Source organism: Miniopterus natalensis, chromosome 1 (assembly GCF_054644295.1).
Source record: "Miniopterus natalensis isolate mMinNat1 chromosome 1, mMinNat1.hap1, whole genome shotgun sequence".
In the NCBI taxonomy this organism is placed as follows: Eukaryota; Metazoa; Chordata; class Mammalia; order Chiroptera; family Miniopteridae; genus Miniopterus; species Miniopterus natalensis.
This window is the reverse complement of record NC_142081.1, coordinates 112,577,776-112,699,671: the sequence shown is the minus strand read 5'-3', so window position 1 is coordinate 112,699,671 and position 121,896 is coordinate 112,577,776. Positions and strand designations below refer to the sequence as shown.

The 121,896-nt window shown below is 41.7% G+C and overlaps 3 protein-coding genes and 2 pseudogenes across 3 annotated transcripts in view; 2 read left to right on the top strand and 3 right to left on the bottom strand.

Moving 5' to 3' along the window:
* Positions 1-6,523: 6,523 nt before the first annotated feature.
* LOC148094323 (ankyrin repeat domain-containing protein 26-like) lies at positions 6,524-56,300 on the top strand. The gene is made up of 7 exons (XM_087821051.1): positions 6,524-6,627; positions 10,855-10,969; positions 11,132-11,304; positions 51,469-51,598; positions 52,475-53,407; positions 54,912-55,064; positions 56,187-56,300. The coding sequence occupies exons 1-7, from the start codon at positions 6,524-6,526 to the stop codon at positions 56,298-56,300; spliced, it is 1,722 nt and encodes a 573-aa protein (XP_087677177.1).
* A 32,679-nt stretch (positions 56,301-88,979) lies between these two features.
* LOC148094322 (endogenous retrovirus group K member 7 Gag polyprotein-like) lies at positions 88,980-90,617 on the top strand (annotated as a pseudogene).
* Positions 90,618-111,556: 20,939 nt separating this feature from the next.
* Positions 111,557-121,896, bottom strand: part of LOC148094317 (cyclin-Y-like protein 1) — a 354,769-nt gene continuing 344,429 nt past the window's right edge. Inside the window, exon 8 of the mRNA XM_087825041.1 lies at positions 111,557-112,200. The gene's annotated coding sequence lies outside the window, so the exon portion shown is untranslated. The remainder of the gene's footprint in view (positions 112,201-121,896) is intronic.
* LOC107535005 (cyclin-Y-like protein 1) overlaps positions 112,688-121,896 on the bottom strand; it is a 24,197-nt gene continuing 14,988 nt past the window's right edge. Inside the window, exons 5-6 of the mRNA XM_087820916.1 lie at positions 114,213-114,375; positions 112,688-113,061 (exon numbers count right to left, since the gene is read on the bottom strand). Coding sequence (XP_087677042.1) covers positions 112,951-113,061; positions 114,213-114,375 — 274 coding nt within the window. The 3' untranslated portion in view covers positions 112,688-112,950. The remainder of the gene's footprint in view (positions 113,062-114,212; positions 114,376-121,896) is intronic.
* LOC148094321 (U6 spliceosomal RNA) lies at positions 121,194-121,255 on the bottom strand (annotated as a pseudogene).

Below are 121,896 nucleotides of genomic sequence, written 5' to 3'. Positions count from 1 at the left end.
ATATGATCCATTTTAAGTTAATTCTGGTGTATAGTATGAAATAAGAATTGTCCCATTACCATTTGCTAAAAATACTATCCTTTTCACATTAAATTGCCTTGGCAGCTTTGTGAAAAATCAGTTGACCAAAAAAGAGTCAATTGCAGGTTCTCAATTCAATTACACTGATACAGATGTCTTTCTATAAGTACCACACTATCTTTATTACGGTAGCTTTGCAGTAAGTTTTGAAATTAAGCAGTGTAAGTCCTTCTTTTTCAAGATTGTTTTGGACAGTCTGGGTCCTTTGCATTTCCATGTGAATTTTAGAGTCAGCTTTTCAGTGGGGGGGTGGGAGGAGGGTAGCCACCTGGGATTTTGACAGAGACTGGGTTGACTATAGGTCAATTGGGGAGTATGGCCATCTCAACGATATTGAATCTTCCAATCCATACACATGGAATGCCTCTCTATTCAGATTTTCTTTAAATTTTTAAGCAGTGTTTTTTCAGTATCTAAGTTTTCTGTATACGAATCTTATACTTCTTTTGTTAAACTTATTCCTAAGTAATTTATTCTTTTTGATGCTACTGTGAATAAAACTATTTTCTTAATTTCACATTTGATTGATCATTATTAGCACATGTTTAATTTAAAATATTAAGTACTGTTTCAGTTTCTCAAGGAAGGTGATGATAAACATATTATTTTCACAAAATATTTGTTGACATAAACTATCCATCATGGGATGATACAGACACAAATGGACTGAAGAAATGTCTGCATATATATTACGGTGGTAAGGATTTTAAGAGGGCTGTAAGCAGCCAAAAAAGGTGAGGTTACACATCACTCTATGAAGCATTACTTTACATTAAGATCAAATGACCATTACCTTACATTACAATCAAATAACCATTACTTTATATTGAGGTCAAATGACCATTTTAAATTAATTTTGTTCATTTTAAATTTTGAATTTTCTTGTGCAAACACAAAATGTGAAATGATAGCTGTCAGTGGGTTCACTCCATTAGCAGAACAAGAACTTTTTCAACAGTTAAATGGTAACAATATTATAGCAGTGTCATTGATGTTTCAAGTAGAAAATCATTTCAATAATGGCTGAATTTTTGTCTCTAGTTCATGGAGTCAAAGTAAAGCTTTTAAAATGCATTCTATCAATGGGAAAATGTATGACATGATAGTGAATGCTCCTGTAGATTTGTATAAAACATTCACCGCTGAATATTTTTGTGGTGATAATACAAATACAAATTTTGGTATAGCTTTGCATTGAGGTTAAAACAATATTCTTATTAAATTAAGAAACCTATGGAGTAGCAATGCGATTGGAATTGATTGTGGTCCACACATAATTTGTTAAGCTATCAAGAAAATGTGCTATTCCTTTGCACATTAAAAGACACTATCAAAAGAGTGAAAAGACAACCCACAAAATGGGAGAAAATACTTGCAAATCACATATCTGATAATAGATTAATATTCAGATTATATAAAGAATTCTTACAACTTAACAACAGAAGACAAACAACCGAAATAAAAAATGGGCAAAAAACTTGTATATACATTTCTCCAAAGAAGATATATAAATGGCAATAAGCACATGAAAAGATGCTCAACATGACTAGTAATTAGGGAAGTGCAAATCAGAGTCATAATGAGATCCATTTCATACCCAATAGGATGGCTGTTATAAAAAAAAAAAAAAGAGGATGTGGGACAATTGGAACCCTTTGCATTGCTATGGGAATGGAAAATGGTATAGCCATTGTAGAAAACAGTATGGTGATATCTCAAAAACATTAAATACAGGGTTACTGTATGACCCAGCAATTCCACTTCTAGGTCTATATCCAAAAGAATTGCAAGCAGGGACTCAAATAAATACTTGTACCCTAATGTTCATAGCAGCATTATTCATAATGGCCAAAAGTTGCAAACAGCCCAAATGTTCATCCCTAGATGAATGGATAAACAAATGTGATCTATACATACGATGGAATGTTATTCAGCCTTAAAAAAGAATGAAATTCTGATACATGCTAGACATGGATTAACCTTGAAAACATTAGTTTAGCATTGAGCTAATAAATAAACCAAACACAAAGAACAAATATTATATGATTCCACTAATATGAGGTACCTAAAATAGGCAAATTCATAGAGACAGAAAGTAGGATGGAGGTTACCAGTCAGAAGGGTGAGGGGAAGTTGGAAACTTACTGTTTAATGGGTGCAGAGTTTCTATTTGGGATGGTGAGAAAGTTCTGGAAATAGTTCGCTCAACATTATGAATGTACATTAAAAAATTGAGCACCAAAATACTGCAGCTTTTGAAACTTTTAGCAATTTGAATCACTGAAAACCAAGCACGTAACTAGAAAGGCATTGAAGTATGTCCATAAGAGTAAGCAGGGGTGGAGGACTGAACAAATTAAATGAGGACAACTCACATGTACCAGATCTAACTTTTATATTGTACTATGAAACATACTGACATTTTTAATGGAGTTCTTAATTTTAATTGGATATATTTATATTCTAACTAGAAAGGAATGAAATTGAGAAGGCCTATAATTTTGCTGTAAATACATGTCACAAAAAAATTGAAAAAAATCTGAATAGTCAACTTACTTTATAGCTTTGCTTATTAAAATATTTCCTGAAGAAAAGTATTCTGAATAGAAACACAAAGACAGTATATGTGGAAAATATTGAGCATAAATGCTTACGCATTTCAAAATGACAAAAACTAGAGTTGAGATGATTTCTCCTTTAGCAGACTTTGCTCTGAGGTTATTAGGTACCTCAGAATCTGTAGAGAGAATATTTGTATTAAAAACACATTCTGTGGAGTAGAGTCTGTTGGAAGCGTCAACCACCAAATTTATTTAGCATAAAATACAACTTTGGTGAAATCTTGCAAGCAGTTTTACAAAACATATTAATAAGACCACATTAAAATATATGTTCTTCAGAAAAAAATACTAGGCCTGGCTAAAACTCTATATATGTGAATATGTACCAAGAATAGTTAATCTGTTTTTGAAAAATATAGTTAGATTAAAAATTTGGGTTTTTTTAGAATTTTACTTTAATGTACATGGATATATGCTATTTTATCATTTTAGAAGGGATTTTAGTTTTGAAAATCAGTTTTGAAAATCTTTGTATAGGTCTATCAATTTACTAAGCCAATTTTGTGGTCAATAAATAAAGTTTTATTATCTTTAATGTAATTCTTCACTCTCAAAAGTGTCCAATTTGATGACTAAAATATACAGGGTGGGGCAAAGGTAGGTTTACAGTTGTCATTACGTGAAACACAGCTTATTCTGGGATTATTATTTATTAATTATTGTATTATTTTCCATACAAACAACTGTAAACCTCCTTTTGCCCCCCCCCCCCCCCCCCCGTGTGGTCGCTCTGCCTGTGACTTAGCGATTCTACTTCAGGGCTGGGACCAGCCAAATGCGCACATTGAGCAACATAAGAGCAAGGATGCTCACAGCAGATTATTTGTCATAACTCCAAACTGGAAACAACGAAACACTAAAAAATAGAATGGATAAACAGATTTTCGGTCTCACCTATTGCTGAACTTCAAGATCACCCGCAAGGCTTTCCGACAATTTTCCTAGGATTCCTGTGTCTGTCTAAGACACGCTAACCCCTTCCTCGTGCTTGTGAGAACCTCGAGGTCCACGCCTTTTCCTGCCTGTTCCTGACTGTGAGGTGGAGCCAGGCCTGACGCTGGGGGAGCTCAGCTCACTGAGCAGCCCCGCTGGGGCCTCCCTTTCTGCCCAGGCCCTGTTCTAATTCTGCTGTTGGAGATGCAGTTTTGCAATGACTGGCCAGGCCAGGCTCCACTTCAGCCTTGGAGAGCTGGGGCTGGGTTTGAGCATTTTGATGTCTCTCTTGAGTGGCTCAGTAAATAGAAGGAATAGGACAGTCTTGCCAGGAAGAATTTAAAATATCCTCACCAGATTAACCAAAGAATTCATACGCATATATGCACAACCCAAGGACTGGGACAATGGTGGGGAGAGGGACTGGGGAGGGGGTGGGAAGGGGTGGAGTGGGTCATTGGGGAGAAAAAGGGACATCTGTAATATTTTAAACCAAAATAAACACACACACACACAAATTTCCTCACCAAGTGGCTCCTATTCTCATTTCTAACTCCGAACATGACCCCGCCCCTCACACTTAAAGGAACCGAGTCCGCAGCAGCAGCAGCCTCCGTTCCCCGCTGGGCAGAGACAAGATGATTTCCAAAGGCGGCTGGGGGGCGGGGCTGCAGGGAGGCTCCCGCCGCCTCCCCACCCGGGCCTTGGCTGCAATGGTGCTGCGGCTGCTCCCCCAGTCCTCCCTTACTGAGCAGTCCTTCTCTTTTTTAATGTTCTATAATTTAAGATGAGAAACATTTTAGGGGTGACGTGGCATCCTTTTAAGAGATGGAAAAATTCAGGTGTGGAGAGGCGATGGGATTTGCATTTTCAGTATCCGCTTAGTGGTAAAGTCAGGGCCCAGTGGCTGCATCCTGAGCACTTGCAGCAGCTTCCAGGAGCCAAGGGGCTCGCTGGCTCCTCAGAGGGCTCCACAAGGAGGCGGCCCCACTGGGAGAATTTACACCACAGAACTAGGCAAACGCTACACACCGGGGCTCCTCCCCTCCCTGAGGGCTGATTGTTAAGCCTGTCCAGCACATGGCCTCCCTAGCCCCCTAAATCCCACCTTATGCCACACCATTCTGAAGTAAAAGGCATCTTAAGACTTCTTGTAAATAATGTAATTTGTAAACAACAAAACCAAACCTCACCTTCTGAAATACTTTTACAGCATTGCTGTTACATGTTCTACTTTGCTACTTTAATTAGTTTTAAAGGATAAAATAAGTACATCATTTATAAAAGTTTTCCTCAGGCAGTGTGCTTTTATATTTTATGCTTAACTTCAGCCTACTTTTGCTATACCTTGGGACATTTCCCAAGTTTCTGTGTAAAGTTATCGAGAGCTCAGTAGATGGCGCTACTGCACTGTCTTTTTGGTCAGTTTTCAAAATTGTTCCTTTCTGGGACATTGATCCAAAACTCCTTGTCTTAGAAAAGGGTTGAGAGGAAACCCCAGATCTCTTAACCTAGTTCTAAGTAGGTACCAACTAAGACTCTAAATCTCCGCTTTTTCAAATTCTTTAAAAATTTTGCGCCTTGAGTAAATATATTGTCTAAACATGCATTCTTTGGGCATTTATCTTTAATTCCTCTCATCTGAGATTCTGAAGGTATTCTGCTAATATTTTCTCTCTAGGTCTTAAAATTTCAATGGGCAGATGAATCCCCTCACAAATTCTTTAGTGTTTTTTTTTCCTATACATAAAACAACAAAGTGGAGAGAAGTTGGTGTTGCTCTGAAAATTGAGTTTTTCCTCCCAGAAAACAGCATTTTGGTTTTAAAAATGTCAGTAACACTATAAAAAATAAGACAAACTCTATCTGATGAGTGAGTGAATGTGTGACAAGCTGGCTGGCTGCAGCACCTTTCCTGCCACCCCCAGGCTTATCGCTGGAGCCAGCTAATAGGCACCTTGTTCAAGTTTTTCCTTTGTCTTATTACTGAATTTTCAGGGCTACAAAAATGTAGAGCTAATCTAACAAACATACATGCACCTACCACTCAGTTAACAAAGAAAAGATCGCTGGCCTATGTATGATTCCCATTTGCACTCATTGTCCTTCCTCCCTAGCATCTAGAGCTCAAATTTTCAGTTTGTGTTTTGTCATCTCTCACTGACTTTGTTCTTTGTTTGTTTGCTTGTCTGTTACTTAACCCTCACCCGAGGATATTTTTCCATTGATTTTTAGAAACAGTGGAAGGGAGGGAGAGGGAGAGGGAGAGAGAGGGAAACATCAATGTGAGAAGAGCAAAGACTGCTTTTTCACTGCGGTGAATAACTTTTGCAAGCGTCAGGAAACAGCTAACTCCCAGGGATGTTTGAACAGAACCCCAAACCCACCCACAGGCAATCTCTGAGATTTGCGATGCTTGAGCGGCCCACGTGGGCTGGAGCGCCCTGGGCTGTAGGTCTCTGTGCGCATGCGCAGTGATGTCAGCGGCGTTGCTTGGTTACCGTGATTCTGGGCCTGGAGATTCTAAGCCCTCAACTGCCCAAGGCTCTGCTTGAACCTTGTGGCGGCGGGCTGTTGGCGAGAGACAGAGACAGAGACAGAGAGAGAGAGAGAGAGAGACAGAGAGAGACAGAGAGAGACAGAGAGAGAGACAGAGACAGAGACAGAGAGAGAGACAGACAGACAGAGACAGAGACAGACAGACACAGAGAGTATTGGGCACGGGAGGTGCGAAAAGCGGAGGGGAAGGTGCGGCTTCTCCGAAGCCCGTAGCCTCTGCAATAATGTTTGGTTTTCGGAGGCGTTGGACCCTGGCCCCCTTGGGTCACCCCCCGCGCCAGAGGGGGGGCATCTTTGGAGGCGGAAGGCGCGGCTCTGGATACAGCGACATGCGACCCATCCACAGAGCTGCCAGGGCCGGCAGCGTGTGGAGAGTGAAGCAAGCTCTGTTTTTCGGGAAAAGCGGCTTGAATGACAGAGACAGGATCGGCAGGTAACAGGGACTGCGAGGCTGGGGCCGGGGTCCCCGGGAGGAGGCGGGTGGGCCCGGAGGAGCCCCCCTGCCCGGCTCAGGGGGAGCGCAGGCCGCCTGCCCCGCCCGCTGTCCCGCCTCCCGCGGAGCCGCAGCGCCTCCCGGGACCTGCGGGCCCAGCGCTCGGGCCACTTCGTGAGCAGCACAGACACAGACACAAGGACCCGCTCAGAGCCCCCCCTGCACACACTCTACTGACAATTGTTAAGCGATTTAACCACATATCAATAATGGAAACGAAATTGAGTGTATACAGCATTTTATATTGATGTTCACACTTTATTCCCATGATACAGCAACTTCTGGGCTAAAAGTTCTTTAGGTAAAACCCGATAACCGTTTATCTCGGGGCACACCTACGCTCCTTACTGAGGGACCTCAGAAGGACTTTCAGGTGGGAGGATGGCAGTGCCCTCGACTAGGAAGACTCAGTTTCTCAAAATGTGTGCTCTTTTTATGTTTGTCAGTTTTACAAACCAAATAAATATGGTTTTAAAATTTTTGAGTTACGTTGGTTATCTTTCATTATTGTCATGAAATTAAGAAAAAATTTGTGTAGCAAAGGTTTGCCCTTCTAGGTATCAACATGTGCTATAAATTTCCACAAACTGTTTTCTTACTAGTAGCTGAAAAGACACATAAGTGATTGGGACAGAAGGGAAAATATCCAAACACCCAAATATATGTAAGACTTTAGATCTTGCTACTGGTGACATTTCATGTTTGTAGGAAAAGGTCAAGTTCAAAGGGTGGAGAAATACCTGTTAAGTATTTGGAGAAAACTAACTAGATTTTTATCTCCTCCAAGTAAATTCAAGATTGAATTTTTTAAATACACAAAATGAGAAAAGTACCAGAAGAAAACACAAATGCCCACTTATACACTTTTGTTGTTGGTGGCAAAGACTCCAAAGCAAGATTTCTGGAGGTTGCTTGAGCAATATAAAAAATTCAAACCCTCTGTCTATCAGACAATATTAGCAAAATAGAAGAAAACATACTTGCAAAATATTTACAATGTCTGTGTATCAGAGAAAAAGTGAATGTTAATTTTACAGAGAAGTCTTTGAAATCAACAAGAAAAAACAAATCTGAAAGTGGACAAAGAACTTTTTGCTTATGTACAAGTGACCAATGGACAAAAGAAAAAATATTTAGTGCCCCTGCTAAAAAAAGGAATTTATGTTAAAAGAGGAGTAAAATAATGTTTTCCATCCACAGAGTTTGTGAAGATGACCAGGGATTGTCCTTGTACTGCTGCTTAAAGTTTAAGTTGCTTCTGACTTTTGAAATAGGCAATTTGGTGCTGAGTGCCACATTTAAAATATGTGTGTGTGTGTGTGTATCCTATACCCATCAATTCTATTTATACTAAAATATCTTGATGAAATAATTAGATAAATTACATATAATTTGTTTTTCTCAGCACTGCTTAAAATAGCAAGGTATTATGAAAAAAAATCAGTTTGATTATACATACACACAAACAGACTATCATCTTAGGTTAGCTGAAAATATGTGCAAAATGTAATAAAATTTATTTCTGATCATTCTCAATGAGTATTTTTTAAAACATCTGATTTCTGCAATGATCAGGTACAGAAATTCTAGGAAATATTATTATGAATGAAATCATTCTGGGGAAGAGCAATAATATGAATCTTGCAGAGATAAAATTATTTCTCACTTTCTACTTTTTTTTCTGAAGACTTTTTGAGGATTGGTATCTCTTGACAACTTTTAGCCTCTTCAGAAGTAAAGGAAATATATATATTTAAATTGTTGACACTATAACAGATGTCATCCATTTCTCCCCATTTAATGCCCCTCCACCCAGCCCCCTTCGGCCTTCACCACATTGTAGTCTGTGGCCATGAGCTATCCATATATGCACATATATGTTCTTTGGCTAATCTCCTTCAGTTCCTGCCAACCCCCTCCTTCTGTTTGTTCCATGTATCCATGCCTCTGGTCCTATTTTGTCTGTCAGTTTATTTTGTTCATTAGATCCCACATATAAGTGAGAGCATATGGTATTTGTGTTTCTCTGGCCCGTTTTGCTTAGCATAATACTCTCCAGATCCACCCATGCTGTCACAAAGGGTAAGAGTTCCTCCATTTTTACAGTTCTATAGTATTCCATTGTGTAAATGTACCACAGCTTTTTATCCACTCATCTACTGATGGACACTTGGGCTCTTTCTTATCTGCCTTTAGAGTGTATACATATAACTACACATATATATTTTACTTTATATGGCTTTATTACATACAATATGTAAGTAATTATAGATTAATCATTTTAGTTGTGTCCTTATGAAAATAAAAGATAAAAAAACTATGCCCTGGCCAGTGTGGCTCAGTTGGTTGGGGCTTCATCGCCATAGCCCTCCCATACACTGAAAGGCCACTGGCGCAGTTCCCGGTCAGGGCACATACCCAGGTTTCCATCCCAGGTCAGGATGCCTACAAGGAGCAGCTTATGGATGTTTCTCTCTTTCTCTCTCTCTTTTCCTCTCTCTTGAAAATCAATTAAAAACAAACATAAAAAAATATTTTTTAAAAAGTTAAAATTTTTGTTGTTGACAGTATTACAGATGTCTTCCATTTTCTTTCTTTTTGACCCACCCAGCCCCCACCCCACCCAAGGCCGTCCCCATAATATTGTCTGTGTCCATGGGTCCTGCATGTGTGCATCTATGTCCTTTGGTTAATCTCTTCCTGTCTCACCCCCTCACCCCCGAGATGAGATCTGTTATTCTATTTCATGCATCCATACCTCTCAACCTATTTTGTTAGTCAGTTTATTTTTGTTCATTAGATTCCACATATAAGTGATATCATGTGATATTTGTTTTTCTCAAACTGGCTTTTTTCTTTAAATAAAGCAAATATCAGTGATTATTACTATTGCCGAAGTATCATTTTACTTTATAAAAGTTTCCTTTAAAAATATTGAACTCTCCCACTATGTTTATCCATTTTTTCAATCCATTTGTACATGAAATATAACCTGAATGCCTCTTATGCAGCGGACATATTCTACTCAGGACGTTTTCAATCTCTCAGGCCCCTTTCAAACTTAAAATCTTCATGTTGCCCAATATGAGCAAAATGAGAAATTCAAAATTGAAGTATTATCACAGTTGAAGCTTATTCTCCCTCCTTTCAAGCAAAAGTATTTCTGAAGGTAGTAAATTGTAAAAGATGACCTTTACCTGCCCTTTTGAAAATGCATAATAGTGTTAAACACTAATATTGATCATTGGGAAGATTTGCTTTCCATACAATCTATAAATCTAAATATTGAACAAAATGAGCCACTCTTTTCATTTAAATCCTGAGTGTCCATTGGTTTAAATTTTCTTGAAAAAGTAAGAATTATTTTTAAAAATTCTTGTTTTGTTCTTTTGGTTTTCTTTCCCCCATAAGGCTTTTAAGAATTAAAACTTATTTAAATGCCAACCATTTGAACAGAAATGCAAGAGGTCTGTTGTATCGACCATTATTCACTCAGGGAAAGGCACCCTGGACGGTATGATGCCAGTATATTATGTATCAATAAGAATTTTTTTAAACAATGCTGCCAACTATAGTTGTAAGACATTCTGAATTAAAAATTGGATTCCAATGTTGGAGATGTTAAAATGTGAGAGAATAAGCATCTTAGAATCATTGAAATACTCAGTATTCTTTCTGATCCTTAAAACATGCCTGCAAAGTAGGTATAATACCATTTTACTTAATTGAAATGTTGTCTTTGTAAAGTCGTAGTAATAGTAATAGTGATACTAATATTATCTAACAATTATTGAGCAGTTTTTTGGTGCTAGGAACTGTAGGAAATGCTTTGCATAGATTCTCATTAAAGCAAACTGGTGTCCTGTGAGATAACTACTATTTTTATCCCCATTTTGTTGATGAGGAAATTGAGGCACAGAAAGGTCAAGTGATAGCTAACAAGTGACAGTTAAAACAGGATCAGACTCAAGCTGAGCTGAATGCCCAGGTCATCCTCTGTTCAGACAGGCTGCTGCTTCATTAATGTGCATAACAAGAACTAGTAAATATTGTACTGTCCCCAGAAGAAAACGAAGGTGTAGGGACAAATGTTTATAATTACCTGAATAATTGTGTATATTGAAATAGTGCACTCTAAGTTCCTAAAGAGTCCTCTCACTTTCATAGGACTGCCCTGCATGTGGCCTGTGCCTGTGGCCATCCCAAAGTGGTGACTCTCCTACTAGACAGAAATTGCCTGTTGAACCCCCGTGACTCTAAAAAGAGGACGGCTCTGATTCAAGTAGGTACTAGCCAACTATGTTAACATGCGATGGATTTGATATAATCACTTAGAATAAAAATGAATTTCTCTCATTTAACCAGAAGTCATTGGCAAAACTTGTGGAACGTTTACATTGAATTCCTAGAATTTATAATCTATTTCTTGGCATAATACTGACAGGCTTTAGAATATCAGAATGAAGAGTGTGCAGCTATTCTGCTAGAACGTGGTGCTAATCCAAATATAATGGACATCGATGGCAACACCGCTCTCCACTATGCTGTCCTTGGTTACAGTCAAGCTATAGTGGAAAAGCTGCTTTTCCACAAAGCAGACATTGAAGCAAAAATGAGGTATAGATCAAATAACTTTATTTACAAAATATTTGAAATACACATTTTTACTTTATTTGCAAGCATTTTCTTTCTCACACACATACACCGAACACAGTATTATCAGGCCCTGTCACCATGGCAACAACTCCAAAGCCCAGTCAGGGAGGGCTGGAGGAATGTAGTGCCCACAGAAGGGGCAAAGCTCTGTCTCCCAGCTACCCTTCTACCCCAGGAGGGCAACTTCCTCTTAGGGCCTGGGAGTGGGTGGGAGGCTCAGAGCCCAGAGGACTGAAGGCCTGGGGGAGTGAAGTGATGGTGGGGACTGGCTGCTATGCTGGCAGAGGCTTAGGAAATGGGTGCTGCTGGGCACGAGTGGGAGGGGGAGCCCTAGTGCCCAGCAAGGGGAGCTGGGTGAGTGCAAGTGGGAAGAGGAAGCCGCAGTCCCCAGGCAGTAAAGGAAGGACAGCATATCATGATAGGTACTGTGATAGGAACAAAGAGTCTTGGAATCAGGACTGTAAATATCTGAAGTGGGATCTGGAGAATGATGTTGAGTTAACCTGTTGAAAAGGGAGTGGAGGGCATTTTAACAGTCAGTGACTGCACAAGGGTGAGAGGAAAGCAGCTCCTTTTTCTTTACTTTCTATATTACATGTTTAAGTTCAGAGGATCTTTTATAAGTTTTAATATTCAGTTTGGATATATGTAATTTTGTAAATCATAAATTGTTTTTGCTGCTCTACAGGATGGCCATACACCACTTTCCCTTGCTAAACGTGAAAATAGACATCAGATGGCAGAGTTGTTAGTAAGCAGAGGTGCAAAAATCGACAACATAAAAAGGTACAATAGCTTGTTCTTCCTTTTTAGTTTGTACTTGGAGAGCACACTTATTAAAGCTGGGGACAGTGAAACAAGGAAGGGCTTAGGATAGAAGAAGCAATAGGAGAGAGCCTTGGTGGGGTTGCTTTGGCTCACTGTAAACTCAGAAAAGGGGCCTTGGAGACAGGTTCAGAGGGTTAGCCCAGGATGAGCTTCCACTGCCCACTGCTCCCCTGGTTGCAAGTCTGATGAGGTCTCATAGAGTTTAGGAGATGGAAGCCTGAGAGGATGAGGAGGGGCAAGGGAAAGCCTCAGGAGTGCTCCCAAGAGGGAGAGTGTGCTGCTGTTTTTGTTTTTAAACCTTAGTATTGATCTAGAGTGGTAACAATCATTGAAATGAGAAAGATTAAATTAACAAGAAGATTAACTTATAATTATATAGTAAAAAATATGAACATATTATATTAGGTAGAAAAACAATTACTCTGACTGGGCAACTGGAATAGCAGTATACTGGAGGATTATATTTATTTCTAATGTTGATTGATGTCATTTGCAATGTGACCTTTTTCATCATTTATTTTATATTAGCTAAAGGGGTTTCATATTAGTTTTATTAATTATGTATTTTATGGACTCTAGCTGATAGTTTACTTGATACAATAGTGGACTTAGTCTCTCTTACAGTTTTTTTAACCTTTACTATGTATATAGTTTTCCTTAAAAGGTGCATGTTAAATATAAATAGTTGATTTTGTGTTTTGGATAATCCTTTGCTTTAAATTGCTTTGTTTGATGAACACTGATATAATTAGGTTATCCCTAAGTGACTGTGAAAACTGCTACCAGATATAGTCTGGGCTCATCAGTTATTATTCTCTTTCATTTCTAGTATATTTTGATGTTTTTAGTTTTTATTGGTATGGGTAGAAGGAGAAAGATAACTTTAATTGAATAAACACTTCCTTTAATGGAGGCAAGTTATATGTGAGTGATAAAGAAAAGAGACAAGGGCCTTCAATTCACACAAAATGGGGTTTAATGCCCAGCTTTCCTGCTTGCCAGCTGTGTGACCTTGGGAATGTTTCCTAGCATTTCCAAACATGTTTCTGGATATTGCAAGGAGGATAGTAATATATCCTTCAAGGGGGATTGTGTGTAAGACTATCTAGTGGTTTTATCTTGTAAATATTTACTTTAAAATGCTAGTTAACAAGAAACTGAGGTTTAAAATAATTTCACTGTTAACTTTTTGTGGAGCAGGTAAGATTTAAGGCAGTTTGGGAATGGGAGTGAATTAGTCTATGTCATCAGTCAGACTCCAAGCAAAAGGCTAGACTAGTTTGAAGTAGCAATGGGCCAGATTCTTTATTTCAGGATTTTTAAGATCTTTATTAATAAGGATCTTAACATTATCCATTTCATTCCAAGTGGAACCTCTATGCATGGGGTTACAAATAAAGTCACATCTCTGGTTTTTCTAACTAGTTACTTGGGGTCTTGAAGTGTTCATGTTAGCAGAAAAATGTGTATTTGCTGGGGGCTATCTCCTAGAGTCTCCCCCTTGAATTTTGTAGGAACCTAAAGGATTCCCTAAGTCCAAGGGAGACAGTCTCCTTTCACAAGTCAGATGGAGATGTAAAAAGGACACTCTGATCTCTCTGTTGTTTCCATTGGTTCTATTGCTGCAGAGTTGCTATTGAAACAGGTCCTAAGTCTTAATTGACCTTTGCTCCCAGGCTGCCCTTGCTGATCCAGATTCCTGAGAGTTCATGTTGATTCACCCTTGGACTTGAAAGTTACAGCATTTTATAGTTTACATACATACGCTTATATGCTCGGCCATTATTCTAATTACCAGCACTGTGTTCTGGCAGCTTGGCTTCCTAGCTTTAGCTACCCACAGCCTTCCCCTGACACTGAAACAGCTATGTGCAGCTCACATATTAGCCAGACCTTCGCAGATGAGTTACCCTTTGAGCTTCTTGTTTGTTTTTTCCTGCCAGCAGGTATTAGATGGAATGACCATTCTAAGCTGTCAGAGAGGTTCAAATAATGCTGCAGGAAAAGACCAGAATTTCCTTTCTCCTTTGTTACCAGATCTGTACCCCATGGTCACTTTATATACTATAGAGCATCTTTGTTTAGGTAGTGGAAGGTCCCATATCGCCTTTCCCAGAATAGTAGGTACCAACTTGCCTGAGATTCCATAATTACAGTTGTCCCCTCAAGTGATATCTTTGCCATAATAATGACACTTTCCCAAGTGACTTGAATTTACCTCCGGCTTCAAAATATTTTAAATTATGCCTCACCTGGAAGTCAGTCAATAGAAAGCTCTGAATCAAAAGTAGGTTATTGGGCATGAGACTTGCTAAGGGCCCATACATGCCTCATCAGTATCCATGAGTGACAAGTAGGATTCTAACTCGCAAGCTAAATGGGGGTGGACAAGGAGATTACGCATCAGTCTCATAAAGATCTGCTTCATCACAGTTTGAGTAGGTAGAGAAGGGAGAGTGGGAGTCCAGGCCAGGTTGTGACTTCTCTTAGTTTTCTGCCGTTGGGATGATTAACTACAAAAATAGGGCAGTATTTTCATATCTGACTTCATGAAGAAATGTAATTGTAAATAAATTTCGTTGCAAGTTATATACTAGTTGAGATACCCTGAATTACAAGCCATGAAGAAAGAACAGTTAATAACCAAAATTAATATTTTCTAAAAACTGCAATATTTGAATGTTAGAAACTATGAAAAACCCACATTGGTGTTTATTTGGGATTCCAAAATAGTTTCAACAAATAAAGATCATGAACAGGTTTATTCTTTGCCTTACTCTTTCTCTGAACATGTCTTTTTGCTGTACTATCTCATATAATCATCCTAATAGCCTTCTACAATAAGGCAGTAAGATTCATATTTTGTAGAGGAGGACTCTGACCCAAAGAAAAGTGACTTGTTTGAGAACAAACAGCTGATGGTTATAGAACTATGATGTCTGACATGAAGACACTTGCCATTATGTCAAGCTGACACTAATTAATTCACTGAAAGATATGGCCCTCAAATCATGACTATTTCATGTAACTTTCTTTTAAGTTATGTGCCTAATAAAAAGTTTGTAGAACTTACAAATTTGAAGTGTATGGTATAATTAAAGTTTGAATATTAGCTCTGATATTACCTGAAATATTCTAAGAATTTACTACATTTGGAAAATATTTTGCTTTAATATTAATACAGTAATATTATTTATCACCATTTCTTTATACATAGTTATCAACAACAAAGTACTGAATATGAAGGAGAAAGGCCATCTGTAAAATGTTCTGAAAAAAACGATCATGGTAAGACTTCTGATAGTGAATTACCATAAGTGTCCCCACCATAGATAAAGAGTAAGGAAGTTTTGATAAAGAAAGAACAGTTAAAAAAACCCCACAATGTGTAAGATAGGCGTATAGTATTCCTTAATTTCTTCCTTAATAAACTAGTATCTAGTATTATTTAAACACTTAATTGTAGGTGATTTAAAATCTGGAACAATATTGTTTAAAAGAAGTCATTTATTCATGAATTCTAATATCCTATATGATATCGTTACATAAAAAAGTAAAAAGATTTAAGTTAGGATGTAGTATATTTCCTCAATAATCACAGTATAACAAATTGGACTTGTTAAATATAGATGTTTTGTTTAGTGTTTACAGCAAATAGATTACACTTAGTAAATGAATACTTGTTATTACATAGTGATTTGCCTCACTAAAAAGTCACTAAAACTACAAACTCAACAACACTTTCCTGGCACCAAAAACAAAGAGCAAACGGTAAGAACTACAACACTTAGCCAGAGTGAAACAATCCCAATGATACTGGTTTTTAAACCAGTATCTTCCAATAGTACAGAAGTCAGAGAGGCAATGCCAGTTGAGAAGCAAAGGTTATTTTACATATGATACCAATAAGGTTTCACTATGATCAACTTCATTCCTCAGAAGTCAAAACAGAATGAGGCACGTTGACTTCATTAGAACAAGACGATCCTTCTGCTTGTTGGATAATTGTCATGACAGTGTAATTTCCTTAGAACCAGACGCTCTGTTGCCATTGGTTAAAGATAATCATAATAAATATTCAAATAGCTCAACTTGAGATTCAAGAAATTATAATAAAACTAGAAAAAAGTTTCACATTAACAAAAATGCCAGTGAGCTACCCAGCTGTGGCACTGAGTTCATTGTGCGATGTGAACTGTATGAGGAAGCCTTGGACATAGTAGACCTTCATCAAGAACTTGTGTAGGTTGGTTTTACAACCAATAGGAAACACAAAGATGCAATAGAGTTTTAACCTTGAAGGTGCTGATAGTATCAGACAGCTGCCCCTGGTTTTTATCTCTATTTTTGAACCAGAATTTTCAAATACAATTTCAAAATTCAGTTACTCATTGGTCCACTTCATGGTTTGCTATTTAATTCTCACATATCTTAAAATAGTGTTATTCTGATTTTACCGAATTCATTCCATTTATAATGTAGGTCTTTTTCTAGGTGTATGTCTTTCTCGTTTGTTTTACTTAAAAAAATCTTAATTTATGATGGAACAACGATAGTTGCTGTTATTTCCCCTCTGTGAAAGACATACATTAAGAGCCCATGTTTGACTAGGGCAGTTGACAGTAGCAAAATAAAGCAGAGAAAGAAAAGAAGTCCAGTTCACATGCTTTCATGAGGATTAAGTGCAAAAAGTTAGTAGGGGGAGAGAAATCTAAGACAGTTGATTAAAAGGTCTCCAGCGTGTGCACTGGCCTGTGAATTGGACATGGAGAATAGGACTTTATCAGATGAGCAGGGAAGAGCAACAGTTCAACAGGAAAGACCAGATTTTCCCCACACATGTTGAGTTTGTTGGAATATCCATGGGTAACTCAGCCTACATTTTGGATACAGTTACTTTGATTGTTTACCTTGTCCTGTCAACAACTACCTTTCATAGGAGAGCCATGTTTGTAGTGTCATAAGACATTAAGAAAAAGTTTAGAAACAAAGAAATAGAACTCTGTCATCATTAGAACACTATTGTACTATCTTTGAGAATTATCATGTTACTCTCGCTACCCCAGTTACTTAATAGATTCATAACTATTGTACAAAGAAATGAAACCCTGCTTAGTTGGAGAAAATTGCCAGTGTGATGTTTCATTATCCTATAGGAACTTTCATACTATAGAACGTGTTATCAGTGATTAGGATTCTGTATGTTATATTTTCAATAAATAGAATTGTTGCTTATTTCACATTATTTTCTGACATCATCGTTTCATTTATCTCTTTCGTGCTTTTATTCAAATAGATCAAGAGGAATGTTTGGTAGAAGAAATAAGAATAACCAATTCCATGACTGGTATGTGTGAAATTACCTTCTGCTTCTAATCATGTAGAACGTAACGTCACCCATCATAAATGCCACATAATGCCATCCTGTTAGGGGTCCCTAAATCAAGACTTTGAACAAGAACATGTGTAGGTGGGTTTTGCAAATGATAGGAAACGAAAAGATGAAATAATGGTGACTTTGAAGGTGCTGATAATATCAGAAAGCTGTGCCTGGTTTATTCCTGTGTGTTTTTGAAACAGAATTTTCAAAGAAAATCTCAAAATTCAGTTATTGATTGATCTTGATGGTTTGCTATTTCACTCTCAGGTGCCTTTTAGGTACTAGGTGTTATGCTGATGTTCCAGAATTCAAACATTTAAAAAACTGGGTCCCTCCCTTCGAAGACCTTCTTATTACCATTGTCATTTCTATTATTTCCTATACTTTATTCAGTGCCTACCAGGAGCCTGAGCAGACTAGGATCTTACTCTTGTCATTATTCTTTTGCATTGATGTGTAGTATTTGCCAGACACTTTAAACCTATGGTGAGAATTAGAGTTTTAAAAATGTAGGCGAGGGGTCGGAGGCGGCCTGGAGCCCGCGAGGGCGTCCACGGGGAGGCTCCGGGCACCGGCTCCCGAGCCCGCAGCCCGCCCTCTGGGGCCGGACAGGGCCCCCAGCCCGCGGCCCCTCGCCGCCTCCGCCGCAGCCCCTGCCCTCCCACATTCCTGGGACCCAGAGCCCCGGACGCCACGTTGCCGACCCCGCGCCGCAAGCCTGCACTGGCATGGGTGCCCGGCCTCGGTCCGGCCCCACGCCCGGGTCTGGGTCGCCACACGCTGACCGAAAGCCCTGCCGAGGGCACAGCCAGGCCTGCATTAGCCAGCAAACTGGGGGAGGCCTGGTCTACCTGGCCAGTGGGCGGACTTGGGGTGCTCAAACCCCTAAAGTGCAGGAGAGGGTGCTGTGTGCTGCGTTCTCGACGCCCCCACCCCAGCCAAGGGGCAGAGAGCCTGTGACCAGGCCCCAGCTCTGCCATATGGTGCACCTGGCTCTGCTGGCACCACCGCTGTGTGGCCTGGGAACAGGCATTTCGCCGCTCTGGGCCTCCTTTCCCCTCTGTGAGATACAGACAAGACTAATACCTGGCCAGAGAGACTCTACTGATGATTACATGAGACAATGAGGGGAAAGTCCCAAACACTGGGCCTGACACAGAGTGGGCCTCAATAAACATAAGCTCTCCTGGCAGCTTTCATCACTTCCTCACAGAAGTTCAGGGCCCTAAGAGGTTCAAGATTAGTACAGATGCTACCACTGTGCCCATGCACAGAGGAGGAAACTGAGGATCCCGAAGGCTAAGCCAGTGGCTGAGAAAACAAGGTGCAAAGCACCAGGTGACAAACACTGCCTCCAGGTACCCCTTGTACCTCAAGTTCTTCATCTGGAGGACGGGAAGACACCAGTGCTGAAAGGATCTACACAGCTCCTACCAGACAGGCAGAGAAGACAGGTGGTTTGAAAGGCGCTTGTGTTCATCATGCCCAGAGGGAAGGAAAGCTGCCAGGTCTGCGGGCTGCCCCGGTACTCACAGACCCTACAGACCCTACAAATCCACCCAGGCCTCCGCGGCTTCGTGGCAAACAGCTCCAGGAACTCCAGCGTGCACTTGGGTTTTCTCCTGGATGCCAGCACTGAAGTGTTGGTTGGAACCGGATTTCCCCACCACATGGTGATGAAAGAGAACACACAGCCTTTTCAGTAAAAGGCTGAATAGTAAACTACCTGTTCAGTCATAAACAGATTCCACTGGATTAATGACCCAGATGAGAACAGCACTTAATCCTGAGGGGGTGTGATATAAACTCCCTGAGGGCAGGGATTAGGCTTTTCTCACCCAGGTCTCCCTGCCACACCTCACTCTGTGCCTTGCCCCTTGCAGGAACTGAAAACTTGTGCCGCTGCATGCTTGTATAAATGATGTGAAACTTCATTTTTCTGCAAGGATAAATTAGAGAAGGGTCATTCACTTTGAAAAAAAAAAAAAAAGAGACTTGATTCCAATTTACAGGCCTGTTACTTCCCCTGAAAATTCCTAGATGTGCGCCAACCCAGAGTTGGATGCACACCCCCCCCTTCGTGGTCTCCTAGGTCCCTGTGTGAACCTTATCTAACCACAATGTTGTAATTGCCTGTTTATTTCACCATCTGCCTCACTGGACTCTAATCAAATCCCTTGTATGCCCAGCACATAAGTCATCCAACAATATTAATTTATTTGAATTGAATGCATTCCCTTGAATTGCAAACTATGGTATTAAATATATGCTTGTTCTCTCTCTCTCTCTCTCTCTCACACACACACACACTCACACTCACATATCCCCCCAAATTCCATTTGCAAACAGCTTTTAGAAATAAATCTGCTGTGCAAAGTTCAGGGCTCATTCTCTTTGAGAATACAGTTTAATGATATTTGACCTTTTAATCATGTCCACCTTCAAGCAACAACTACAGCTTTGCTGAATGCAGGGCCAGATGCATAGGGAACAAAAGAGCTGAACCAAGAAGTTGGAATAAAGGGCGCCTGGATGTGCTCCCAAAGTGCCTGATAGGAATTAGCTGGTGGCTTGTTAGAACATAGATTCCCATTGTTTTCTATAGACTGTGGAGGATGAGGCCTGGGAATACGTATTTTTAACCAGCTCCTTGGGTCATTCCTGCTGTCAAGCAGGATTGGAAAACAGTGTCCATCCTATCATCGGCCTGCATTGTATCCCCAACAGAAATAAAGACCAGTGATCAGGTACCTACGAGGTGCCAGGTACTAAAAAATAAATAAATAAATAAATAAATAAATAAATAAATAAATAAATAAAATAAATAAATAAATAAATAAATAAATAAATAAATAAATAAATAAATAAATAAATAAATAAATAAATAAAAATGTAGGCGAGGCCTTGGCCAGGTAGATAAGTTAGTTAAAGCATTGTCTCCAAATGCAAAAGTTGTGGATTTGATCCCTGGTGAGGGCACATACCAGAATCAACCAAGGAATGCACAAGGAAGTGGAACAAGAAATCACTGTTTCTCTCTCTCTCTGTTTCTCCCTTCCTGTCTCTCTTACAAATCAATTGAAAAGAAGATTTATAATTAAAACAAAGTGTGGGTGGAGTATAGAGTAAGCATGCAGAACGTGAAGAAGTTTGCCAGGTAGAGGGGCAGAAGAGGGATGTTTAGCAGGAGGAACTTCTATCGATATGACCGGTTAGGCAGCGGGAACAGCAGTGCAAGGGCTTAGATACTAAACTGCGCATTAATGCCACAAAGTAAGAGAACTTTGTGGCATTAATGCGCAGTTTAGTTTTGACGGTGCACAATGTGTCCTGTGGGAATGGTTGGGAATGAGGTGACTACCTAGCTAAGACAAGCTTTTGAAAGTCTCTCACACCAGAAAGGAAGAGATCTTACCCTGTAGGCCTTGGGCTGCCAGTCACTGCTCTTAATTCAGAGGATAGGTGGCCTAATTAACTGTGGCCAAAACAACAGGAACCAGGATTGTTTTGGTGTTTCTGTGATGTCATCAGGATCCCAGTTGTCCCTTTTCAGGTGCATGGTTGTCAGTGTTAATATGTCCTTTCCGGGCCAGCTGCTTAGCGAGGGCTCGGAGGCATCATAGTCTCACATGACAGTGTATAAAGGCTGGAAGGCTAGCTTTTCCTTATGCCTTTCTCCTTTCCTTTGAAATTTCTTTTTAAATTATAGTTGGCATACAATATATGACTTTTAGCCCGGCCAGGTGTGGCTCAGCGGTTGAGCATTGACCTAGGATCCAGGTGATCGGGGTTCGACTCCCGGTCAGGGCACATGCCCCAGTTCTGGGCTTGATCAATGACTCTTTCATCATTGATGTTTCTATCTCTCTCTCCCCGCCTCCTTTCGTCTCTCTAAAATCAATAAAGATATATTTAAAAAACAAATTTGACTTTCAGTTGTACAACATGGTGGTTTGATATTTACATACTTTAGGATGTTATCACCACGCTAAGTCTAGTCACCCTCTATGTCCATGCAGGTTATTACGACACTGACATATTGCCTGTGCTGTACAGTACATCTGAGTGGCTCACATATGTTATAACTACAAGGTTCACTCCTTATTCACGTTTTTCTATATTATCCGTCTCCTCAACTCACTAGTGTCTGGCATCCATGAGTTTGTTCCCTGTAGCTATTGAGTGTGTTTCTGTTTTGTTTGTTTTGTTGTTTTAGGTTCCACATGTGAGACATGTCTTTCTTTGTCTTATTTCCCTTAGCATAACAGCCTCTTAGTCCATCCATGTTGTTTTAAATGGCAAGATTTCTTTCTTTCCATATCTTAGTGATATTTCATTATATACTATATACTTGCTACATCTTCTTTCTTTCTTTTTTATCAAAAGACACCTACATTGCTTCCATATCTTGGTTATTGTAAGTAATGCTGCAGTGAACATAGGGGTGCAGATATCCTTTCAAATCTGTGTTTGTTGTAAATGCCCAGAAGTGGATAGCAGTTGTATTTCTAATTTTGTGAGGAATCTCCATGCTGTTTTCCATAGTGACTGTACCAATTTATAATCCCATGAGCAGGGCATGAGACTTTCTCTTTTTTCCCCCATCATGGCCAACCCTTGTTATTTATTTATTCATATCTTGAGGACAGCCATTCTGAGAGGAGTGAAGTCATCCTGCATTATGGCTTTCATTTGCATTTCCCAGATTACTGATGTTGAGCTATGTGTTTTTTTAAATAGGAGGAAAACTCAGAAGCTTGCAGTTTATTTTCTCTAACATTTAATAAGCTTGGGGTACATCACATGCTCACTCTTAAATCGCTTAGTGGTAACCTACTACTGTGATTAGCTTAGTATAAACATTTCTATTTTTGAGCTGGGCAGATACCACCTTATTTGTGTATCAGGACAGTAAAAGTCCAAATACAGAAGGGGGGTCTCCAGCAGGAAGGAAGACTTAGGTAGGGAGACAGCAATATTTACTGCAGGAATTCATGGGAGAGTACTGAGCAGAAGTGTCACAAGATTAGATTTGATGGGGGCACTTTGGTTGTGGTATGAAGGAGGGATCAGCAAGCATTTTCGGGAAAGGGCCTGACTTTAGGCCATGTGATCTGCCATATCGCCTCAAGTTGACATTGTAGTGTGAGAGCAGTCACAGACAATATGTCAGTGAAAAGACATAACTGTATTCTAATGAGACTTTATGTACAAAACTGGATGGCACGTTGTTTTAGACCCATGGGCCCTAGTTTGTAGAGGACAGACAGAAGGAAACCACATAAAGGGAGTGGGAGACAAAGGAAGCTTTGCCTTCTTGGACTAGCATCGGGCCATGATGAAGCTGAATTCAAGTCTGGAGGGTCAATGCATTCCATTTAAAATGTTGCTGTTTTCTTAGGAGTATGTCTTTCCTGTTTGTTCTGCTTAAAAAATCTTTCTAATTTATGAAGGAACAATAATAGTTGCTGATAGTTTTGACCCTGTGAAAGCCAAGCATTTGACAAGGGCAGTTGACAGCAGCAAAACAGTGCAGAGAAAGAAAAGAGGTCTAGTTCATATGATGTCATGACGATTAAGTGTAAAAAGGTAGTAGAGGGATAGAAACCTAAGATGGTTCATTAATAGGTCTCCAGCTTGTGCACTGGCGTGTGAATTGGACATAGAGAATAGGACTTTATCAGATGAGCAGGGAAGAGCAACAGTTCAACAGGAAAGACCAGTTTTTTCGCACACATGTTGAGTTTGTTGGAATATCCCTGGGTAACTCACCCTACATTTTGGATACAGTTTCTTTGATTCTGTACCTTGTCCTGTCAACAACTGCCTTTCATAGGAGAGCCATGTTTGTAGTGTCATAAGACATTAAGAAAAAGTTTAGAAACCAAGAAATAGAACTGTGTAATCACTGGAACACTACTGTACTATCTTTGAGAAATATCGTTTTTCCCTCGCTACCCCAGTTACTTGATTCATAATTATTGTACAAAGGAAGTAAACCTTGCTTAGTTGGAGAAAATGGTCACAGTGATGTTTCATTTTCTTTACGTAAACTTTCATACTATACAACGTGTTATAAGTTATTGAGATTCTGTATTTTATATTTTCAATAAATATAATTGTTGCCTTTTTCATATTATTTTCTGACAACATCATTTCATTTACCTTCCCATGCCTTTATTCAAATAGATCTAGAGGAATCTTCAGACAAAGCATCAAGAAGAAGGAATTCCAGGAGAGGTATGATTGAAATCACCTTCTGCCTCTAATCATGTAGAACATACCATCCTGCATATGAAAAATGACACATAATTCCATTCTGTTAGGAGTTCCTGAACCCACACTTTGGTGGCCTTATTCGCCAGAGAAAATCATAGGACTCAACATATAGTTTTACTCCTATCTGTGATTTACTAGGGTGGAAGGATCATAGGACAATCAGGAAGGAGAAAATATGTGTGTGACAAAGTGTGGAGGACACCAGGCACAAGCTTGGAAGAGTTCTTTCCCTGTGGAGTTCCCAGGATGTACTCAAGTATTCCATTGTCAAATTCTGACAAAACATGTGAAATGCCATTTACCAGTCCCAGAGCCCCTTTAGACTCAGTGCCAAGGGCTTTATGGAACCCTAATCACATAGGCATTTTCCCCATAGTGTGTTCCAAAATTTTCAGTCCCCAGAAGGAAAGCAAGTGTTCAGCATGAATCCCATTCCTTCTACAAATTCCTGGCTCAGGCTGGCCGGGCTCCTAGAGTTTTTCTTAATTTCTTCCTTAATAGACTATTACTCAGTATTATTTAAACAGTTCATAGTAGGTGATTTAAAATCTGAAGCAATATTGTTGGAGAAGCTCATTTATTTAGACACGACTTCTAATATCCCATATGATATCTTAATGTAGAAAAGTAAAAGGATTTTAAATTAAGAGATAGTATGTTTCCTCAATAACCACATTATGACACACTGAAATTGTTAAGAAAAGATCTTTTGTTTAGTTTTTACAGCAAATGGATTGGACTAAGTAAATAAATACTTGTTATTACATACTGATTTGTCTCACTAAAAAGTCAGTAAACTAGGAACTGAACTGTACTTCCCTGGAACCAGAAACCAATGGTTAATGATAAAAATGACAACACTTAGCCAGAGGGCAAGAATCCCAATGAGATTGGTTTTTAAAAATATCTACCAGAAGTACAGAAGTCAGAGAGTCAATGCCAGTTCAGAAGCAGAGGTTATTTTACATATTATACCAACAAGGTCTCACTAGGATCAACTTCATTGCTCAGAAGTCAACACAGAATGAGGCATGTTGACTTCATTAGAACAAGATGATCCTTCTGCTTGTTGGATAATTGTCATGACACTGTAATTTCCCTAGAACCAGATGCTCTGTTGCCATTGGTGAAAAGATAATCATAATAAATATTCAAATAGCTCAACTGAGAGTTAACAAGTTGTAATAAAAGTAGACAAATGTTTCACTATAACAAAAATGCCAGTGTGCTACCCAGCTGTGGCACTGAGTTCATTGTGCCTGCCGCGTGAACTGTATGAGGACACCTCGGATTTAGTAGACCTTCAACAAGAACTTGTGTAGGCTGGTTTTGCAAATTATAAGAAACACAAAGATGAAATAATGGTTTGACCTTGAAGGTGCTGGTAATATCAGAGAGCTGTGTCTGGTTTATTTCTGTACATTTTTTGAAACAGAATTTTCAAAGAAAATCACAAAATTCAGTTATTCATTGGTTCCGTCTTAATGGTTTCCTATTTAACTCTCAGGTGTCCTTTAGGTACTTGATATTCTTCTATGTTGCAGGATCCAAACATTTAAAAAGCTGGTCTCGCCCGGCATGGCGTGGCTCAGCGGTTGAGCGTCAACCTAGGATCCAGGTGATCGGGGTTCAGTTCCCGGTCAGGGCACATGCCCAGGTTGTGGGCTCGATCATTGACTCTCTCATCATTGATGTTTCTATCTCTCTCTCTCCCTCTCCTTTCCTCTCTGAAATCAATATAAATATATATTTTTTAAAAATAAATAAAAAAAAAAAAAAAAAAAAAAAGCTGGTCTCTGCCCTCCAAGACCTTCTTTTTATCTTTGTGATTTTTATTATTTTTAATACTTTACTCAGTGCTTACTAGGTGCCATTGCGCACTAGGCGCTTACCTTTGTCATTATTTATTATTTTGCATTGGTGTGTAGTACGTGCCAGACACTTTGAATCCATGATAAAAATTAGTGTTTTAAGAATGTGTGTGAGGCCTTAGCCAGGTAGGTGAGTTGGTGAAAGTATTGTCCCCAAATTCCAAAGTTGTGGGTTTGATTCCTTGTAGGGTACATAACAGAATCAACCAAGGAATGCATAAATAAGTAAGACATCAAAACATGATTCTTTCTCTCTCTGTTTCTCCCTTCCTGTCTCTCTAACAAATCAATTTATAAATGAAAAGAAGATTTATAATTAAAACATAAAATGTGTAGGTGGGATGTAAAGTAAGCATGCAGAACGTGTAGAAGTTTGCCAGGTAAAGGGGCAGAAGGGTGATGTTTAGCAGGAGGAACATCTATGGAGAGGACCCGTTTGGCAGCGCGCACAGCAGGGCAAGGGCTCAGATGTACAAGAGAACTTTGCGGCATGAATGCCCAGTTCAGTTCTGCTGGTGCACAGCGTGTCCTGTGGGAATGGCTGGGAATGAGGTGACTACCTAGCGAAGACAAGCTTTTGAAAGTCTCCTACACCAGAAAGGAAGAGATCTTACCCTGTAGGCCTTGGGCTGTCAGTCACATAGAATGCTCTTACTTCAGACAATAGGTGGCCTAATTAACTGTGGCCAAAACAATAGTAAGCAGGATTGTTTTGGTTTTCCATGATGTCATCGGGATCCTAGTTGTCCTCTTTCAGGTGCATGGTTGTCAGTGTTAACGTGTCCTTTCCTAGGCAGCTGCTTAGCAATGGCTCTGTGGCATCATATTCTCAAAAGACAGTATATCTTTATACACTGAAAAGATTGCTTTTCCTTATGCCTTTCTCCTTTCCTTTGAAATATCTTGTTAAAAGCATAGTTGGCACACAATATATGAAATTCAGGTCTACAACATGGTGGTTAGACATTTACATACTTTAGGATGTGATGACCAAGCTAACTCTAGTCACCCTCTATGTCTGTGCAAAGTTATTATGATACTGATATATTTCCTGTGCTGTACAGTACATCCGGGAGGCTCACATATGTGATAAATGGAAGGTTCACGTTTTAATCACGTTCTATATCATGCCTGTCCTCACCTCACTAACGTCTGGCAACCATGAGTTTGCTCCCTGTCGTTTTGGGGTGTGTTTCTGATTTGTTTTGTTGTTTTAGGTTCCATATGTAAGTGAGACATACTATATTTGTCTTTGTCTTATTTCACTTAGCATAACAGCCTCTTGGTCCTTTCATATTGTTGTAAAAGGCAACATTTCACTTTTTTCATGTCTGAGTGATGTTTCATTATATAGCATATACTTGCTACATCTTCTTTGTATACCTATCGAAGGACACCCATTGCTTCCATATCTTAGTTGTTGTAAATAATGTTGCAGTGAGCATAGGGGTAGAGATATCTGTTCAAATCTGTGTTTCTGCTTTTCTTGAAGAAATGCCCAGAAGTGGAATGGCAGGTTTATTTATAATTTCCTGAGACATCTCCATGTTGTTTTTCATAGTGACAGTACCAATTTACAATCCCACGAATAGAGCTTGAGGCTTTCTCTTTTCTCCACATCTTGGCCAACACTTGTGATTTATTTATTTATATCTTGAGGATAGCCATCCTGAAAGGAGTGAGGTCATCCTGCATTATGGCTTTCATTTGCATTTCCCTGATTGGTGATGCTGAGCTATATGTTTGTTTTAAATATGAGGAAAACTGAGAGGCTTGCAGTTGACTTCCGCTAACATTTTATAGGATTGGGCTACATCACAGGCTCACTCCTAAACCAATTAGTGCTAACCTAGGTACTGTGATTAGCTTAGTATAATCATTTCTCTTTTTGGAGCTGGGCAGATACCACCTCATTTGTATATCACAACAGTAAATGTCCACATACAGCTGGGGGTCTCCAGCAAGAAGGAAGATTAAGGTAGGGAGTCAGCAATATTTACTGCAGGGATTCATAGGAGAGTATTGAGCAGAAATGCCATAAGATGACATTTGTTGAGGGCACTCTGGTTTTGATATGAAGGGGGGATCAGGAAGCTTTTTCTGTAAAGGGCCTGATTTCAGGTCATGTGATCTGTCATATCTCCTCAAGCCTGCCATTATAATGTGAGAGCACTCATAGACAATATGTTAGTGAAAAGGCAGGACTGTGTTCCAGTGGGACTTTATGTACAAAACCAGACGACAGGTTGTATTAGACCCCATGGGCCCTAGTTTGCAGAGCACTCATGTAGAGGACAGATTGATGGAAACCACATAGTGGAGTTGCAGACAAAGGAAGCTTTGTCTCCTTGGACTAGCTTCAGGCCATGATGAAGCTCTCACCCATCCATGCTGAAATCAAGTCAGGAGGGTCAATTTATTCCATTTAGGATGATTGTGTTTTTCCAAGCCTATGTCTTTCTCATTTGTTCTGCTTAGAAATTTTTAATTTATGAAGGAATAATAATGGTGTAATTTTTGCCCCTCTGAAAGCCAATCGTTTGACTTGGGCAGTTGACAGCAGCAAAATAAAGTAGAGAACGAAAAGAGGTCTAGTTCACATGATTTCATGATGATTAAGCTTAAAAAGTTAGCAGAGCGAGAGTAATCTAAGCTGGTTCATTCATAGGTCTCCAGCGTGTGCACTGGTGTGTGAATTGGATATTGAGAATAGGTCTTCATCAGATGAGCAGGGAAGAGCAACATGAACAGGAAAGACCAATTTTTCCCCACTCATGTTGACTTTGTTGGAATATCCATGGGTAACTCAGCTTACATTTTGGATACAGTTTCTTTGACTTTTAACCTTGTCCTGCCAACAACTTCCTTTCATAGGGGAGCCATGATTTAGTGTCCAGAGATATTAAGAAATATGTTGGAAACAAACCAACAGAAGTCTGTAATCAATAGAAGACTGTTGTACTATCTTTGATAATTATTGTTTTCCTCTCGCTACCCCAGTTACTTGATGGATTCATATCTATTGTACAGAGGAATGAAACCCTGCTTAGTTGGAGAAATTTGCCAGTGTGATGTTTCATTTCTTTTATAAGCACTTTCATACAGTAGAGCATATTATCTCTCATTAGGATTCTGCATTTTCTTTTTTGAGTGAGTTGCCTTGTTTTTTTGTTTCACATTATTTTCTGACATCATCGTTTCATTTACCTGTTCGTACGTTTATTCAAACAGATCTCCAGGAATCTTCAGAAGAAGCATCAAGAAGAAGCAATTCCAAGAGAGGTATGCTTGAAATCACACTCTGCCTCTAGTCATGTAGAACATACAATTCCGCATCATAAAAATGCCACATAATGGCATTCTGTTAGGGGTTCCGAACCCACACCTACGTGGGCTTATTCACTAGAGAAATTCAGAGGATTCAACATATAATTTACTCCTACCTGTGATTGAAGAGACTGGAAGTATCATAGGACAATCAGCAAGGAGAAAAGGTGCGTGTGACAAAGTGTGGACGACACCAGGCACAAGCTTGCAACAGTTGTCTCCCTGTGGAGTTACCAGAACGTGCTCGAGTGTTCCACTGTCAAATTCTGACAACACATGTGAAATGCCATCTACCAGTCCCAGAGTCCCATTAGACTCAGTGCCAAGGGTGTTATGGCACCCTAGTCACATAGGCATCTTCCCCATAGGGTGTGCCAAAATTCTAGATGTCCAGAAGGAAAGCAAGTGTCCAGAATGAATCCCATCAGTTATTTAAAGTCCTGGATCAAGCTGGTTGGGTTCTTATAGTTTTTCTTAATTTCTTCCTCAATAGACCAGTATTCAGTATTATTTAAACTGTTAATTGTAGGTGATTTAAAATCCGGAGCAATATTGTTGGAGAAGAAGTTGATTTGTTTAGTCACAACTTCTAATATCCCATATGATAGGTTTATATAAGATAGTAAAAGGATTTTTGAGGAGCTAAGACATAGGTCCTTTCTTGTATAATCACAGTGTAACAAACTGAATGTGTTAGCAACGGACATGTTGTTTAGTTTTTATAGCAAACAGATTACACTAAGTAAATGAATACTTGTTATTACATACTGCTTTGTCTCACTAAAAAGTCACTAAACTAGGAACTGAACAATACTTCCCTGGAACTAAAAGCCAATGGTTAACGATAAAAACTACAACACTTAGCCAGAGGGCAAGGATCCCAATGATTGGGTTTTAAACACATCTACCAGAGTACAGAAGTCAGAGAGGCAATGCCAGTGGAGAAGCAGAGACAGTTTTACATATTATACCAACAAGGTCTCACTATGATCAACTTCATTCCTCAGAAGTCAAAACAGAATGAGGCATGTTGACTTCATTAGAACAAGGCAATCCTTCTCCTTGTTGAATAATTATCATGACACTGTAATTTTCTGAGAACCAGAGGCTCTAATGGCATTGTTCAAAAGAAAATCGTAATATTCAAATAGCTCAACTCCAACTTAACAAATTCTAATGAAAGCAGAGAAATGTTTCACAAATAGAACAATGCCAGTGTGCTACCCAGCTGTGGCACTGAGTTCATTGTGCCTGCCACGTGAAATGCACGAGGACACCTTGGACTTAGTAGATCTTCAACAAGAACTTGTGTAGGTTGCTTTTACAGATTATAGAAAACATAAACAGGAAATAGAAGTTTGACCTTGAAGGTGCTAATACTATCAGGGACCTGTGCCTGGTTTATTCCTGTGTGTTTTTTTGAAACAGAATTTTTGAAAGAAAATCTCAAAAGTGAGTTATTCATTGGTCCTCTTAATGGTATGCTATTTAACTGTGAGGTGTCTTTTAGGTACTAGGTGTTATGCTGATATTGGAGAATTCAAACATTTAAAAAACTTGGTCCCTGCCCTCCAAGAGCTTGTTATTATCATTGTCATTTTTATTATTTCCTATACTTTATTCAGTGCTTACCAGGTGCCAGAGCACACTAGGAGCTTACCCTTGTCATTATTTATTCTTTTCATTGGTGTGTAGTATGTGCTGGACACTTTCAATCCAAGACTAGAAGTAGAGTTTGAAAAATGTGGGTGAGGCCTTGGCTGGTACGTCAGCTGTCTAAAGAGCTTTCCCCAAATGCCAAAGTGGTGGGTTTTGTCCCTGGTCAGGGCACATACCAGAATCAACCAAGGAATGCATAACGAAGTGGAACAAGAAATCACTGTTTCTCTCTCTCTCTGTTTCTCCCTTCCTGTCTCTGTCAAATCAATTCAAAAGAAGATTTATTATTAAAACATAAAAAGTGTAATTGGGATGTAAAGTAAACATGCAGAACATGAAGAAGTTTGCCAGGTAAAGGGGCAGAAGGGTGATGTTTAGCAGGAGGAACATCTATGGAGATGACCCGTTTGGCAGCGCGCACAGCAGGGCAAGGGCTCAGATGTACAAGAGAATTTTGGGGCATGAATGCGCAGTTCCGTTTTGGTGGTGCACAGTGTGTCCTGTGGGAATGGTTGGAATGAGGGGACTACGTAGCAAAGGCAAGCTTTTGAAAGTCTCCTACACCAGAAAGGAAGAGCTCTTACCCTGTAGGCCTTGGGCTGTCGGTCACATAGAATGCTCTTACTTCAGACAATAGGTGGCCTAATTGACTGTGGCCAAAGGAACGGTATACCAGGATTGTTTTGTTTTTCCATGATGTCATCAGGATCCCAGTTGTCCCTTTTCAGCTGTGTGATTGTCAGTGCTAATGTGTCCTTTCCTGTCCAGCTGCTTATCGAGGGCTCCGAGGCATCATAGTCTACACTACATGACAGTGTAGAAAGGCTGGAAGGCCTGCTTTTCCCTATGCTTTTCTCCTTTCCTTTGAAATTTCTTGTGAAAAGTATAGTTGGCACACAATATATGACTTTAAGGTGTACAGCATGGTTCTCTGATATTTACATAACTCAGGATGTGATCGCCATGCTAAGTCTAGCCACCCTCTATGTCCCTGCAGAGTTTCTCCGGTACTGTCACATCCCCTGTGCTGCACAGGACATCCAGGGGCTCCCCTATGCTATAGCTGCAAGGCTCACTTCCTATTCAAGTTCTTCTATGTCATGCGTCTCCTCAACTCACTAGCGTCTGGCAACCATGAGTTTTTCCCCTGTAGCTATGGGATGTGTTTCTGTTTTGTTTGCTTTAGATTCCACATGTAAGAGAGACATACTATATTTGTTTTTGTCTGTCTTATTTCAATTAGCTTAACAGCCTCTTGGTCCATCCACGTTCTCGTAAATGGCAAGACTTCCTTCTTTTCATGTCTGAGTGATATTTCATTATATACCATAGAATTTTCTTTCTTTATCTATCAAAGGACACCTACATGGCTTCCATATCTTGGCTATTGTAAGTAATGCTGCAGTGAACATAGGGGTGCAGATATCTTTTCAAATCTGTGTTCCTGCTTTTGTTGAAGAAATGCCCAGAAGTGGAATGGCAGTTTTATTTCTCATTTTCTGAGACATCTCCATGCTGTTTTCCATAGTGACTATACCAATTTACAATCCCAAGAGCAGGGCACGAGGCTTTCTCTTTTCTCCATATCATGGCCAACACTGTTTTTACTTTTTCATTTATTTATTTATGTATGTATGTATGTATGTATGTATGTATGTATGTATTTATTTATTTATTGATTCACACCTTGAGGAAAGTCATTCTGAGAGGAGTGAGGTCGTCCTGCATTATGGCTTTCATTTGCATTTCCCAGATTACTGATGCTGAGCTATATGTTTCTTTTAAATAAAGGAAGATAAGTGAGAGGCTTGCAGTTGACTTCCACTAACAATTTTTAGGGTTGGGCTACATCACATGCTAACACCTAAAGCACTTAGTGGCAAGCAAGGTACTGTGATTAGCTTAGTATAATCATTTCTCTTTTTGGAGCTGGGCAGATAGCACCTTATTTGTGTATCAGAACAGTAAATATCCACATACAGCTGGGGTGTCCAGCTGGAAGGAAGACTAAGGTAGGGAGTCAGCAGTATTTACTGCAGGGTTTCATTGGAGAGAACTGTGCAAATATGTCATAAGAATACATTTGTTGGGGACACTCTTGTTTTGATATGAAGGGAGGATCAGGAAACTTTTTCTCTAAAGGAGCTGATTTTAGGTCATGTGGTCTATCATATCTCCTAATGTCTGCCATTGCAGTGTGAGAGCAGTCACAGACAATATATCCTGGAGAAGGCAGGACTGTGTTCCAGTGAGAGTTTATGTACCAAACCAGATAACAGGTTGTATTAGACCCCTTGGGCCCTAGTTTGTAGAGCACTCCTGTAGAGGACAGATTGAAGGAAACCACATAAAGGGAGTCAAAGACAAAGGAATCTTTGCTTCCTTGGAATAACATCAGGCCATGGTGAAGATTTCACCTATCAATGGTAAAATCAATTCAGGAAGGTCAATTTATTCCATTTAAGTTGATTGTGTTTTTCTAACCTAATGTCTTTCTTGTTTGTTCTGCTTAAAAATTTTTATTTATGAAGGAATAACAATGGTGTAATTTTTGTTCCTGTGAAAGCCAAGTATTTGACTTTAACAGTTGACAGGAGCAAAATGAAGCAAAGAATAAAAAGAGGTCCAGTTCACAGGTTTTCATGACTATTAAGTGTAAAAAGTTAGTAGAGGGAGAGAAATCCAAGATGGTTCATTCATAAGTCTACGATGTGTACTGAAGGTGGAGAATAGGACTTTATTAGATGAACAGGGAAGAGCAACGGCTCAACAGGAAAGACCAGTTTTTCCACATACATGTTGAGTTTGTTGGGATATCCATGAGTAACTCAGCCTACTTTTTGGATACAGTTTCTTTGACTTTTTACCTTGTCCTTTCAACAACTGCCTTTCACAGGAGATCCATGCTTTTAGTGTCATAAGATATTAAGAAAAAGTTTAGAAACAAAGAAATAGAACTCTGTAATCACTAGTACTCTATTGTACTATCTTTAGAGAATTATTGTTTTTCCTTTGCTACCATACTTGCTTGTTTCATTCCAAACTATTGTAAAAAGTGTGCTTAGAGAAAATGGCCAGTGTGATGTTTTCATTTCATTTATAGGCACTTGCACACAGTAGAGCAGGCTTTCTATCCTTAGGATTCTGCATTTTCTATTTTGAGTAAATTGCCTTGTTTTATTGTTTCAGATTGTTTTCTGACATCATCATTTCATTTATCTTGTTTTCCTCTATTGAAATAGATCTACTCCAACCTACAGAAGAAGCAGTAAGAAGACCCAGCTCCAAGAGAGGTATGCTCGAAATCACCCTCTGCCTCTAATCATGTGGAACATACCATCCGGCAGTATAAAAAATGCCACATAATGCCATTCTGTAAGGGGTTCCTGAACACACACCTAGGTAGGCTAACTCACTAGGAAAATTCAGAGGACTCAACATGTAGTTTTACTCAAACCTATGATTCATTAGGGTGGAAGGATCATAGGACAATCAGGAAGTAGAAAATGTGTGTGTGACAAAGTGTGGAGGTCTCCAGGCACAACCTTGGAAGAGCTCTCTTCCTGTGGAGTTTCCAAGCTGTGCTCATGTATTCCCCTGTCAAATTCTGACAAGACATGTGAAATGCCATCTACCAGTCCCAGAGCCTCTTTAGACTCAACGCCAAGGGCTTTATGGCACCCTAGTCGCATTGGCATCTTCCCCATAGTGCATGCCACAATTCTAGATGGCGAGATGGAAAGCAAGTGTTCAGAATGAATCCCATTGTTTGTACAAACTTCAGGATCACGCTGGACTGGCTCCTATAGTTTTTCCTAATTTCTTCCTTAATAGACTAGTATCCATTATTATTTAAACAGTTAACTGTAGGTGATTTAATATCTGGAACAATGTTGTTGGAGAAGAATTTCACTTATTTAGTCACTACTTGTAGTCTCCCCTCTGATATGTTTATGTAAAATATTAAAAGGATTTTAAGAGGTTGTGTGTTTCCTCTATAATCACTTTATGACAAACAACTTGTTAAGAAAGGATGTTTTGTTTAGTTTTTATCGGAAATGGTTTACACTAAGCACACGAATAGCTGTTATTGCATATTGATTTGTTGCAGTACAAAGTCACCAAAACTAGGAACTGAACAATACTTTCCTGGAATCAGAAACCAATGGTTAAGGATGAAAAAGACACCACTTAACCAGTGGGCAAGGATCCCAATGAGATTGGTTTTGTTCTTCTTAAAGAATCTTAATTTACAAAGGAAACTAATATTTCCTGTTATTTTCCCCACTGTGAAAGCCATCATTAAGAGCCCTTGCTAGACTAGGCCGTTCGTTGACTGTAGCAAAGTAAGGAAGAGAAAGGAAAGAGGTCTGGTTCATATGATTTCATGATAATTAAATGTAAATGTTATCATCGAGAAAGAAATCTAAGATGGTTCATTCAGAGGTCTCAAGTGTGCACAATGGCGTGTGAACTGGAGGTGGAGAATAGGACGTTATTAGATGAACAGGGAAGAGCAACAGTTCAACAGGAAATACCAGTGTTTCCACATACATATTGAGGTTATTGGGATCTCCATGACTAACTCAGCCTACATTTTGGATACAGTTTCTTTGACTTTTTACCTTGTTCTTTCAACAACTGCCTTTCATAGGAGAGCCATGTTTTTAGTGTCATAAGATATTAAGAAAAAGTTTAGAAACAAAGAAATAGAACTCTATAATCACTAGTACACTATTGTACTATCTTTAGAGAATTATTGTTATTCTTTCGCTACCATACTTGCTTATTTCATTCCGAACTATTGTAAAAAGGAATTAAAGTGTGCTTAGAGAAAATGGCCAGTGTGATGTTTCATTTCATTTATAGGCACTTGCACACAGTAGAGCCGGCTCTGTATCCTTAGGATTCTGCATTTTCTATTTTGAGTAAATTGCCTTGTTTTATTGTTTCACATTGTTTTCTGACATCATCATTTCATTTATCTTGTTTTCCTCTATTGAAATAGATCTACTGCAATCTACAGAAGAAGCAGTAAGAAGACCCAGTTCCAAGAGAGGTATGCTCGAAATCACCCTCTGCCTCTAATCATGTGGAGCACACCATCCGGCAGCATAAAAATGCCACATAATGCCATTCTGTTAGGGGTTGCTGAACACACACCTAGGTGGGCTTACTCGCTAGGAAAATTCAGAGGACTCAACATGTAGTTTTACTCCAACCTGTGATTCATTAGGGTGGAAGGATCATAGGACAATCAGGAAGTAGAAAATGTGTGTGTGACAAAGTGTGGAGGTCTCCAGGCACAACCTTGGAAGAGCTCTCTCCCTGTGGAGTTCCCAAGATGTGCTCAAGTATTCCACTGTCATATTCTGACAAGACGTGTGAAATGCCATGTACCAGTCTTAGAGCCCCTTTAGACTCAGTGCCAAGGGCATTATGGCACCCAAGTCACATCAGCATCTTCCGCATAGTTCATGCCAAAATTCTAGATGACCAGATGGAAAGTAGGTATTCAGAATGAACCCCGTTGATTGTACAAACTCCAGGATCACGCTGGACCAGCTCCTATCCTGTTTCATAATTTCTTCCTTAGTAGACTAGTATCCATTATTATTTAAACAGTTAACTGTAGGTGATTTAAAATCTGGAACAATGTTGTTGGAGAAAAAGTTCACTAAATTAGTCTCGACTTGTAATGTTCCCTATGATATGTTTATGTAAAAAATGAAGAGGATTTTTAGTTAAGAGGTTGTATGTTTCCTCTATAATCACATTATGACAAACTTAACTTGTTAAGAAAGGATCTTTTGTTTAGTTTGTATAGCAAATAGTTTACAATAAGTACATGAATACCGAATACCTGTTATTCCATATTGATTTGTGGCACTAAAAAGTCACCAAAACTAGGAACTGAACAATACTTTCCTGGAATCAGAAACCAATGGTTAAGGATGAAAAAGACACCACTTAACCAGTGGGCAAGGATCCCAATGAGATTGGTTTTGTTCTTCTTAAAGAATCTTAATTTACAAAGGAAACTAATATTTCCTGTTATTTTCCCCACTGTGAAAGCCATCATTAAGAACCCTTGCTAGACCAAGGCCATTGACTGTAGGAAAATAAAGAAGAGAAAGGAAAGAGGTCTGGTTCATATGATTTCATGATAATTAAATGTAAATGTTATCATGGAGAGAGAAATCTAAGATGGTTCATTCAGAGGTCTCCAGTGTGCACAATGGCTTGTGAACTGGAGGTGGAGAATAGGACTTTATTAGATGAACAGGAAAGAGCAACAGCTCAACAGGAAAGACCACTTTTTCCAGGTATGTGTTGAGGTTGTTGGGATATCCATGGGTAATTCAGCCTACATTTTGGATACAGTTTCTTTGACTTTTTACCTTGTCCTTTCAACAACTGCCTTTCATAGGAGAGCCATGTTTTTAGTGTCATAAGATATTAAGAAAAAGTTTAGAAACAAAGAAATAGAACTTTGTAATCACTAGAACACTATTGTACTATCTTTAGGGAATTATTGTTTTCCTTTCGCTACCCTAATTGCTTGATTCATTCAGAACTATTGTAAAATGGAATTAAAGTGTCCTTAGAGAAAAAGGCCAGTGTGATGTTTTGTTTCATTTATAGGCTCTTGCACACAGTAGAGCAGGCTCTCTATCATTAGGATTCTGCATTTTCTATTTTGAGTAAATTGCCGGTTTTTGTTTCTCATTGTTTTCTCACATCATCATTTCATTTATCTTTTTTTCCTTTATTCAAATAGATCTACTGCAATCAACAGCAAAGGCAGTAAGAAGACCCAGTTCCAAGAGAGGTATGCTTGAAATCACCCTCTCCCTCTAATATTGTGGAACATATCATCCGGCAGCATGAAAACGCCTCGTAATGCCATTCTGTTAGGGGTTCCTGAACCCACAGTTAGGTGGGCTTACTCACGAGAAAAATTCATAGTACTCAACATGTAGTTTTACTTTTATCTACGAATTAGTAGTGTGGAAAGATCATAGGACAGTCAGGAAGGAGAAAATGTGTGTGTGACAAAGTGTGGAGGACACCAGGCACAATGTTGGAAGAGCTCTCTCTCTGTGGAGTTCCCAGGATGTGCTCAGTGTTAAATTCTGACAACACTTGTGAAATGTCAGTTAGCAATTTCAGAATCTTGTTAAACTCAGTGCCAAATGTTTTATGTCACCCCAGTCACATAAGCATCTTCCCCATAATGTATGCCAAAATTCTAGATTGCCAGTTGGAAAGCAAGTGTTCAGAATGAATCCCATTGGTTGTACAAAGTGTTTAGTCACAGTGAACCCCTCCTAACCTGTTAAGAAATTGTGTAAACCCTCCCCAGATTCATCTTATCTGGCACCAACCCAGTGTTAGCCATTTGTGTACTACTTTCTACAGAGAGCTGTTTTAGGCTTGCTGTGTAATATTTTTCCACACAGCAGTTACAGCCATGACTGAATTTTTGGGATTGACTTAAAATTTAATTTTAAAAGCAGGTAATATGATTGTATAACATTGTAGTGGTTTCAGTTGCATCATGCATAATTAATAGCAATGCCAGTCGCTCTTGTTACTCTTGGTGAGTATTCAACAGGTATTTGTATATAAATGACTTGGGCAATATTAGGCATTTATAATCTTTTTATTCGCATAATGTTTCAAGATCATTTTTAGATAAAATCAGCATGATGATTTCTGATTTAAAATTTGAATAAAAATTGTCTCTTTATTATAAGGATGATTTAGTTTTGATTTATATTGCACTTATTCCCTCTTCATAATTATAAAGAAGATAGTCAATCATATTTATCAGTGTTTTTCTTACCTTACCTAGTATACAATTCAAGTCATTTGCTTGTTCATATTTTTGCATCTGCTTCATTTAATTGAGGGGATAATATCCATATTCTGATACTTGGATCTTTCTCTTATCTATTTATTTATTTTAATTTATCTTTATTGTTGAAAGTATTACAGGTGTCCCATTTCTCCCCCCCCCCCCCCCAATTGATCCTGGCCACATCGCTCCCACCTCCTCCCCAGGACTTTACCCCATTATTGACTGTGTCCATGGGTTATGCATATATACATATAACTTCTTTGGTTAATCTCTTCCCACACTCCATCCCCCTTCCCTCTTTCCTCTGAAATATGATCATCTGTTGCATGCGTCAGTGCCTCTGGATCTATTTAGTTTGTCAGATTCTTTTGTTCATTAGCTTTTTCTTAAAGAAGACCCTTCAACATTTCCTGTAGTTCTGGTCTGGTGGTGATGAACTTCTTTAGTTTTTTCTTATCTGTGAAGCTCTTTATCTGACCTTTAATTCTAAATGATAGCTTTGCTAGAGAGATCAATCTTGGTTGTAGTTCCTTGTTTTTCATCACTTTGAATTTTCTTGCCACTCCCTTCTGGCCTGCAAAGTTTCTGTTGAGAAATCAACTGACAGTCGTATGGTCGCGCCTTTGTAGGTAACTAACTCTCTTGCTGCTTTTCTCTTGCTATTTTTCTCTTGCTGCTTTTAAGGTTCTCTCTTTGTCTTTAAGCTTTGGCAGTTTAATTATGATGTGTCTTGCTGTGGGCCTCTTTGGCTTCCTCTTGTTTGAGACCCTCTGTTCTTACTGGACTTGTAAGTCTATCTCTTTCCCCAGGTACTGGAAGTTTTCTGTAATTATATTTTTAAATAGGTTTTCAATTTCTTGGTCTCTTTCTTCCCCTTCTGACACCTAAATAATACAAATGTTGGGCCTCTTGAAGTTGTCCCAGAGGCTCCTTACACTATCTTCATATTTCTGGATTCTTTTTTCTTTTTTTTCATCTGGTTGGGTGCTTTTTGTTTCCTCATGTTCTAAATTGCTGATTTGATTCTCAGTGTCCTCTACTCTACTGTTGATTCCCTGTAAATTATTCTTCATTTCAGTTCATGTAACCTTCATTTCAAATTGTTATGTCATTGATGGTCTCACTTGTTTTTGTAATACTCTTACTAATATGCATGAGCATTCTTAAAAACAAGATTCTGAACTCTATCTGTTAACTTGCTTGGTTCTATTTCATTTAGTTCCTTTTCTGGAGATTTCTTTTGTTCTTTCCTTTGTGACATGTTTCTTTGCCTCCACATTTTGGCTGTTTCCAAGTGTTTGTTACTATGTATTAGGTAGAGCTGCTGTGTCTCCTGGATTTTGTAGAGTGGCTTTGTGTAGTAGGTGTCTTTTAGGGTCCAGTGGCTCAGCCTTTCCAGTCACCTGAGCTGGGCCTTCTAGGTGCTCCCCTGTGTGGGCTGTGAGCTCTGATTTGTTGTAGTTGAGCCTTGGTTGCTGTTGGCATCACTGGGAGGAATTGACCCCCAGGCCAATTGGCTAGGAGGACCAGCTGCAACTACAGCCAAAGAGCTAGTGTGCTGGAGACACCCCTATGGAGCAGGATTTACTTAAGTGGAGCTTTGGTGTGCACCAATTGTGCCCCTTGAGTGTGTCACTTGTGGATGTAGTAGGGTTGTAATCCAGCGTGGTCAAGTCTGACCACCAGGTGCACTGTCTCTGGGGCCTCCTGGGAGGTGCAAAGTCAGCCTCTGCCAGTGCCATGCCCAGGATCACCCAGCATGAGCTACACAGCAAACCGTAGTTGGCCGCTACTTGTGCTGGGCTTGGAGGTGTCCAGGAGAGGCCAAGCTATGCAGGCTGCCACTAGTGCCAGGCCTGTGGCCACTTACAAGACATATGGGGCATGCTGCTGCTTGTTTGAGAGATTTTAGGAAAGTCCTAAACAAATGATTCGAGAGGCCACTTGCATAGAAAAGCCACTGGAAATGGCTCAGATGAGCTGGCAAGTTGGGAGGGTCTCCTGGAATCACCAGGGTGGGGCCAAAGGTCGGAGTCAGTTGGTGGGGTTTCAAATATGGTGCCTTCCTGCCGGCTCTGTGGAGGGAGGGCTTAACAAAGGAGCAATGGCCTCTGCTAGCTCTTCTGCCTGGGAGAAAGCTGCCCCTCTACTTCTCGCCCTGATTTCAGACAAGTTAGTTCCTCCCCAAATGTCCCAGATCCTTTCAAGTTGCTGCCCAGAGCTGGGGCTCAGAGGGACCGAGTCTGAGTGAGGCCCTTTAAGAAGAGGTGCCTGGGACTCCCGCAGCCTCAGCATCCCTCGGCCACAGTCCCTGCTGGTTTCACAGCCCGAAGTTGCGGGGACTTCTCTTCCCATTCCTGGAGCCCTGGGCTGGGGGCCTGATATGAGGCTGGGACCCGTCGCTGCTCTGGGAAACCTGCACCGCCAAGATGTCCCTCCCAGGTTTACCGAGCCCCACCAGGTAATCACCTCTCGGTGATTCAGCCCCAATCTGCCCACCTCTCCGCCCTTCCTGCCGGTCTCGGTTCTCCTTCAGTTCCCTCCTTGTAGGGCTCCTGTTCAGCCAGATTTCAGGAGGTTCTGAGTGATGGTGGTTCTGTATTTTAGTTGTAATTTTGATGTGGCTGCGGGAGGCGGCAGATACAGCTGTTACCTATGATTCCATCTTGTTTCCTCACTGGATCTTTATCTTAATTTTGAAGCTGCCTGTGTCTTGAAAATAGCTTTAATATGTTGCTCTATGTTAATAGCAGGTTTAGCAGATATTTTTAAAGAAATAATTAGTAAGCATTATTTTTTAAAACACTTTTAGATTCACAGCAAAATTGAGTGGGAAGTACAAGAGTTCCCATAAACCCCACCTCCCCATACACACAGCCTCCGTCAGTTTTGACACCCTGCACCAGAGAGGTACATTTATTACAACGGATGTACCTGCACTGACTCATCATTATCAACCAAAGTCCATAGTTTACATTAAGGTTCACTCTTGGTGTTGTACATTCAGTGGGTTTTAACAAATGTATGATGATATGTGTGGACCATTAGGCATCATAGAGAACCGTTCCACTGCCTTAAAAGTCCTCTGTGCTCTGCTTCTTCATTCCTCGCTGCTCCATAAGCTCTGGAACCCACTGCTCTCTTTACTGTCTCCATAGTTTTGCCTTTTCCTGACTGTTGAATAGTTGGAGCCATATAGTGGGTATCTTTTTGAATGTTTAAAAAATTAAAATCCTAAGGTACTTGAATGTAGTTACCCAAGATGTTCTTTGTCCTTTGTGGTTTGTTCTTGTTCATCAGCATAGGACCTGATGACATATGCCACACAAGCCAAAAAAGCATGATTTCTGTAGGCATTTGCCACTAATGGGGAGGGTTGAGAAAAATGACCTCATGCACTGCTGCAGAGCACTAACTGTTTGAACCACGCTGCTCTGTGTGGTGGGTCCAGATAGACTCTAGCAATGGAAGGAGACAGTCTCAAGGGGTTATACTTTATACTACTGGAATCGAAGTCTTTCTTACTTATCTCGCAGTTGGGTATAGGAAGAGAAAGGGTCTGTTCCCTTTGTTTTGCTGTGCTGCCAAGTGCAGTGCCTAGGGACCAAATTTCCTTGTGATAGAGCGTTTCATCCGAAACCAGCTCATCTTCACTGAAGAGCTGGAGAAGTGGGAATTGTGTTACAGCAAAATAAGTACACCCTCTTCTAACTGCTCTTCTCGGCAGGAGTCCAGAAAACTCATGCTATTTAAGTTTGATATTGTTCGTTTATGATACTGCTTCTCCTAACGATACCGTTTTCTGTCAGCCTGATGGGGTTTGGGTAGGGTTATGTTCATTGTAAATAGCAGTTCATATGTAGGTATCCCATTTTGATGGAGCCCACTCTTTTCTTTTCTCTTGCATTTGATATATTTAAAAAGGGAAAGTAAAAGTTCTTAATGTATTAATGGCCTAGCCATTATATCATTAATATTCACTCTAGTATAGTCTTCAGGTGTAGTCCCAAGGGAATCCTTCCTAACAAAGCATTAGTCTGGTACTTTTAAAGTCCTGTATTTTTCTATTGTTGCTTTAAAGTGTATTTTACTATTTCTTTAACAGGGGATGAGAGCTCTGAAGAAGACTCTTTAAGGAGGTAGGATTTTTAAAAATTATGTTAACTAAGAAATGCATTTCTAGAGTGTTCTACTGTGAGGTAGGCCCAATATTATGTAATTAACATGTGCTACATCACAATAGCTTTGCAAAGTATCTATGCTATTATAGCTTACTTTTTATTAATTAGGCAACTGTGATTCAGGGAGGTTGATTAATTGACCCATGACTCCAACTACTGACCCATGACTTGACTGTCAACCTGCTTGGCTCCCAAATCTATTCTGTGGTCCTTCAACATACACTGATAAAGTCCCTGTATAGCACTGGCATCAAGATAGGGATACAAATCATATCAACTCAGAAAGTCAAATCTAATTGTGTGTTAACTCTGATTTAGAGTTTTTCTTAGAGGCCCAGTTAGTCCAAGCATTTGTCTTACTATACTTGACAATTGCAGTGGTAACTAGTACCTCGTTTTCCCATTAAAGGCTTTAGGGCACTTCACAGTTAGCTATGGCCACAGAACCAAAGGTTTTCTCCAAGCAAGGCCTAATCAGGCAAGTGTGTCTAGGTATAATGATATCTCTTCTTCTTGAAATGAATTCCTTATCTGTAAGTAACAAATATCTATGTGTAGACCATGTTATGTTAATTAAATTCAACATCTATTTAGAGGATATTTCTAATTGACTGCTCTATTTACTGACTTCCCAGTCTGGTTTTCCCCTCAGGCTAGCACCTTTGACTAGTTGTATTTTCTTTTTTTCCTAGAGTCCTTTTTTCCTCTTCCATGACTTTTCTTGATTTTTTTACTTTCTTCTCTATTTTTGCTGTTTCTTTCATTGTGCTGTTTTTTCCCACTTCTGCCAGTGGTGGTGTTCTCCATTTTTCTATAGACAGAATCAAAGGCACATAGAATTTCAGGAGTTTAAGGAATTTTAGCAATTAATTCATGAGAACACCTTCTAGCACTTCAACCTGTGTTTCATAACCTGGTCAAGTGGTTGTTCACATGGAGAATTTAAAATTCAAAGAGATTAAAGTGACTATTTGGAACATAGTAAGTGGTGGAAATGAAATGTAAATTCAAGTTTCTAAGTGTTATAATCTTCCTTCTTTATGATCCTGTAGGTTAGTGTTTTAATAATAGAAATATGGGGAATGGGTCTAGTGAACACAGTGGATAGAGGTTAAGAGTGGAATTAGCGGGGGAATCCAGTTTCAAGATGAACAACACTGGGTTGGGATAGGAATTAGAGTTTTAGAAAAGAGATGAGAATATGGGGGTTTATGACAAGTTAATGATTAATTATAAGAAGGAAGCCCCAGGATGTTGGGAGTTGTCTAGAAAGGCACATTAAAAGAAGGGGCTCAGGAGAATCCTGATGAGGTTGCTGCTGTTTTGTTTGTTTAATTGGAGGAACTAGGACAATTACAGAAAGATACTAAAATACTTTGAGCCACTGGAAAGATTCTTTTGATCACAAGCAAGACTATGGTATTATCTACCAGAACTCTGACTTACAGAGTGGGGCTTAGGTCCCATTGAGTCTTAGGGGACTGGAGATTGCTGAACAACATAGATCTATGGCCCAAGGCAGGTGTCTCCTCACTTCTACCTCTTTCCCAATGAGCTGATGTGCTTCCCATGTACATGGAGGGTTGGGCAGGGGCAGGACTAGCTGTCAAATCAGTAATGAGGTTGGATAGTTGATAACATGCCTATGTTATGAGTGAATCACTGAGACTCCATTTAGTTTGTTTTCCAGGAGCAGGGAAATAGAGAGCTCCTATTCTTGGTAATTGGAGCCCAGCCTTGTATCAGGAGTCTGTGCCTTCATAGGTTGAAGATTTAAAGGTTGAAGACTGTCATTGAGCCTGCAGAAGGGTGATCTGGGAGTGGGAAGGCTAAGAACACATAAATTTGTTCATTGACATTTGGACATTTAACTTTTAACCATTTCAGGGAACTTCCTGTACAGTTTTAGGGTAAAAAGAAGGAATGGGTTCTCCTTAATAAGTGGTTTCCATGCTCAAGAATCAAGAGTGCCATTTTTTACTGATGTAGATTAGTCTTTGAACCAGGGACAGATGATGGGGAAGGGACAGTGTATCTTTCTACCTTGGTTTAAGTCATCAGATTTGTTCCAGTTCAGGTAACAAATTTATGTTAGCCATTAAGTGGTAAAAACAAATTAATCTCAAGGAGAGTGTGTCTTCATTAAATAGTTCATAGGTTGGGAGAGGTGGCAGCAGAAATAGATAACTAAAAGCTTTTTTAAAACCAGGGCCCGATGTTAATTATATCAAGAATCTTCATTTGATACATAGATAGCTGATTTTTCGCTTAAAATTTTTGTTGCTTTTTTTTAAAGAAATGAACTCACTCTTTTTGTTTGTTTGTATATTTTACTGTAAAGACTTTCCAGCAAACCTGGCATTAATGATTCATGGCCTATATCCCACCATGAAGATTTCAAGGTAATGTACTCTCTTGTGAAATGAATTTTCCTGCCCTCAATTTAATTTTGCGTGGCACTTACTCTTAAAATTTTATAGTGGACTACCTTTAGGTTTGTAACAGAAAATTAGGCCTTTTATTTTTAAATCCTCAACCAAGGGTATATATATATTTTTAATTGATTTTAGAGCGAGAGGAAGGGTTAGAAAGAAAAATCAAGAGACTCTCACCCTACTGTAGCTCAACTGGGATTGAACTTGCAACCTGGGTATGTGCCCTGACTGCGAATTGAACCCATGACCCTTCGATACATGGGATGATGGTCCAATTAACCGAGCCACACCAGCCAAAGCAGAAAATTTTTCTGTTTTATTGCGTGATTCCTTTTACATGCAATTTCTACAATAAGTGATGCTATGGAGACAGAAATCAGACAAGTGGTTGCCAGAGACAGCAATAGGGGGGATGGGGAGCTATTGTTTCATGGGAATGGGGTTTCCTTGTGGACTGATGAAAAGTTTTGAAACTAGACAGAGGTGATCATTGTACAACATTGTAAATGTACCAAGTGCTACTACATTTTTCACCTTAAAATTGTTAATTTTATATTTGGTGAACTTGACTCACTAAAGATAGAATACTGTCATAACAACAATCAATCAGTCGATCAAATTAAGGCCACGTCACACATTTTAAAACAATCTGATGGGCTCATTTAAAACATGTCTTCCGGTGAAAGTTTACATTGTTAATTTGAGGTTTCTTGTTTCTAGAGGTAAACCTGTATTGCTATGAATTTCTCTTAGGACTGCTTTCAGTGTGTCCCATAGATTTTGGGTGGTCTGTTATCATTTCATTTGTCTCAAGGTATCTTTTGATTTCTTCCTTGATCTCATCGTTAACCCATTCATTGTTTAGTAACATGTTATTTAGCATTTATGTGTTTCGGTGGTGTTTTGTTTTTGTTTTGTTTGCCATTGATTTCTAGTTTCATACCATCATGGTTGTAGAAGATGTGTGAAATGATTTCAATCTTTTTAAATGTATTGAGGCTTGTTTTATGCTCTAACATGTGGTCTATTCTGGAAAATGTTTTATGTGCACTTGAAAAAAATGTATACCCTGCAGTTTTGATTGTTATTATTATTATTATTATTATTTGGAAGATCTCAGTGTTGATGTCAATGGGGTATTAAACTCCCCTACTATGATTCTATCAATATTTGCTTTCTATATTTAGGTGCTCCTATGGTGGGTGCATATATGTTTAAAAGGGTTATTTCTTCTTTTTGGATTGATCCCATTATCATTATGTAATGACCTTCTTTGTCTCTTGTTGTAGCCTTAGTTTAAAATGCTATTTTGTCTGATATAAGTATTGCTATCCCAGCTTTTTTTGTTTTCATTTGAAAATTTTTTAAATTAATGTTTTAATTTATTGACTTGAGGGAGAGAAAGAGAGAGGAAGGGAGAGAGAAAGAGAAACATTGATTTGTTGTTCCACTCATTTATGCATTCATTGGTTGCTTCTTGTATGTGCCCTGATGAGAGACTGAACCCACACACTTGGCGTATCAGGACGGCCAACTGAGCTTCTTGGCCAGGGCCCTTTTTGTTTGCATTTTCAGGACATATCTGTTTCCATCCCTTTATTTTCAGTCTGTGTGTATGTTTCGCTGAGGTGGGTGTATTGTAGACAGCAAAGGTAGGGATCTTTTTTCTTTTTAAAAAATATATCTTTATTGATTTCAGAGAGGAAGGGAGAGGGAGAGGGAGAGAGAGAGATAGAAACATCAATGATTAGAGAGTCATTGAATGGCTGCCTCCTGCACACCCCCAACTGGGGATCGAGCCCATAACCTGGGCATGTGCCCTGACCAGGAATTGAACCATGATCTCCTGGATCCTAGGTTGATGCTCAACCACTGACCCAAGCCCAGCGGCGCCAGATCTTGTTTTCTTATCCATTCATCTACTCCATGTCTTTTGATTGGAGCATTGAAGCCATTTACATTTAAAGTGATAATTGATAGGTACACCCTTATTCCTATTTTATTCTTTATAATTATGTCCCCTTCATTTTTCATATTCTTTGTATAAAAGTCCCTTTAATATTTCCTCTAATATTGGTTTGTTGGTGATGAGCTCCTTTAGCTTACCTGGGAAGCTCTTTTTCTCTCCTTCAATTTTAAATGATAGCCTTGCTGGGTAGAGTAGTCTTAGTTGTATGTCCTTGTTTTTCATTACTTTGAATATTTTGTGCCAATACCTACCAACCTGAAATGTTTCTATTGAGAAAGCATCAGACAGTCTTATGTGGGCTCCCTTGTAGGTAGCTATCTGTTTTCCTCTTGCTGCTTTTAAGATTCTCTCTTTGTCTTTAAACTTAGCCATTTTAATTTTGAAGTGTCTTAGTGTGAGCCTTTTTGTGTTCATCTTGCTTGGGACTCTCTTTGCATCCTTCACTTGTGTGTCTTTCTTCCTCACCAGGTCAGAAAAGTTTTCAGTCATTATTTATTCATATAGGGTCTCAATTGTTTGCTCTCTCTTTTCTCCTTCTGACAGCCCTACAATGTGGATATTGCTATGCTTTGTGTTGTCCCAGAAGTCTGTTAAACTAGCCTCATTAAAAAAATTTTTTTAAATTATTTATTTATTTATTTATTTATTTATTTTAATTTATTTTGCTGCTCTAATTGGGTGTTTCCTGCTACCTTGTTTTCTAAATCAATGATTCTATTTCCTTTTTCATCTAATTTGCTGTTGATTCCTTCTAGTGTATTCTTCATTTCTGACTGCTGCTTTTATATGATGTCTTTGTCCTTTTTTATACTTGCTCTCTCTCTCTTTTTTTAAACATGTCTCTATTTCAGAAAGAGGAAGAGAGAGAGAGAGAGAAACATCAATGATGAGAGAATCATTGATCTGCTGCCTCCTGCATGACCCCCACTGAGGATCGAGCTCGCAAGCTGGGAACGTGCCTGACTGGGAACTTAACCACAATCTCCTGAACCATAGGTCGATGCTCAACCTCTGAACCACACTGGCCAGGCTATACTTGCTATTTCTTTATTGAAGTTCTCACTATGTTCCTTGAGTATCTTTGTAACCATGTTCTTGAACTCTGTATCTGGTGCATATCTTGCCTCCATTTCATTTAGTTCTTTTTTGGTGGATTTTTCTTGTTCTTTCATTTGGGGCATGTTTCTTGGTTTCTCCATTTTGGCTGCCTCTCCAAATATGTTTCTGTGTAGTGGGTAAATCTGCTATGGCCCCCAGTCTTGGTATAATAACCTTATGTATTAGGTGTCTTGTGAGGCTCAGTGGCACAATCTTTCTGATCACCTGAGCTAGGTGCTCCAGGAAAGTCATTTGTGTGTGTTATGTGAGCCCTCCTTTTGTAGAGCCTTGATTGTTAATGGCCAAATCATGGATGGGGTTGATCCTCAGGCTGGTTGACCACGGTATGTACTGTGTTGCAGTGTGAAAGCTGATGCCATGTTGAGGAATTCACGCCAGCATGGTCTGGTGCCTGCAGAAATCTTTGGGTGTCGCTCTCATGGAGCTAATTGGATCATGCTCTGAAGCCCCCCACCACATGTATTGGTACTTGGCCCTCTTGGGAGGGACTCTGGTGCAAGTCAGGTTGTGCCAGTGATTTCCCTTGGGCTACGTGTGTGGAGTTACAAAGCAATCAGCATTTGTGACTGCCTCTGCTGTGCCTGGGTGTGCCTAGGAGGGGCCAAGCTGCACACCAAGGCCTCCTTCCACCAGTAACAAGCCCGTGGGCCAGGTGGGCAAAAAGCCCAACTCACCCTGAGATCCAGCTCTGCCTACCAGCTTTCTGTTGTGGTCAGTCACTGAAAGAGCTCCTGTTGGTATGTGAGTTGCATGAGGTAAGTGAGTCATCAGGTAAGTGAGAGTGGTGTTCACCAGACTGATACAGATTCAAAGTCATCTTCATTACTGGGTGTGAGGCTCTTCAGCAAAAGTTCCAGGATACACCAATGCCAGCTACCACCCACGGGGTATCCATGAACCTTTGTGATTGGGTTGGGTGGGGCCTCAGGGAATCATTAGAGTAAAAGCCAGCAGAATTCATCAGGTCCCAGAAGGCCAAGATTTGGCTGTGTGAATGGAGGGCTCTTCATTGGAATGGTGGCCTTAGTTAGACCTGTAAGGGATTTTAAAAAATGGCCCCCACCCCAAAGCCACACAACTTAGTCTCTGACACCCCTTCAGTCCATCAGACCACCTCAAGAGACCTCCATGAAGTCTACACAGTAGGCGCAGTCAGCTGACTCCTTCGAAGTGTGTTGCTCCATAGGGTAGAGAACAGGGAGTCAGGACAGTGGGGCTAGTAGATTCCCCAGGTTCATGCTGTTATGAAGGGAGTGCTTTACCCAGGAATGATGGCATCTGTGGGCATTGTGGGAGAGAGGCTCAGTCAGCACAGGAAAGGGACCGAGAGGTCATACCTTCAGCTCTCTTCCCAGAGACATTCAAAGCAGTTTCTCCTTGCATGATTCCATTCCACTCTGAGACACCCTTTCTTCATAGTCCCAGAGTGAGTGTTTGGAATAAGACTTGTGTGCTGGCCCTTTAAGAGGGCTCCTGTCTTTCCAGCAGACTCCCATTTTTTCCTGGAGAACAGAATCCTTGCTGCCTTTCAGAGCCAGATATTATGTGGGCTCGTCTTCCCACCTCTGGTGCCCAAGGCTGGGGACCCTGGTGTGCATTGAGACCCCATGCTCCTCAGGGGGGAACTTTGCAGCTGAGATACCCCTCAGCATTCTCAACCACCACAAGTGGGTGCGGGGCCAGCCCTTTTTGAATCTCTGCCCTTCCTACCAGTCTAGCTGAGGGTTCTTCTGTAGTTCTTGGTTACCAGAGTCATGTTCAGCTAGTCTTCAGTTGCTTATTCAGGTTGCTAGTTATGTACCTTAGTAGTAATTCCAGTTCAGTACAGAAAGGAGGTGAGTGTAACTCTCAGCTCCTTTGGCTCCATCTTAGATCAGCCCTAATAAAATTCTGAAATGCGGTGCAGGGGCTCACTATTGAGGATATGGTTAGGTGAAATGTGGTGCAGGGGCTCACTGTTGAGGTTATGGGGGGGTGAAATATTTTAAGTGAGGAAGCCTTTTAGCATTAAAATTCGCTACTAAGTTATGTTTGATAGATTTAACATCTAATGAATTGTGACAAAATTAAGTTTGAGGGTTCATGTTTTTCTTTTAATTTAGACCAAGGCCAGTAATTGTTTTACCTCACAGTTATAATCTAGTGATTTGGGAGTAGCTAACTATAGATTAAGAATTCTAAAAGTTAAATTTTAATTATATTCTAATTTTCCTTTGTCCATACTTGATTACTTAAGGGTGAAGTTATTTCAAAAATGTGTGCTCCTACAGCAAAGACAGCAGAAAACCAAAGCAAGCAAACTCACCTTCCAACTTTGCATCTGGAAAAAATGTCTCAAGACTCAGAAATAAATAGGGCATGTGACAGAGAGTATACATTTGCATATTCAGGACATCCTTCTGTGCAAAAGGATGAGGAAATGTGGGTTAAACATGGGAAATTCAAACAGAGGAAGAATTTACAACTTACCAGTGACGCGTTAAAGCAGAAGCGTCATGAATTTTGTGAAAAAGACACTAGTGAGTGTCCTGAGGAAGGGCCCCTCCATTACTCTAAAAAAGGAGCAAGTGTAAAACAAATGCCTTCTAATCTGACAAATAAAGTACTTGATTGTGGGGGAAAAGATGCATTTGGAATGCCTCTCTCTGAAGTATTCCAGACATTTCCTGGAGGAGAAGAACCCACCCTCAAAAATGCGTTTCCATCTCATTCATGCTCTGGGCCCCCGGAGGACTCTCCCTGGTCATCTTCTTCTGAGCTTTGTTTAAGCAAAAAGGAATTACACTCTGAAAATGATCACAAACCTGACACTGAACATGTTTTAAACAAAAATGAAGAGCGTTTTTGTAGTGATTCAGAAAATATCAAAGTCTCAGTAGTTACATCCAAAGTGAAAGAAGACCAAGAGTTTGATATGCAGAAGACAAAAAATATGAACCCAAATACCAGTAATAGGAAATTAGGCGTGAGACATACACCTCAGTCTAGTGGTCCAAAAAGTCATATTGATCTGCGGAATGCCAGCCACAGTGAAAAAAAACACATGATTCAAATAAAAAAGCACAATACTTACGCTGCTACAAATACTTATAAGGAAACAAAGCCAAATCAAGACTTCTTGCAGAAGCCATTATATGCAGATCATTGCAGTGCTAGTAACTATAAAAGCATGGAATCTGAAATAGAAGAATGGAGTTCCTCTGACCCCTATAGTGTTGAAACACCTAAAGGATGTGTAAATGAAGCATTACAGCAAGTTGTACAAAGGCTTAAGATGGACACATCGAAAGCAGAGCTCCTGGCTTTGAGAAACAGAGGTAGAAGTTCACCTGATAACTTATTGGTAAGTATTTTATTCCTAGTAAAGTAGTTTAGTGTACTTCCCCCCATTTTACATTTATTACTACTTTAAACATCATGAACAAGAAATAAAAGTTATTGTAACAATAAAAAATTTCAGACTTTTCTAAGAAGAGCTCTATAAATTTTATCCTATTCACCATTTGTACTTTGATAGATGAGGCTTCTTTAGTGTTTCTGTATTCACACTACAGAAGAACTGTGGGCAGTGCCAGAGCACAAAGTGTGGAGTCTGCACACCTGGGGAAGAACCTGAACTTGCTTATCTTTTTCACCTCTCCATTCTAGATTGTGATAACTGAATGAGTTCACTGATGGATGCAGAAGTGCTTAGGACAAAGCCTAGGTTATCAGTTATTAGTAGAGGGAGTTTTTATAGCTGACTTTGAAAGTACTAGAAAAGTAGAATATCTATGGGATATTTTTTGGGGAAAAAAGAATTTTAGGAAATTTAGTCTATCTTAATATGTGCAGGATGAACACTCTTACTGTGGAGTAGGCATATGTTCAGACTGTAAACTCAAATTTTAAGTGTAGAGTTATTAATCTTTTATATAATACATTCTCATTCTGTGGTGACTCAGACAAAGCCCTTTCCAATTCTGAGAGTCTTAAAAATTCTCTTGTGATTTCTTTTTCACTTTAAAAAATTCATCATCTTATTAAATTTTTGAACTTTGGAGTATTTATGCTTGTCTCAAGTAAGAGGTTGGATCCAACTCTATTTTTTTTCCAGAGAGATATTCACTTATTGCAGCCTTATTTTATATAAACATATAGGTTATTCTTTAATTTCAGAGGCTATCATGATGTGTCATCTCAATGAGTGTTAGCTACAAGTCTCCTTTGTTTTACTTAGGTTTCTGATAGGTATGAAAGAGAAGAAAGCCTGTTGCCTGAAAGTCACAAGTTGCAGGATGAAATTGCTGCTCTAAGAATGGAAATAGATACAGTAAAAAATCAGAACCGGGAAATGGAAAAGAAATGTTTGAAGGACATTGCAATTGCCAAAGAAAAGAATGACCATCTTCAGAAGACAATAAAACTGAATGAGGAAACATTAACAAAAACAATATTTCAATATAATGGACAGCTTGATGCTCTGACAGCTCAGAATGCAATGCTCAACTCTGAACTGGAGAGTGAAAAACAAAACAGAGAAAGACTGGAAGCAGAAGTTGAATCATACCGACCTAGACTGGCTACTGCTCTACAGGATCGTGAACAATGTCAGACATCAAAGAAAGACCTACAACTTGCTTTCCAGAGAATAAGAGATGAATGGTTTTGTTTCCAGGACAAAATGAATTTTGACATGTCTGACCTTAAGAAAAGCAATGAGATTCTTTCTCAACAACTTTCTAAAGCTGAAAGTAAATTCAGTAGCCTAGAAATTGAGCTTCATCACACAAGAGATGCTCTCAGAGAAAGGACCTTGATTTTAGAAGGCGCAGAAAGAGACCTAAGAAAAATAAAGGGCCAAATGATGGAAATTGAACACATGTATCAAAGTGAACAATGTAAAGTGAATAAATACATTGCAGAGCAGGAATCCTTAAGGGAGAAGTTATGTCAACTACAAAGTGAAAATATGTTGCTTCGACAGCAGCTGGATGATGCTCACAGCAAAATTGACAGTGAAGAAAAGACAGTTGTTAATATCCTAGATCAGCTTCAGGAGATCAGAAAAATATTTCATGCTGAACAGGACCGAAAGAAGGAGTTAACCAATGAATGGCATCATTTAAAAGAAAGAATATTTAAGTTTGAAAGTGATAAAGCAGAAAAAGATGTAAGTATCCAGACAGATAAATAGTTTTCCAATTTCCTAAAAAAAAAAAATCAAAGTAATATTTGATGATGGTTAAATGTGAATCTAGTTGAATATTAAAAATATATAGATTATAAATGTGTTTGCTCCATCAGCTTAAAAGACATTGTATCCAGCAACTGAACATTAGGTCTGAGAGGTGCTTTGTTTTGAGTAAAGACTTTGTGTTGCCTATGAAATTTTAAGAGGTTAAGCCATAGATTGTTAGTAGATATAGATTGATATTAAAGTTTAGTCTTATACTGATACAATAATAATTTTTATCTTTCTGTCACCACATCTTAATTCCTTTAGCAAGCAGATAAATGGAAATGTTCATACCTAAAATGAGTATTTTGAAATTAAGATTCAATTAAGTGGATTATCTTGACACTATTTCAGATATTCCAGATGAACTGAAGTGCAGATTCTGTATCTCATAGTACCTTTCCTTCAGTGGCTTCTTGTACATTTTAGTTGGTATAATGTTATTTTTAATTTGAGTTAAATTTGGAAATATTTCAGTCTCAAGTAACATATTCATGAGACCCCTCAGCTCTTTTCAAGGCATCTACTTTTCATTAAATCGTAATTTGGGACAAATGTGATGAGTTTTAGCAAATTTATACTTTCCACTACTATTTATAATTTTCTTTGAATATTTTTACAAGTGATTGGATCATGTTTCTCATGGCAAGGCCTAATTACTATCGTTTGGAGATGTTTGTCCAATACAGAGAGAATTGTAACTCTCTGTGATTTCTTAATTTGACATTGGATCTCCATTTCAGACTAGTGACAGGTGGCAGGATTTATGTGTAGCAGGGAGAGAGGGCAAGGCCAGGTTACCCTCGAAGGCCATTGGAATGACTTCACTTTCTATTATGATAGGAATCTATTGGAAGAATTTGAGCAAGGGATTGAATGTATGAGGAGCTCTGAAGTTCATTGAAGCCTCTGGTTAAAAAAATAAAATAAAAAGAGAAAAATGTTCCACAATGTTGAACTTACTACCACTTGATCCACCTACATACCCATTTCTCTTTGGGACGTCAGTAGATTGTAAAGCTTTGAGATTCATGGAGAGGGTCAGGGCTTGAGAGAGGGGCTGAATCAGCTGTCTAAGTAACCTAATACTGATTAGGCAGGAGGATTACATTTCTGTGTCTTTAACCTGATTAAGCAAACAGGAATCTGTCCATTATGAGGAAAAGAAGGCGAATTGATGTATGTGGTGATATTTCCCAGTTACATATTATGTTAATAATATGTGACTCTAAGTACATCCAGGGTGGGCAAAAGTAGGTTTACAGTTGTTCGTATGGAGAGTAATGCAGTAATTAGTAAATAACAATACAAAAGTAAACTGTTTTTCACGTATTCACAGCTGTAACCTTTAGCCCTATCCTGTATGTGAAGTTATAATTATTAACATAATTTAATTAAAATGTGATTTCTAAAACCAGTAATGGAAATATCTTACTAGGCAATTGTGAGACAACTTCAACAAGACCTGGCTGATACCAAAAATAAGCTATCTACGTTAGAGGCTTCACAGAAGGTTGAATCACCCTATCATATGAATTTAGAAGACGAGAAAAAGAAGTTAAAGCAAGAATTAGATGAAAGCAGAAGTCAAGTATGTATGAAATTTAACATGTCATCAGTTCATGTATAGCTGGTTAAACAATATAAAGTGTTTTAGGGTACTACTTTTCATGGTTAGCTTTCTTTTCTATTTTTATTGTAATTAATTTATTATAATTTTATTATCTTTATAGTGCACTTATTTCTTAAACCCTGGCTTTTATCCTGCCATTTGTATTTTATGGTTTTTCTTATAACATTTACCCTTAGGAAAGTTGAGAATTATGCAGTGTTCTTCATAGAAGTCAAGAGGCTTTTTTTTTTTTTTTTTTTTACTAAAACATATTTTTAGTGATATCTCCATTATCATGATGAGGCAGCCAGATAAAATCAAAGGATAATGCTTAATGGAATGTTCCAGAAAATTGTTTTAGTTCTTACCTTCATTTTGGTGAATAGATATAGAATATGTATTTATTTTACAGATTTTGAAATAACTTGTACGGGAAGGTCATTATACAAACTGGTTGAAGTAGGCATATCCTTCATTTCCTCTCAGAATATTATGAAATCGTCAGACAATTAAGAAAATTAAATCTAGATCAACCATTGGATTTTTTTTGACAAAAGCTGTATTGATATAATTTACATATCATATAATTTGCCCATTTAAATGGTACAAATCAATACTTTTAAATATATTCAGAGAGTTGTGCATCTATCATCTCAATCAATTATAGAATATTTTTATCACTCCAAAAACAAACTCCACATCTCTTAGCTGTCACTACCAGCTTCTCATCTCGCCCTGCACCAGGCTACCACCAGGCTACTTTTTCTCTGTTGATTTGTCTATTCTGGACATTTCATATATATGCAAGCACACAAGTTGCAGTCCTTTGTGATGGGCTTCTTTCACTTAATGTAATGTTTTAAAGGTTCACCCACATTATAGCACATATCAATATTTTATTTCTTTTTATTGCTGAACAATACTTCATTGTGTGGCTCAACCATTTATCCATTCATCAGTTGATGGCACTTTGTGTTGTTTTCACTTTTTGGCTGTTAATAATTCTACTGTGAAGATTAGTGTACAAGTCATTGTGTGAACATATGTTTTTATTTCCTTGCCATTGGACTTTATGCTCTGAGATAACTGGGCTGATTTCAGCATCTTTCTGCTGTTACTCATGCTGTCCGTTCTGACTTTTCAGTTTCTGTTCCTCTTCCTTATTCCTACATCTACCTGGACCTGGCTCCCAATCTCTCCTTGTCCATGAAGTGATCTCTGACTGTTCAAACTCTCACTGACCTCATCCTTTTAAGCACTTGTCATCTCTTCTGTACAAGAGAATTTAGCCCTTAATTTTACATTGTTTTAATTTTTCTCATAAGAGATAATCTTGTCTTTCTAAGTATAAATTTGTCCGTGACATATATTATATGATATAAGTATATGATATTATATGATATAATCATATAAGTTGGAAATATTTGAGCTTAACTATTGTTAGAATAAAATTAAATACTTTATATCACTGATGGACTTGGGATTGAAACCCAGATATTTGATCAACACAGTGTTGAGGTAAAGAGTCTGAATTGGCAAGAAGATAGCTCTAGCTTTCTCAAGCCTTCAAACAATATAGTTGAGTATGTATGTGAAAGGAATGTCAGAAGGCTTCCCTAGGTCAGGTCTCTATGGAATAGGAAATTATTATTATTTTTTAAAGGCAAATAATTGATAATCTGATGCTCATGAAAAACACTTGCATTATGAGAAAAAGCAAGACAGAGAATGCTGGTTAACGAAAGTGCCCCCAAGATCAGAACAGAACACTAGCACACTCAAAGTAACACCAATAAGAATCAACATAAAACGTACAAGATTAGCTATCTATATAGGTGACCTGTCACATCATGGTTTATGAGTGTGTGGTTCAGGGTATTGTCTATGAGGAGCTAGAAGGGAGGAAGAGAAGTACAGATGAGCTCAGCAAAGGGGTCAGGGCTGGAAATGTTGAGGGAATCTGGTCTGAAGTGTTGAGATTTAAGGAACTCTGAATTTTAGGAAAGGAATAGACTGCTCTCTATCTATAAGTCTGTCTCTGTTTTGCTTAGTAGTTCAGTTCATTAAATTCCAGCTATGAGTGAAATCATATGGTACTTGTCTGCTGATGGTGTTGGTGGTGTCGGAAGGGGGTGTAGGGATGGAGCGGAAAAGAAAAAAGCTAGAGAAAACTCATGGACACGGACAACAGGGTGGCAATTGCAGGGCTGTGAGGGGATTGGGGGAGGTGGAAGGGGGCATAGATGGGATACGTGGTGATGGAAAGAGAAAAAAGAAGTGAGGTAGAAAAAACAAAAAGTAATAAAAAAGAAAAGTGTGAAGCTGGGTGATGAACCTCTGGAGGGTAAATATAATATTCTATCTTCTTTTGTTTGTGTTAGAAATTTTCTATAAAAAAAGGTTAAATAAAAACAGATTGTCTTAGGTGAGCACTGTCTATCCGCTGCTTGACTGCGCTCCCCCAGTTCCTCCTTCAGAGCCCTCCTCTTGGGCATGTGTCTGCGATTCGAGCCTATCAGCTTTGAGCCTGTCAGCTTTCTGTCTCTTAGGAATTCCTCATAATTTCTGTTCTATTGATTATATACTTATTTTCATGTGCTAAGTATACAGTCTCTAGCGCATATCTTTAGTTTAATGTGTTGCTATAAACAAAGACCATTGAATTATAAAACCAGGTATTGAGTTTCTTAAACTTGTTACATCTCCCCTCAACTTCAGTGTAGCTCTAGCTCATGGCATTCAACAGGGTGAAGACAAATAAATGTACTACCACTTTGTTCCAAACAAACAAAAAATAAGTAAAGAGTAAAAATACATTAAAAAGGAATAGAAAGAGTCGAGGACTGTCCATCACGTAGAAATGAATTGGGGTTGGAGGCCCAGAGGGTGGGGTGTGGTCCTTGTTCCCAGTAGCTGTGGGAAGTAAAGCAGCACAGGGCCTAAAGGAGCCTCAGGAAGTGCTTGGGGCAGTTACAGGGCTGGAGTGGATTCTCCTGTAAAAGGAGAGGAGTGGGGAGAGCAGGAGCCTGGGGGTGAGCCCGCGTTAAAGATGCTAGCGTTGAGTGGAAGTGGGGAGCAGGATAATGGGAAAAGCTACAAGGATCAAGTAAAAGCTATGATTTTATTCAATATAGAGAAGACAAACTTTGTTTAAAGAGAAAGTGTTTAACAGAGAAGGAGAGATTGAAACTTATGGCAGAAGCTTACAGAGAACGAGAGCATCTCATCCTAAAATCAGATTTGCATGGGAAGTTTTCAAAGATTATCCTTGTAAGATTCGATTTAATAAAACCTGGAATATGTTGAATTATTAATGGAAATGTTTCTAGGACAGTTTTAGAAACTAAAATGTCAATATAGCCATTCTCTTAAAGTTTTGGGTTTTTTTAAAGACTTAGTATTTTATATGTCAAAACCTCTGTTTTAGCAAATTTTGGCAATTTAAATTCCAGACAAAAAATGGTGAAACTTTAAAGTCAATTTAAGCTGCTGTAAGAGGTTGTTATTTTTCAAATCTGTCCTTATGAGCACCAGGTTTATAAACTAGATTTTATAAACCTGTCTACTACGTTTTATAAACCTGTCTACACATATTATTCATGAACTGATGAGAAATCATATTTTTAAGAAAAAAGAGTGAATGTTTAGATTTTTAAAAATAATTCACTTTAAAAGTGTTTTTCACAGATTCAGCATGAAAAGAAACAGATAAGGGAATGGGCTGAGTTAAAATTCTTCCTGCAGTCTTGCCTGCATGAAGGATTAAAGAAGATGGGTGAACTGGAGAAAGAGTTCACTAGGTAAGGATTTAATATTTCAGACCATTTCCACCTTCAGTTAAGATTTAACTGCCACTTACTTTATTAAAACCAAAATTAAAATTTATTTCCTATGTGTAACTTTCATAATTAAACAAATTATCTTATTTAAAAATTTACTTCAGAAACTCACAGCACAATCTGAAACTGCTTTGAGGGCCAAAATACTACTTTTTTTTTTCTTTAAATACATGTTTATTGATTTCAGAGAGAAGAAGGGAGGGGGAGAGAGAGAGACAGAAACGTCAATGATGAGAGCGTCATTGGTCCGCTGCCTCCTGCACGCCCCTGACTGGGGATCGAGCCGGCAACCTGGGCATGTGCCTTGACTGGGAATCGAACCCCGTTCTCCTGGATTCTAGGTCGATGCTCAACCGCTGAGCCACGCCTGGCCAGGCTCTACTTACTCTTTAGTGGTTCCTAAAACAATAATGACGATGCATTTTGCATATCCTGTCGACTGCACTTTTCATGTCTACCTTGAATTTTTACTTCTGCAAGATGTCTTTGCTCTCTGGTGACCTTTCCTACTTTTAGTCGTGAGTGTGCTTCCCTTCAGCATTCAAATAGTTTAATATCTAAAAGCCTCCCTGTGTCATTGTTTAACAACATCAAAAATTCTCTTGATTTGGCTTATGTTTCTGTCTCCTTTTTTCGTTATAAAATATATCACACATACAAAAATGTCTGTATGACTTAAAGAAGTTGTATAATCATGTTTTTACCACTAGTGAAAAATAATGGGATTTTCCCCAATGTCTGGGAATCCCCACATGGCTTCCTTTCTGTTTATTTGCCGAGCACTTAAGTTTGTTCTCTGATCCTCACCAGTGTTTTCCCCTCATTTCACTGTCTTTCTCTACATTGCTTTGTATCCCTTTCATTTTGTTAACGTTGTGCAAGCAAAGATATCTTCTTAAACTGCCTGGAAGAGACTGCTACACATGCCCTCTCCTACTTCCCTTCTTCTAAAGCCCTGCCCCTTTCTAATTCTGCCTTCAAGTCAGACTTCAAAGATGTTTCTCTCCTGCTTCTCTTTCTATTTCGAATGAGCTCCTTGATGTTTTTGTTGGGACCTTTCTTCTTGTAGACTGTCGTCAGGAGGTACCAAAAGGTATTTTTGTGTCTCTTCAAAACATTCACTTGTAATTATGCTTTTCTTCTTCACTTTGGATACTGATCTCTGGTTTATAGTTGATATTTAATAATAGGTTCACGTTTTATATTGACATACTAACATGAATATTAATAATAACTTAATTATAAGAACTCTGCATAGTTTCAATATTAACTCTGTATCACATATGCCATGAATTTTTTTCACCTTATATTTATAATTTAGATAGTATGCTTTCAAACAATATTACATTGGTACAAATGAGAGGATCATAATTTATAGATTTATTTATTTTTTATGATAGAACATAGTATCTGTTCAAATAATTATCAAATATTTACTGTTAAAGAATTGAACTTACTCATTTTGTACATTTCTGCAGATTTAAGGAATTCTTAAACATTACACAAAGGAAGTTAAATGAACATGAAAATGAGGATCTTAGTTTTCCTGAAGATTTAAAACCAAGTCTAATTGAAATGGAAATTCAGACTAATATGTTAAAAGAGAAGGTAATTGTAAATTAGTTTTGGGACCCCAAAATCACCCACTTCAGGGAAATACATATCATTCAATTCTTTGAGCAGTGAAATACAGATTTTTCTATTAATTGTATAGACTTGGTATCAGTGAACAAGACAGCCTTTTTTCTTTATCACTTTTCTATAAAGAGGGCATACTGTTAATTCTTCTGTGCCTTGAACCCTGGCAAGAAGCATACCATTACTGGACCCCAGGCACCAGCACCAAATTAAAATCTTTTTTGGCAACAACTTTATTGAGATATAATGAACATACCATGCAGTTCACTCATTTAAAGTGTACAATTCAGTGGTTTTTCCTATATTCCAAGAGTTACAGTCATCATCACAATCCATTTTAGAACATTTGCATCACCCTAAAAAGTAACCCTGTGCCCTTTAGCAACCACCCTGTGCCCGTTTCCACTTCCCCACCCTTCCTAGCCCTAGGAACCACTACTGTCCGCTCCGTCTCCCCAGTTTTGTCTATTCTGCACATTTCATATCAGTGGAATCACACAATATGTGGTCCTCTGTGACTGCCCTTTATATTTAGCATGATGTTTTCAAGGAACAGCTATTTTGCGACATGTATCACCAGTACTGCGTTTCTTTTTATTGCTGAATAACATTTCATTGCATGGAGCAACTATATTTTTTTATCTGTTCATCATTTGATGACACTTTTGGTTTTGTTAATAATGCTGCTATGAGCATTCATATCCAAGTTTTCATTCTTTTGGGAATATATTTATAAATAGGACTGCTGGATCATATATTTAACTTTTGAGAAACTGCCAGACTTTTTTCCAAAGTGCTTACACCATTTTGCATTTTCATTCACAATGTATGAGGGTTCCTGTTTCTCTGCATTCTTGCCAACATTTGCCATTGCCTGTCTTTTGACTGTAGCCATCCTGGTGGGTGTGAAGTGGCATCTTATTGTGGTTTTGATTTGCGATTTTCTAATGACTAGTGATGTCCACCGTCTTTTCACATGCTGAGTATCCATCTGTGTATCTTCTTGGAAAACCTGTGTCTTCAATCCCTTCACCCATTTTTAATTGGATTGTGTTTTTATTATTGAATTGTAAGAGTTCTGTATATATCCTAGATACAAATCCCTTATTAGATAAAGGATTTTCAAATATTTCTTCCATTCAGTAGCTCCCCTTTTCACTTTCTTGATGGTGCCTTTTAAAGCACAGAAGTTTTTGATTTTGACCAAGTCCAGTTGGTCTAATTTTGTCTTTTGGTTTCACATCTAAAAAAAATACCCAAATCCTGTCATGAAGACATACACCTATGTTTTCTTCTAAGAGTTTTATAGTTTTAGCTTTTACATTTTGAGTTAATTTTTATGTATGGTAGGAGGTACAGATCTAATTTTACTCTTTTGCATGTGGATATCCAGTTGTCCCAGCACAATTTGTTAAAAAAGACTATTCATGTCTGATTTAACTGTTTGGCTCCCTCGTCAAAAAGCACTTGGCCATAATGTGAGGGTTAATTTTTGGATTCTCCCTTCTAATTCATTGATTGATAAGTCTGTCCTTCTGCTAGGCCCAAATCAAATTTTATGAGTGCTCTTTCCCAGTCATCTTGCATATTACCAGGTGTTTTATGTAATAATAAAAAGTCAGTGTAGTGGGATGCTTTTAACGCTCCTTTCGTGGAGATATTTTGCTTCCTGATAAAGCCCGTGGCCAGCTTGTGTTTGCTGACTCTGACAGGAGGGGAAAGTAGGCCCACAAAGGTAACGCCCATTCCTTTTACTCTCCACTCCAACCTTTAGTCTCTAACCCAGCGCCTCCCGCTTCGCTTCATTTCCATTAAACCCTGTAACAGACCTGCTGCCTTGGCATCTACTTCATGTGATTAACTCATAATTCAGAGACTCGCTGGCAGGTTTCACTGCCCAGGGAGAAGGGTCACACCTGGCTTGTCCCCTCTCCTCTTTGGAAATGTCTCAATTTGAAATCTCAAAAATGTAAAGCCTATTTGTTTTCATGGAGAAACATTGTGGTGTGACATGAAGATGAGTCGGTCTTACCTTCCCTTACGAACAAGCTTGAGGGAAGGTAGAAGGACATTGTATGTAAATGGTGCTGAAGGACACTGCATTGGTTTTACTACTGAGATTTAAAGCGATTTCATAATGTTCTCTATTTCCTCACTGAGGAGAGGAAGACTTGTCCTAACCATGGACTGCTTCTCCAGGGCCCTTGGCTCTTCTCCCTGAGCCCTTTTCATAAGAGGTGACCTGTGCTTACAGCTCTTTTCTCAGCCCGCCTCCTCCCTGTAGAAGGTCTAAGGCCCACAGGCCTCTTTTTATTGTGCACTGTCTTGTTCTCCTTTAGTCCAAGTGAGCAAGCAGGGGTTTTGCTACTACAGTTCTCTTAGAAGCTTTGAGTTTCCTGTGAATTTTATTGGTGTTCATACCATTAGAAAAGCCACCCTCACACATTGTTTTAAGGTAAGCTCTTCACCTTGGGCTTCCTGGAGGTGTTGTAGGACAGTGCCTTGAAAACTCTCACATTCTGGAAATCCTTAAAGGCATCTGAGGCACCACATAAGTCTTTCTGAGGTCTTAAGGGTTTTATAAGTCTTGGCTTCATCCTTAGACCATGCTTTCCTGGAACACCCTGGATTTGATGTTACCCAGAAGCCATGTGTGTATTTTAGCATTATTTGACCATTGGACATGTGGGAGAAGCTCTAAATGGGAAATGGATATTGGAACCTGGTAAGTTCTGGTTCTCTGCCATTTAATAGTCTTCCTTTAGCTCATCTTTCTAGTGCATTTCACTTTCAGGGCTTCCTAGGGAGAATCCGGTCATCCTTGTTTCAGTGTCATTTTGCTCACTTGCCCAGAAGCGCTTGCTGTCAGCCGCCTCAGGGCTATGAGGCCTCCACTCACTGTTTCTTGGAGGCCCTTTTGGTTTTCATTGTCACACCTCTATGCATTATCTCTGGATCCACCTACCTCCTGTTCAAAGGCACTCCCCCACATGTGTGTCAGCACTCCATTTTTAATATCAGTATCTGTGCCAGTTATTTATTGATGCTTAATAAGCCACCCCTAAAGCCTGTGTCTTAAAACAGCATTTACTTTGCTCGCAAATCTGCAGTGAGGCCAGCTCATTTCTTTTCCACTTGCCATCAGCTGGGGTGACTTGAAGCTGGGAACTAGACTCATGTAAAGGCTATTCATTCACCTGTTTGTCAGTGGCAGCAGGCTTTTGGCTGGGACATTAGCTGGGGCAGACTCAGCTGCCACCAAGACAAGGACTGACTATGTGGCCTGGGCTGCTTCATCCTTCACAACAGGGTGGCCAGGTCTCAGGGTGAACTTCACGAGAGAGTGAGATGGGAGCTGTGTCACCAGACACAGAAGTCACACAGCAGGTCCACCACATTCTATTCACTAGAAACCAGTGACTAAGGCCAGCACTGCTTCATGGAGAAGTGCAAAGGAGTTGTACACATGTTTCAGTAACTGCCTCACTCGCCTTGTCTTAGCAAAGAATCATCATCTCTAAGGAAGCTGTTCCTCCCACTATCACTGACATTCCAGCAGGTTTGTTGTTGACGGTGCTGTTCTTTTTGTTTAGTATGGTCCCTTGTTTTGTGGGAAGTAAGAAAGAAGTTCAATATTTCACTATTGATTTAAGCCCCACTCTTTTAGGGCTCATCTCGCTTAAACTTTTACAGTGAGAGATGTGATTTCTCCGCAACCCATGGGATCATTTTTTCTTGGAATGCAATTCAAATGAGCATCAACCGTTTGTAGTTCAATACAAGACTTATGGCGTTAGAATCCATATTTAGAAGATTCATTAATTAGAGTCTCATTTTGGAAGTCTTATTTTGGGATGCATTTGTTGACTCAGTCCTAAATACCTCAAAATGATATCCCTGCACTTCTTCAAAAATTATGAAGAGTTAAGATGGGGGAAGAGGTAAGAGGCTTTCTCCTAAGAGGTGCCATAGAGTCATTTTGTGGAGGAAAGACATGAAACAGTCACAGAAAAAAAGAGTATAAAATCAACTGCAGACTCTGTGTGGCAAATATGATGACAGCAAATATATGTTTGTGACTCCTGGTTGTTTTAACTTTGGTCTTGATTCTGAGTAATCCAAGGTTCCACATTCTAAGACTGTACTACAGTACGGATAACATTTTACTGCAACTGAATTCATTTCAAAATGTCACAATTAACTGGTGTTGAATTAAGACTATTCTCAGTCCACAGCTTCATAACCAAACTATATTATTTCATTCACGCAGACTGATGATTTCATAGCAATAGAGGAACCTGCATCTTCAGCATGTGTACATCTGGATGAAGAAAATACACGTCAACAGACATTATCATCAGTGAAAGCAATTCAAAAGAAATGTGAAAAACTAGAGGATAAAAAACAGAAGTGGAAACAAAAAGCAAAAATGCTCAGAAAACAAATGGAAATGAAGATGTCAGAAACAGAACAGCATGAACAGACGATTGGGGAGAGAACAGTACAGCATTTAAACGAAAAATTAGAACAAGCCTATCTGTTGTTACAGGTTAATTTCTTGATCTTTAATGTGCTTTATTTCATTTCACTGCAAATTTTACTTTGGACATAGACATTGTATGTGTTTTCTCCACTTCCCTTAATAGCAATTTGTTCTGTAGATTTCAGGAAGGAAGGTGGCATGTTTCTCATTTCAGTATTTTAATTTCCATCATTATTATCACTAAATTGACCATTCAGAATGATTCTTACTAGAGGATCATTTTATTTTTAAGACCAATTGATGTAAAACAAGACTATAAGGAAGAAAAGTAAAAATTTTGATTTAAAAATTATACTATTATAAGTTCTATTGTTTGCTTTTTAAAAATGTAAATTGATTCTATTATTTTTTGAGTTATCAGAATACATGAGTACTAATAAAAGAAGGATTTTAGGCTAGGTGAAATGAGGAAGTCAGAGAAAGACAAATGCCATATGACGCTACTAATAAGTGGAATCTAATGAACAAAATAAACTGACGAACAAAATAGAACCAGAGGCGTGGATACATGGACCAGACTGACAGATGTCAGAGGGGAGGGGGTTCGGAGGGCCTGGAGAAAGGAAGGTTAAGGGATTAGCTAAAGAACATCTATGCATAGACCATGGACACGGACAACACTGTGGTGATGGCCAAGGTGGGAGGGGGGATGGGGGCTGGGCTCGTTAGAGGCGGCAAAGGGGCAGAAAACGGGGGACATCTACAATAGTGTTAACAATATAAAACTTAAATAAAAAAGGAAGATTTAACTTTCTTTTTATAATTTAGATTTAATTTAGTTAACCTAATATTTCAAACCACCTTACTTTCATGTTAAAAGCTGTTCTGTGAATTATTGACTCAAAATTAAAGGAAACAAATATAATTATTCAAATTATGCTTTTTAAAAAATGTATCTTTCTTATTTGCTTCAGATGCAATCATTACCTCAAGAAAATCTACAGCAGTTAAGAGAGAATACTAAAGCTTCATTAATAAGGGAGTTAGAACTCATAATGAAAGATCTGGAATCTGAACTTTCCAAATTTGAAAAATATGACCAACTTCACCAGAGAGAAAACCAATGTACAAAGTCACTGTCACGTCAACTACTCGAGTAAGTCAAAACACAAAATCAGAGAAAATAAATTTACCTCATAATTAGTTTCTAAAGCATAATTTTTATCAAGCCAGGTTCATGAGATTAGGAGGGATGGAAGCTAAGTAGTATAAGTTTGGAAAATTATGTTAGTAAATGAACTTGTCTATCAAATGTTTGTCCAGGACAGTTTGCATATCTTCCCCATTTTATTTTTTCCCCCTTAATATTTTCCTAAGTTAACCTACATGATCTACTAGTCTTTAAGCTGTTTTTGAAGCTTTATAATTTAGACAGCGATATTTTTATAAAGTTGCATGTTGTAATTACCCTAAATAGAAATATTAATGAGTTTAACTACTTTTGGAAAATAACTTAAACTGAAAGGGTTAAGTACTGGGCACAGTCTGGCGCTTGGTAAATTTACTTTATTCACTGTGACCTTTGTTATTATCACTAGAGGGCACCTCGAGACAAACCATCCTTTATAGTTTTTCTGCTCAAAGGCCTGCAGGGTAAATGGGGAAAGATGAACAGGGGTGAAGGGCGGTATGATTGACACAGTTGCTAAAAAGAATGTGGTGGAGCCCTGAGGGGGGGCGGGGAGACAGAAAGGGCGGCTCCCAGCTCCGGTGCCTTGGGAACAGTGTTACAAGCTGATGGCCTCTGGAGCTGTTTTTGTTCATTTTGATCCCCAGCGAGGCTGTCTTGTTTCCATAGATGTTGTTGCTCTAAATTATGTGTCCATGGGAAATGTTTAAAATCTCCAAGGTAATGAGTGTATTGTACAGGGGTGGTGAAAGCAAATGCTTGACAGTGTCTTTGAGGGATTATTTAAAAAAACCTCTCAAGTGGTTCACTAGATATGCCCAAGGGCATCCTCCAGAATCTTGTAGGTACAGTCCTTCCAGGAGGCAGCAAGTGTCACCTGAGAAGCGCCCACATCACAGCCATTTCTCTCCCCTCCGTGCTTTGGATTACTTGTTAGTGAGGAACCCCCTCCCCCCTCCCTAGAAACATAGTGCTTCTCTAGAACAATGTAGAACCTATACTTGAATATAGAAGGCCTGCTCCAACACATTTTCATTGTTAAAAAGGGAAATTCTGTTTACCTTTGTGGCTACTTAAAAAAATGCAGGTCACTTAGGGAAAAATAAAATACTAAGCATTTGTTGTTTACAATCTTCACAGGACTAAGGAGAGGATGGCAGAGGTCAAAAATGAACTTCTCAGGCAGAAGCAACAGGAGAGATCTTTACACAGCACTCCTGGCACGATGCCAGTCCAGGAGACACTTTTTGTTCAAAATGCTAATAACAGTTTTGTACCCTCTAGAAATTCTACTACAAGATACAACTTGGGGACTCCTGCCTCAAGAAACCTTTTTATGAATTAAATACGCTTGTAATACTAAAAGGATTAATTTCTGTTTTTAAGTGAACATTTTTTGTCATCTTCTTATGTGAGAGAATGTTCTTAATTGCTACTTTACTTACAGCATTTTTATTTCAATTTTTATAAAATGTCTTGCAGAGCAGTTGTACATTTTCTAAATAGTTAAATTAAGGAGATATATGAATTTTTTAATTAATTTTTAAATGTATCTTTATCATTGAAAGTATTACAGATGTCCTTTCTGCCCCCCCCCCCCCCCCCCCCCGCTGATCCCCTCCACCCAGCATCGGCCCCCTCTGGCCCACCCACCCCAGGCCTTCTCTACACTGTTGAGTGTGTCCATGGATTATGCATATATGCATATAAGTTCTTCGATTAATCTCTCCCCTCTTCCCACTACCCGACCCCCAACCTCCCTCTGATATTCATCAGTCTGTTCTATACTTCTATGTCTCTGGATCTATTTTGTTTATCAGTTTATTTTGTTCATTAAATTCCACATATGAGTGAGATCATGTGATACTTGTCTTCCTAGAAGTGGGATCACTGGGTCAAATGGCAGTTCCATATTTAATTTTTTGAGGAAATTCCGTACTTTTTTCTAGAGTGGCTGCTCCAGTCTACATTCTAGCAACAGTGTACTAAGATTCCCTATTCTCCACATCTTCACCGACACTTGTCATTTGATGATTTGTTGATGATAGCCATTCTGATCAGTGTGAGGCACTTTTAACTTATATATATATTTACTGATTTCAGGGAGAGGAAGAGTAGAAGGAGAGAGAGAGATAGAAACATCAATGATGAGAGAGTCACTGATCAGCTGCCTCGTGCATGCCCCCCACTGGCAATCAAGCCCACAACCTGGGCATGTGCCCTGACTGGGAATCGAACTGCAATCTCCTGGATCATAGGTTGCTGCTCAACCTCTGAGCTCCGCTGGCTCGATGTGAGGCATTTTTATACACCAATAGTGAACTCTCAGAAAGGGAAATTAAAAAAGCAATTCCATTTACCATTGCAACAAAAATTTAAGATACTTCAGAGTAAACAACCTAGGAGGCAAAAGACCTGTACTCAGAAAACTATAGGATGATAAAAAAAAAATAGAGGCCTGGCTGGACATGGCTCAGCACTTGAGCACTGACCTATGATCCAGGAGATCTCAGTTCGATTCCCAGTCAGGGCACACGCCTGGGTTGTGGGCTCAATCCCCAGTAGGGGGTGTGAGGGAGGCAGTTGATCAATGATAACTGTCTCATCATTGATGTTTCTATTTCTCCCTCTTCCTCTCCCTTCCTCTCTCTGAAATCAATAAAGATATATTTAAAATGAGAGAAAGAGATAAAGAAAGATATAAACAACTGGAAGAATATACTGTGTTCATGGGTTGGCAGAATTAACATCATGAAAATGTCCATACTACCCAAAGCAATCCATAAATTCAGTGCAATCCCTATTAAAATACCAGTGGCATATTTCACAGATCTAGAACAAACTCTCCAAAAATTTATATGGAACCCAAAAGGACCCTAAATGGCCATGGCAAGCTTGAGAAAGAGGAACAAAGTTGGAGGGATCACAATACTAGATACCAAGTTATATTACAAAGCCACTGTAATCAAAACAGCCTGGTTCTGGCACAAAAACGGGCGTATAGATCAGTGGACCAGAACAGAGAATCCAGAAATGGACCCAAGCCTTTATGCTCAATTAATATTTGACAAAGGAGGCAAGAGCATACAATGGACAGTCTCTTTAATAAATGGTGCTGGGAAAATTGGACAGGGACAGGCAAAGAAAGAAGCTAGACCACCAACTCACACCATACACAAGAATAAACTCAAAATGGATAAAAGACTTAAGTTGTGAAACCATGAAAACCCTTGAAGAAAACGTAGGCAGCAAAATCTCAGACATCTCTCTCAGCAGTATGTTTGCCGATATATTTGAATTTTTAAAATGAGGGTCACTTATGTCTGTATATCTTGCCAGCACTTGAATGACTGGTGACTAAGATGGCAATGGTAGGGAGTCTTGAAATAGCAACTAGGCTTCATTGTGTATCATGGTTATTAATATATCCATTCTTCATCTCCTTTATGGAGTTCTTTAAGCTCCAGAATTTGTTTGGTTCTTTCCATAGTTCTCTTCTGTTTGGTAAAGTACTCCTTCTGTTCATTAATTTTATTTCTGAGCTCATTGAACTGCCTTTTGAGTTTTCTTTTGTCTTGTTGAGTTTCTTCATGACTGCTATTTTGATTTCTCTCTCATTTGTATCACAACCAGCCGTTATTTTGAGTTTCTTTCTGGAGAACTGTCATTTTCTTTCTTTGTTAGCGTTACCTTGGTGGTCCATGCTGCTTAATGGGTTGTTTCTCTGCTGGTGCATTTGAAGTAGTGAACACTTTTCTTATTTAGGGACATTTGGTTCCCACCATTCAGCAGGTTGATAACTTGGGGTCTTTCTTTAGTTTCCCAGTAGGTGGTGCCGTAGCACAGGATTTGTTTTCTCTTACTGTGCTACTTAAGCTTGGGGAGGGGGGTGCAGTGATTCAAGGTGTGGGAGGCTTAGCCTTGGACATGGGAGTGGTGGCAGCAGGCTGACCAGGGTGGTGGGTGCTGGTGCTGGATCCGGGTTGCCTGGGTCTCAGGGCGCCACCAGCGTGGCAGGCAGGGGGATGTGGCCAGTTGAGGGGAGCTAGTTTGTGAGCCCACTGAGCTGCGGCCTCATTCCCCGTGGCCACTGGCAGCACAGTGCTGCGGCCAGGAGGCTGGAGACTTGTCTCTGCTGCTGCTACTGGTCTGCTGCAACTGGGCAGGGACCTGGATTTTGGGGTGGGGCTAGGGATGCTGCTGGACTGTTGCCCTCTGCTGGTCTGCAGTGTGGGGGCTGCACCCTAACCCATCCGCAACTACTGGGTTTGCTGGGGCTGTGGGCTCAGCCTGCTGCAGCTGTGGGCCTGTCCCTGTTCTCCCCCACCCTGCCTCTCCTGCGCGTTCCAGTAAGCCCACCTGAGGGCCTGGTGTGTGGACCATTTAGTGTGTCGAGCAGGGGAGCCTTTGTTGGGTTCTGGACAATGCACATTAAGTAGAAGTCGGGGAAGAAGAAAACATTCCTGTGAGGGTTGTGGAGTCACCTTTCTTGGAGCTGTGGCGGGAAGGTGACAAGTGACACCCACTTCCCCTCTGAGATGAGAGCAGGGGCTGCGGGCAGACAGCCTCCCTCCCGCTGGGTTCCCAGCGCATCGCCTGAGGCTGCTCAGCGGGAGGTGCCGGGACCCACTGCTGGCCCTTGGGCGACACAACTTCTCCAGGAAGAGCCCTGAGCAGGCAAGTGACCTCAGTTCCTTCTCTCGGACTCGCCCACCAGGCAAACCCCTGCTCTAGGGGCGGGTGGAGAGAGCCCAGGTCCTCCTGTGAGAGGAAGGCAGGGAGGCGGGCCCTGCCCTTTCTGGTGGTTAAATCACCCTGGGAATTAGCGCGTGTCTGTCGTTCACACCGACTGAGGAGGAGAAAGTGGGACAGCAGCCTGCTAGGTGCTACAGAGACCTGCTGCGGGTTTTAAATTCTGCACAGGGGACCCACAACATGGATCACTCACGTCTTGATGGGTTTGGTAAACCAGGTTTTTTGAGGGGAAGGAGTCGTTCTTTTAAGGAAGAATTTCCTCCATTTCAGCTTGTTCGGTTTAACTGAAGACTTTCTCCTTCGTTTCTTGTCCTGCGCTTTATAAACCGAGTGTCCCGGCCGCTCCTAAGAGGAGACGTGATGCTAATTTCCGTCCCTTGATTTTTATTCATGACATTGAAATGTGCAGTTTAGTTAGAAAGCTGCTATTTCGCGTCCCCTGCCGAAAGGTTGTTGAGCTCACGGCAAAGTTCCCGCGCTGGTTTCCTCTGAGTTCTGCTTAAAGCCCGTGTGTCTCTCCTGAGTGTGAGGAAGCAGCTGCCACGGAGCCCGAGGCTCAGGAGGGAGACGCAGACCCGCTTCTGCCTGCAGCCGGTTGGCTTCGTGACCTCGGGCGATCGACCTATAATCTCCCTGAGCCTTTGTTGACTCTGATGTAGAATTGGGGACTTGGACTAAATCAGTGATTTTCACACCTTCAACAATTTTCTTTCAAGGACTAGAACTTTAAAAAAAAAATTTCTTCATGAAACTGTATTATATAAAACAGAGACTCAGAGCTGTCTAGCTAAAGGAGGGATGGAGACTCAGGCTCTGCAGTCCTAACTTGTCCCCGGTGGAAACTCAGATTCCTATGGGATATAGTTTGAGAACTACCAGTAGTGAGAAAAATCCTTCTAGTTATAAATCCTTTGAATTTAAAGTTGCCGATGCATTGTTTTTATGTGCATAAGTTCCTCGCCTTTCTATATTTTTGGTAAATGGAAAAATATAAATAAAGTTGCAGATGTGTTCTCCTTATTAATGTTGGACTTCAAGCTCCTTCCACCATCTGAACAGAATCCTCACTTAGAAATAAGCATAAATGTCACAGAAGTAAATATTTAGGAAAAGTGCTTTTTGGGGAAAAGATAGTTACGTTAGTGGTTTCTTAATTCAACTTGTGTAAAAATGTGCTTTACATTGCACATATTGTTTATTAATGGTAACATAAAATTGATTCAGCAAAGGCCTCTCTCTGTGAGGTGCTGAGTTAGCACCACAAGGCCTGTCGAGCAAGGTCGCTGCCACCCTCTCGGTGTAATAAGGCCTGTCGCTCATGCTCTTGTAAAGTGTGACGGAGAACAGCCTCCGAAAATACTGGGGAACATGTCAGGCAACAAATTTGTCTTCACACCTAAAATTTGGAAAGGCATTGGGTATCACATTATCATGATCGCCACAGTGTTTATGTTTAGCAGAGTATTTTAAACCGTGTTTCAGGCATTTAGGGAGAAGATACCTTTTACAGGAAAGGCTTAAGTTAAGAATACTCTAGATTGGGATATGTAATACCATTTGCAATATCCCCACACATTTTATAGTGAAGAAGACTACAATTATAATTAGTTGAATGTTTCCAAATTTATCCCTAATTTCTAGAAAGAAATGTTTCAGTCATAGAACAGACAGCAAGGTAGCTTTATTTATTTATTTATTTTTGCTGGTAGAATTTTCACACGACCTATGACAGTACCGCTTTTGTCATTTTAGGTTGAAAAATTAATGGCAAAGAACATAGTTTGAGATTTTAATTTTCTAAAAGTATAAGAATAGAAAAGTCACTTTAAGGAAAACTTCATTAAAATGGAAAACAAGCCCCAAAACTTTTAAAAAGGGCAGTTTTTCTAAGACTTGCAAAGTAATGCACTCAGTGTGAAATATGACTTGACTCGATTGAACTTCTTTGAACCAATGGGATGAAACATCACTTTTCTGAAGTTATGTTTATTCAATAGACCAAGATTAATTATGCTTTTTATGAGGTTAATCTCAATAGCATTACATATACATGCTTTCTGTTATCTAAAATTAAAATAATAGAAATTGAGTTTATTTTATTTATGTGATTATTTTTCTGTTTACGCAACCCCCAAGTTAGGTCTAGTCTCTAAAAGCATTATTTAAAGGACGCATTTCATAAGGTCTTTCTCATTCCTATAATAATGTCTCTTATTAAACTGAAATAGTATAAATATATTTGACTTCCTGCAGATGCAGCAGGAGCTTGAAAACTCTAAGTAGAAAACTAAAAGAAGGTATGTTGCCAAAATTTGCTAATTAAATTGAAACATCATTGATTTCTGAAACACACTGTAAGTGGGGAAGGGCATTTTCCATGTCCGGGTGACAGGCACTGACTGCACCACGTGTTTTCTTGTCCAAAGCGAGTGAACAGCGAAAGCGCAGCGTGAGGAAGATCCGATTATTCTGCATCTTCTCATCGCGTCCCGTAGCTTTTAGAAGCCTCAAAACTCCGTGTATCTCTCTCTCTCTTAAATCCTCCCCCGAGGAGATGTTTTTACTGATTTTAGAGAGAGAGGGAGGGAGGGAGAGAGCTAGATAGAGAGAGAAGCATTGATGTGAAAGATAAACATCGATTGATTACCTCCCGTTCCTGCCCCCACCCGAGAGCAAACCGGACACGTAGGTATGTGCCCTGATGGGAATCGCACCTGCAACCTTTAGTTGCAAGGGACAGTCCTACAGCTGAGCCACCCAGCCGGGCCGTGCATCTCCCCTTTCTGGCCACCCCCTTCCTTTCCTCTGTGATGCTGATGGACTGTCAGCTGAAACTGTTGCCAGAAACCTGGGCGTCACCCACTTCTCAGGTTTTCACCAGGGACCAGGACTTAGTGAAGCAGCTACAGTTCTCATAGCTATCACCCGAGGGCGACATTTAGATCTCCAGTCACTGACTGTCAGTCACTTACCTCTGCCCTCAGGAAAATCTCCAGATTCCTTTGCATGGAGTAAAAACACCAAGTCCATTGTTTTGGCCAAATTACTCAGACTTGTCTCTAGGCGCTACTTCCCCTCCTCCGCCCCTTTGCTCCAGCGTCTGGCAAACGAGGCGATTCGGCTCCACAGGAGCCCCCCTCGCCCCTAGTCTTGGCACCTGCTGCCCTTCTCTTTCTGGCATAGGTTTCCCGTGTCCTTCGGGTATCAACTTACACATCCCCGCTCCCCAGAGGCCAGCCATGCTGACACACAACTGGAATGTCCCTTCTGTGTGCCCCAGCGGGGCCCTGTTTTATAGTCGCCACGGTGCATGCGGCTCTGAGTGGAAACTGCCTGCTCCTCCGTCTGTTCAGTTTACAGCGGGTGACTGTCCAGGGCTGGCCTGAGCAGCTTCCCCTCTAACTCCAGCGCCCGCCGTGCTCCTTACTGTGTGGCTGTTGAGTGAATGACCCTCAAGGCAGCCAGATGCCTGCTACTTAGCCATGATAGCAATTCTGTTTTGTTTATTTTTGTTTTGGCTTGGTTTTATATATAACACTTTATTAAACTTATTGGGGTGACAATGGTTAATATGAACACATAGGTTTCAGGGGTGGATTTCTGTTACAAGATCTGTATATTCCTCTGTGTGCCCCCACTCAGAGTCATATCTTCTCCCATCACCGTATATTAAGACCCCCCTTCGCCCCCCACCCCCTTCCCTCTGGCAACCAGCACACTGCTGTTCGTGTCCACAGTAGCACTTCACCCCGTGTGCATCCTCGGGCAGACCACAGGCCACAGTAACCTTGTGCTGTGCACTGTCGTCATATACAGATGTTTTCATTCTTCTTAACACTTATACTTAGTGGTAGTGTAGATAAAGAATATAATTTTCCTTTTCTTTCCAGGTGCTGCTGCATTTGAATCTGAATCCTTTAGAGCTTATCCTGTCGGATCCGTTGCTCAGTGAACTTCACAACAAGATCTACTTGTGAAAACATCACGAGAATATGCACAGATTCTGAGGAAATATTATATGATCTGAAACAAATAGTAAAAATTTATTTACTGGACTGTTTACATAACATTTCAATAATTGTTTTCCATTAAACGCATAACATGTGAGATCTTTATTAAAGAAAAATATTTCTGGATCATGTGTGTGCTGAAAATTTATAGTATTTTAAACTATGTTTCTTGGCATCTAAGTTTCAAGCATGTTTTCTAACTGAAAGCCAGCACTATGGAGGTTTATATACTGGAACTGCCCAAATACCAGCGGTTTAAACCACACCCAAACCACCAAAATGTCCTTCACACTTTAGTGGTGTTAATTGATAGCTTTTTTATCTATTCCAATTTTATCACTATATTTGATCCTAAAGATTTAGACAGACATCACTTTTATATCTGCTGCTGTGGCTGCCATCAATGTTGGGATCTATTACAATTGTTAGTTATATTGCCATTAGACTCATCGCATGTTATTTTAGACTGATTCATACATCTTTCCTTGTGGGGAAATAAAGTTTGCCTAAGGCTTTTCTATTGATTTATTTTTTAGAAATAGTGTTAAAGTTAGAGAAAACTCCAAGTTTTAGTACAAAGAACTCTTTTCCCCTGAGCCCTTTGAGAGTAAATTGCTGACATTATGCCAACACCCCGATTCCTTTAGTGTTTATTTCCTACCAGTCAGCACCTTCCACTTGCTACCAGACCACCCTCACAATCAGGAATTAACACGAATACATTCTATTATTTCATCCTCATATTCTTTTCCATTTTTGCCACTTGTCTGTAGTGTCTGTTATAGCAAAAGGATCCTGTTCAGATCCCTGGGTTGCATTTAGCTGTAGTGTGTGTTCGTCTCCTTCAGTCTGGAGCAGGCCCTTAGTCTTTCCTTGGCTTTCGTGACCTTGGGTCTTTTGAAGAGTAAGCTCCGTAACGTAGACTGTCCTTCGGGTGGATTTTTCTGATGTTTCCTTATGATGAGATTTTGGTTATGCATTTTTAGCCCGAGCATCACAGAAGTCATCCTACACTCCTCTAACTGTGTCCTGTGGTGGGGCCTACGCTGTTGCTCTGCCATTCTTGGTGATGTTAATGTGGGTCAGGGAGGGTGGTACCTGCTTGGTTTCTCCTCTGTAATGTTCCCTCCTCACTTTACAAGCAATTAAGTGTTTTATAGGGAAGTACTTTGGGACTGTGGAGCTATCTCTTCCCTACACTTCTGATTGACTCATTTATCAATATAGGCTCATGGCTTATTTTATTCAATGGGTTACAATTTGTTAAAATAATTTTTCTGAATTTATTTTTCTTTTAGAAAACTCTGTATTGGCAGTTGCAAACTTACAAAACAGCTGCAAGAATAGTAGGAAGAATTCCTGGGTACCATCCCCAAATGCTAACATTTTACTACATTTGCTTTACCCTTCCTCCCTCCTCTCTTCCTAGATAAATATAAATGTAGGTATGACACATACACACACACATATATATAAAATCTGAAAGTTACACACATGCCTCTTTACTCCTCAGTACTTTAGTGTGCATTTCCTATGAAAACGGAATTATCTTACCGAACTGCGGTATAATTATCAAAATGGGGGAATTAAAATTGGTTCAGTATTAATATGTAATCTTGGATATCATTTAGATTTTCCTATTGTCTCGGTAATATCCTTTATAGTCAAAGAACATCCATGACGCTGTGTTGTGCCCATTGTCCCGTTTCTTTAGTCTCCTTCATCTGGGACAGTCTTCGGGCTTCCTTTGCTTTTCCTGACTTCCAGTTTGAAGAGTGCAGGCAGCTATTCTGTGGACTCCCGTTCGGGGCCGCGTGGAGCTCCCTCACGCAGCGCAGGTTATGCCGTCCGGGCGGGCGCGTCCCGCAGCGACGCGGACCTTCCAGCACAGCCGACCTGGGGCACACGCTCGGCTCCAGGCCTGGCGCTGTTGACCTGGAGCGTGCGGTTAAGAAGCGTCTGCCGGGCTCGCCCACAGTGAAGTTCCTATTTATGTTTTGTATGTCACAGATCCCTTGTGCGGGGTCCTCTGAGCGGTGCCAATACCTGGCCCCTCCTCTGAATTTCTCGCAGCTGGCACAGCGCCCGCGATGATTCCTGCTGGAATCAGCCGGTACCATGTTGTCTGCCAGGTGCTGGGGCCCTCATCCCGCCATCCCTTCTGCACCGAGACAGTTAAAGACAAGTGGGCACGAGGGAGAAGGGAAAGCTGACTGTTTTGGTGCTTAATTCCCCCCATTGGGCCCGTGGTGGCCTTTCGGGGTGCCCTCCTGTCTTTCTGACCTGTCCCCATTTTCCCTTGAGCTCTTCCTTGCTCTCTGGGCACAGGATGTTCCAGGCTCGCCCTGCGGTTTCCTGCCCAGCCCTGGAATCAGCCTTTCCCATAAGAGCCCCGACTCCTCTTAGGGGCGAGGACGTTTAGAGACCGAGGCCCGGCGCTGGCTGTGGGGTGCGCGCCGCTCCCGGGCTCATTGCTCACGGGCCCCTCAGAGCAGCAGGGACCGTGTGTGTGCAGAGGACACGCACATCCGCGCACACGCGTCTGCAGTTCTCTGGGAATATATTGAAAAGCAGGAGTTCTCACCAATCTATCCCGCGGGGTTCATGCTAGTTGTTTCCTTTCCCTTCTTAGTCCCTTTCCTGGCAGTAAGCGGGCCCCACCCGCAGTATCTGATTATCTGGTCAGGCTTCCTGTGGGTAACCAGCTCTGTCGCCCCGCCCCTGCGCACGTGTCCCCTCCCTCCCACCTGGATTGTGACCCCCACACTGGGTTGTCTCCACTGCTGTCCCTTCCAGGCATGTGCCCGCTTCACCCCATCCTTCCTCACCCTGTGCCGGGCCACCTCTTCTGCAGATGACTTACCCTGTCGGCTCTGAAGGCCAGGCTGGGCGGTCCTGCCTGCGGGGTGCCCCTGACCTTGCTGTCTGACCCCTCCTGCCCTGTCGCCCGCCTTTCGGGGTGCTCTGGCTCCAGCGCCAACACTGTGCAGGGGGCCCTCCCAGACTCACGCCTTCCTCGTTCCATCCGGGCTCCAGCACCTCGCTCTGGGCCACCGCACCTCCCTGCCTCTGTCCCCATGCCTTTGAACCAAAATGTTTGGAAGAGAAGGAAGCAGGAGAGGGCTCCAAAAACCTTTTATAAACAACTTGTCAAGCACTACAAATATACCGCAAGGATTCTGATTGGAATTGCATTGTATCTGTAAATAAATTGTGGAGAAAAGGCATGTATAATATTGAGTTTTCCAAACTATTTAATAGTTTGTCTGATTAACTCTCAATGTTTAAAAATATTTTCCATAGAGATCTTGCATATATTTTTTAGATATATTCTCAATTATTTAATACTTTTGATCCTAGTATAAATGTCATTTAAAAAATCAATTTTCTTTTTCCAGCTTTTAGAAATAAAATTGTTATTTTGCATTTTGAGCTTGGATTCAGTATTTTGCAAAACTCTCATTTTTTCTTACTTGAATATTTTATCTGCAGATTCTTTTGGATCTTCTACATGAACAGACATGTAATCTATAAATTGTGATAGTTTTGTTGCTTCTTTTCCAATGCCTAGAATATTATTTTTCTTATGTAAGCAAGGTTTCAAAAAAGGGTGGGAGAAGAGTTGGAATCCACTTCTTGTCGAAATTGCAAAGGAAAAACAGAATATCTCTCTATGATTATGTAGATAGTGGGTTTTAAAAGTAGGTGTCCTTTATTAGTGTGTTAGTTTTCTCTGGCTCTGTAACAAATTGTTATCGGTGGAAGTGTGGTCTTGGGGTACCGCTGGAAGAAGCATTTCTGGAGGCCCCCACGGGAGGATGAGGTTTGGTAAGAAGCTTTATTTCCACGGAATTACATCCCTGGGTTTCCAAAGCCCCATCTCCTTTAGTCCAGTCAGAGAAGTGGAGCTGGGATTTCGGTGGAGCTAAAAGTAAAGCCAGTGTCCAGAGTTTCCTTTCCGTGTCGGAGCTGGGTCCAGGTCAACATCAGGCTAGTTACAGCCCATTAGTCCACTGTGTGTGTGGTCCACGCACGTATTTATTATTAGCAGTTGTACTGAAGTACACTGGCCTAACATTTGTTCCATTTAAAAAATAAATATATCATTTGGGCCATAAAAAATATCAATCATTTTTCCTTGCTGTTATAAGATTAATGATAAACTGTTTTGTGTACAGCATTTCTATATGTGTGCTGTGTCAATTTTTAGTGAAAAGATACTTTTACTAAAAGAATAGTGTTAGCCCTGGCCGGTGTGTGTCAGTGGTTAGAGCATTGGCCTGTGCACCAAAGGGTTTGATTCTTGGTCAAGGCACAGATCTGGATGCAGGTTCCATCCCTGGCCCCAGTCAGGGCGAGCGTGGGAGGCAAGCAGTCGATGTGTCTCTCTCTCACATCAGTGTTTCTCTCTCACGCTCCCTCCTTCCCTCCCTTCCACTCTGTCTAAACGTAAATGAGAAAAATACCCTCAGGTGAGAATTAACAAAAAATAAAAAATTCTATACCCAATGAAAGAGTTATCATCCACAAACTCCCCAGAGGCATTAGATAAGTATTAAAAGAAAAAATCTGTGAAGTACTGATACATGCTGGAACATGGATGAATGGGCTACAGAATATCAGGACAGGTTTGAAAGGGGAAGTCAGGTTAGGTGAGTGTTAAACCTAAACAAATGAGTGACTCTAAGGAGACCGTTCATTGTCTGCTGTAACCTGGGAAAACAGGTTCAAGAAACTATGGTTAAGATTGGAGGGAAGACACAGAAAAGATGAACTATAAGAGAGGGAGGGAAAGGAAAGAGTGTATTGACTGGGTTATTGATTTTCTTACAGATGGTGGTCTGATGGGATGATCTCTCCTGGGGGGTATCTAATCCGGGAAATTTAGTTGTGGATAAAATCTGTTTCAATAGCAGGTGCTTTTGGTAGGCGCAGAGCTTGCTGTTCCCACACATCTCACTGTGGAAAACTGCATAAAATAAGATCCAAAGGAATATATTAGGAAAACGCCTCAAGCAAAGATCAATGGGAAGGAAGAAGAAAGTGCTCAGGCCGGCAGAGGGCGCGGCGCCGCTGGAGGGAAGGGCAGAGGCCCCTGAGCGGGCCCCTGGGACGTCCCGCTGGAGCCGCGGGCGGAGGAAACGGGGCAGCGCGGGCACCAGGCCTGGGCCCGGGGACACCCCTGCGGCGGGATGACACGGAGGCCGCCGGGGCCACTTCGCAGGGCCATTTCCTCCCAGAACTGGCTGCAGTTCTCCAGCTGGGACGGCCGTGGGGACCCGCGGGCGGGACAGCCTTCCCTGGGGACGAGGCTCCCTGCTGAGGCAGTCACAGCAAACGGAGCGGCGCTGTGGCCCGGGGCCAGCACCGGCTCGGGGACAGCGTGGAGACCGCGTCCCGAGGTGAGCCCAGCGCCCTGCAGCGTGAAGGCGCCGGGACGCGGGCCCGCAGCGCGAAGTCAAAGCTGAGACTGGAAAGGCTGCGGGGAGACTCTCAGTGAGGCCCCCCCGGGCCTGCGGCCACCGCGCACTTTAAAGACAAAGGCAGGAATTTCTTAAATGACAACCGGGTGTGCGAGTGAATTACAGCCCCTGTTACATCTTGGCTGCACAGTGAATCCCACGGGGTCAGACTGAACCGCTATGGGGGGTTTCTCCCAATTGCTTTTTAAAAACTGGGATGTAACGTAACATTCACTGTTTGAAAGTGTACAAGTCAGTGATTCTTAGTCCATCAGCCATGTTGTCAAACCATCACCACTCCCTAATTCCAGAGTATTTCCATCACACCAAAAAGAAACCCTGCTCATATAAGCCCTGAGTCCCAACTCTCCCCTCCCCGGTCTACTGGTCACGGCAAATCCGCTTTTATTTTTCCCTATGGATTTGCCTGTTCTTGACATTGCCTAGAAATGGGATCAGTCATTGTGTAGCCTCTTGTGGTTGGCACCTTTCACTCAGCGTGATGGCAAAGTTCCCCCGTTTTGTCGCGTGTGGCGTTCCTCATTTCTTACTAGACTGACTGACACTGTCCTGCTGGGTGGAGGGACAGCACTTGTCTCCCGTGACCATGGGCCCAGCAAGCATCCCGGGCTGGTCAGCATGTGGGTGAAGTTGGAGCCATTATTCCTTGTTTAGGTCCTTCTGAGTTTCTAGCATGGTCTTTGACAATACTAAGTTCTGGGTTTTGGACCAGGACTGTATGTGTGATAACTGGAATGGAAGTTGGGGACTGCTTTGTTTTCTAAAATGTGTAGGCGTGGGAAACAATTGCTGCAAATTTTTTGTGCTTTGAGTCCCCGCGAGGGGGGCTCCCGAGCCGCTCCGCGGTGGACACACAGGGTTTCGCTGTCCTGCGCTCGCCTCCCGGAAAGGCCGCAGCTGCCGAAGGAACGCAGACCCGGGGCTCCTCTCCCTGAAGTCGGGCAGGAGGGGGCGCTGCAAAGAATGACCCCGGCCTTTAAGGTGGGATTCGGGACTTTAATTTCTTTGGATTAGTAATGCGCAAGGACATCAGGACTTTTTTACACTTTCGCTCTTTTGGACTTCAACAGAAAGATTTTGGATTTTAATTTTTTAAGATTATAATCCTTTAATTATGTCACTAGGAAATTAATGAGAGAAGTTATTTTAATTTTGGAACATCACTACATATTTACATAATTTGGAAAATATTTTATAAAATTTAATTTGGAATATTTAATTCTTATATCTTGACATTGTTATTTGATCTCACTGCAGAAACTCAGGGAGGCTACATTGGGAAATATGGTTCTACACAATTTTGGGATAGGGAGTGTCTCTGAGTTCAGAATGGACATTGAGATCATTCAATTGATAGACCATTCTGTCCCATTTCAGAGCCTAGAGCAAAATCTAATTCTTTCTGCAGAAAGAAAGGTCCACGAGAGCCCCAGAAGGACCCACTTATTAATAGGGAAGGATATATGATAGAAACATTATATAATGTTTGGTGTATAATAGGAAAGATATTAGCAAGTGGTGAATTAAAGTTTATGGACTTTGAGAAGTGCTTGCTTTTCATTACAGCAGCAGCTTACACTATATGTACAAGTGGTTTTCTGTGAATGAATTTGACTTTAGGATGTAGATTATATACCTGGGATTTATGTTTATCAACAGAAGGTTCATTCCATCCGTGATCTGATTGTCCTTAAGAGTGGAAGCCCTTTATCCTTGATATGCTAAAGCTCTCTTGCAACTCAGTGGAACATAACTGAGCCACAATTCAACTTTTTGCTGTACCCAAAACTTAGATTGAGCAGAACTCTAATATTGAAGAACATGATACACAGCTTCAAACTGTAGCCTGACATTTAGGATACCTTATAAAAATAGAGTCTATTCTAAAACTCCTTTGGTACCTCGGGGTTAAATATATTTCTAATCTTTCAGTAAATCTGTGAGTGTATTTAGATTGATGTTAAATATTACAAATCACACTTGTTTCATCAATGCGTAAAACGTGATCACATTGTAAATTCTATTCTTCTACCAGTATTTTTCCACTTAGTGGTGACCTGATAGAATCACATAATTCCATAATTTCTATTTAACTGTTTGTTTGGTTTCTAAAATTTATTCTAAGTAACACTCCAATGAATACCTTAGCATGAACTGCAGTAGCTGGTTGTAATGGCCTTCTCTGTGGGAGCTAAGACCTGGTAATGTTGCTGAAAGGTGTTGGTGTGAAGATACCGATTTGTATTGGAATTCACCCTCAGAGAGAGATTAAAAACACCCCTGAGAAGATCCTTGCGCTCTGAGAAAGCATGAGCTGGGGGTCTACTTTTTAGGAATATGCACTTTTTGAGTGGGTTGAAAAAATATATAGTAGCAGTAAGAAAGCAACAACCCAAAAATAAGAATAATTGACTTTCCATCTTTTAAGCCAGTGGTTGGCAAACTATGGCTGAAATGTAACCTGCTGTTTCTGCACGGCCTGTGAACTAAGAACATTTTCTGTATTTTTAAGATGTTGGTAGAAGATCAAAGGAAGAATAATATTTTGTGATATGTGAAAATTATATGAAATTTGAATTTCAGTGAATAAAGCTCTATTGGAACACAACCCCTTCCTTTTGTTTACATATTGTCTACTCTCATGTTCCAACAGACCCTGTGGCCAACAAAGCCAACAAATACATACTGTCTGGCCCTAGCTCTCTGCCGCCTTGCCCGCGCACTGTTTCCCGCAGCATGTGGCCGTCCCCGGGCCATGACCGGCTGCGGCATCATCCCAGACGCAGCCCGATGGCAGCCAGGGGCTCCCACAGCCCCGTCCAACAGTGGCGGTTGAGGGGCCGGGTCAACGTGCTCAATGTGCTAGATTTTTTTTCAATGCTGTGCCCTAAAATGGGTGGAATGAGTAAACAGCTATAATGTATTTCTATTTCTTATTCCTGTCATTGGATATGAGGTCACATCTTGTCCACTAACTACATCACTGGTTCAGATCCTTGAGACCCAAAGCACGGTCCACAGCCAAGGAAACGCATCACCGTCTGGAGCTTATTAGAAACGCAGAACCTCCAGTCCCACTCCACGACCCTCAGGCACATTGAAGTGTGAGCAGCACAGGTTTAGACAGAAACAAAAGATTTCCTAAAAATGGGGAGCTGTTTGAGGAACACAGATAAGGCATGACTGAACTTAGTCACAATAAAAAAAAAGTAGTTGACTCTTACATGCCAGGTGCTATGCTAGGAACAAGGAACCTAAAGATGAAACATTTATTATGGAAACATTTAAACATACACAAAAATCAAAAGACTGACAGAATGAACCTGATCCACCTTTCATGGAAGGGTTTTGGCATCCCTTGATTCATTGCTTGGATGCATTATCTTATTAAGGCTTGAAACATGATGAGTTTTACATTTTTATTATTGCTTTAGCTCTGATTAGCTGCAATTCTTCTATAAAGACTTTTCCTTTTTCATCCAATTATTACTCTGAAGTACAGATTTTATGAGGAAAGCAGAATTAGTGCCTGATGCTTTCCCTTTCAGCACCAGTTTTCAGAAGAGCTACTTCCAAATGTTTATAGTTTTACTTTTTGTTAAGCATCTTTATGAACTCATGGAATTGTATAGATTTATAACACATGGGTTATATGTGATTCAATCCACTGTAGTCATGTTTAAATTGTCCCATCTTTAGGAAGTGGGAACCCCTGTGGATAATGATCTTTTTTTTCGGCCCTAGTATTCTGATAGGTCCTTTCTTTCTGGCATGACAAGATACTTAAGGGGCATTTTGTAAGTGTCCTGTATTAGACCTGGGCAAGGAAGTCTAGCTACTTTTACTGGGAAATAGTGTTTAGAGACCACCATCTAGGTGATAGTGAGTAGGAAAGCCCATTGCCACTAGGCATCATTTCTTTCAGGTCTTTTTAGTGGACAGACTAGGAAACATATTTTCATAGAAAGGGAAAAATATATCATGAATTCATACTGATGTTTTCAAATCAATGGAAGATTATAGAATTTTTGCTTAACATCTTGAAAAATATATAAATTATAAAAATGTTTGGGGAAAAAATATTTGTATATTTGTATATTTTTACCCTGAAAACCTGAGATCCTAATAACATCAACATAATTACTTATTTGCTTTAACATACAATATATGTATATCTAATCTTTTCAAAATAACAATACAAATATTGTTTTACTAACACTAAAGTAACTGGATTCAATTTAGGATTTCTTTGTAGTTCTTTTTGTCTTTGGGATATACTTTGAAGTTCTGTGGTGTGGTTTTTTTGTTGTTATTTTTAAATTTATCTTTCTTGTTGAAAGTATTACAGATGTCCCTTTGCCCCCATTGATCCCCTCTACCTAGCAGCATCCCCCCTTTCCAAACCCTCACCACACTATTGTCTGTGCCCACAGGTTATGCTTATATGCATATAAACTCTTAGGTTAATCGCTCCCCACCCCTCACCTCCACCTTCCCTCTGAGGTTTGTCAGTCTGTTCTGTGCTTCTCAGGATCTATTTTGTTCATTGGTTTGTTCTGTTCATTAGATTCATATCTGAGTGAGATCCTCTGGTACTTGTCTGTCTCTGACTGGCTTATTTCACTTAGCATAATACTCTCCAGGTGCCTCCAGGCTGACTCAAAAGGTGAGAGATCCTTTTTTATAGCTGTGTAGTATTCCATGGTGAAAATGTGCTACAGTTTTTTAATGTATTCATCTACTGATGGGCACTTGGGCTGTTTCCAGATCTTATCTATTGTAAATTGTGCTGCTATGAATACAGGGTGCTTTGGGTTTCTTAGGATATATTCCTAGAAGTGGGCTCGCTGGGTTAATTGGCAGTTCCATATTTAATTTTCTGAGGAAACTGCACACTGTTTTCCACTGTGGCCGCACCAGTCTGCATTCCCACTGGCACTGTATTCAAGAAGGTGCTTGATGTGATTTAAATCTTCTTGGACTTGTGGAGACTTGTTTTGTATCCTAACATGTGTCCATCTTTGAGAATGTCCTGTGTGCCCTTGAGAAGAGTGTTTCTTCTGCGGCTTTGGGGTGGAATGTTCTGTAAATGTTGATTAAATGCATCTAACCTAGTGTGTCATTTAGAGTCCCTGTTCCCTTGCTGATTTTTGTCCGGGAGATCTCCCTAGTGAGGTGGGCGGGATGTTGAAGTCCCTCCCATGGCTGCATTGCTGCCGATGTCTCCATTAACGTCTGCAGAAGCTCTTTTCATATTGAGGTGCTCCTGTCTGGGGCGCACATGTGCTTACAGGGTTATGCCCCTTGTTGGATCCGTTCCTTTAGTGTGTAGGGACCTTATTTTCCCTTGCTGTGGCCTTCATGTTGAAGTCTATTTGTCAGATATGAGTATTGCTGCCCCAGCTTTTTAAATTCCCGTTTGCAGGAAGGTGAGTGTCTTTCCCTCCTTCACCCTCCCTGCTGCGGGGAGACAGGGCTGGAGGGGACGCAGCGCCCCCGCCCCAGCCCCGCCTGGCCCGGGGCCCCGCACCCGCTGGAGGAACGGAAGTCCCCCTTCCCCCCAAGTCAGCCTCCAGCCCAGGAGGCCCCCCCCAAAGGTTTTCTTTCTTGGGGGCGTGAGGGGGAGGGGGCGCATTTCTCCGAAGTTGCGGGATTTCTCCTCTCCGGGTGAGGGCGGCTCTTCCTCCGGGCGGAGCGGGCGGGGTGCGCTCGGACCCGGGCCCAGCCGCCTGAAGCACAGCGCCCCACCCTCCACCCTGCAGCCGCCACTTTAGGCTGAGCCCGAGCAGCGGACCCTCCCGCAGAAGCGCTGCCCTCCCCCCTCCCTGCGCAGAGGAGCGGCCCCCCGAGGACGCCGACTGGAGAGTCAATGAGCCGGGGCTCAGCTCCCTCGGCGGCCCCGCCAGCTCCCCGCCCGGCCCCGTGACCCAGCTGCTCCCCTTCCCAGACAGAGAGGAGTTTGTTTTTCTGCCTTTATATCCTCCCGCAAACACTGCTGGGGCTGCGGGTTTGTTTAGGGCAGGAGCCCCGGAGCCTCCGACGGTGGCCAAATAAATCTCCAAACGCTCAATTCGGTGCCATGGGACTTAGTCTCGGTCACCTGGGCACAACCCCGCCCGCCCGCCTCCCTCCCCCACCCCCAGGGCTCGCACCCGCCCTCAGCCCCGCGCTCAGAGGCCGCCCACTTCCCTTCCCCCGAGGCTGCGGCCCACCCGTTGGCGGGACCTCGGGCGGGAGCACCTTCGGGAGCTCCCTGGGGGTGACCTTCCCCCACCTTGGGGACAGCTCCCTGCGAGGGGGAAGGTGAGCAGGTGAGTGCGTGAGGGCGGCTTCACCACCCGCAGGGGAGTCATGTTGCGGGGAGAGCGGCCCCGCGGGTTGAAAGGGTGACCTGCCGGGGCCCAGGAGCTGAGGAAGGAGGGACAGAGCCCCGGCTGTGGAATCAGTGTCAGGGGCCCGCGGGGTGCAGATATTCCTGCGCTCAACCCGTCCACTGGGGTCCCCGCCGGCTCCTGGAGCAGGACACTCACTGCACCCTGTAGCCCTATCCCAAATTTATATTAGTTATTCGTTCCCAGCTTCCCCTGCCTGAACCTATCATCTGATTTTAGTTCCTTTGTATTTATAGGGAATCTCAAGAGATTGGTTTGAATGGAATATTTAAATGCAAATATGTTTTGTAAAACTGCATAGAATTTATCCTAAAATTTTTTCCTAATTTGTTGTTGAACCGGTCAGTAATTACAAAACGTGTGTTGAATTCTGTAATGTAATGAAGAGCTGGAAGTTTTTAAAAAAATAGTAGCAGTTTGGAATACCGTACTCCTTTCTGCACATCCCCCAGTTTGCGGTCACTCCTGTCTTGTCATAATTTCTTCTTCTTAAAATGTCCCCCATTGGCATCTGTCAGCTGGGACTTGCCCCACCCCTCTGTGCCCCTAATTTTAAGCTGAAATGGGTGCGGTCCTTTCATCTGTCCCACAGTGTTCAGCGTACCCAGCATTAGGTCAAGGCAGCTCCGAATCCTTAAGGGAGAATCTAAGTTGTGGGGAGCCGCTGTGCCCCAGGCACGGAGGAGCTGCCTGGCTGAGCTGCAGATCTGCTCTCCTGCTCCCTGACCCAGACCTTGAGGCACCAAGGCCATACTAATTTAACCTGCGGCCAGAAATTCCAGAAAGGCTTATCAGGAAGCTGGTCTGGGCCTGAAGGATCAAAGGGCAGTCAAGCCACATACCAGCCAAGGACTCAATCCTCCCCAAAGTTCCCATTAGAAGCCGAGATACAGACAGTTACCAAGGTCTGAGCTCCTGCAGGAGGCAGGGTGTTTACTCTAAAGAGCGTTCACAGGGCCTTGAAGGAACTACTCTGAATGGGGCCAGGGGAAGGAATGCGGGGCGGGGCGCTATTCAGCAAAATCAACAGTGTCTGTGTAAATTGAGCTGGGAAAATAAACTCGGGGCTGCGGTAGTCAGGAGCTGCAGTCCTCCCGATCCCATCTTTTTGTGTCTGTCTTTTCTCCATCCTCACCCCTTCCTCAGGACCCCTCGACTCTGCAGACGGGCTCCGGCAAGTGGCGCCCGAACAGGACCTGAGAGTAAGGAACCGGTGAAGGACGTCGAGGAGGGACGGGTCCCAGAACAAAAGTAAGAGGTTGGTGCGCGACAATTTACAGTCGGGAGTAATAAATCATGGGACAGGGAAATAGTATAGAACTGTTCGTTCAGGTGTTGAAAAGCATGCTTAAAGCCAGGGGAACTAAGGTCACTAGTGCACAGATATTGAAGCTTCTGAGCTTTGTAGAGGAGAGCTGCCCCTGGTTCCCGAAAGGGCACAGTTAACAGGGAAACGTGGCAGCGGGTTGGAAAACAGCTGCAGACGCACTGTTCGCTCCATGGGCCCTCGGAGGTGCTGGTAGAAACACTTTCCCTCTGGGCCCTGACTGGGGACTGTCTAGATCATGACCCAGAGGGCAAGCGGTGGGAGACGGCCACAGAGGACGGCGGTCCCGGGGCTGCGGCTCCGGAGGACAGAGAGAAGCCTCTGCCGGAGAATCCTTGTCCCCGGCCTTAGAGGCCTTAGCGCGGGTTGATGGGGGCAGTGAGGACGGCGACGAGCTCCGTCCGCGGGACAAGGCAGACTCAGAGGACGCCGCGGCTCGATGCCGCGAGGAGGACGAATGGCTCCTGGTAATGGAGGGAAAGCCCAAGGAGGAAGGGTCTGGAGGGCGGCTGGGACATCTAGAGCAGCTAATGCAAGGGCTACAAGAATGGATGCAAAAACTGCATAGCTGTCTACAAGAGGCGCAGAGCGTGCCTTTGTGGCCCGCCGTGCCACAGGCCAGTCCTGCCCCGGCCGCAGTGGCAGGTCTTTGTCCTGAGCCGCGAGACCCACCTCTGGTGGCGCTCTTGGGGGAGGGGGGCCTTCGGCCTTTGCAGGTTGCTCTCCCTCGGCCAGTAGTCGGCCAGGGGGCCAAGGTCTCTCCCCCCTCCAGTTGACCATGAGCCAAGCAGCCGCTGCGCCTGAGGACTTACAGGGCTTTCCCCAGGGCTTCCCCATTTTTGAACAGACGCAAAATGGTCAGGTGGTGCGAGTCCACCAGCCCGTCTCGTTTCAGCAGCTGAAGGAACTGAAAGAGGCTTGTGCTCAATATGGCCCCAGCGCCTCATGCACCAAGGCTCTGATTGAAGCGATGGTGGCAGACGCTCTGCCTCCCAACGATTGGAAAAGCGTCTGTAAGACTTGCCTTAGCAGAGCGGATTATTCATTGTGGAAGTCAGAGTTTTACGAGCAGTGCCAGACCATTGCAGAGATGAACAGGGCTCAAGGGATTCCCATTACATATGAGATGCTGCTGGGGGAAGGCCGGTACCGGGACACTCAAAATCAGTTACACTACGACCAAGGGGCGTCTGCCCAGATTAACGATGCAGCCACTGAGGCCTGGAAAAAGCTCCCCGCTACAGGCAGAAAGACTGAGGACCTCTCTAAGGTGCGGCAAGGTCCAGATGAGCCGTTCCAAGATTTGGTCACAAGGTTGCTCCAGACAGCAGGAAAAATGTTTGGGGACGGTGAAGCTGCAATGATTGTGGTCAAGCAGTGGCCTATGAGAATGCTAACTCGGCTTGCCAGGCCGCGCTAAGACCCTGGAGAAAGAAAGGGAACCTTTCTGATTACATCAGGCTTTGCTCAGATATAGGGCCTTCTTATATCCAAGGGGCCACCCTGGCTGCTGCCCTGCAAGGAAAACCCTTGAAAGAAATCCTGTTCCCACAGCAGCGGGGGGTGGGGGTGGGGGGGGTGGGCAGAAAAAAGAACATCCGGTCCCCCGCAGCTGTTTTAGCTGAGGACAGCTGGGCCATTTAATGCGTGACTGCCCTAAGGCAGGCCGCGAACTCCCAGAAGGGGTGGGGAAAGGAAGTAAGGGAGCCAGGACTATGCCCTCGGTGTAAGAGGGGGAGTCACTGCGTTAATGAATGTAGGTCCAAGAAAGATGCCCAAGGAAGCCCCCCTGCCGGGAAATGGGAGGAGGGGCCAGCCCCAGGCCCCGCAACAATGTTATGGGGCACTCCAGAATTTCCTCCCCGAAGGGACCCTCCGGGACACCAATCCATTCAACTGCTCTACCGAGCCACCCCAGGCAGCTCCGGATTGGACCTCTGTTCCACCGCCTACACAGTATTGACACTGAAATGGGGATGCAGGCCCTGCCCACTGGGGTGTATGGGCCCCTGCCACCCCAGGGACGGTGGGACTCTTGCTGGGTCGCAGCAGTAGCACCATGGAAGGGCTATTAGTAGCCCCTGGAGTCACTGACGAGGATTATACAGGAGAGATTAAGGTCATGGCTCACTCCCCCTCCACCATTTCAGTAGTACAGTCAGGGCAGCCGCTAGCCCAGCTGATATTACTCCCCCGAGTAGTACAGGGGCGAACCAAGTCCCGGAGGCAGAGGGGAAGCCGAGGCTTCGGATCCTCAGATGTTTACTGGCTTCAAGAAATTGGACTAGAATGGCCTGAGTTGATATTAAGTATGCAAGGCCGAAAAATCATAGGGCTCCTAGACACAGGGGCTGATGTTTCTGTGATTTCTAGGGAACAGTGGCCTCCTGAATGGCCTACTCAGGAAGCTATCACTCAGCTGCAAGGCGTAGGACAGGCCCGCAGCCCAGAGCAAAGCACGGACCTGTTGACTTGGACGGATGATGAAGGGCACCAGGAACGTTCCAACCTTGTGTGCTCCCTACCATTCCCACTAACCTATGGGGACGAGATGTGCTGGCTCAAATGGGGGTCTATCTTTTTAGCCCTGACGCCATAGTTACTCAGCAGATGCTTGATCAGGGGCTCCTGCCCTCTCAGGGGCTGGGAAAACGTAACCAAGGGATCAAACATGTGATAGCGGTTTCTAAGAGGCCTGACAGAGCAGGGTTAGGGTATTTTTAGCGGGGGTCATTGGTTGTCCTGCAATCCACGCAGATCCCATCACTTGGAAGTCTGAGGAGCCTGTGTGGGTTGATCAATGGCCCCTAACAGAAGAAAAAATAAAGGCCGCAGAGCAGCTGGTGCAGGAACAGCTGGAGAGGGGGCACATTGCCCCCTCAAGCTCCCCTTGGACTCACCCATTTTTGTTATTAGGAAGAAATCAGGGAAATGGAGGTTGTTACAAGATTTAAGGCGAGTCAATGAGACCATGGAGTTTATGGGGGCTCTACAGCCTGGATTGCCCTCACCCATGGCCATTCCAAAGAATACCTACAAGATCATTTTAGATCTCAAAGACTGTTTTTATACTATCCCTTTAGATCCAGCCGACTGCAAAAGATTTGCATTCAGTGTGCCCTCAGTCAACTTCAAAGAGCCCATGAAAAGATACCATTGGCTTCTGCTCCCCCAGGGCATGGCTAACAGTCCTACCCTGTGCCAGAAATGTGTTGCTAGTGCCTTAGCCCAGACCAGAGAGAAATATCCTGAGGTCTATATGGTTCATCACATGGATGACATTCTTATTGCCCATACCCAGGAAGGGGTCTTGCATGCGGCTTATGCTGAGTTGCAACACCAGTTGACTGCTAAGGGCCTTGTAATCGCCCCCAAGAAAGTGCAAAAGCAGGCACCTTATGAATATTTGGGCTACCATCTAGAGCCTCATTACTTTAGTCTCCAAAAGCTGGAGTTATGGAAGGACAACCTTAAAACACTCAAGGACTTCCAGAAACTGCTTGGGGACATCAACTGGATCAGGCCGCATTTAAAAATTACAACAGGAGAGCTTAAGCCCTGATTTGACATCCTGAAGGGGAATGCCGACCCTACATCTGAGGGGCACTTGATCCCTGAGGGGAGGGCTGCGTTGGCCAAGGTCGAGGAAGCTCTTGGTCAACGGAAGACCCCTTATTTCGACTATCATGCCACCTGGGAGGCTTCCATCTTGCCCACCCGGCACACCCCTATGCGGTCGTTTATCAGAAGGCTCCTTTGTTGCGGCTGCACCTGCCTGTGTCTCCAGCCCGGGTTCTCATGCCCAACCATGACACCGTAGCTACCTTAATGCAAATGACCAGGTTGGAATCCAGGAAGGTAACAGGCAATGAACCCCAACCATCTTTGTCCCTTTTACGAAGCAGCAAGTAGATTGGTTATTGCAGAATAGTGATGCCTGGGGGGCGGCGTTAGCTGGCTATTCTGGACAAGTTGACAATCATGTGCCATCTGATAAGCTACTTCAATTTGCGGCACTACATGAATTTGTGTTCCCGAAACGGGTAGTTACTGCCCCTATCCCGCATGCGCTGACTGTTTATACTGATGGGTCCTCCAATGGGACCACCGCTTATTATGTCAACGGAACCACAGTCAGTTGGGCAACGGGCTCCACATCAGCGCCAGTAGTGGAATTGAAAGCCGTAGAGGCCGTGCTGCAGGAATGCCAAACTCAAGCCCTCAATATATATACAGACAGTCAGTACATTTATAGAGCCGCGCTGCAGATTGAGACCGTTCCCTTTATAGGGACCCAAAATAGTGAGGTACAAACCTTATTCAGAACTACACAGCAGGTTATTTGTGGTCGCCAACACCCTTGTTTCTTTGGCCACGTTCAGGCCCATACTAACTTACCTGGCCCTTACCTCTGGGCAGTGAGCTAGCTGAGGCTGCCACGCGTCAAGTCATGGTTACCCAGGAACAGCTTGCTCAGCAATCCCATAAACTACACCGTCAGGACAGCAACGGTCTCAGGCAGCAGTTTAAGATCACCAGGGAAGCGGCCGGACAGACTAACACAATGTCAGCAGTGCCCGACCGCCTTACTTGTTCCCCACCATGGGGTTAACCCGCGTGGGCTGATGGCAAATCGCCTCTGGCAAATGCGCGTCACCCATATCCCATGCTTTGGAAGGCTTAAATACACCCACGTAACAGTAGACACTTATTCAGGATTTATGGTTGCAACAGCTCAGGCCGCAGAAGCTGCTAAACACGTTCTTGCCACTGCGTCCGATGCTTTGCCACCATGGGCCTTCCAGAGTCTATCAACACTGACAATGGTACAGGACACAGCAGCCAAAAGTTCCAGACATTCTGCCAGCAATTACAGATCAAGCATATCACGGGCACACCTTACAGTCCCCAGGGACAGGGAATAGTAGAACGAGCCCACGGGACGCTCAAGGTGCAGGTGCAAAAAATAAAAAGGGGGGAGCTGTACCCCCTGAGTCCAGTGAACTACCTTAACCACACTTTATTTATCCTTAATTTTTTAACTCTGGACCGCCAGGGCCTCTGCAGCACAGCGCTTTTGGCAGGCCAAGTCTCGGTCTACCTACGCCCTGGTGTGGTGGGAAGATCCGCCCCCGGGGCAGTGGCCGGGTCCCCATCCAGTGCTCACTTGGGGGCGAGGGCATGTTTGTGTTTTCCCACAGGATCCGAGGCGGCACGGTGGCTCCCGGAGAGGCTGGTGCGGTTCGCGGGGACCAGGCGACTGACCGAGGGGGTGCAGCGGGAGGCGGACTTAGATTTGTTGGTATCGCACCAACCTCCGTTTGTAATGCTTCTGGTTAAGACGCAAGGACGCTGGTATGCTAATGAAGGACGTGAAGTGTTGCAAGAGTTAATGAACTGTTGGAGAGACCTAAAAGGTTCTTGGGACTGTTGACAGCCGGTATTGCTGCTTTAGTTTCTATTATCGCTCCTGCTTTTATTGCTGTTATTGCTCTTACTCAAGAAATACGTACAGCGAGTTTCATTAGTGGGTTCGCAAAAAATGTATCTAATGCTTTGGGAACTCCAGAAAGAATTGATAAGAAATTAGAGGATAAGTTGAATGCCTTGGAAGAAGCTGTGTTACTTATAGGAGATCAAATTCAAAGTGTGAAGGTTAGAATGTCACTGCAATGTCATGCTCAGTTTTGATGGATTTGTGTTACTAAGAAAATATAATCACTCTGAATGGGGATGGGATAGGGTTAAAAACCATCTTATGAGGACATGGTTCCTGGGCAAGGAGGGACGCCCCCTGCCACGACCATCTTGGCCATGGTAGCGCTCTTGATGAGCCAAGCTCCTGCGGCACGGGCCAAAGTATATTATACTGGGCTTATGTGCCTGATCCCCCGATGCTCCACGCTGCGGAATGGGGCCCTCGGCCCGTTCCTGTTTATACCAACTACACATGGGGGCTTGGGGGGCTCAGCAGCGGCCACATGGCTGCCTTCCGTCAGTCCAATTTCAGGTTTGCAGGGACTACTGGAGAGCTGCCCATTTTTCTCTCTGCCATCACTGAGGCCACAGGGTGTGTCACCATTGACACAACCACCCACCAGACATGGACGCCTCAGTGGTACCTTGATGTGACTATTAATAACTCCACCTACAGAATAAGAGCAGGAAATTACACCCGGTAGAGAGTAACCCTCATGGGACTACAAAAAACGGGGCTCCAAAACAGGACAGTGGGGGAGCCGATGTCCCTCTGTGTGAGCCGGACACTAGGAACCGTACCGGGGGCCTGTATGGGCTGCCTGCAGGAAGGTCAAGGCCACGGCGTGGAGCATACCCGGGGTCAGTGAGACCTTGCAGGACTGGAGCCCCTACAGGGCCAACCTGACTGAGCCTGGATCCACTCATCGGTGGACTGTTGAGGGCCTTTGGACAGTCCCCGGGGAAGGCCACAAACACAGCTGTGGAGGTTGGCTGCAGCCATGGGACCTAATATTTCCATCACACATGACGAACGAGGCCACATCCAGGTTGGCGGCCTCTCAGCTGAGCGGAATCAATGGGCTCAGGCCTGCGCGCCACACCCTTGGGGGCTTGTCGTCGGCACTGTAAACATTACCAAAAGTGACTGGGGCTATAATGGGACCTGCAACAGCTGTACTCTTGCCAACTGCGTAAGGGGGGTGGCCTCGGGGACTCAGGTCTTAGTGGTGCAGCAGCTCGCCTTGATGATGTCGCCTGTCAGTGTGTCAGGCCGTGGTGTCATGACGCGGGGCTCCAGCTGTGGGGAGAGGCAGAGCATGTTCAGCGCCACGGAGGCGCCGGCTCGTCGGCCTCCTGACAGCGGGCATCGCCGCCCTCGCCTCCCTCATGGCCACGGCTGCCAGCGCGGCCGCGGCCCTCACGACAGAGGGGCAGACAGCCCGTGGGTCAGTCAGCTGTCTAAACCCGTGAGCACGGCCTAGGAACTCAGGAGGCCACTGCTATCAAGGTAAGTGACAGAATTAACGCCTTATGTGATGTAGTTAATTATCTAGGGGATGAGGTGCAGGCATTAAAAATGAGAACTTCCTTTACCCGCCATGCTAGATATAAATGGATCTGTGTCACCCAGAAGGTATATAACAAAACTGAGCACCCCTGGGAAAAAATCCAACGCCATCTCCTAGGGGTTTGGCATGACAGCAATGTGTCCTTAGATACCCAGAGTTTACGCAAGGAGATGGGAGATATTCGTAATGCTCCGCAGCGAGATGAAGACTCAGGGAGAACAGCAGAGAACATCATTAACAAAATCCTTAGCATAGTGCCGGCCATGGGAAGCGCTACACATTTAGCTATAGGACTGGCTTGCTTGGCTTTCTTAATGCTTACAATAATGTTATGTTTACCCCTCTTCCTAAAATTGGGTATAAAAGGAATTAAAGAGATTTGCTGTGATCTCCACATGCTGCGCCTGCAGGCAATAGAAACCGGTGTCTCAAAGTAATAAATAGGGGGGAGATGTGGGGAGACGTTGTGGCCCCAGGCACAGAGGAGCTGCCTGGGTGAGCTGCAGATGTGCCCCCCTGCTCCCAGGGAGATGTGGGTGAGCTGCTGCGGCCCCAGGCACAGAGGAGCTGCCTGGGTGAGCTGCAGATGTGCTCTCCTGTTCCCTGACCCAGACCTTGAGGCACCAAGGAGATACTAATTTAGCTTGCGGCCATAAATTTTAGGAAGGCTTATTAGGAAGGTGGCCCGGGCCTGAAAGGTTAAGGGACAGTCAAGCCACATACCAAGCCAAGGACTCAATTCTCCCCAAAAAGTTCCCATTAGAAGCCGAGACAAAGATAGTTACCAAGGTCTGAGCTCCTGCAGGAGGCAAGATGTTTACTCCAGAAGAACATTCATAGGGCCTTAAAGGAATTACTTTGTATCAGGCAAGGGGAAGGAATGCGGGGAGGGGTGCTATTCAGCAAAATCAACAGCGCCGGTATAAACTGAGCTTGGAAAATAAACTCGGGGCTGCAGCCGTCACGAGCTGCAGCCCTCCCGATCCCATCTTTTTTGTGTCTGTCTTTTCTCCATCCTCACCCCTTCCTCAGGACCGTTTGACTCTGCCGGCGGGCTCCGGCATGAAACACTTTGTATAATCATCTACAGAAGATGATCAGATGTAAAATTTTGTAAATATATTTAATTATAACAGAGCCTGGCACATATTAACAAAGGGAAACTTCAAAACACAAAATGTAATTAATTGTTGCTGAATATGATGAATCAGCTTAGAACATCAAAAATTTATTTAAACTGCACTTCTAAAGTCGATAAAAAACTAAACTACTCTTAGTTGCTTTCTAGAGTCAAGTATATTTAGAGCTGGTGGTTCAAGCTCAGAGGGAACTCATGTGCGCAAAGGGAAAGTATGAACAACCCTCTTGATCATGACCGAATGTTAAAACCCTAGTATATGAAATGCGTGCAGTGGAAAAACCCATCCAATATTTTAATATACCTGGTAGAAAGTTTCCAACTAAAATTACCTAATGGTATGCTAATAAAATAATTAAAAAATAATCAGAATAAAAATAAAACAGTCACTTCCCTTTTTATCCACAACAAAGTAATGAACTGGATTACCCCCTCTTTCCTTTATGCAAAAACAAACTCTAAAGGTGTTTCAAAAAGAAATACATGAAATAATTGTTCTCTGACATTGGGCAAAATGCAGTATAAATCTGTGATACTTTAAAAAAACGACAAGGTGAGTCTTGTGAATTTTCCCAAATGATTACCTGGAAACCCTTTTCTCACTGCAGGGCAAGAAGGGTTTCTGAGTGTAGAGTGGGGGTCAGTGAGATTTTCACCTTCTCATGTTTCTATAGAGTAAAGAACATCTCTCTGCACAAGACTCAACAGTGGAGTATTTCTGGCCTGTGGAGAAGCATTAAGGCATTGTTCTAAATTATGGGGCTGAGCGTTTTTGATCTGAATGAAAATTATCCATGAGTTAATTATATGTCTTAATTCATTAGTTTGATTAAACAATTGATGGAATGGTGAATTCAGCTAGTCTGTCAACATGTTGTGTAGCAAAGTAACTGTAATTAGAATAAACGGTTGTAAACCAGGCTTTAAACTCAACAATCTATGACCTTGGATCAGCCTATTAACTTTTCTAGATCTCAGTTTTCTCATCTGTAAAATGAAATAGCTAAACAGGAGCAGTAGTTGGTAATAATTGAAAGTTAGAAGAACAATTACTGAGCATCATTGGCATGTCTCAATAATTCTCCACAACATCTCTCTGAAATAAGAATTCTTAGTGCCTCATTTCACAGCGAGAGTAAGTAGCCCGTCGAAGGTAAAATAGCTAGAGGATGACAGAGCGTGACTGTGCCCCAGGTGTACTTGTGTCCCAGCTCTGTGGACTGCACCAGGTTGTAATGCTCAGAATGAATCAACCAAAAGCCATGTATCTGGACATGCGCTTCGTAACAGAAGGAATACACAGCAGTAGATGGTTAATGTCAATAATAAAAAAAGGAAGGTTGATGTAATTGTTCTAAATATTTACAAAACCAAATTCTAAAAACATAAAGACGCAGTCTGATCTCTTGGGCCAAGATATTTTGGCAGTCTAATAAACTTTAGTTATGATAATGCCTCTTTGAACATGAGGAACAAGTTCTGGTTTTAGTGGAACTGTTTTAGGCAACTGGACTAAACTCATATTGAAAATTAACCATGTTTTAATTTTTTCTATTTAAAATTGTAGCACAATGCACATCTTTGTTGAAAACCCTTTTATATATTTGTTTTATCTAATTCTTGTTACAATTTGTACATATAATCCACTGAAAGTGTATGATTCATTTTTTTAAAATATATCCTTACTGATTTCAGGGAGAGGAAGGGAGAGGGAGCCAAAGATAGAAACGCCAATGATGAGAGTCATTGATCGGCTGCCTCCTGCTCACCCCCACTGGGGATCAAGCCCCCAGCCCCGGGCATGTGCCCTGACCGGGAATCGAACTTCGATCTCCTGGATCCTAGGTCAATGCTCAGCCACTGAGCCACGCCCGGCCGGGCTGAAAGTATATGATTCTGTGAATTCTGAGCAATAATATACTTGTGGGATCATTACCACAATTAAGAAAAAGACCAAATCCAACATGGCAGAAAGATTCCTTATGCACCTTTGTGGCCCATCCCTTCACCTGCCCCTGGCTGCAGACAAGCGGTGATCTGCCCCTTATCACTGTATGTTTTAATTTTCTGAAATTTTATATAAGTGGAATCATGTAATATACACCTTTTAATGTCCATTTCAGTTCACAGAGGAACATTATTTTTAGATTCATCCACGGTGCCGCATGTATCAGCTGTTCACTTTCTGTTCATTGTAGTTGTATCCCATCGTGTAGGTAGACCATCACCTTTAACCTAGTTATTTGCTGAGCATCTTATCATGTGCTTATTGACCACCCATGATTTTTTTTTTTTGTAAAGTGTCCATTAAAATATTTTGCCTATTTCCAAAGAGATCTAGTCTTACACTAAATGGCAAAGAATTTATCTGATACTTTTTTCCAGAAATTTTATAGTTGTAGCTTTTACATTTAGATCTATGATGCATTTAGAATGAGTTTTTGTGTATTATGAGAAGTAAGAGTTGATGTTCATTTTTACTTTACCATGGGGATGTGCTTATGGAATAAATTTCAGTATAAATTTTGTGATACCAATTCATCTTTTTTTCCTACTGCCCAACATGTCAGGCGGCTTCATCCAATATCTTACTACTCTTACACCATGGTGGTGGCAAATGTAGCTCCAAATAAAGAAGTTCCCACTTTTTCATGGTCTCTTATGTCCTTTATCCTGGGTAATACTACAGTGGCTGGTCCCCACTTACAAGGAAACATTCTCCCAAAGCTCATTTCGCCTTGTATTTGGATTCCTTTTCCTTCACTTTTGTTCTATGTGTTTTTTTTTAACCTTTTATTTCTTCGCCAAGGAGAGCTGTGCTGCCTGGATGGCCAGCTGTGCCCCTGGTGCCCACTCGCGTGCAGGCTGCCAGCCGGAGCAGAGGCCTGATGCCGCAGGTGCTCTGGGCTCACAGTTAGTCATTTGGCTCCTAAGGGACAAACAATGGGGCAGGAGTGACAGGAAACTACCCTTTAAAACAACAGCTCGCCACCACCTGGGCTCAGCATCGATCCATCTGCTCCTTGGTCAGCTCGAAGCAGCCCGGGCGAGCTGTGCCGCCGGGTGCCCTCGCTCCCCACCAGCTCCCGGGGAGGTGGATGCCCAGGGCCGGACCCCGAAGGAGCCTCCCCCCGTTTCTGTGCGCTTTTGTGTATTTGTGCTTCACAATGAGCTCACCCCATCCAGGGAACCTCTGCGCCCTGCTGGGGGAGGTGGCGTGTCCTTCCGAGGCTTTGCAGAGTCCTAGGGCTCGGGGGCTTCTGCTCCCACAGATGCTCCAGAAGCAGGACCAGGGGGTCTGGAAGGAGCTTTTCAAACGCTTCTCCGGTCGCCCTGCGTTTCCGTTTTCGGGGTCCCCGGTTCCCTCGATTCCATTTCAAGACCTCTGCGCCCCCTGGCCCCTGAGCCCGCCTCCGCCCGGCCTGGCGCTGGGTCAGCAGCGGCCGCGGGGGAAGGGGACAGTCAAGTTTACCCCCCAGGGGCCCCCTCCCTCCCCCGCGCCGCCACCTCGGGGCGCTGACCCTGACCCTCGCCCCCGGAGGCGCGAGTGGCCCGGGCGCCGCCGCCCGCCCCGCGGGGCAGAGAAGCGGGCGCTCGGGGCGAACCCCGAAGGCGCGGAGCGTGCGGCCAGCGCGGCTGTTCCGTGCGTTTCCTATGCAGCGTTATAAAAAGTCTCTGTAAATACTCTTTGTAAAAGGATCTACTTTCACCTGCATTTGTGACATATAGGTTTTTGTACATATTTTACTGTTGTTTTTCTAGTCCCAGTCATAATGGAATAATATCATTTGTTTGAATTAATGTTTCGGTTTGATAAAAACACATATATTAAGTTATTTTTTATTTCTCACATTAGAAAAAGTTCCAGAATAGGTATCTTGTAATGTCTTTTGAGTGAATTCATAGATTTTAAAAGTCACCATTTAAAAACAATTGTTGTATAACAGGTCGTATTCTCCAGTCAGATGGTGCCCAATTCATGGAACATTTGACGAGCTGGGTGAGGACCTGCTGCTCACACATCTCACGCTGATCAGGGAATTGTTACAGGGTCTGGGAACGGGCTGCCTCCGCTTATCCACTAGGAATTCATTAGAAAAGGGTTTTCAAACATGACCTGTACCTGTAAAATGATTGACATTGAGGATAGACAACGACCTTTTGTTCTTATATAAAAATTCATTTTGTTTAAATATGAATCATCTTGATCTCGCTTACACGTGGAATCTAAAGAACTTAATAAACTGATGAAGAGAATAGATTCAATGACATGGAAGCATAGAGGAGACTGACGAATGTCAGAGGGATGCAGGAGGGAGGGGGGTGGAGGGGGAGAGGGACTGGGGAGGGGAAGGGAGGGGTGGGACGGGTCATTGGGGAGAAAAAGGGACATCTGTAATATTTTAAGCAAAAATAAAATTAAAGTAAATTTATGGTTAAAAAACAAAAAACAAAAAATATTAATCATCTTACTTTCTGTGAAATGCAATAATAAGTTAATTCATTTTGTGTAAATGAGCAAACTATATTGATTATGGTGCTATGATAGTCATGAGAACAATGCACTTATTGCCTGATATGTTTTATTAATAATTAAACATGGACTGCCAGCTTATCCAAAACAGAACATAGAAGCGTAGCATTAAGCAATTCCCAAATACGTTTGCAATGTGATTGTTGGAGGAGCATATCTAGACTACTCAATGGATATTTCTGGGACAATTAAAAATTATTTTCTTTTCTAGTGTTTACTAAAAAGGGAATTGACAAAACCCTGACTGGAAATCTGGAAATGTGTAAAAGAATCTCATGATTTTTTCACATCATGTGATTATATAATCTACTGTAGTGAGGGGTTATGCAACTGAGAGACTAAGCGCTTCCCTGGAAACCAAAAAAGTAAAATGAAATTCATGTTTCAGAACTTCCCTACCCCAAACGCATGTAATGTAGTAAAAGAAAGGTGGCTTGTAATACAGGCTTTTATATAATTCCTATTGTAACATTGCTAAATTTACCATTGTTCAAAGCATTTCTGTGGTTAAAAGTGCTTGAAAATCTGTGACTCTCAGATATAAATGATATTTAATGTGAAAAACTCATATTAAAACAAATAATAAAAAATGAATATTTGAATTCTACAAGGTATTTAATTTTACCAATTTAAACCTCAATAATATTTTATGAAAGAAAAAAAGAATGTTACTCAGAGCTAATAGCACTGTTTCAATTTCCCACAGCACCTCCAGACTTCTACTTATATACCAGGATTTTTAAAATGTTCCTTCACATGTTCTTTTATGTGACTTCCAGACTCTTTTCCCTGATGCTGACGTAGCAGAGTTCTTTATTGTTCTTTATTGTCATTTCCATTAGTTGTACAGCTCTCTGTTTTCATTACAGAAGATTTTGTATTTAATTCTTTACAAATGGATTTATGTGGCTCCTGCAGAGTGAAGGTTCCGTAATTTAAACATGACGAGACCGGCGTTGAGATTTGCTGTCCGTGTGTCTGTCCCGCTCCGCGGGCATGAGCCGCACCGCTCACCGCACAGAGCTGGTGGCTGTCGGTCACTGCGGGTCCCTGTGCATTACATTGAGCCGAAGGAGACAGGACACGGGGCACGATCGTCCCCCCTGGGGCAGATTCGCACGGTGTCCCCTCCTGTCCCATTCTCTCCGCGTCCCTCTGAAGCCGTCTGCTGTGTGGAGGATGACAGCCTCCCTGCACGGGGACAACTTCATTTCACTTGTGAAGCAAGTGCTCTGAGCCTTTGTCACCTCGATAATATGTGAAATTATTTATATTCTCCTTCTTCAAAAGGGGATTTGAGGTAACAGGTGTTTAAAATGTCTGCTGGAACTTTTTCCTATTAAGTGACAAAGTTGACAAGAGTAAGGCATGTCCAGGCACTGACGGGCCTCCCGGGGCCTGACCCTGCTGTCACCCCTCGGGGCTGAGCAGCCCGAGGCAGTTCACTCAGCAAACCCGCCTCAGTCTACACTGACCCCGATTCCCACGGCACCAGGCGCCCCGAGGACAGAGGCCACAGCACTGCGGGCGACTCAGGCCACGGGAAGGGTGTGAGTGTGTCAGGAATGACACAGAGCAGGCCTGGCTGGTGGGGCTCAGCTGGTCGGAGTGTCGCCCTGCACATCAGAAGGCGGCGGGTTTGATTCCTGCTCAGGGCACAAACCTGGGCTGCGGGTTCCATCCCCAATCGGGGCAAATACTGGAGGCAACTGATTGATGTTTCCCTCTTTCTCCCTCCCTTCCTCTCTCTAGGATCAATCAAAATAAGTAAAAGAACAGCAGGCTTTGAATATATAAAAAATAAAAAAGAATGATGCAAAGTTCTATAGGGACTCGGAGGAGGGGGTGTTCCGATTCGGTTTATTACCAAAGACTTTCTGGAGTTTCATTCACAGCGGAGCTTAAAGAATTGTAGGACTGGAGAGATGGTCGGTGAGCACGTCAGTCCAGGCTGAGAAAACTGGAAAAGAGGCACAGAAGTTATGAAAGGTAATTTGTGTTTGAGAAATGGTCAGTAGTCAGTCTCCTTTGATTGGACAATGAAATAAATTGAGCGCTTCGTAAGGCTCCATCTTTTAAACACTTTATAGGAATTATTTAGGAGGAAACTGGCTTGGAGAGGTAATTTTCCGAGCTATTTACCTGGTTAGAAAATGGTAAAGCAGGACTTGGACTCCAGCAGTTTGGCTCAAGAGCCTGACTGTATAATGATTAGATCAGAGCTGGCTCCAAGGAAATGTGTGAAATAAAGTGAAAGTTAGGTTTGGTGTGGACTCTAGATGGCGGTGACCATGATGAATGGCGGCCTAAGACGTCTCAGCTTCATTTGAAAGTCATGGGGATCTTTAAGTTTTGAGGTCAGGAAAAGAAAGAATTTGAAGAGAGTTTAAAAAAGTATCAATAGGTAGCAGTTTACAAAATGGATCTGAAGGTAAAATTAAGAGCCAGTGGAGGGGAGTCAGTAATTGGCTGGAGTGGCCCCGGCAGGCTCTCACCTGACACAGGGTCAGTGGGACAGAGGGGACTGAGGGGACGCTCTGATGGCAGCCGCAGGGAGGGTGATCATGTTCTTCCAGAAACCACATCGTCACAGATAATTAAGACACGTCTACATTTTTTGCATTCAGGCCATGAAATTTTAATTAATATTATTAATTAAACTGACTTGACAAAATCCCCTATATTTCATAATATTATAAATAAAAGGAAGCTGGTAGAGATCAGGCATAGCAAAGTCCTGACCTGATGTTCCTCCTTGAAACTTTCTTCATTTCCTTCTTTTTTCCTTCCATTCTTTCTCCCCTCCTCCCTCCCTCCCCCTCCTCCCTCCCTCCCCCTCCTCCCTCCCTCCCCCCGGGACCCTCCCCCTCCTCCCTTCTTCCCTTTGTTTTTCTCTGCTTCTGTCTATTATTCTTTCTGGCTGGCAACACAGCACAAAACTATAGTGATATATAATAGCCATTATCTTACACACAACTTTTTCAAGTTTCAGTAGCAAAAAATGCATTATTTTCAGTACAGGAAAATTGCCTACAACTGCAGTACCGGCAGGCCTGTCCACAGAAACACTTGGCAAGAACCTTTGTTTGTTTTTTGCATATATGTCTGCTTATCACCTTGAACTGAAATAGAAAAATGCTTAGAGCAGTGCCTGGTACAAAGCAAGTACAACAAGTGTAAGTAAAGTTTTACAAAATATAATGTAAATACATGGAAAACAGTTTGTACAGAATCACATCAACTCTTCATGTTCTTGGGTTCACAATGTCTTCTTCCATCTTGTCCTCTGTCATCAGATGTATATTGTCCCATCTCTTCTCTTTTGAAGCCAGTTTCTTGTGAGAGTTCATTCTTTTCTAAAAGGGGTTGTTTCTAAAACATTAAAGAAAATATATTGGTTAACATCAAATTACTACTTAGAAATGCAAAACAAATATTTATAATATGAGAGTACATTGGAAATGACCAGTATTTCCTGTCTTGTGACTTGTAAGGTTACTCTGAGTACAAATTTGGGAGAGAAGTAAGGGATAAATCCCAATTACGGTCAAACTTGATGAATACATATATTTAACATGTAGTAACACAATTTACTTCACTGCACATATTTGGGGAACTAGTCCAATTTCAGATGAGAAAGGGTCTCTTAATCCACAGCTGTCCTGGGAAGCCAAGGGAATTTCTAAATCATCTTCAACCGGAGGATTTCTGAGTAAACATAATATAATACATGAAATGTGACTTCTGTCTGTGAATCTCTGGACTAATATTGATCTTTGATGCACCAGAAAGGATGTAATTGCACGGAGAAGGAAAACCAGAACTCCTCAGAGGGATCCCCAGTGTACTCAGCAAGAGAATGGATCAGTGCATGCGTGTGAAAAAAACTACCCAAGGCCGCGGACAGGACCATCCGAGAGGATCAGGGAGAACAGCGCCCCTCCCCCGCCTATCATGTCCATTCTCAACAGCCACTCTGGGAAATGCCACTCACAGTGCGCTGGGCAGAGCAGTAAATGGGCCTTGCCTCAGGACCGGGAATAAGGAGCCCCAGATTGAACATGGTTCTGGCTCCACCTAACAGGTTTAAAAAAGCAAGACCTATAACAATCAAACTGTTTCTAAATAAATTATCTACATCCAAGGAAAAAGGTAAAGACATTTATAAGAACATAAAAATACTTAGCACCCAAAAAGTAAAATTCATGGTACCTGGCAGCCAATCAAAGACTACTAAGCTTATCAAGAAGCAGGGAAATATGACCCATAAAATGAGTAAATTGATCAAAAATGACCCAGAAATGACACAAATGTTAGAATTAAAGAAAAGAACATTAACATAGATAACATATTCATATCCCACATATTAGCAAGTCAAGGAAGAAACATAAAAGATATAAAAAGGACCTAAATAAATTTTTAAATGTGTGAGACAGTAATACAATGGATACATTAACAGCCTAGTAGACAATTCAAAAGAAGAAATTAATTAATGTTTGTTGAGGAACAGAAACCATCCAAGAGAAAAAGAGAAAGAGTAAAAAATTACAAAAGGAAGAGAGTCTCAGGGAGATGGGGGACAGCATCAAGCAGCCTCATGTGTCTGTAGACAGGAGGGACAAAGACGTATTTGATAATGTTTATTATCACAGCTTCTATTCTACACTATACTGGAGGTTCTAGTCCATGCTATCAGGCAAGAAAAGAAATACAAGAATGATGAGAATTTGAAAAGAAAAAATAAAGCTACCTCTGTTTACAGACAATATGATCACTTGTGTAGAATATCAATTGTTATCTGAAAAAAGACTACTAGAACTAAAAAAATATTTCTAATAACCCAGAATATAAGATAAATATAATATTGGTTTTCTATAACATCTAATTTGAAAAAAAATACAAATAATACTAGTGAAAATTATGAAATACTTAGGGATGATTGCATGAAAAAGCTGTGTAAGACTTGTACACTACAAACTCATAACATCGATAAGAAAAGTTAAGGATACCTAAATAAATGGAGAGACATATTTGGTTCATGAGTTGGAAAACTCAGTATTATCAAGAGATCAACTGATTCCAAACTAATCTACTGAGTCAACACATTTCCAGTGAAACTGTCGGGAAGATTTCCTGTTAGAAATTGACAAGCCGATTCTAAAATTTGTATGTCTATGTTAAAGGGCTTAGATTAGGAATAACAACTTAAAAGAAGAACAGCCCTAGCCGGTTTGGTTCAGTGGTCAGAGCACTGGCTCAAGGACTGAAGGGTTCCGGGTTCGATTCCGGCCAAGGGCACGTTCCTTGGGTGAGGCTCAGTCCCTGGCCCTGTCGGGGTGTGTGTGGGAGGCAACCGATCAATGTGTCTCTCCAACATCAATGTTTCTTCCCCCTCTCTCTCCCCTTCCACGCTCTCTCAAAAGGAACGGAAAAAATATCCTCAGATGAGGATTAAAAAAAAAGCAATCTATAAAACAGCCTCTGAGGCATAACAACATGAGCTTATTTATTTATTGGAATACATGAACATTCAGAGAAATATTGTGTGTGTGTGTGTGTGTGTGTGTGTGTGTCTGTGTCTGTGTCTGTGTGTGTGTGTGTGTGTGTGTGTGTGTGTGTATACCAGTAAGTTAATAGGGTGGCACTGGAATTACAAGCTATTTTTCTCTTAAACAGATTTAGACTCTAGCATGGCCGGGGTGGCTCAGTGGTTGAGCATTGACCTAGGATCCATGAGATCGGGGTTCCTTCTCCTTCAGGGCACATGCCTGTGTTGCAGCCACGATCCCAAGTAAGGGGCCTGCAGGAGGCAGCCGATCAGTGACTCTCTCATCATTGATGTTTCTATTTCTCTCTCCCTCTTTTTCCTCTTTCTGAAATCAATGCAAATATATTTTATAAAAAAACAAAAACACAGATTGAGACTCTAAATCATAAAATATTATATATTATTGAAAATTAAAAGCACTTACTCCAAAATTAACTGGTGGTAACAATTGAGAACTTTTCCCAAGAAATTCTGATTGTAAGAAAAAGTCAGTTATATAATTTATTTTTCGATAGGGATTGGAAGTATAGTTTATGGTGTGAGAAAAATTCAAAAGTAGTTGCATCAAATAATAGTGCAATACTTTTTATATTATAGTCAAAATATAATAATGACAGATCTATAGTAAAAATTTCCCTAACTTTCAGCTTCGTATAACGCAGATCTTTGGGGAAGCTGATCCGTCGTCGTCCTGTGTAGTGTACTTTCAAAAATCAAAACCAGCAGAAGCTTCTCTAACAGCCGAGATCAGAGGCGAAGGGAAACCTACCTTCTCGGCGCCCTCTCCTCCGCTTCTGCGCCGCTGTCCCTCTGTCCCAGCTTCTCCTTCAGCATCTTCTGTGGCCTTTGCCAGAAGCAGCATCTCGTGCCGTCCATCCCTAGAGAGCACAGTGTCACTGTCACTGGTGTTTACAAGAAGCCTCTGCAGTGTTTCCACCACCAAGCAGGTCAGAGCAAGTCAGGAGCCCGACAGAAGCCAGGTCCCGGGTAATGAGTCGCCCTGGCTTTCGGACGGGCGGCTCCCTCCTGCCCTCCGACTGGGGATGCAGCCTGGTTCTCTCCGGCAGGGTGATTTTTACTAAACCTAAACTGAAAAAGTCTCCACCTCACACTGAGGGCTGTGGGGGTTAAATGGTGTCTGTAACTTTCACAATCGTCTCCTTAAGAGCAGACACTGGCTCATACATACAGTTTGTGGTACGAGTCTCAGTATTTTATGTAACAACTTGTATATTATTGCTGTGAAGAAAGGTTCATGTGGGTAAATTATTTAGACCTGAAATGACATCAAGAACTATGATAGCTAAAATCATTTACAAATTAAACACTGCTCACAATTTTTCTCTTTATATTTTAAATGTGTCACCCTGGCCAGCTTGGCTCAGTGTTGGCCTATGGACTAAAGGGTCCCGGGTTCAATTCCAGCCAAGGAATGTATCTCTCACCTCTTCAGTTTTTCTACAAAGACTGTTTCCTTCCTGTGTGTCCCGCTGTCGTCTGTCTTCTCTGTCCATCCACAGTGGCCGCTGCTCCTGCTGGGAGCTCAGGTTGGTGTAATTTCCTGCTCATCGTGTCCAAGTATCTGAATAAAAGCGCGAATGCAAGTGAAGGTGAGTTGGGTGCTTCCCTTCTAGTGGCTTCAGCTGCTTTGGTGTGCCCGACCCCCTCCTTGCTCACTTTTTATTTCTTGAACTACAGGAATTTCAGTTTTTCCATCAGTTCTGCTCATGGGCTTGTAAGCCAGCGCTCCCCATATTCTGTTACACAGGTCTCCCCACCATGCCAGCTGCTCTTATGGCCAAAACTACGGTAAAATGTGGAGCAGATTCTTTCAAAACATTTTGCACAGTAATTATTCATAACTGAGTGGGCTTAGGGATATGAGTTTGCAAAGCAGGCTGGAATTACTGAAAACTGATTTCAGATCTAGAAAGAAAAACCAGATGTGAATTTTCTAAGAAAAAGATGTATCCTGGGCCCCTGCACCTTCCAAGGCCTTGATCAAATCTTCCACGTGTAGGCCGGGTCTCTGGGATGTCAACACGCTTAAGGAACTACCACAAATGAGCCCACGGAAGACAGAAGTCAGGCTGCGCAGCCCAGCCCCTCAGTGGATTAGAAGATTGCTTTCCTTTCCTCAATTTTCACCTTCCCCCCCTCGCCTCCCCCCTGAAAAGAGCCATAATGGAAAACACCTTGGGAAAATGAAGCCAAGCAGACATGGTTTTGAATCCTAACTCTGTGATGCTAGTTCATTTTTCCTTCTGTCTAAAATTTTCTCCACTATAAAAGAGGGAAAATAATGCCATCCTTTCAAGAAAATTTCTGTGAAGATATGTGTAAAGAACATACCTGGTTGCTTCATGGAAACAGGTCCTCAATAAACAGTAACTATTCAGTTTAAAATCCTACAACATTTTCCCCAAATTGCTAACATCTAGCACCTCTGTGTTTACCAATCACATTTCAGAAGTTGTTATGCATAAAATAATATGGACTTTATTTTTTTACCTTTGATCACATTTTGATAATTACATGTCAAATAATATTAAGTTATCTTCTTTCTTCTCTGCCTAATCTTTCAAGAGCTCCTCACTACAGCTAATATAAAATCCAAATTCATTACCATGGCATTGAAAAGGGCAACAGGACCTGTTTTCCGACTCTCTACAACCTAATGTCACGTCCACTACAAACCTTTACACTCACTGAGGACAGAGAAACATTAAGCTAAGATTATTTTTCACTATAATGATGAAAAAGCTTTTACTGTTATACAAAGTGTAGTTTGATAGTTAATTTAGGAATTTAAATGATTTAAGTACACATTTACAAATTATTTTTTTAATTTGAAAACAGATTAAAACTCAGGCATAGAAATGTAAACACCTTTCCCCACTATGAAGAGATTTAAATGGCAATGTGTCCACAAGGTAAGTATTTTCAGGGTTTCAATGTTACTTACTAAATTATTCCATGAAATCACTGAAACACAAGCTCTTCCACAGCCAAGTCAGCTTTATATAAAGGACACTTTTTAGCAGCACACATGGCAAATAAGTGACACAAGATACACACGGCAGGCTGCAAACACCTTTAAGCAATCAAAATTTTCCCTCTTTTCTTATTCCCTTAAAATCCTCACTTTACTTTCAATTTTATTATAATATAAATTTATATTTCAACATCTTACTTAGGAGGATTATAATTAAATGAACAGAATACTGAGAGTATTGCCGGGCGATTTAATAACAAACACTTCTTGTCAATTCAGTTATGTTTCGAAATTTTATAAAATATGAGAAAATACTGGCAATCATGGAGCTTCACACATTATTGTAATGTGTCCTGCACTTTTTAATAATCTTTCAAGCCATAGATCCAAGTAAAATCATTATACCTAATCTTTCTCTTTGTAATATAAATCTTTAGGTTTAATGCTTAATTATTCAACAAATGTGTATAAAAAGGCATAGCGCTTTGAAACTACATGGGTTCAATGACAGCTTTGTTGACTCAGTAAATCATATAACTGTTGAGAAGTTTTCAGTAACTTATTTAGATTATGTTTATTAATATGGTACAATTATAAATTTGAAAAAAGTCCAAGTAAATCAAAGAGCATTTAAGTCAAAATTAATGCTGAGTTAGCACTTCTCCAAGTGCCAGGCCCCTTCCCAAGTGCTCTACAGGTCTCACCTCACTTAATCCTCATAACAACCCTGTCAGTCCTCATTCTGCACAAGAGGAAACTGAGGCACAGGGAAGAATCCTGTCAAGTGCACACAGCAATAAATAGAGCTGAGATTTCAACACAGAGAGTGCTGGCTCCCAAAGTTAGTCTTTAATGATAAATCAAAATACCTACTCCAATTTATCACCACGAACAATTTCATAGGTGTTTATATACATTTGTAAAGCAAATCTTACTACTTTCAAATATTAACTCTCACTAGGGAAAGAAAATGATTCAGTAAGCATTAAAAATTAAAATTTTTTGATTTACAATTTAAAAGGTCACATTACTCTAGACTTTCAAAGTCTAGTTTTAATTTTGTGTGGGAAACAATCTGAAATTGAACTTGAGGATTCATTACTGCAAACAAGTGCGTTACTGGAAGCCAAAACCATACACACCACACAAGCCAATGAAATGAGTGTTTGTGCAGAATGTAGTATTCACAATGGGGAAAACTTCAGGATCAAATAAAAATTCTATCTAACCTTTCACAAGTTATACTAGTTTTTCTGTGCCTGATTAATTAAATAATTTTACTGGCATACACTACAAAAGTTGACATAAATATAGAATTTAGAGAAAGGAGGGAACCTAAATAAAAAGGTTGGCAGGCACGATGCTGGAACATATAAAACATGAGAGAAAGAACACACCTGGGAAAGAGGGAAAAAGAGGTCAAATAGATTGTTACCTGGAAAAAAATTTCAATGTAAGTTAATTTAACTTGTCAACATGTAAGGTAAATTCTCACATTTTCAGCTAAGAAAACTTTTCAAATTTATACAATTATAAAACACAAACTTAAAATATGGTATTATTCATATCCACTTTTAAAATAAGGCCAAGTAAATTGGAAAATTACTAAGGTATATATTTTGGAGGGGAATTCAATAGAGTATGCCCACCAATTACAGGAGAACCAAAGTTAAGGTATTACGAGGCCATGGAACCTATCATGACGGAATGTACAGCACAGTCTACAGTCAGTCCGCAGTATATTCCAAGATACAAAGAAAAAATGTTACAGAAAAATCTAACTATTTCCTTACATTTTAATACAGACTGGCTTTAAGCACCTAATCTTTAAAAGAAATTTTAATTTGTTCAACTATTCCTGCCAAAAGTTTGATAATCTTAGTGAACTAGTAAACATACTTACATGCAACCCAGTAAAACCTAGAAAATATTTAAAACAATATTAATGACATTTTTGACTATCATCCTTGTGAATATTTCCCACTCATTTCCTTCTACTGTATTACCAACTCTAAAAATGGTAAATTTTCTGAAAGCTTATACTTGAAAAGCCTGAAAAAGAAATGTGATAGAGCTGTTCTAATTTTATAAATTCTTCCTTGCCAATGTGCTGCTCCTACAATTTGCCACTGTAACTGCAGAGCAGGAGAGGAGATTCTGACGTCACAGACACATTTTAGCTCAAGGAGGAAATAGGGCATCAGAGACAGTCCCACGGGGAAAGCGAGATGAATATCACAGACAGTCAGAATTCACTTTCTAGAAATCAGTTGTCTAATTTCTTTAAAAATAATTTCCAGAGATGATAGTCGATGGAATGCATTATAGGTAGAATAAGTCACTTATTCAATATAAGCCCTTGGAACTACCGATTACCAAAGGCCACCTGCCAGCAAGATAGTTCCTAAAAAGAAAAAGAGAACAGCCACTCTTTTCCTCTAGCTTCTGTACCACCAGAAATCTCCATTTTACTAGTTCATTCTGGCAGCTTTTAGACCAATGACATAAGAATATTCAAAGGATAAAGGCCACAGAATATATGATTTTCATAATGAGAGGAGTTGTTACTTAATTTCTTTTAAAGAGGATCTTTCCCTTGGCCGGGTGGCTCAGTTGTTGGAGTGTCGCAGGTTCAGATCCTGATCATGGCACATACCCGGGTTTGGGTTTGATCCCTGGTCTCCGGGCCTGTAAGGGAGGCAACCGGTAGATATTTCTCTCCCACATCTACGTTTCTCTCTCTCCCTCTCCTTACCTCCCTCTCTAATATCCATTTAAAAAAAAGTGAACTCTTCAAAGTCTGAAAAACTCAAATTAAAACTCATAAATAAAATTACTTTAAAATAATTCTTATACAGTAACAATGTCTAAAAAGTTCAGGAGGAAAGGAAATGACACATAATGGGGAAAAAAGTGCCCATTTTGAACTAGGGAGCAACAAAAAATATTTAAGAAATTTCTGATGTCCAAAAAGGCCCTCCCTCCCAATATCAAAGTAAACATTAAAACATTTAAAACTATGGTATATAGAAATAGGTACTTTAAGGTTTCTAAATGAGAGCATGAAAGCTCAAAAGACAATGTTATGTAGGTGGTTAACTAGAACTTTATAAAAGTTTAAGATACACATTTCCCTTTTCTCCAAAAATGAAAGCAAAAATAAACAAATGTAATATCCTCTAGTAATTAAAATAATCAAAATGGAAATGAAAAATACTAAGGCTCATGAATTAAGCTTAGGCTAAAAGAGTTCCTCATGATGTTGAAAATTTTCATTTTGTTTTAAGAGGAAATACTAAACTTGCTGGAAGAGGAACCTTGTATTTCCACAGCCCTTGTTACTGTAGATGAGAAGCTGACCATGTTAATTCCCCTCATTTCTCCCCTAAAAGGAAATCACTTAGCTGGGTCTGAGCAGGAGCGGTGACATTTCTCCATTCGTGGCACATGAGGGGCTCACCATGTCCCAGCCCCTCACTCCTCATTTAAGATAAGATGGCACTGGCCCGCTGCGCAGCACTAAAGTTATCGCAGCTGCGGGATTTTCTTACAGCCGCCCTGCACAGGCTTTTGTTTTCACAATATCTGGAAATGGCCTAGGAGCAGAAATCAAAGAGAGCACAGACACGTTAGAAATCACAGGGCTGCAGCCTGAGCACAGAAAGCACCACCGCTGAGCCGCACATGCCGCTTCCTCAGGCGGGTGACAGCTCCTGCCCGTGGGCAGCTGCGGGCTCCCTGCCGAGCCCTTGGGCTTCTCCTTTAAGCTAATTCACTGAGGCGAGTCTCTTAGGGGCTGTGATTAGACGGCCAGAGGAACGGGGGACGGAGGGTTTATTTTAAAGTTTGGGTTTTCTCAATGGTGTCTAAGGCGTGACAGGCTCCTAACAACACTATCACCTGTTGCCTGCGCACTTGGTCCCTTAAATATAATAAACGCACGGGGGCAAAATCAGTGTTACTCAGCTATTTAAATTCTACCCAGTCTTTATTAGCTATTATCTGCTCTAAGCAAATTTAAATGAGACAGGCTTCTGCTGTACTTTCCTGAAAGGTAGGAAAGATCTAATGACTGAAGCACCACAAGGTACTGTTTCACTTGCACTTTAATTATGGCAGAAACACGCCGTTTCCTAAAGTGCGATCAAAGTCCCACAGAAAGTGTCCATTTTAAACGTGTCCATTTCAGTTGTGAATAATTTTGTTGTATCACCAAAGGTCATAAGCCATAAATATGACTGTTTCATGTACTTTACCATTTCCATTAAAAGCCCATGTACTTTCTACTCCCAGTATTTGAAACACACATTCCACAATTAATACAGGTCCCTCAGGTGAGCTTGTCTCACAAACTCACGGGACTGAACTGTGACACATACAGAAAAGGCATGAACTTGCAAAGTGAGTTAAGATGGTAAGTAGGTTATGTTTGTAGATATGATTAGTGATTCAATTGTAAGAAATTATTCATGTATGGTTACAAAAAAGAACACAGTTTCAAAAAAACCATCAAAGATTAAATTTGATTTAAAATACTCTGAATCATGGTCACAGAAAAGACAATTTTCTTAAACCGTGGGATTCTTCCTATCAGCCATAAAAGATACCAGAAATATGTGAAAGAGTTAATAAGTCTTCTTCACCCTGGTAGTTTAAAAAGCTTTTCATTGTCCTACATAATCTGAGTTACCCACAGATGGTGTCTGGAGTCTGGTGGAAACCCCGCTCTGTGACTCCGCAGCCTTACCTCCAGGGCCTGTGCTCTTTCTTTTCGCAGACAAGCAAATTCATTAGGCAATTTGTGGTCACTTGCTAGGGACCGAAGGTCAAAATAATATTTGGCATAGACACTGGCAGAGACGTGCAGACGAAACCGGAGTAGAAATAAATACTGCGTCTCCAGCTCATTTCTGAGGAAGAAGGAAAACACAAAACCCGCGCGGGCGCGTCAGTCCCGGGCGCCCGCAGGCCCGGCTCAGCCCGAGGCTGCTCTGACTTAGTTACGAGACCGCAGAGGCCCCGCTGCGCTGCTGCGCTAACGCTCAGACAGCGCCCAGGGCGCAGGGCGGGGGCCCTTCCGCACCCCAGCACTTTGAGGTCGGGACAAGGGGGAGGAGGGGACGTCCCCGAGCCCTGTGCTGCTGGCCCGGGCTCGTTCCCCAGAGTCCCGGCGGCGCAGCTGGAGGCTCCCGCTCCTCCCCGCGCACAGGCCCCGCTGCGGTGCGGGCGGCAGGAGCTGCGGGGCTGTTCCTCAGCTGAGACCCTGCGGGCTTCCTCACCAGGCCTGTGCCAGGAAGGGGCTCATGAAAGGAGAGATGTGCCAACACAGGAGCGGGCACATGGCCATGGCAGCAAATGGGGCCACTGAGAGCTGCCACTATTATCTTAGAGGGACAAGTCTTGAGGCAACAAGGAATCACCTCTAGTAAATAAATAAATAAAGATGCCACACTCGGTGGGAAAGGGGAACCCTCCCCGCCCCAGTGCACGGGGCTAATGTCAAAGGGCACATGCAAGTTTCTGTTCACCTGAACCTTACTGGGGAGAGAAACTGTCACTTTCACAGAACTGGACACACTTTTAAAACTTTGGAAGGCAGAAGATTACAGATCGATGTCTTGCCTGGACTAAGCCCACCTTATGATATGGCTTCTGAGCGAGCACTAGAGTCAAACTCCAACAGTGTTCCCCACGCTGGGGATGAGATCCCGAAATGTTCAGCCTGCCCTGCCCCTTCCCAGAACAGCAGGGGGACATTCCCAGGTGAGGTGCGTTCAATAAAGCAGGAAAGGAAATTTGGGAGCAGTCCCTTTGCTATGTGACCATAGTGCTGTCACTTGCCAAGAAGTTAAATAAATATAAAATTACAGTAAATTGTACTACTTAAGTCACAGTCATCCCTTGATAGTCATTAATAAAATGATAAATACCTCAACAAACATAAGAGAAGCTTTTCAAACATATTTGCTTTCCTAGTTTTAAAGCTTTAATATTTTATCCACTGGATAGGTCAGCAAAAGCTTGACGTTCTCCGGTATGGAGAACAGTCAGAATATGAGCAGAGATGAGGTTTTCCTCACTTGTTACACTTTAAACCTAACTGAACCTACTTCCAAAATTAATTTCCTGTCCATTGGCCATAAATCTACAGAACTGTAAATCAGATAAAGTTCTGATAACCAGCTAAACAGGACTTACAACAGGAATAGATGCACTTTACTGTCCCTTTTACAATTTCATCATAACTGCATGTTAACTGTGACATACAGCACCTTCCTAGGGTCACCACTTCCCTTCACAGGGATTAATCATGAAGCAAAGCGTGATGCCTACCGATCATGCAGCGTCTGGTTTATTCTCTGTTGTTTTTTTAGTTTTTCAGTGGCTACATGGCTAGATGGCAGACCATTTAGGGCACAGCAAATTTTCTGAGTAGCAGGCTGTTCAGTTTACCTTATTCTTTTGAAGGGAAATCATATTCTCAAAAGACACATAGATGTTGGAAAGTTTTAAGAAAAAGCTGATAGACACCAATTTTCCAGCTTAGACTCCAAGGAGATCACTACCAATAGGAGACAACAGCAGGTGGATGATACCAATGTACATGAAACACGGTTATAGTGCCTTCCAGTTTCCACAGATCATTAACAAAAGCAGCCTATTATAAACATAGCTCCTGGGGTTTCTCTGTTCATACTCAAAGAGCATTCTCTACAACAAATCTATACCTAGACACTGCCGCCATTTCCCCAGAAGCTCACATCGATGACACGTCACACAGCTTCCTGCACGTTCTCTGATGTTATAACGAGAGCCAGAGGCCCACAGGGTGAGCTGCAGGTGTTGAGAAAGCTTCAGCTGCCACCACAGTGGGGCTACTGTTCATGAGCACAAATTATCCTTCCCTCCAGAGACAAGTTTGAAGACTGATGACAGTGGTGTCAAAGTCAGTTTAGCTTCTGCAACTTCCCGCAGAAAACTAATTCCATTGGTTTCAATTTTATTATTTGCTGTCATAATGTTTGCTAAGATTATTACCAGCAAGGTCACTCTGACTACCCATTTTACATGATTATCAAAGTGTCCTTTTCTATCAAAAGCCATTTTGAGCTACTGATAATCCCTGGACCCTTCTCTTCATCACAAGTATCCTCATGTTAGTTCTCAATATGCATTTTGGTCATTCTGAAAGGGTATTTATCTAGAGTAATGAGAAAAGGTAACAGAAACCAATTCTGGCTACTGCCCACCATCATCTCAATTTCCTATGCTGTCAAATATAATCTAGGGGGGTCTTCCCACATTTTCTTAAATGCCACCCACAAAGACATTTTTGAAAATTGTTATTAAATTTATTCGGGTGATACTGCTTAATGAAATTATATAGGTTTCCAGCATACAGTTCTCTGATATATCATCTGTATATGGCATTCTGTGCAGACCACCCAAAGTCAAATCTTTTTTCATCACCAGATATTGGACCCCCGTTACACAAAGACATTTTCACTGTCAGGTAGGCACTTTGTCTGCTGGAAATACCTTTTGGGCTCATCCTGCCTACCACCCTCAGGGCCCTTCACAGCAGTTAATGTGGCCCGATCAAAACTCCTTGTGATGTTTGGTGTTCCACTCCCATCTCTGCATGCCAGCTCTGAGGAGCACCCTCATGGGTAACCTATAGCTTCCCACAAAGCAATGCTGTGGTTGCTGAGTGCCCCTGAAAATTCTCAAATGGGGTGGGCACTGTGCCGCGAACCAGCCGCGGCGAGCAGGACTGTGCTCCGGAGGTGAAGAAGAAAAGAAAGAGACGAGACAATGGGGCTGGGAGGGCTCTCTCGCTCAGGGATGCTGAGTGAGAGTCAAGCAAGCTTTATTCAGGGCCACAGCATTTTATACAGCGTTTCAGGGCATCCGGCCAACCTTCTGACCTTCAGGGCATCCGGCCAACCTTCTGACCTTCTACGACATTCCTAGATACAACACTTTAGAGGAGGTTGCAGCCACACTGGCGTCTCAGAGGACTGTTTCCCAGATAAGGTAGGGGAGTATCTGGTCTAATTGGATCTGGGAACCATGCGGGGCTGAGCACACAGGGCAGCAGACATGTAGGCACTCCCTGATTTACAGGGGGCCTCGGCACTGACGCGCCTGGCTGATCTCTTTCAAGAACACCAGTGCGCCGCGGTCCGCTGCCCCGGGGCCCAGGACCCCACAGCACTGGAAGAGGCCAGTGATGTTTCTCTAACTGCCTGAGAGGTAGGACCTTCCTAAATCAACAGACCTATTTTTAAACATGTGAAATGCTCATTCAAGAGCAGGAGAGAGCACAAGAATCTGAAACCTGTATATGTGGCTAATCTTCTATCATGGTTTCTTTAACAACACAACTTTAGATAAAAGGAGGAAAAAACCAGTAAATGCAAATATACAATGTGTGACTCAGGTTTGAGCTGTAACCCACTCAACAGTCTAAGGCCATAACAGTGGCCAAAAAATTATTTAAAAAGCCAAATGTATGCCCCTTAAAAACGGAATGGAGACAACAGAAAAATGTTGACTGGGATCCAAACGGGTGGTAGAGTAGGTAAAAGTTACCCTCACTCCTCCCAGGACAAAACTGGAATTATGACTAAAATATAGAGCCATCAAGTTGAATAACCAATAGAAGACTAGCTGAGTAGAAGTCTTATAACCAAGGATTTATGAAGAAGCCACATCGAGAGGCTTCTGGTAGGAAGGGTAGAGACTTGAAAAGGGCTGGCCCCGGCTCCCACGTGCACTGGCCAAGCACCCAGAGGGCTATCTCAGCCACAAAGGTCTCCTCTTAAAGCACAGGGTCTCAGCCCCACACCCAGCTCCCCAGCCCAGAGCACCAGAGCCAGGAAAAGGAGCCCACATAACATCTGGCTATGAAAATAATCAGGGATCTGTCTTCCAGGGAGAGAGAGGAGTCTCATAGAAACCCAGGTCCCGTCCTCAAGAGCCAGCACACAAAATCTTGTTTATGGTCACTTACCCCAAGCACAAACAAAAGGAGGGTGGCTCAGTGCACACTAGTGAAAAGAAACTGGGATGTGTGGCTCTGAGCAGAGAGCTAAGGGACAGCTGCCAGGATCTCTGTGCTGAGTCCCTCTAGCCCACTGCCCACAGACATCATCTTTCTTGGGTTGAAGACTCTTCTCCTATGATATCACACTGAGGGAAAGCATAATCTCACCCTTCCAATCCCTGTCCTCTCAACCTGCAGAGCTCATATCCGACAGAAAATTCAGCTACCTGGGCCGAGGGTGTGGAGGTCTGGGCAGACTCAGGGTGTGTCAGAGACTGAGTTGTGTGGCTTTGGGTCAGGGGCCTTTTCTCCCCACCCCCTTCCTTAGAGCTTAACAAGTCCCACCCCACCCCCATAAGAGATCCACTAGTTCCACCGTCTGGAATCCTAAGAGCCCTGCCCTACTGGACTTGGGGTCTCCAGGAGCTCTCAGCTAAATCAAGGAAGACTGAATTGTGTAGCTTCAAGTCAGGGGTCAATTTTCCCTCGAATATTCAACTGGTCTAGAACCGTCTCTTCACATCACCAAATCTTGGTCTGTTTGGGCCTGGTAAACTCTGTTGGTTGACCCCAGATGACTCCCTGAGACAGTGCTCTACCAAAAAGTCTGTGGGCACCCAGCATTTGACAACTGGATTTGATGTACTCTGGGAACTTTTTTCTGAGTGGCCTGAGACTCGGCACGGACACCAAGTTTGAATATGTATCAGTCTGGTGAACACCACTGGCTCCTACCTGATGACTCACTGAGAACGTAACTCACCTAACTTGGTACTGCCAGAGGCTCTTTCAGTGACCCAACTTAACAGGCAGCCTACAAGTGGAGGCAGGTAAAGGTGGATTGTGAAGTGCCTTGGGCCTTTTGCTGACCTGCACTAAAGCTCACTGCTGCTGGGAGGCGGCCTTGATGAGCAGCTTGGCCCTTCCCATGCACTCCCAAAGCAAGGGCAGCAGCAAACTGTGACTCGCTTTATAGCTCCAAGATGATTGCCCAGGGCCAGTCACAGGTAGAGTCTGACACTGACCTGCACTGAGTCAATCCCAAAAGGCGTAAAAACCAACACACCCAGTGGCAAGCTTCAGACAACATCAGAGCAGGACTCAATTAGCTCCATAAGCAGCACATTCAAAGGGAGATCTCAGGAAGCAAAGACCCCGCTGAGGTGAATTCTGCTTCATGTGGAAGCTCCTGCATATCAGCTCATACACCGTGGTCAAGGTCAATCTCCATAGTCAACCAGCATGAGGGCCAACTCCACACATAGATGGGCCAACAGCAATCATAACTAAAATACAACAGAAGGCTTTACATATCTCACACAAGAACCATTCCTGGAGCACCAGTAAATGTGATCACATAGTGTGCCAAGGGTCCCACAGGATACCTACTACATAAGGCCACACCACCACGACAGAGACACATAGCAGAATGACTTAATACACAGAAACAAACACAGAGAGGCAGTCAAAATGGGGAGACAAAGAAACATGCCTCAAATGAAAAAACAGAAGAAGTCCCAGAAAAATAATTAAAGAAAATGAATGCAAGCAATCTACCAGATACAGAGTTCAAAACAATGGTTATAAGGATGCTGAAAAAACTTAGTGAGAACTTCAACAGCATGAAAAAGAACCTAGAAATCATAAAATAGAACCAGTCAGGCCCTGCCCGGTGTTGCTCAGTGTTTAGAGCATCACCATGAGGACCAAAGGGTCATGGGTTTGATTCCCAGTCAAAGGCACATACCTGGGTTGCTGGTTCACTCCCTGTCCCAAGTCTGGGTACGTGCAGGAGGCAACCAGTCGATGTGTCTACCTCACTTCAATAATCCTCGCTCTCTCCACCTTTCTCCCTCCTTCCCTGCCTCCCACCCTTCCACTCTCTCTGAAAAGCAATGGATAAATATCCTCAGGTGACGACAACAGAAAAAAAAAGTCAAAAAAAAAAAAGAATACAATATCTGAAATGAAAAGTACGCTTGAAAAAATAAATAATAGTTTAGATGAAGCAGAGGACTGAATCAGTGATTTGGAAACAAAGCAGCAGAAAACAATCAGAAGAACAAAAAGAAAAGAAAATTGTAAAAAATGAGGATAGTTTAAGGGACATCTGGACAACATAAACGGTAACAATATCAACATCATAAGGATGCCAGAAGGAAAAGAGAGAGAGCATGTGAGCATGTAATTAAGAACTTATTTGAAGAAATAATGACTGAAAATTTCCCTAACCTGATGAAGGAAAAAGACACAGAAGTCCAGGAAGTGCAGAGAGTCCCAAACAAGACGAACCCAAAGAGGCCCACAACAAGATAAATCATAATTAAAGTGGCAAAGATTAAAGACAAAGAGAAAATCTTAAAAGAAGCAAGAGAAAAGCAGTTAGTTACCTAAAAGGGAGCTCCCAAAGGACTGTAACTGATTTTTTTGTTGTTTTTTTTTACTTTTAAAGCCTTCCTTTTTATCTTTAATTTTATTTTGTTGTTGAAAGTATTACAGATGTCTCCTTCCTCTCCCTAGATCCATTCCACTCTACTGCCACCCTGTTCCCAGGCTTTTATTGTACTATTTTCTGTGTCCATGCGTTGTGCATACATGCCTATAAGTTCTTTGATTAATCTCTTCCCAACTCAGCCTTTTCTTTTGATATACGTCAGTCTGCTGCATACTTCACTGTCTAAAAATATGGAACGCTGCACAAATTTGCATGTCATCCTTGTGCAGGGGCTATGCTAATATCTAGGAAGTGATCATCATGGTAACTGATTTCTCAACAAACATTTCAGGCCAGAGGCACAGGCAGGACATATTCAAAGACATTAAAACAGAGGATCTACAGCCAAGACTACTCTAACCACCAAGACTATCATTTAAAATTGAAAAAGAAATAATGAGCTTCCTAAACAAGAAAAAGCTAATACCAAAACAGAATTACAAGAAAAATAAAGTATTTTCTTTAAGAATATGAAAGGAAGACAAAAAATCAACAGGGAAATGCAGACCTTAAATGAACCACTAGACCTAATGGATTTAATTGACATTTATAGAACATTTCACCCCAAAGCAGCAGAATACACATTCTTCTCAAGTGCACATGGAATATTCTCAAAAATAGACAACATGTTAGGGCACAAGGCAAGTCTCTAAAAATATAAGAAGATTGAAATCATATCAAGCATCTTCTCGGATCACAATGCCATGAAACTAGAAATCAACCACTATAAAAAAACTCAAAAATATTCAAACACATGGAGGCTAAACAGCATGTTATTAAACAATGAATGGGTTACCAAGGAGATCAAGAAAGAAATCAAACACTTCATGGAGAACAACAAAAATGAACAGACAACAACCCAAAACCTATGGGACAGAGCGAAAGCAG

Bases quoted from the DNA above. Each gene is read 5' to 3' on its own strand.
- LOC148094323 (XM_087821051.1), top strand. From the start codon at position 6,524: ATGCGACCCATCCACAGAGCTGCCAGGGCCGGCAGCGTGTGGAGAGTG. The intron at 6,628-10,854 runs GTAACAGGGACT...TCACTTTCATAG, and splicing joins GACAGAGACAGGATCGGCAG to GACTGCCCTGCATGTGGCCT. The intron at 55,065-56,186 runs GTATGTATGAAA...GGCTGATTTCAG, and splicing joins TAGATGAAAGCAGAAGTCAA to CATCTTTCTGCTGTTACTCA.